We start from the raw sequence: 127,533 nt of genomic DNA, 5'->3' as shown, positions 1-127,533 counted from the left end.
GTCATTAAATAATAATTGTATTTATAACCCCAGTGTGCAAGCTGAGGGATGAAACACAAAACTCCATAAGATGTTGGTTAATGGAGAAAAATTATCTTGGGAGAAACCAGACTCACTGTTGGGGCCAGTTCCCCTCTGGCTAACATCATGAATATAATGCTAATATTACTGATGTATAGTGCAGGTCATGGCTTAAAATGAGTAAACTTAGTAAGTGTTAAGTGGTCAGTGTTTAAACAAAGATTTTGTTTGAACTGTAAGATTAATGACTAATGTCTTTAAAGTCCATCCTGGATTATCTGCAGAAGTTCACATAGATGCAATTGTCCTTGTTAATTGGCCGATGAAGGCTTTGTTGTCAACTGATGGTCTATGTATTCCATTTCAAGAGTGTAGTCCATCAATACACTGAGGTTATGCAGGCAGAGATCAGTGACGTGCATCGCAGTTCAACCTGGCCGGTGAGGTTCGGTGGGGTGCATCCTAAGTCCAAGGTTCAGACAATGGCATATGATGTATCCCATGTCTTATGGTTGGAGTTGGCATCAGTTCATCCTCTGAAGTCCATCGTAGTAGACTGAAGTGATGTTTGGCTGGCACCGGCTGCTATTAGTCATCACACAGTGACACATAGCAGTGGAGTCCAACACCAAGCAGGAATGAACATTTTTTTAAGTTTATTTATTGATCTTGCTGGACATCCTCCCAGTAATGCATTACAATAGTCAGTCTTGAGGTCATAAATGCAATAATTTGTTTCTCGGCATCAGCAACAGAGAGCATGTGTCGTAATTATGCAATATTTCTTAGGTAGAAGAACTCTGTTCTACAAACATTGGTAAAATTGATTTTCAAAGGACCGATTGGTATCAAAAAGTTCTTTGCAGTTCTTCAATCTATTTCGGCTGCCTCAATTGCTTCCGTCTCTATATGTGATCTCAGACAGACATGATGTTCAGTGGAGGCCATGACATCTGTTGCAGGTCTCCCTGTTCTTCTAATCTAATCTATTCTATTTACAAATGTAATGTTTGGGAGTGTAACATGTACATTTCTTATTGACACACTAAAGCTGAAGATATAAATAACCATCTTAAGATGCTTATGCTTTTGTAAAACATCTTTTGTGCCTGAGACTTTTGCATAGTACTCTCTCTCTCTCTATATATATATACACTGTATGCTTAAATCAACATGAACCAGGATTAATAAATGCTGTAGAAATAGTTTTAGTTGTTAGTTAATGTTAATAACTGTTATAACAATGTTGATAACTGATGATGATGGGACGGGTGAGGGGGTTAGTGTTTGTTCACTGTCCCCCACTTTGCTCTGTAAATTTTCCTGCTTTTTTTTGTGCTTAGCCGGTCACATGCCAGATTAAAATTATCAATGTTTCAAAAGTATGTCAACAAGATGTAAACATATGTGTTAACATGATTTTAATGTGAAAACATCGCTTACTAACCTTTTCTATGTAAATAGCCAATTTAGATGTAATGTCACACCTTCAACCCTAATACAACTGAAAAATTACAATTTTAACAACTTTACATCTTAAATAATACATTTATTATTAATAGAATTAATGTGTGCTTTTGTCAAATTATAAGTTTCACATTTCTGCTTTTTAACCCTCCAAAAATTGGTCCAATTCACTTCCGTTGTGTGTGCCTTACTGGAACCTTGATTGTTGCTTTCTTTTAACGAAAAGGAGGGACGGGTCAAAATTGATTTTGGTGGTAATCAACATTCTGCCACAAATCTGTCGATTGAGTTTAACTTGTATTGAGCCCGGAATATTACTTTAAAGGCAGTAATATGAAAATCAGAGTACATGAATACATTTCTAATATTGTAATCTGGGATTACCCATTTCTCCCTGACACACACAGGAACGTGTTTTGCCTTTTCAACACAAGATGTCAGTAGGAGACCTCAGAGGAAACTATGGTAATACACTCACAACTGATACAGTGCACTACAGAGCTAGAACATCCCTGTTTTTTGTTGGTTTGTATTTGATTCCTATGACACTTGTCAAATCTGCTGCACTTACTATGTGAAAATATTCACCGTTCTTTCATTGTACTTGTGTGCATTCTCATGGGAGTCACAAATCTGGTATCAAATTATTATCTTGTGGCTTTCACTCTTCCCCATATAAGTTGATGGAGAGCTTTAAAAAGTTTACTGGCCATCGAAGTAAATGTCTTTTACTGAAAAAACATGTCCATGTTTTTGGACATGTAGCTTGGTAATACCACAGAGGATTCTTGGTTTAGCGAACACATAGCAAAAAGTGAGAACATGCGATTGTTACCTTAAAGAGCTATTTACACCTGATGTTTAATAATGACATTTGTATGTGTTACCATGTTTTCAGTTTTCAGTTTTTACAGTGCATGTGAATACATTATTGTCACGATCCCCTGTTGTCTGTCCCGTGTTTCACTTGTCAACTGTTGTAAACTACACTTCCCATAATTCCCTGCCCTCATCATTGCATGTCATTCATTGTTCTCACCTGTGTCTCGTTTGATCATCACTCTCCCTGTGTACTTAAGCCCCGTTGTTTGTTCAGTCCCGGTCGGTCGGTGTATGTAGATGTTTGGATGTGTTTGTTCATATGTAATGTTACCTTTGCCCTCCGTGGATGTTTCTCCAGCCTGTGTACTCTTTGGATGTTTTTCGTGTTTTTGTTTTGTTTTCCCATCGTGGACGTTTTATTTGTTCCAGTCTTGTTTGTCTTCATCATTTTCAATAAAAAAACGCATTTAGATCCTCACCCCTCGTCTGCCTTCTTAACAATTATATTGTATGTTGCCATGCAGTGGTTGGCCTCTTTGCTCAAAGATGGAACCATCTCAGTGAGCTTTGGAAAGTTGTTTTCTTCGTCGGTTCTGCTATTATGCGGTGTGCCCCAAGGGTCCATTTTGGGCCCTCTTCTCTTTTCACTTTATATGCTCCCCTTGGGTGACATTTGTAAGAAATGTAAGATCTTCTACCACTGCTATGCTGATGATACACAATTTTTTCTACCAGCTAATACTGACAGTAGTTATCCTTTACGACTGTTTTGAGGAGATCAAATTTTGGATGTCTAATAATTTTTTTCAATTAAATGAAAGCAAAAGCGAAATTCTGATTTTAGGCCCCTCCAGGTCTCCATCTGTTTTTAATTTAGGTTCACTTTCTGCCAGTGTTCAACCTCATGTAAGAAATCTTGGAGTTACATTTGGTTCGTCTCTAAATTTTGAGAAACAAATCAGTACAGCGGTAAAGGCCAGTTTCTTTCATCCGAGATCGGTTGTGAAATTAAAACAGTTTCTACCCCCGAAAGATGCAGGGACTGTAATCCACGCTCTCATAACATCACGGCTGGACCACTGTAATTCCCTATACTGTGGCCTGCCTCAAACTGCGATATCTCGCCTGCAAATTGTCCAAAATCACATTTCTCCAATTTTAGCGACTTTACATTGGCTTCCTGTAAAGTTTAGAATTGAGAATGGCTGTTTTTTGTGTACAAGGCTTTATCTGGTATCACACCAAAATACATTAGTGACCTTCTGATTCCTTACTCTCCCTAAAGGGCACTTAGGTCTAGTAATCAGCTTCTCTTAACTGTCCCATGTTGTCACTGTAAAACTAAGGGTGGTCGGGCCTTCTCTGCTGCTGCACCTAAACTTTGGAACAGTCTGTGCCCGTAAATATGAGGTTTACTCCTTCCCTAGCCTGTTTTAAATTGGCTCTTAAATCTTATTTGTTCTAAATGGATTACATGGTCATTTTCAGCCCCCAACAGTTTAAATATTTGGGGCATATTTGTCACTGTCAGAAGCATTTTTGCTACAAACACAAATTTCTGACCATGGACTGAAAGCACTCTGGCTGTAATATGGATTACAAATTATGAATAAATCTTTAATTTGACATTTAAGAGACAACTTGCCCCTTCAACTAAAGCTCTCTGATTGGAAACAGTAAAACTGATTACACTGAATCCTCTAATTGAGATAAAGAAGCAAATGGACCTTAAAATAATAGTTCATGTTTTACTAACCTTTTCTCTGCGCCATAATTTGTTTTACACGTTTCTCTGTGTAAGTGACCTAAAATACCTTTTTTTTTTCTTTCTCAGGTTGACATATTTTTCTGCATGACGCTGATGTTTAAGCCGAATATGGGATCAGCAAGTAATCAAAACTATTTATTCCGGCTAAAAATTACATGACCATTGTTCTTGGCCTGAAACCAGAATAATCCCAAGAAAACTAAAGATTAAGACACAACATGACCCTGCGAGCAAAGTTTAAAGCCATGGTAAATTACACTTTATCATTTTTCACAGGGAAATAGAGTAGCGGTCATGTGGAGGCTGAGCTTTTAGGAAGGCTTGAAGAAAGTGGATTTATCTCCTTCCAAAAATAATGCATTCCAAGAAAATCGGTCTATCCCTAAAGACCAGACAGACATCCCTGCAGAAATTACCACAGAACCTTAGAATGTGCATGAAAGCTTTTTTTCTATATTCAATGCAAAGATTTAATCCTATTCAACCAGCCCAGTAATCCCATACTGCAAACTGATGGTGAATAAATTTGCAGCATGAAAGGAATAAAACTGCTTATTTATTGTTGAAATAATCTCAGTTGAATTCTAGAAGTCATCTAATACTTATATGACAAAGAGTTAGAGGTACTTCACAAGCACTCGTAATGGTTGTTACGTCATTCTGTACTTTTTTTCTATAGTTTTTTATGTTAACATGCACTAGATGTCCTTGGCTGTTGCACTGTTGCATCTTGTGCAAGAGTGCTGTGTCAAGTTAAAAGAGCTTCAACTTTTTTTAAATAAGAACATGTTGGATCTGAACCACCCTTTATTATAAGAAATGATGCTTTACTACATTAGGGTCCTGATCCAAACAAATAAATTATAAAAATGATTTTATTATGTGAGAAGAAATAGACCTTGGAGTGCTACCAGAGACATGAATCTAACTCAGGGATATAGAAAATTGGTTGCATGGGACAATGATCAATTATGCAGTTTATCAGTCATTATACAAAGATATTGACTGCAAAATGCTGTGATTGACCAATCAGAATCAAGTATTCCAGTGAGCCACGTAATAGTGATAATGCTACATTCACAGCAAATTGAAATTACAGTAATTTCAAAATGACTGCTCAGAGACTCTACTCTGTGCTGTTCGTTTCCTTGGACCCAGAAATGATTCATTTCTGTGGCAACGCTCATAATGTCTACATTGATCCTTGTGCAGTTTTGAATTCAATGCATCCATTCATTCAATATATATATATATATATTCATCCTAATAATATATAATCAAAGTTGTGATGTGACTTTCTTTTCCAGCTTTAATACCTCCCCTCCAACCACCTTCTATATAGAGAAACCTTTTCCAGTCAATTCCCGATGAATCAAATCAATCAAATTCATGACATATCAAATAGTAAAATGTGTAAAAGTGCATATGTATTGTGTCATAACCAAAAGCACAAAAATTCTGTCATCATTAACTTATATGTTGTTCCAAACCTGTTTGAATTTCTTGCGTGGAACAAAAAAAATATAGGCACAAAAGGGAGGTGCACAGACATTTTCGGGGGCAAGTGCTCAAGTGGAAAAAAGGGCACTTCTCATAAATGCTAAATATATTAACACAACTCTGACTTCCTTACCAATTTATTTTAATTCCCTTACACTGGGGAAACTTCCAAAATACACATTTAGATGGTGTTTGTTTTAAGCCTACTACCCTCCATCAGTTTAGATTTCTTCTAAATTAACCAAAACAAGCTAATATGCATATTTTTGACATATTACATATCATATATTGCCTTAGCTGAACTTTAGCTAACTTATTACATTAGCTATTAGCTCAAGAGTCATGCACGTTAGCAAGACACAAGTTAACTATATTTGTCTTTTGGCTAATTAGCTGTGAAGTTGAAGCACTGGTAGCTTAGTCTTTTGTTCATCACCACTCACCTCCACACAAGCCAAGAAAAACACAACTGGGATAGGAGCTGGGAGGGGTGCTGTCTGCCGCGCAAAGACAAGGAGAGAGGGAGGGAATAATCTGAAATAATCTGAAACTTCTATTTACATTAATTCTGTTGTGAACGTAAAGTAGCATGAGCGTTTGGTTTTTGCACCTTGCACTAAAATGATCACCATCTTTCAATAAAATCAAACTCATAATGAACATTCAGAGTGATTATATGATGTAATTGTTATTGCTGGTCATCATTCATGCCCCCATAAATCCATTCTGCAATTTAAAAGACATACTCTTGATTAAACAGAGATTTAATTTGATGTCAGACACATTTAGATCATCATTACATTAGAGCATGATGCACCCTGTTTATGAGCTTCCTGTTACTCTAGCAGGATCATGTGATGAAGACAGACTAAAGAGGCTTATTTCATTTCATTTATTTACATTTTTTGCATCTAAATATTTCAACCATGCAATTAACCCAGAATCATATTCAAATTCAAAATGACTGAATAAGCTGAAACCAATACTTATTATGCCTTCCCTTCTTGCAACTCTTATTTTATATTCTGTATTTGAATATTGAATATCTGCCGCACCTCAACCGGTGCCTTCTGTTGTCCAGCAATGGGGTCATCAGCTGGGAGCCACCTATCACGCATGGTTCGCCCCATTAATCCCAGAACATCTCCTGGTGGTGATGAGTAGACCTACCTGTTAGAAAAAGTCAAGCTATCAATCTCTGCCTACCACCCATCCAGTGCCTATATTTAAGACTGCACTAGCCGGCCCTTCAATGTCTAACATGGCCAGGTTTCGCTCCCCCCTCACTCAGTCCACTTCAGAAACCCCCAGTCCAAAATAAGGAACTTTTGATTCTTTAATTCTTAGAACACCATGTACTGGCGCTTTAAAAAGCCAAGAAACCAATATGGTGATCTGAAAAACATTGTGTAAGGCAGTTCAATGGAAAGGAGGAGGCGAGAACCGGCTTGAAAGTATAAATAATAGTTTAATGAAGAAATCAACCAAAAGACAAAAACACACACATAGGACGGACAGCTGCCTGTAAACGCTCTCTCTCTGTTGCACCACCGTCCGCAGTCGGCCATAATCCCTCTCGGAGGCTTGATTAGCCTGATAAGGGACCGGGTGTGTAGAATCACGACCCATCCCCGCCATGCGCCCTGTCACACATTGTAACATCAAGAATAGGCTTAATATCCAAAGGACCATATGGTCAACTGAAGAAGAAAAAAAAACCCTACAGTATACAACGAAACATTTATTTAATGACAATAGTGCAATGAACCTATTCATGAGCTTGAAAAATCCTCACTCTCAGATTAGAAATTCAGATATCTTATGTTTAAGGTTAGTTAGATTGATTCCGTGATCTATTGTATAATCTCCTGGATGCTGTAGTGTTACTGTAAGCACTGTTGTCATATAGGCTGAATTAGAGTAATGCTGTTATTTTCAGTGAGGTTTTAGCTCAGATTTAGGATTATGGATAGAGGGGTATAATCCTACATCTTTCAATCTCACAGTGTGCTGTTAACAGCCAACTCATCTCTCCGTGGAGAGACCAGAACTGAAGCCTGGATTACGATGCTGAAGGAACAGGCACACACTCTCTCCAAGGACTCACTGTTAAGCTTTATTTGTTTGCTGGTTTGCATGGTCACAGTAATGACAAAATGTTAAAAAGAATGTTTTCAAAAAAAGTTGCCTGTGCGATGCTAAGGTGTTCTATGGAGTGGTTTGAAGGACGTTGCTATGCAGTTGCTAACGTGTTATGGGTGGTTGCTAGGTGATTAAAATGGAATGCACACATTCTAACTTTTAAATGGAAGCAGCCATTCTGGATTAGTTGTTTGTACAAATGCGATTGCAACAGAATATTCATTGTTCATGGTGAACATTCAGGTTGACTGTCACAGGAACATTGCCGCAATCCACACTAGTAAAGTTTGACCTCAAACATTCCTGATGTTCTTATAGCTCAGGGGAGCATGACCTACTGCTGCCTTTCCTGTTAAAATCCTGATTCTCTCGGAATCTCCTTCTGTCACTCGCACACTCCGACCCGCTTACAAATGACGTCACATCCATTACAGACTCCATGAACACATTAGCGATGAAAGAGGCTGTTATGTATCTGACATCCCTATTTAACTTCTATTGAATTTTTTTCTTCTCTTCTTGTCTAGTCCCTTTTTTCTCTTCTTATTCTATTTAATTTTTCTTTTCTTCTCTTCTCTTCTCTTTTTCTTTCTCATCTTGTTTTGTCTCACCATCCTCCTCTCTCTCTCTCTCTCTCTCTCTCTCTCTCTCTATTTTTCTCCTCAACTTTTTCTCTTTCATTTGGTCTATTGTCTCACTATCCTCCTCTCTCTCTCTCTCTCTCTCTCTTTTTCTCCTCAACTTTTTCTCTCTCATTTTTTCTATTGTCTCACCATCCTCTCCTCTCTTCTCTCTCTCTCTCTCATTTTTCTCCTCAACTTTTTCTCTTTCATTTGGTCTATTGTCTCACCATCCTCTCTTCTCTCTCTCTCTCTCTCTCTCTCTCTTTTCTCCTCAACTTTTTCTCTCTTCATTTGGTCTATTGTCTCACCATCCTCTCTTCTCTCTCTCTCTCTCTCTCTCTCTCTTCTCTCTCTCTCTCTCATTTTTCTCCTCAACTTTTTCTCTTTCATTTGGTCTATTGTCTCACCATCCTCTCTTCTCTCTCTCTCTCTCTCTCTCTCTCTATATTTTTCTCTCTCATTTTGTCTATTGTCTCACCATCCTCTCTTCTCTCTCTCTCCTCTTTTCTTGCCTTGTTCTCTCATTTGATCTCTTCTCTTCTTATTCTAAACATTTACAGCACTGAATATATTGGAGAAAACATTGAAAACAATAGTTAAATATGCACACTAATGACGATGCAATAAATGACACACACACACACACACACACACACACACACACACACACGCATTGGTGCAGCTATCCTTATGAGGACTTTCCATAGACATAATGACTTTTATACTGTACAAACTATAGATCCTATCCCCTAAACCTCACAAACAACTTTCTATCTTTTTACATTTTCAATAAAACATCGTTTAGTATGGTATATCAATTATGGGGATACTAGAAATGTCCTCATAAACCACATTTATAGCATAATACCCTTGTGATTACCAGTTTGCAACCTAAATAAAAGTCCTCGTAAACCACTTAAACACATACACACACATGCACATGCACACACACTGTCCTGACTAATGCTTTTCATTTTTGGAATATAACCTGATCAGATTAAGAAGCACCTCCTCTGAGATGAGCATGAGATCAGTTTAAAGACACAGAAAGAACAATGGGCGGATGAACGGATAGATAATGCATGGTAGCTTCTGCTGTCATGTGATCCAAACAAACTGTTCCAACAAGTAGGTCGCTGCGTGTCCGTCTGTTGCTGTTACTGTCAGTGAATAACTTGTCTTTTCATAAACTCTCCTGGTAAGGACAGAGTGAGACACAGACAGAGAGAGAAAGACAGAGAGGTGGTGATGGGGGAAACAGAAGACAGGGAGCATGACACAGTCTGTGGTCAGAGTTAGTTTATGTGTTATTTTACAGTGTTTGTTCTTGTAGTTTGGTGATGGAGCCCCAACGGCAGATATACAAAAGACTGGACATTCCTGACCATGTGCATTACATCATCGCCTTCCTCATCCTCATCGTCGGCACTTTGGGGGTGACAGGCAACACACTGGTCATGATCGCTTTCTACAGGTATGAATAATCAGTAATGCATCTGAATGTTCTCCAGCCGTTGTGTTGTGAAAAAACTAAACCTGTTGTGTGATTTAGCCAATTTTAGAAAAAGTTTCTAACGCTTTCTAATAATTTGCATTACCAACATTAAATTATATTTGGTTTAATGCTTAAAATGTCATTAATGTGCAATACATTCCGGCATATTTTGTCCATCGACTTTTTATTATCACTAATATTTTAGGTTAAAATAAAGTATCTATTTTGTAAATGTGTATAAGTGTGTATAAGAACAAATGAATGTCTTTGGCTTGTCACCATTTCTTTGAAGATGTTTATTTAATTCCCCTTTTTCCTTCACTATAATTAATTAAACAAGTGTCCTGAAGTGTGCCAAATGAATTTGAAATGAAATGAATATTATTTTAGAAAAATGTATAACCCTAGTAATGTACTTAAAAGTAATTAAATTATTTGAAAGTCAGTTCTTATAAACTTAATTCATTACACTACTTTTTTTGGACCAAACAGTAATTAGATTACAGTAACTAAATACTTTGTGATCAGATTACACCCAAAGTACCCAAAAAATACCTCAAAAGTATTTAACATTTTTATGACGTTCTGGTCTGGTTTACATTAAATAATATATATAAAGCACTGAATATATATATATGTATGTGTATATATATATATATATATATATATATATATATATATATATATATATATATATATATCCTTGTTGCATCCTTGTTTGTTTTGTTGGGGTATATATATATATATATGCACATATTAGGGCTGTCGATTTAATGCGTTAATTCAGTGCGAATAATTTTATAAAAAATAACGTGTTTAAAAAATTAACGCAATTAACCGCAATGCCCCCGGACTGTAATAAGGAAGATTCCTGAGAAATGCAAGCTTGTAGTACCACCTGTTTACTCCAGAGGGCAGTACGTGAAATTTCAGCTGTGTGGCAACACGCCGTTTATACAGTGAACAAAACACATTACGTTCAAAACACTTGATGGAGCGCAAATCCGAACTAAAGGGATCTCAATATGTGTTATAACTAGGGCTGTTAATCGATTCAATCGCGATTAATTAATTGGGACACCATGTAATTAATTCCATAATAATCGATTGACAGCCCAAATTCATATACATAAAAACATATATATATACACTCACCTAAAGGATTATTAGGAACACCTGTTCAATTTCTCATTAATGCAATTATCTAATCAACCAATCACATGGCAGTTGCTTCAATGCATTTAGGGGTGTGGTCCTGGTCAAGACAATCTCCTGAACTCCAAACTGAATGTCAGAATGGGAAAGAAAGGTGATTTAAGCAATTTTGAGTGTGGCATGGTTGTTGGTGCCAGACAGGCCGGTCTGAGTATTTCACAATCTGCTCAGTTACTGGGATTTTCATGCACAACCATTTCTAGGGTTTACAAAGAATGGTGTGAAAAGGGAAAAATATCCAGTATGCGGCAGTCCTGTGGGCGAAAATGCCTTGTTGATGCTAGAGGTCAGAGGAGAATGGGCCGACTGATTCAAGCTGATAGAAGAGCAACTTTGCCTGAAATAACCACTCGTTACAACCGAGGTATGCAGCAAAGCATTTGTGAAGCCACAACACGCACAACCTTGAGACGGATGGGCTACAACAGCAGAAGACCCCACAGGGTACCACTCATCTCCACTACAAATAGGAAAAAGAGGCTACAATTTGCAAGAGCTCACCAAAATTGGACAGTTGAAGACTGGAAAAATGTTGCCTGGTCTGATGAGTCTCGATTTCTGTTGAGACATTCAGATGGTAGAGTCAGAATTTGGTGTAAACAGAATGAGAACATGGATCCATCATGCCTTGTTACCACTGTGCAGGCTGGTGGTGGTGGTGTAATGGTGTGGGGGATGTTTTCTTGGCACACTTTAGGCCCCTTAGTGCCAATTGGGCATCGTTTAAATGCCACGGCCTACCTGAGCATTGTTTCTGACCATGTCCATCCCTTTATGGCCACCATGTACCCATCCTCTGATGGCTACTTCCAGCAGGATAATGCACCATGTCACAAAGCTCGAATCATTTCAAATTGGTTTCTTGAACATGACAATGAGTTCACTGTACTAAAATGGTCCCCACAGTCACCAGATCTCAACCCAATAGAGCATCTTTGGGATGTGGTGGAACGGAGCTTCGTGCCCTGGATGTGCATCCCACAAATCTCCATCAACTGCAAGATGCTATCCCATCAATATGGGCCAACATTTCTAAAGAATGCTTTCAGCACCTTGTTGAATCAATGCCACGTAGAATTAAGGCAGTTCTGAAGGCGAAAGGGGGTCAAACACAGTATTAGTATGGTGTTCTTAATAATCCTTTAGGTGAGTGTATATACATACACCTATTCTATTCTACTCAGTCTATTCTAAACTTTCTCAGTTGGCATTTATTTATACTGGTTTCATTTTTTTTTTCCATAAAAGGAAGCACTAAATGCATTTAATGATGTCATAATAGTTAAATGCAGGTTGTCTCCTATCACTTACATATTGTAAAATTATATTTAAAAAGACATATCTTCAATGTGAGACAGTGGAAGTGTTTTGCTGGTCTTTTTTAGTTGTTGGACGGATTGTCTCTCCCCAGCTGTTAGATAATCCCTCTGTCTCTTTTATGATACTGTCTTTAATTGTTTTAGTGAACTGGGTCAGTGCCCAGCGATCACTGAAATACAGGGAAAGAAAGGTTCTGTTTTCTTTTTACTCTGGCCATTTGCTCAGATTAAAATTACACATTCAAAACACCCTGCGGGTCACTAGACAACCTTAATCCTCATTTTCTATAATGGTTTTTCCTTTGAGTTCAAAAAAGGCCATTGATGCTGGAAATAGGGAAAATGGTGAATGAGGTGTGGATCACATGTTGATGCATTGCCATAAATGGATGCAATCATCGTAATCATGGGCTTCTGTAGAGTGGAAGAAAATTGACTGCTCTTCCAGGAATGCTGGAAATTCCTAGAACTGCAGCACCATCATTGGAAAGAACTGCAACGGCTCTTTTGACCTGATTGATATCTGCTCAAACTAATTTGACTCCTGCTTTGCCAAAAAACTCATCGTCTTTTCTTGCTATTGTAAGAAGTTTGCTCTCGCATTGCTATTATTAGAGGTATAGAATTTGTATCTCTACAATGTGATGTTTCTTATTACATGATAATTACAATTTAATAAACAACAAGATTAATATGAATATTTGTGTATAAATATATTGTCATGTCATGATAACAATATTTTCAACTAGCATTGTAATTGGGTGTTCTTCAACTTTTGACACTTTCATGTCTCATGGGTTGATTTTTACTAAAATGAACAGATTTTTAGCTTTTTTCTTTTTGTTATATGAAGGTGTCATTAAAACTGATTTGGAAACTTTTACCAGGCCTTCGTTATTTATTTTTTGGTACTTTTCAAATGCCTTTTACATCTAGATTTGACTGTTTTTGCTACTTTTTGCCTTGTCCCACACACAGACTTTAAATATTTAACAATAAAATGCATTATAAATATACACATTATTACATGTTTAAAAGTATGATAATCTAAAACAAAGATGATGGAAATGATGCTGTGGAGCGGGAAAAAATGACATGAATCTTTTGTTAATACAGCCGTGGCCAAAAGTATTGGCAGTGACATCAATTTTGTGTTTTGCAAAGTTTGCTGCTTCAGTATTTGTAGATTCTTTTTTCACATGTTTCTATGGTATACTGGAAAACAATGTTCACAAACAAGTTTCATAAGTTTTAAAGGCAAAAACACTCAATATATGCAAAGAGTCAATATTTACAGTGTTGACCCTTGTTCTTCATAACCTCTGAAATTCGCTCTGGTATGCTGGATATTAGCTTCTGTGCCAAATCCTGACTGATGGCGATCCATTCTTGACTTATTAGTGCTCGGAGTTGATCACAATTTGAGGACTAACCACAGGTTTTCAATGGGATTAAGATCCGGAGAGTTGCCTGGCCACGGCTCCAAAATTTCAATGTAATGATCACGAGCCACTTCATTATCACTCTTGCCTTGTGACATGGTGCACCATCATGCTGGAAAATGCACGGATCATCACCAAATTGCTCCTGGATCATTGGGAGAAGTTGCTCTTGCAGGATGTTTTGATACCATTCTTTATTCATGGCAGAGTTTTTGGGCAGAATTGTGAGAGAGCCCACTCCCTTGGATGAAAAGCAACCCCACACATGGATGGTCTCGGGATGCTTCACTGTTGGCACGACACAGGACTCATGGTAGCATTCACATTTTCTTCTCCGGACTATCGATTTTCCAGATGTCCCAAACAGTCGGAAGGGGGCTTCATCAGAGAAAATATCTTTGTACCAGTCTTCTGCTGTCCAATCATTGTACTTCCTGCAGAATTTCAGTCTGTCCTTGATGTTTTTCTTGGAGAGAAGTTGTTTATTTGCTGCCCTTCTTGACACCAGGCCATTGTCCAAAAGTCTTCACCTCTGTGCATGCAGATGCACTCACACCAACCTGCTGCCAATATTGAGCAAGCACTGCACTGGTGGTGACACGATTCCGTATCTGACTCCTCAGGAGGAGACAGTCCTGGTGCTTGCTGGACACTCTGTTCTTGATGATCCTGTAAATGGTTCTTTCAGTTGTAATATTCTTTGCAGCAATTTCCTTTCATGTGAGGCCATTTTGATGCAAATCGATGAAGGCTGAAGGTCTTTCTTTAGAGGTAACCATTGCTGCAAGAACATAATTATTGGAAGCACTTCTTCCCTCCTTTTATAGCAATCAGTCTGCTCTTATAATCCAATCAGAATGATCGAGTGATTTCACCTGACTAGTACTTGTTCACATTTTCCCATTTGCTGCTGATATTAGTGAAATTATGTTAGCTGGTCATTTTGTGCCAGGGCCAAAAAACAGAGAAATTTGCGTTTTTGTGATAGAGTTAGATAGAGTTCATTTTTTTGGCCAATGAAGCTTTATGCAATGATTTAAAATGCATCTGATCACTCTGCACAATAATCTAGAAACAATGTGAATCAACACCACAACAACTGAAGCAGACACATTTGCGAAACACAAAAGGCTCTACTTTCTTGAAGTCCACAGAAGTGCCCCAAGTTATCGAATTACACCAGTGCCAGAAACACATAACAGTTAAACCCCTAATTAAAAAGTACTAAGATGATTCCATGGTACTTTTAAGTACTTTTTTGGTGAGTCATATAACAGAATTGTAAATTGTGGAACAGTGGGACAATAAAACTTGATTTACAAGCATGGTTGATTAAGGAATGTCTTTTAATAAGAAATAAATGCGTTTTTCTTTATTACAGCAATAAAAAGTTGCGGAACCTGCCAAATTATTTCATAATGAACCTGGCAGTCAGTGATTTCCTCATGGCCATCACGCAATCTCCAATCTTCTTCATAAACTGCCTTTATAAGCAGTGGATGTTTGGAGAACTGGGTAAAGTTACCAGTTTTTAATGAAATATAGGCCTCCATTCTTACACTTTAAATTACACTTAATTTCTTGTTTTAAATGTATGTTTACTGCAGTTCAATGTTTACTCTGTCTTTGTTTCCGTAGGATGTAAAATATATGCATTCTGTGGTGCTCTGTTTGGTATCACCTCTATGATAAACCTGTTGGCGATCTCTATTGACCGTTACCTGGTCATCACCAAACCGCTGCAGACCATCCAATCGAATTCCAAACGCAAAACCTTTCTGGCCATCCTGTGCATCTGGCTCTATTCGCTGGCCTGGAGCCTCGCACCGCTGATTGGCTGGAGTAAGTTTTAAATAATCTAATCCTTTCTGAAAATGTTTGTCATTTATGGCTATAATAAACAAGAAAATAGGGATATATGAATATATGTAGGAAAACATTTATGTATTAATTGCATAATGTGGCGTGCCATCGTGCTTTCATTTCTGGAAAGGTTCTGATTCAAGGAATTAGCCAAGTCGCCATTGTGTATTTTAGCAAGACACCCAAAGAAATCGTTCACCCAAAAATCGTTGAAAGCCACTAAAACACCATAAATAACATGAGATTTCAGAGCTTCGTTGGACAGAAAGATTTTCAGTAAATAATGACTTCGATTTTGGTCTGTTCCTCACACAGTCAATATCGTATGACATTTACATTACATTTATGCATATGTTTGATTGCCTCATAAGAGATATACAGTCAGTTCATACTTTTATCAAAGCGACTTTCAGAGCCCTTATTACATGGACAATCCCCCGGAGCAACCTGGAGTTAAGTGCCTTGCTCAAGGACACAATGGTGGTGGATGTGGGGATCAAACCAACAACCTTCTGATTACCGGTATGTGCTTTAGCCCACTACGCCACCACCACTCCACTTCAAAAAGACTTGGAATATAGTGCATGGAGTTGTATGGACTACTTTTATGGTGTTCAGGGGCGCATTAACGCATAGGCTTATATGGGCTGAAGCTACAACTAGTACAATGGGGGTGGGGGTGTTCGCGTGATATGTACCTGAACCAATCATCTGTGTTCCGCAACTGCTTTTGGGTCCTTTAATAACGTACAACGTGCGAGTAAGGGCAGCCAGTGGACTTCCTGATGCCCTCCAAGGGTAAGATGTTGCCCCCCTAGTGAGTTGGTGCCCTATGCAGACTGCATAGTCTGCTTATAGGGAGTGGCGGTACTGCCCATGGGGCCCAGCGGGAGACACAGTAGTTGACATGGTGACAGTGCACAAGCGTTAAAGGCGTCCATGCAGTGCTTGTTCAATACACAGCAGTTGCTGCACGGAGCCTCAGCGAGCCCATGGGCCCAGATGTGCCTTATAGTGTCCCTGATGGTGTTTTGTCTTATTTGGAGCTTAACAGATGTGGTCACTATGAGCTGTCGTTGTATTAAAAATTATTTTTGTGTTCCACGCACACTAAAACACTAAAGTCACAAGGGTGAGAAAAACATGATGGCATTTTTATTTTTGGGTGAACTTACTCTTTAACCCCAGGTTTCATTAGGTGTTTTTCCCTTCAACAAGTGTACTACAGGGCATTGTGGTCAAAAAGTATTTGCTAAATGTCTACTTATTAGATGTCAGAAATAGAGAGGTTGAACTAAACACTTTCTACAAGTCGCTCCCTTTGCAGTGTGTACTCTCTGGTACACACTATGGAATATATCAGCAACATCATGCTTATTCTTGTACTTAATGTAGATGTCTGATGTTAATGCTCCTGCAGGTTCCTACATCCCTGAAGGTTTGATGACATCATGCACATGGGACTACGTGTCGCCATCTCCGGCCAACAGGAGTTACACTATGATGCTCTGCTGTTTTGTCTTCTTCATTCCTCTGGCCATCATACTTTACTGTTACCTCTTCATGTTCCTCTCTGTACGACAGGCCGCCAGGTCTGTGGTCCTCGCGTCTCTTCCAGCATCTTCAGTTTAATGATTGCTCATTGAAAAGTGATTGGCTGTAATTTCTGTGTTTCGTGTTTAGAGATTTGGAAAGGCTGAACTCTCAGAAGTCCAGTTTTTTGAAGCAGCTGTCAATGAGGAGTGAATGGAAACTGGCTAAAATAGCAGCAGTGGTCATTGTGGTTTATGTCCTTTCCTGGGCACCTTACGCATGTGTCACCCTCATCGCCTGGGCAGGGTGAGTACTGAGCGTGTCGGTGTTACTACAGTAATATGCTATTAATAGTACTTAATAGTTACCAGGGTCCAAGTCCTGAAGAGAGCCGAAAGTGTCGCAGAAGCACCACAAAATGATGTGGTTTCTTCGGCAATGGTATTTTTCGTCTCACATTTGCTATTATAAAACTATTGGTAAGGTTCAGGTTTAATCTTTAGGGTAGGGAGGTCAGTTTTGTTGATTTAAAACTTGATAGAGTATTAACCATAAAAGCCTCATCTGTTTGGGAGAACATTTAACACGCTTTTAGCGCCACACATTGGACATTTCACCTAGGAACTGCCATGATGCAGAAAATAATTTTTGCAGAAATGTTGCCACAATAATGTAATTTTCATGAGGCTGGACTGTTGGTGTAGCTAGTCAGATCCGCTTCAATATGGTGATCACAATGAGTAAACCTCAGATCATCAGATTTATTAATGAAGAAGAGCAGTGTGGAAGCACAGGTCATGTAAAAAACAAAACAGTGTTCCTCTGCCAGTAACTTGCAGTTTTATGTTTCAACCACAGATGAATTATGTAGTGTCCCTTTAATATGTCGCTTTTTCAAATGGGGAAGGAAAAGGAAAAAGAACATTTTGACAGATTTAGCTCACATTTGGGGACTTTTTTGTCTACAAAGTAAAGGGAATATTATAAAACATGCCTGCTTGTCTTAGACTTTGTTCAATTATCTAGCTAGCACATAACTACTTGTCTTCAGTAGGCATCACATGCCCGTAGTTTGGCGTTCGACATTCGGTTTTGCTGATGTAAGGGACCATCTGAAAACTCCACTCTCTGCGCTAAAACATAGGCGATGTCTACTCATTTATTCGATTCACCTGCAAGTTATACATAAAACAAGCAAAAAAAAAAACAAAAAAAAAAACCTGTAAAATCCATTTTCACATTCAGAATGGTCTAATAACTTCCCAGAGGACAGACAGACATACTACATGTGGTATTATTACAGTATGATCAATTATATAAGTACAGTAATCAATTATTTTAGAAAAATATTCACTAAAATTCACCAACATTATGTTTTCTCATTTTAAAGGCTGTGGTAACTTCCCCAGAGGACATATGCACTTATTACAGGTCCAATTATTACAGTATCATCAATTATATAAGTACAGTAATCAAATATTTTATAGAAGAAAAGAAAAAGAATTCACCAAAATGTGTAGTTTTTTATTTTTTTTAATTTGAGTGATTTAGTAAGTCCTTCTATCCTCTAAAATGTATTACTGTACTTATATAATTGATCACATTGTAATAATCTCACCTGTAGAATGTCTGTCTGTCCTCTGAGAAGTTATTAGAACATTCTGAATGTGAAAATGCATGTTACAGGTTTTTTTTTTTTTTTCCATGTACAACTTGCACGTGAATTGAATAAATGAGTGACATCTCCTCTGTTTTAGCGTAGTGAGTGGAGTTTTCAGACGGTCCCTTACATCTGCAAAACCGAACGTCGAACGTCAAACTTTACCGCGCTAAATCAGTGAGGCCAACGACATCCAGCTGGATAGTGAATATGGCGCGAAAAGAGCAGAAGAGATGGAAGAGAAAGAAGGCAGCAGCGTCATTGTCGCAGAATATTGAATATGTTCTAAAAGACTGCCAAACAGGGTACGGTTGTTATACTTGATTAGCAAATTGACATTGTAGTAAATGTTTTCAGTGCATCAAAAAGCATGCTCGTTAAGATACCAGCAGACAAGCTAATCCAGCACAAGTGAGTGCATAAAACGTCACCAAAATGAAGTATTTGAACCTCATAATTAAATACAAAATGAGGGGGAAACTGCAAAAAGGTCCACTTAAAAAAAAATAACAAAGCAGCCCTTTCCACTAGGCTGGCTACGGGCCCGCATCAACATTTGCGTCACATGTGAACATATGATCTGTAAAATGATGGTTTAGTACTGATGTTTTGACCATGTGATGGGAGTCAAAACAACAGCTCACTTGTGTAAGTTTTTGCCCAAAGTGCACTTATTACAGGGACAATCCCCCCGGAGCAAGGCACTTAACTCCAGGTTGCTCAAGGACACAATGGTGGTGGCTGTGGGGATCGAACCAGCGACCTTCTGATTACCAGTCATGTGCTTTATCCCACTACGCCACCACCACTAGTTAAGTCAGTTTCTGTATGCACACACCTTAAAGCCTTGACAACAACAAAGTTACACAAAAATTTCATATTCACCTATATATGATGCAGTGAATCAGTATACTGATACTACATACTGGATGATACATATAGTACTTATCTTCATATCTTGTCAATGTTATAGTGTCTGTAATCTGCAAATCCCCTGATTTGATGTATCTCTCTCTGGTTAGTGTGTATACAGTATGTCTTTACTTGTGTGTGTGTGTGTGTGTGTGTGAAGCTCAACTCTACCATATCTCTTAAGCTCAGTACAGCTGAGACAAGTAGGAAGTGATTATAAAATATTTTAATCTGTCTGTAGGGTTGTACTGCTTTTCTGCTGTGCTTTCTCAAAGACTTACATGTGTTTAAGTGTAACCTATATTTTATTTGAAACCCTTTTTTCTCTCTTGTCTCAGGCATGCAAGAATTCTCAGCCCTTACTCAAAAACACTGCCAGCAGTCCTCGCCAAATCATCTGCCATCTACAACCCTTTCATATATGCAATAGTTCACACCAAATATCGGTAAACTAAACATCCAACATAGCAAAAATACATAATACAGTTGTTGTTTTTTATTACTGTACATGCAGTTTTTACGATTTAATATTCATTGAGAGACTACATGGAATATTTGTACATTTAAAGTAAAAAATATATATATTTTTATATGTATATATTTGTCACGTTTGGTCTATTTAAGTATCAAAAAGTTTATTAAAAGGGCAAAGAATTGTACATCAGATAAATCTTAATGTTGGAGAGAAGAAAAATGGGCATACTACCCAAATGCTAATTCATACAATGCAAAAGTATTTACATACACAGAATAATAGTACATATATTTATATATGTATCCCCAATTTTTCATCAATACAATGGAAATTCATCTGTCTCTCTGCAGAGCTACATTAGCTGAGAAGATACCGGGTTTATCTTGTCTGTCTCGCTCTCAAAAGGACTGTCTCTCTTCCTCCATTAATAGTGACGCGTCAGTTCAGGACACCAGTATGAGCAGACAGTCTTCTGTCTCCAAATACAAACTCCACACAACCACGGTCAACTCCTGTAATATGGTACTGTACAACAGGCTTGTGTTCTCATGGCTCCTACACACTACACGACTTTCAAAGACGTCGTATCGTGGTACCGTTCATATTACAAAACTGTCTGTCTTGTCACTGAAGTCGTAGCGTTTTCAAATTACACGACGATTCGGCGACAGGGGTGAACACACAAGACCTTTCATTATTGACGAATCCCCGAAGACTCTGCCTGGACTCCAAATTACATTTCACAACAGAGTACACGTGAGAAGTGATACGAGATAGGAAAACAAATGCATGATCAAATGTTCTGCATTTCAGAATATGATGGGGATGTTTTTAATCATATATTTTATTGGTTACAATATGAAAAAGTACCCCCTACTGAAAAATCGACCTATTTGCTAAGCTGACTGCCCAAGAGAATTGGCAATTTCTCTCCAACTCTTCTCTTTCTCCACCCGGTTGTGGGACAGTTCAGATAAAACCTTAAATAGGCGCTGGTGCTCCTGCCAATGTTCCACTAATTTTTCCTCCATTTCTTCGGTCCAATGTGACTTTCTTGATACACGCAGACATGCTAGTTGATGTTCTGTTGCAGGTACATCAGGACTCCTCCCACTGAAACTTCCCGTGCCCCGTTTCTTGCTCTCTCATTGGCTGTAGGTCAACGCTGCTGTTATATTCAGCGAAAACATATTTCACACTGCATGATTTGGAATCGCAGACAGGTCCAGATATTTAACATTGTAGATATCTTGCTGACATCGGCGATGCGTTGGCGATTCTCTCAAATCGTGTCTTTGATAGTTCATATATTGCGATCGTTGCTCATGTGAGCGAGCTCCGATTTGCCCACAATTTTAGGCTTTTGTCGGCGATCTCCACAAAATTGTCGGCGAGCGAAAATCTGACTTAAAATCGTGTAGTGTAAACTCAGCATTAAATGACAAATGTGGTCTAAAACCATCAAATGATCCCAATCAGACCAAGAGAGAAGGTTCAAAAGCAGATATCCATATGAACACTACGATATTACAGACTTGTTTGGTCTTGGTTTGATTAGGTGCTAATTTATTTGCCAAGAACGAAATGAATTGTAATTTTGAACCATCTGTTTAAGACAAAATTACTTTAAACAAATTAATCATGGGTTATACACCTGCAGGGGATTTGTGCACTAACACCTATAGCAAAACATAAATCAAAAATATAAAGAGTACCATTACATTATTTTTGTATTTTTGACACTATCTTTATTCTTCCTAACTTCACTCAAAAAATACATTAGCCTGTTTTAAAGATTTACACATTTCAGTTTCAAAATCAAATTCATAAAAATTAAAATATTTAGTTTTTTTGTTGCATTTCATTTAATAAAAGATTCATTCAATTTGATTGAATTTTGCTATGAAATTGAAATGCGTAAATCTTAAAAAATAAATAAATATTACATTGTGTAGTAGGTGCCTAGTAATGGATCTATATTTTAGGATGCATGTGTGTATGTGTGTGTGAGATTGCAGGTAATGGGAGATGTACAGCTGGACCTGATGGAGAACAGTACAAACATGTCCAGAGTGCCATTTAGAAGCTCTTCCAAACTGAGAAAAATCGTAAAATGCTCTTCGCTGACGATGGAGAAGGTGAGATTTAAGTCACATGCATTAAATAAACGTTAAACCCCAGTAGGGAAATTAGTGTTGTGTTGGCTACGAAGCACATAAACAAATAAAAGTACATAAACTATGAATTTGTGTTGAAATAATGTAATTATGTGAGAAGGAACCAAGCGTGCCGCACAAGCCCTCAAAAGTGAAGCCAAAACGTCTCGATCGCCCCCCGGTGACTGGTCCTAGTATAGGTCATAAACCCCGCCTCCCCATGTTATTCAACAGGACGTGAGACCAACTAAACAATTAAATTACACTTCACATATCTTTTTTCCAAAGATAGTTTCTGTCATTTACTGTCGTTTCTATCACGTTGATGTCATTTCAAGTGTTTGTTTTCAAAATAAGTTTGTTTTTAGTTGCTATAAAAACGGTGCTGTGACATCATGATTGACAGCTGTGATTGACAGGTTCTCTGAGCGAAGTAGTCACTGAAGCACCAACTGACTTTTTTTCGGGATCTTCGGAGGACTGAGGAGATTGGAGCTTTAAATTTAATATCTACATTTCTATAATGAATTATTTCAATTATTTTTTGCGATTGATTCAGCGAGAGTGAGGGCGGGGCCTTGATTTCGCGGCTTTACTTCCTGCTCACTACTGCGCAGGTCTGGTCCCAAGATGTCTGCGCCATATCGGGACACTGGCGGCTTCAGTTCTCACCAATGGAAAAGAGCAAAGGGGCGTCGTCCATCTTTTTTTACAGTCTATGGAAGGAACAATCGCTGAATTAATCGTCCAGTTTGCGTCGGAGTTCTGTTGGTGTTTGTTTATTAAATATTGACCGTATGAATGCTCATTATCCAACATATTACAAGACTACTTGCCAAATAAATAAATGGACTTCAAATGTTGATTTGCATTGAAATTATGTAATTATGTGAGAAGAAATTAATCACTGAACAGCTGTAAATAATGACTGCTCATTATCCAGCTCATTAAAATACTACTTGCCAATTAAATAAATAATATTGATTTGAGTCGTAATATAGGTAAATAAACAGCTGTTTATCTAGCTATTGTTTTGCCATCCCTTCTTCGCCCAACAGTAGCTCCACCTTTAGTTTCATAACAACGTCCAGAGTTTAATTTTCAGCAGGTTTGATGTTCAAGCCAAACGTGTTTACCGCTTTCATTTAGATTCACATGGGAAAGAAAAATTACAAATGGGATCGCTCAAATATTTTCCCTAGGCAACACTGATATTAACTAGAGATCAGATTGATCGTTTACTTGAGTCACATGTGTTTCCTCTAGAGTTTCAGAAGTGTTCACGACGATGTCTCAAACTGAATTCAGATTTGCCGAGATACCAAAGTCTGCAATCAAAAGGCCGAGATCTCAATACAAACTCAAAGATTTCTCATCAAATTCTTCCAAGACCAAATGACCTCAGCTGTACTATCCAAATGAATTGTATAGCTCAGTGCTGCTACTGTACATCAACAATCGTCTCATTTGTCTTTTTGTTTTTCGACGGAATTTTAGAGGAAACATTTGAGACAAATTTAATACTTAAATGAATCATAACTGTATGTGTGTGTGTTCTGTAGCCTCCAGTACAGATCAAAGAGTCAATCAGCCTTTGTGAACGGGATCTCGTCTCTGGATCCTTCGCCATGGCAACTGCACCAATGGTTGTTTACACTAAGAAAAGCAGGAGTGTCGGCATGACCTCTGACTCTCCATTTCACCCAAAGAATGACTCTGTGACCCACAGCTCATCTGATACTCCCAAAATCATCATCAGTACGGCCTCAGAGAGCAACCTAAGAGAAGATATGGTGCACAAGTCTAGATCTCACCATCAAGACTCAAGGAACATAATGTTTGACCTCACGCACATAAACTGCCCAGCAGAGTTAGTGGAGACTATGGAAAGACTCCTCACATGAGCTCTCAAGTCTTTTCACTTGCTACTGTAAGTCTCATCAGTTAAGAATAGCTTGTCCAGAAAAAGACTTTTTAATAAACTGTGGTTGTTATTAGCCGTTTACCTCCAATAGATCAAATATAAATGTCAGTTTCATCTTGAGAAACAAACGGGACAAAGAAATGATTGAGTTCACTGACTACATACAGTATACAGCAGCAATCATAGACAACTTGACTTTTGTTCTTTATTTATTTCGATTCACAAGTGTTTTTCCATTTTCTGTCATTGGTGCTGCAACACTTTAGATGATATCTCTGTGCTCATAGTGAAATCTAACAAATCCAATGGAACTTTAAGCCAATATTACTGTGATTTTTAACTTTATATTTGAACAGTATATTTATTGTTTTATCATTTAAAACCTTAAAACAAACTTCTGTTTGTGAAATGTTTTGCTTGAAGAGTTTGCCCTCCTTTGCCAAAGGAAAGGATTCTGGGTTCAATGCAAGTTATGCCTCCTACACACCACACGACTTTCAAAGACGTCGGATCGTGGTACCGTTTATATTACACAACTGTCTGTCTTGTCATGGAACAGGACGAATCGGCGACAGGGGTGAACACATTACAAGACATTTCATTATTGACGAATCCCCGAAGACTCTGCCTGGACTCCAAATTACGTTTCACAACAGAGTACACGTGAGAAGTGATACGAGATAGGAAAACAAATGCATGATCAAATGTTCTGCATTTCAGAATATGATGTGGATGTTTTTAATCATATATGTTATTGGTTACAATATGAAAAAGTACCTCCTACTGAAAAATCTACCTATTTGCTAAGCTGACTGCCCAAGAGAATTGGCAATTTCTCTCCAACTCTTCTCTTTCTCCATCCGGTTGTGGGACAGTTCAGAGGAAACATCAAATAGGTGCTGGTGCTCCTGTCAATGTTCCACAAATGTATTCCTCCATTTCTTCGGTCCAATGAGACTTTCTTGATACCGCAGACATGCTAGTTGATGTTCTGTTGCAGGTACATCAGGACTCCTCCCACTGAAACTTCCCGTGCCACGTTTCTTGCTCTCTCATTGGCTGTAGGTCAACGCTGCAGTTATATTCAGTGAAAACATATTTCACATTGCACGATTTGGAATCGCAGACAGGTCCAGATATTTAACATTGTAGATATCTCGCTGACATCGGCGACATGTTGGCGATTCTCTCAAATCGCGTCTTTGATAGTTCATATATTGCGATCGTCACTCACGGTAGCGAGCTCCGATTTGCCCACGATTTTTGGCTTTTGTTGGCGAGCAAAAATCATGCATCAAGCTCAATCAACAGAATTTGTGGCATAATATTGATTACCACAAAAATAAATTTTGACCCTTCTTTTCTTTAAAAAAAAACACAAATCTGGGGTTACAGTGAGGCACTTACAATGGAAGTGAATGTGGCCAATTTTTGAACGTTAAAATACTATTTCAAAAGTATAGCCACAAGAAGTAAACAATATGCGTGTAAACATGATTTTAGTGTGATAAAATCACTTACTAAACTTTTCTGTGAGACTAAAATGGCAAAACGACAATTTAAACAAATATATAGCTCAAATAATACGAGTTTTAACTGAAGAATTAATGTAAGTGCTTTATAAAATTATAAGCTTCACATTTCTGCTTTTAAACCCTCCAAAAAAAAAAAAAAAAAAACCCACATTGATGTCCATTGTAAGTGCCTCACTGTAACCTCCATCTTTGCATTTTTTTTTTAAAGGAGGGACGAGTCGAAATACATTTTTGTGCTTGTCAATATTATGCAACAAATGCTGTCGATTGAGCTTAACTTGTATTGAACCCAGAACATTCCTTTAAAAATAAATGCCATTTGGTTTGATATTTTGTTCTCATGCGCTGAATTTCATGCTTTTTTTTTAAACGTGGCAAATGTGTCGAGTTGTTGCTTATTGGTCGTCTCATCACACGATTGGCTTTTTTTATTTTGGGTCAACATTCTTGGTATAAAACACAATAAATATTTTGATGTTTTGTTTATGCAGACCCTTTATGGAGTTATTCTCATAGCTCAATTCAAATAAAACCTGTTGAAGCATCACAACTGATGTTAATATTTTTATTCCGAATCTCTGGAGGCCCTGAATTAAAAAGCTTCTATTCTGGTGTCTGATCTCACATGTCATTCCAGACATCTAACATCTTCCTCAAAGATTTGGATCACTTGATGGATCACTTTCTGCACAGCGCTGTCTTCCTGGTTGGAGCTGAGCAGGTGATAATATCATGTAATAGCCACAAATCAGACAGAGCGATGCATGTATGAAGATTTATTATGCTGCTGAGGTGATTATATTCACCGGGACTCGTTATTGTAATCTTGTTTCTTTGCTCATCAGTACAAAGAGCTGATTTGGGAACTTTTACTAGAATGTGTCCTGATGAGTTGCAGTACAGAAAGGCCATACACAGGGTACACGTACATGTCCCATTACATTTTTATGCATGAAAGGCACACATGTTCTTTTGAGGGAAAAATATAATATATAAGATTGACTTTCTTCACATAAAATTGTGGTATTTGGTTTGTCCCACATCACTAATCTCGTCCTTCTCTGTTAAACCATGTGGGGATTTTTCATGATTTCATCTTCTAAAGATGAAATCATGAAGAATTGTTGAATTTATATCCAACGTGTAATTACATTTTCATTTATGCATTTGGCAGATGCTTTTATCCAAAGCGACTTACAGTGCACTTATTACAGGGACAATCCCTCGGAGCAACCTGGAGTTAAGTGTCTTGCTCAAGGACACAATGGTGGTGGCCTTGGGGTTTGAACCAGCGACCTTCTGATTAACAGCTCTGTGCTTTAGCCACTACGCCACCACCATTACATCTATTTAGCAGACTCTATTTATCTAAATCGATGAGAACTAAATGGGAATTAAAGGATTAGTTCATCCAAAAATGAAAATTCTCTCATCATCCACTCACCCTCATGCCATCCCAGATGTGTATGACTTTCTTTCTTCACCAGAACACAAAGATTTTTAGAAGAATATTTCAGCTCTGTATTTCCATACATAGCAAGTTAATGGGTGCCAAAATTTGAAGCTCCAAAATCCACATAAGGGCGGCATAAAAGTGCTCCAGACGACTCTGCTGGTTATATCCATGTCTTCTGAAGTGTTGTGATAAGTGTAGGTGAAAAACAGGTCAATATTTAAGTCCCTTTTCCTTCACTTTCACTTTCTCCTTGTTCTATGTTTGGTGAATCACACTCTGTGTGCATATCGCCCCCTGCTGGGCAAGGAGGAGTATTTATGGCCAAACATGACTTAAAAAGTGATCAGTTTCTCACCCACACCTACCAGATCGTGTCTGAACACATGTATTAAACCACTGGAGTCACACAAATTACTTTTATGCCCCCTTTATGTAGATTTTGAAGCTTTAAAGTTTTGGCACCCATTCACTTGTGTTGAATGGACCTACAGATCTGAGATATTCTTCTAAAAATCTTTTGCTTGTGTTAAACAGGAAAAAGAAATTCATACACATCTGGAATAGCATGAGGGCTGGACTGGGAAGAGAAATCGGCCCGGGATTTTACATAGCAACTGGCCCAAAAGTTGTTCGCTCTCTTTTTATGCATATCGCGGCACCGTTTTGTGGTCCGTTCTGCATTTTGCGGCGCCATTTTGTGGTCCGTTCTGCATAATGTGGCGGCTCATTTAGCTTATCGTGGCCTGTATCGTGGCCGACCGGCCGGCCCACTCGGTTCTCCCGATGGCCAATCCGCCCCTGATCGGCCCCAAAGTGCGTCGGCCCATCGGGAAAATGCCCGTTATGCCAGATTACCAGTCCAGCCCTGCATGAGAGTGAGTAAAATATCATTTTCATTTTTGTGTGGTCTGTCCCTTTAAAGAGGATACTGCTTCTTTTGCTAAAAATGCAATTCTTGTGTTCATTCAAACATGCATTTTAATGTCTAGCAATCACATTCTCCCTATACGAATAATGGCAACTTAAAAGTAACATTTAACGACTTAGTACACCGATTAATTTCATTGTCTTTACTGCCATGTACAAAATATCAGTAACACTAACCTTTGAGAGGTGTAACCTTTGTTAGGGCACATTGATTTCTAAAAAAAATCAATTCCCTCATTTGGAAATGTGTTTTTCTTTTTTTTCTTTTTTTTGCTAGATGAGTGCATTAGCCCAGATCAGACTGTCCGGTTCACGCTAATCACTCTGACAGCTGCATTTAGCTGTTAGGAAAACAGAAGATTGTTTGGACTACAGTACATTATTGATCGGATACCCATTCTCTGTACAGCTGCTAATAATAGCTTCTTTATTCAGTTCTACGGTCTGTTTACACTTTATCCTACTTAGCTCCCATTAACATCAATGTGTATGCTTTTAGACTGTCTTTATGGCTATTCCAGTATTGTATAACACATCAGAGTTTAAACAGTGTCTTGTCTTTCTAAAAGCTGCTCTACTGGTGATGGAAGGGAAAAGCCATATGTAGTATGATGCATTGCTGTAATGCATGTTAGCTTTGTGTGAAGGTGAGATTTGTTGGGTGTCATCATTTGTTGATGCATACCTGAGTTATTCCTCACACAAGTTATACCTTCTACTATATTAACCTTCTGTTATATAAAACACTAGCTTTTATGTGTTGTATTTTTCTTGTTAACTTCACAATACGTTACTAAATCTGAGAGATATACATGTCAGCAGTTAGACCACAGCTCTGTACTTTTTAAGCAACTCTATACAATAGAGCAGGGCCGTGCAGAGACCTTTGGAGGGGCAGGTGCTCAAAGTATAAAAGGGGCACATGGAACAAGGCTTTAAATAGCGAGGTGCTCAAAATATCAATACAGTAATATATCGTGACACATTCCTTGCTGATTCGCGTATCGGTACGGATGATTCTGTATTGATACGGCAGCAAATGCTGTGATGCAGTTTTGGAAAAGAAACAGAACAGAAAACACAATTTTAAGTTTAAAAGTTAAAAAAATATTTTCTGTCCAGAATAATTAGAAACTGAAGTGTCTTAAGATGTACCAACCTGATGGCTTTTTCTTCTCTGTTATACAGAATAATTAAGAACAGCCGTTATAGTAAAAACTATAGTAAACGTTATAGTAAAATCAACGCAGCCCATGTTTCGTACAGTAGAGTATAGTTTTATTTAATGTCATGTCAGCATTTGTGGCTATTTTGATGGCAAAAACTGAATTACAAAAATACAAGAGTTCCATTAATATAATAAAAACAAAGCAAACAGAAAAAATACAGCAATTTTATTTTACAGCAAATACAACAGATTTTTTACATTAATGTGATACCTGTTCTGGTAAAATCTTACTAAATTCCTTGAGTGAGTATGCTGCCTTTGCTGTTGTTGTTGCTGCTGCTAATACTGGAGTTGATCTGAGAGACTGTAGACATTAAAACAACAAACATATAGGAGATATATTAGCTGATTAAACAATTGTTATGTTACCATGACAAGATGTAAAGATTGCTGAGAGTGTTTGGAACTGGCTCACTGACCTGCCAAGGCTGACAATAAGAGGGAGATGCTCACAGAGGCTGCTGCACACCAAGAGCTGCAGGTAGAGAAAATAAGATACCAGATTCAAAAAAGTAAAATTATCTGAGAAAAACAAAAAACATTAATGGGGGATAGGATGATGGTGGCCATGGCAGGGGTGAGAGTGAGACACAAACATCTATATAGACAGAGGTGTGTGTGCTTGTCTGTCTACAGTACACAATACTGTGATCATGATTTCAAGTTGCATTGTGACTCTGAGATGTAGTTGGATTTTGATTGATTATGTCTAATCAAAAATATAAATAAAGAAACTAAAATGTGTATGTGTGTGTTCATTCTGTTGGCACCTACTAAAAATCACAGTGTAGCATTAATCTTACCAATAAGTGGAGGATGAGTTGTTGTAGACTTTAACAGAAATTTCCTGTTGGCCATGTCCCTAAAAATGTTAATGACATTATTGTCATTTATTGGAATGTCCTTCTCAATGGCCAACAGAAGAAGGTCAGACAATCTCTCCTCTTTGCAAAGGCTGCGAAGTTTGGTTTTCACAAGCTTCAGTTTTGAGAAGGAACGTTCCACAGTTGCTGTGGACACCGGAAGTGTGCCATATGTCTTCAGCAGCAGAGTCATGTTGGGGAAAACTAGATGTGCATTGTTTTCCTTGACCACTGACAGAATAGAAGACACATTGGCTGGTGGTGGGCATGAGTATGACGTATGGAAGACCTTCAATTCTGTCTGCAATTTGTCTTCAATATTGTAGAACTGGCACAGTTTCTTCACAGCTTGGAGTGCTGCTGTTGGAATGCTAGCTGTTTTCCAGTTCTCTGGGACTGTCAGGCAATGGAAGGCATGCAATATTTCCCATTTGGAATTATCTCCTCCTTTAAAGCATCTCTGAATAGTGGTCTTTGCTGTTGTAGAAAGAAAATATTTTTGTCATTTAAAATATAATTATATTTTAATCCTGTTCTGAATTGTTTTATTTTTATAATGATAATTCAGAGAATGAGAAAATCAGTATAAGCCTTATCAGTGTTGTTGTTTTAATTATTTTAAGGCACTCTACATTTTTTAAAATAAATACTGAAATAATAATAATTTAGTCAAAAGGCATAAAAAGACAAGACCCCTCGACGCCTGTGAGTGAAACTTTTCTCCCTCAAACAGCAAGCTAACGTAACGTTACTTATACAGGCTACACACAGCAATATATACAACATATCTGCATGCTCTCTTCACGTCGTTCTTGTAAAATAATAATAATAAGTAAATAAACATCAAAATCACTTCACTGGGAATGAATCCCCACTTACCAGCTGCCGCGGTCGCGGTGTTGAAGATATCTTCCGGTAATTAAAAAATGCGCGTGCTGAGGCCGTGCGGCGTGAGGAATAGTCCCGGTCGGATGAGGTCGTCGTCAGGTGAAAGGTCATCATCTGGATCATTTTATTTAAGGCTAAATTATTAATCATACATTTTACTAATATTTAGATTTGGCATAGGCAGGCATTCACAAAAGGGCCTTTAATAAATAAAAAAAATGAGAGGAATTTTTTCTTTGACAAAAGGGCACTTTGGGCACCAAGGGGCAAAGGGGCAGGTGCTCAAGCACCCAACGCCCCCCCCCCTGCACGTGCCTGCAATAGAGTTTTGTTAGGAAACCTAAAATGTGCTAAATTAACTGGTTTTATTGAATTCAAAATGTTGTGTATGATTAAACCAACCTGTCACTATTAGGCTACACTAATTAAAATATTTTTGAATTTAGAAAAAAAAAAAATATATATATATATATATATATATATATATAGGCTATATATATATATATATATATATATATATATATATATATATATACACACACATACATTTTTTTTCATATTGGGGAAATGGCTTTTAACTGCATTTACTTTTTATGTTTTTTTATTATTTTATTTTATTTATTTTTTTTGTCTTTATTTTATTCTGTTCTATTGCAGAAACGTTTGCTGTATAATGTAATTGAGACAGTTTAATAAACAACAAATTGCATCATATGTCTATTTTATTTTCTATTTTTCAGAACTTTTGCCAGGAAAATAGAATATTTATATTCTTTATAAACAACTAAATTCATAATATTCCTATTTTTTATTTATTAAGTTTTATTTTGTAGCAAAGATTTTGTCAGGACAGTATAATATTGATTTTGTATTTAATTATTTTAATTATTTAATTGCATAATAACCCTATTTTATTTTATTTACTTTCAAATTATAAAATGTTTTATGTTGTTTCAGTTTGTTTTTCTAGGACAGTATAATATTTATATTTTTTATAAACTACGAGTTGTATCATATTGTATCATTTTTATTATTATTATTATTCAAAAGGTTTTGCGTTGATAATATAATATTGCTTTTTTTATAAACAGCAGTTTTAATCATATGCATATATGTATATATATATATATATATATATATATATATATATATATATATATATATAATTATTTTAAAAAGCTTTTTATTATTATTATTATTTATTTAATTGTTTTACTTCTTCATATTGATAATTTTTCTAAACAAATTGCATTATATGCCTATATATTTATTTATTTGTTTATTTGTTTAATATTGATAGAATATTGATAACTATAAACAATATTTTTTTGTGTTTTTTTTTTTGCCAGGGCAATACAATATTGATAATGTTTATAAACAACAAACTACATCATAAGCCTTTTTATTTTATTTTATTTTATAAGCTACATAACAGTAGAACAAAATGTAATAAACTTGCATTGCAGGCAGCGTCCATACAAAATAAATCAAAGTTGATGGGGGATACGGGAGCATGTCCGGCCCCTGTTTTTATGACGTCGGAGAAGGGAACATTAATCCGGCCACTTCCCTCGAGCGCAGCGCAGTCTAAACAAAACACCGACGCACCACAACGGGACAACCGCAAGTCATCCTACAGACCTTTTGACACAGGTAAGTCCAAGTTCATCACATGGTTTTAACTAGGACCAGAGAGTTATGTTTTTAAATGGATTCAATTCATAGATACTTCAGTTTTACATTTAACCAGGGGAGACTGGGGAATTTTGTCACTCACCACTTTGTTTGGGGTAAAGTTGTCACAATGGAAACCTGGTGTTTATTGACACTGATGTGAGATGAATACCTTTATTTTTAATATAAATAACTATATATATATATATATATATATATATATATATATATATATATATATATATATATATATATATTTTTTTTTTTTTAAAAGAGAGCAAGCAAGAGAACCCATTATGTATTTAAAATATGTTATTGGCTATTAAATGGCTTTCCATCAAAATATAAACAGTATAACAATTACAGTATGAACAAGAGAGTAATTGTTATACTACAAAAATATGAAACTATTGTTTTGATCCATATAAATGGAAATGCAGGAACTGTATAACATTTCAACATATTAAAAAAACGTGACAACTTGCCCCAACCTGACCGATACGACAAATACTCTTTCCTTGAGAACGAATCTACCTTCATGATGTAGTTGAAACTTACTTGTGGGGTTTTCTATTTAATTATGTCCACATGTTTTCCCAAGAGCTAATGCAAAAATATGCACATATATGTTGTATAATAGAAGTCATTTAATTGTTTTGTTTTGAACAAGGTATTTTAAACCAACATACAAAATCATTACTAGGAAAAACACATTTGTGCAACTGGACATTTTACTCAAAACTTCCTGCATGTATCAACTAGTCCTCTCCCCTGTATTGATGATCAAATTCATGCATGCATTTTGTTTTTGTTGATATGAAGATCTGTATAAAATTCTAGGATAAACTGAACCCAGCAGTGAAACCAATGCACATTTGATAGTCCTTAAATAGGAGCCAAAATGTATTATTGCTTTCTCACGGTGGCCCCAGATGGACAGTGGGGGATGTCATATGTTATACAAGCTGGAACCAGTGTCTGTCCACACCCCCAACTCTAAACAAGCATATTAGAGATGCACCGGATAAGAGAACTGACTTAAAGGTTATCAATTTGCCATGCATAAAATGGAACTGTAGCCCATATATTACTGATTTCATGATATTAGTAAATGCAATTCAGTGCATCTTATATGCTTTAGAAGACATTTAATGACTATGGGTGCCCATAAACCATGTGCATGTTCAAAATACTCACTGTAAGCATGCTCAAATGCACAGACTGTGTTTCATTGTTTATTTTTAGCACACAGAACATCGACTGGTCCTTGTGAAGATCTGCTCACGGTTCCAGGAAGAATTGTACTATTAAACTTTAGTGCATAACTCATTTACAAACATGAGAGGTGCCTCAAATCATGAGGCTTGTTGAGGAAAGGTGTGCTAGTACTTTTCAAACCATCAGATGTCCGTCTGATGGATGATAATATGTGAAAAATCCCATAGATTTACATTGAAGAATAGGTCCCCAAGCCATAGAGACTTGAGGGTTAGACTCGTTTGACTTGGACCTGTAAGCAATCACACAGACGACCCTAGATTGATATATATATCCTGTTGATTTTTTATTGAGTGGTCATTGGGTATTTGGGAAGTAAATTGCTTCTAGTGTAATTGTGTTGATTCTGTACAGACAGATTGGGATTATATTAGATTAGTCTCATCTAACCAGACAGACTTCATGTGTTTGAATGTCTATGGTATTTTTATTTGAACATGTAACACAATACAGTTAATGCCAAAACGATGGCACACACTCATGCACGCACGCATACACACACACTTATACATGCATCATGTATTGTTCTCCTTTGGTCTCAGCTGTTCTCATTAAAGCCTAAAGCTACTTACTGCCGCCACACAGCAGGGGTTCCGATGTTCTGTTGTGTGTGTTTGCATGTTTTTTTTTTCCACATTCAGTATCGCTGCTCTTCTGTAGTATTGTAGATGGGTTTCTTTATGTATGTGTATGTGGTTGAGAGGGGTTAGCATGGAGAGTGAATCGTTTCAAACTATTGAGATAAGATGTGGGTCATCTATAGGACAAACACCTCACTGAACACAGACACAGTCAGTGATTCCCCGACTGCCCGAGGGGTGACATTATGGTTTCTTTTTGTATGCAGACTTTGCTTGAAAAGCAATTTCTTCATTTTTTTTTTTTTTACAGTACACAAATACATATACTTTGCACCATAAAAATGATGTTTGTGTGAGTCTGTTTTTAAAGGCATAAATTTGCCGTAATTTCTAAAAGACAACATTCAATGTTTATATCTCTTTCGCCATTAGTTGTGTATGGATGGATGGATGATAGATAGAAAAAAAAGACAGGCAGACGCAAAGATAGATGGACAGATAGATGGATAGATATATAGACAGACAGACAGACAGTAAGACAGATAGATGGATAGGTGATAGACAGAAAGACAGACTGTCTATCTGGATGGACAGATAGATGGATGACAGACAGAAAGACAGATATATAGAGGGATGATGGATGAATGGATGGACAGATGGATGATAGACAGATAGACAGATAGATAGATAGATAGATAGATAGATAGATAGACAGACAGACAGTAAGACAGATAGATGGATAGGTGATAGACAGAAAGACAGATTATCTATCTATCTGACAGACAGAGAGGTGGATGCAAAGATAGATAGATGGATGGATGGATGGATAGATAGACAGTCTGTCTGTCTTTCTTTCTATCACCTATCCATCTATCTGTCTTTCTGTCTGTCTATCTATCTATCTACCTGTCTATCTGTCTATCATCCATCTGTCCATCCATTCATCCATCATCCCTCTATATATCTGTCTTTCTGTCTGTCATCCATCTGTCTGTGATTGTGTGTCTGTTTATCTATCTATCCATCCAGATAGACAGTCTGTCTTTCTGTCTATCACCTATCCATCTAGACAGAAAGACAGATTATCTATCTATCTATCTATCTGACAGACAGAGGGGTGGCTGCAAAGATAGTTAGATAGATAGATGGATGGATGGATAGATAGACAGTCTGTCTGTCTTTCTTTCTATCATCCATATGTCCATCTATTCATATCTCTGCCTTACTGTCTGTCCATCTGTCTGTGAGTGTCTGTCTGTCAATATATATCTATCATCTGTCTGTCTGTCCATCCATCTTTTCATATGCCTGTCTTTTTTCTGTCATCTATCTATCTGTCTGTCTATCTGTCTGTCTGTCTGTCTGTCTCGCTATCTATCTAGCTATCTATCTATCTATCTATACAGACAGACAGACAGACAGAGTGGGAATTTTGTCAAATTGATATCTGATAAAGTTTTGTGAACAATGCATGATGACAGTATGGATTAAGTTTAAATCTCTTCTCTGCTTCAATATTTATAGAAGCCTCTCTTGTCTCCCTGTGGTGAATTATTGGAAAATATGAACACCAGATAGATACTGGATGACTAAGTGATCCTCTCAAAACATAGTGATGATAATGCTCCCAGTCCCATTTGACCTGTGGAACATTCCAGCGTCTGATCCTCATCATCTAATCTCAGAACCTTTTGTTTAGGGTTCTAGTGGCTTTATGATAGTTCATCCTTAATGTTTGGCAGGACATTGGGGGTCTGTTCCCTAAATATCAGTGTGTAATCTTAGCACCCCCCTCCCAAACCCCATAACACACACACACCCTTTGATAAATGGGTATTAATGCACAATCTACCCTCGGTGTGTGTCAGTTTGTGTGGGACCTCTAGACCTTTCATCTGCCTGTATTGTTCATTGTGCTGCGGAGGATTTGGGGTATGTCATTGTCAAGAGTGTTTATTTTCTGAAAGTTAAATCTCTTATGTCTAGATAAATGATGCTGTTGTTGCTTGTGTACTCTGATTATAATATGAAATATTTTAACAAGTTCTTGATTGAATATTTTTGCATCTTTCTCTGTTTTTCCAGAGCGTTCTGTGAGGAGTTTATAAGTGTGTATTTGGCAGTCACTCTTGAGGGTGTGTTTTACATCAGACAGCTATGAGTGGTAACTACATTGTGGCGTTACATGGTCCAGCCCCCTGGGGCTTCAGACTGCAGGGGGGGAAAGACTTCAATTTGCCCCTCACCATTTCACGGGTGAGTGCATCCCCATTTACACCCAACACAAGTACACAGTAATTTAAACATGAGAGCAATCTGTACCCTTATTGTTCTAAACTCATATGACATTCTGTCTTCTGTGGAACACGCAAGGAGATAGTAGGCATAATGTTACTCTCAGTCCCCATCCACTTTCACTGAATGGGAAAAAACATGCAATGAAAGTGAATGGTGACTGAGGCCAACAGTCTGCCTTATACCTACTTTTGTGTTCCATAGGAAATAGTCAAACAACATGAAGGTGAGTGAATGACGACAAACCTTTCATTTTTGGGTGAACTAGCCATTTAAATAATACATTTTTTTAGATATTCCTTTTATCTATTTTTCCTCCAGTGTCACGTACATGACTAAATATCTCTTTATCTGTTAGGTGATCTATGTAACCTTTCCTTTCCACCTGTTCCACCATGCTATTTATTTCTTAACGAGTCTTCCACACTCTCTATCTCTCTAACTCAAACACACACACTCAAATTCACTTTTGTCACCCATGTGGGCTGCCAATGTATGAAAGCTATTCCCACAATGCCATCTGGCAGAGGATTGATGTTAATGACCCTCTGATTGATTTCCTTGCCTCTCTCATTCTTTCTCTCCCCCTCTCCGGGTTCATCCTTCTTCCTTCAGTCCTCCTATGACATATTCCCCTGTTATATGTGCAACAAGTCTCAGTGTCTCCAGATCGTGGAGTAAGCTTTAATGTTTAATTACGCTTTTGTGTTTTACGAGCCAAGGTTATTTTTATCCATTAACCAACATCTTAGGGAGTTTTATGTTCCTTGCCACAGTCAACTTCAGCTTGCTAACAGGGGTTCTAAATACAATTATTATTTAATTATTTGATTTTTATACACATTTTACAATCATATTTAATCAAACTACACAATTCCTTCCTTCTTTCCTGTCTGTCTGTCTTCCTTCCATCTTTCCTTCCTTCTTTCCTTACTTCAAGTCAACATGAAACTGTATTTACGACCAACTTCAATAATGAGACAGTATATGAAAAAGTTATTTTGGACAGGTGGTTTGAGTTGACGGTGAAAAAGAGCACTTAATGATGAAGTTGTTTTAGAGGCGGAGCTCGTATTTCATACGTATTAGCCGGGAAGTTCCATGATTTGGCCAAAGTTACTGCGTCCCATCAAAATGATCAGCAGGAGTGATGGTGGCGTAGTTGCGAAAGCACAGAGCTGGTAATCAGAAGGTCGCTGGTTCGAACCTCACGGCCACCACCATTGTGTCCTTGAACAAGGCACTTAACTCCAGGTTGTTCCGGGGGGATTGTCCCTGTAATAAGTGCACTGTAAGTCGCTTTGTATAAAAGAGTCTGCCAAATGCATAATGTAAATCAGCCCTAGAGCAGAATGTTCTGTGCCGACTGAAAGCCAGTGATAAAATATTATCCATAGAGTGACAGCTTTCTTAGATACCAGACAGACATTACTCACACTCAGTAAAAGATGTGATTTCAATTGCACTCAAATCCTCAATAAAAACTGGGAGCTCAACTACAAGCTATCTAGACAGAGTTCAGTTCTGTACCAATGAGACACAATCATACATCTCTTCTAACTTCCTAAAATGAGTGTCTCTACTAGCCTACATATTTCAGTATGGCTCAACTGTTTTGAAGTTTCCAGCAACTAGCTGTGTTATCCCAACAAACAGCGCAATGTGGTGTGATGTGAGAAAATGCTGAGGCAGTATCATGTTCTTGTAGAATGCCTCTATCTCTCAAGTAGTGTTGAGAAGTTTGATTCAACGGTTAACTTCAATGAACCGGTTTAAAAGCCAATGAAACCATATTTCCAGAAGTCCCTGCTCCACATTTTGTGTCTCCTTTTAAAATTGCACTCAGTAATTGTAATCCAATACACGTTTTGTCAAATTCTGCAAATATCTCCTCATAGTCTGCTAGCTGTCCGTTCTGAGGGTGGGCTGAAAACAAATATTGTATTTGTACACAGCCCTGGCTCTGTAAATGGGACAAAAACAAAGTGGATCGCATCGATCCACACAACACTACTCCAGCCAATCAGCAACTGGCGGTGGTTCTTGCGTGTGCACAGGATGGGGGGTGGGGGCAGAGAGAGTGAGAGAGCATAATTCATTAGAAGAGCGACGGCAAATCTGGCTGATGCGAACTTTCTAAACTCCAAGGAGGACAAATGGCTGAGAAACAGACCAAGAGATTCAGGCAAATATGAATTTAAAAAGAAGGATTATGATAAATCGAGGGATAGGAGCCATGGCAACATCGGTGAGGCTTTTCAGCGAGTATGAATTTGGGCGGCGGAGCACTGAAGGGAGGGGTTAGTTTGTTTTTGGCAGTTGATAGATAGATGGATGGATGGATGATAGACAGAAAGAAAGACAGATTATATATCTATCTAGACAGACAAACAGGCAGATGCAAAGAGAGACAGAGTGATAGATAGATAGATAGATAGATAGATAGATAGATAGATAGATAGATAGATAGATAGATAGACTTTCTGTCTTTCTTTCTATCATCCATATGTCATCCATCCATCCATCTCTCTGCCTTACTGTCTGTGCATCTGTCTGTCTATATGTATCTATCCATCTATCTGTCTGTCCGTCCATCTTTGCATCTGCCTGTCTGTCTATCAACCATCCATATCTATCTATCTATCTATCTATCTATCTATCTATCTATTCTATCTATCTATCTATCTATCTATCTATCTATCTAGTGCTCCTCTGCAAAATGTGTATAGACAGACAGACAGATAGATAGACAGACAGATAGATAGATAGATAGATAGATAGATAGATAGATAGATAGATAGATAGATAGATAGATAGATAGATAGATAGACAGATAGATAGATAGATAGATAGATAGATAGATAGATAGATAAACTACTTTTAATTGATTAGCTTGACTGTAGATAATCTACTTTTTACTGAGTAGCTTGTAGCTTGGCAAGCTACAGTTTCAAAGTAGATTCTTCAACACAGCCCCTCAGGTAACATTCGCCCTTTAGCGCCAAATAAACCTATTGCTTTAAGTTCTACCTAGTCATTCTCATGACATCATCCCTAAAATAGTGTGTATTAGTGACAGAAAAATTATTTTCCAGTTCATGCAATGATAAAATTAGCTGATTTCTCAGAGGCCCTCTGACAGCAGTCAAGTGATTTAGCTTTTTTGGCAACATATTTAAACAATATTTCTTTAAATGTTTTTACTCGTCTGTTGAAGTCAGATGGAACGGTTGCTGTGACAGCTTTAGACTGTAAATATACGTTTGGAGGAAGTGTGTTGGGTTTGGTTGTGGGAAAGTCTGAGATTTGTTTTTGTGGGACATGAGAAGTGAAGTTTGGCAGAGAAAAAGAGAAGGACTGTATTGCACCAGCCTGTAGAGTTTGTCGTACCTTTGCCAGCCTTACTGAGATTTAATATTCTAAGTTCTGGTTTATGGTGGGATTTAATACAGGGGTCTGGTCTAAACTAGGCTTTATAACGCTGTGGTTTGGAGCTGCCACTACATGCTGTTATTGTCAGCAGGGAGTGTGTTCTGCTTCAATGTCAGTTTCTGTCTTTATCTCTTTTTCTCACCCTTTATTCTAACTTCATTTACAAAGCAGTAGCATTTATAATATGTCAATATCATGTTTTTATTTATAAGATACCATGGTAATACCATTGTATTGTATTCTTGGAAGTAGTCTTGTTTTTCCATTTTCATGCCATTTTTAAGTGGCATGCAATTGTGTAGTTGTTTTTAGAGGGCTCTGCAACAGAGGCGTTCTGTATTATGGAGACATTATATTCACTTTCATTTTATTCAAACATCTGGCAAGTTGTCGATGTCAGTTTCATAGAAACGTACACACATATACAAACACACACACATTCAAATGATGTAAACATTATTTAAAGCTCATCATGAGGATCCATTTAAATACATCTGCTGGGAAAACATTACAGTTTAATGAAGATAACTCTGCTGCAAATAATGGAAATTATAATGATGTCAAAACTCATTGTACTGAATTATTAATGGAATGGCTTTCAAGATTGTAATGGTAGCTCTGTTGGTGTGTTTTGCTGTGTGACCAATTCTAGCACATTCTCAATGTCTGGAGTATGTAAATAAATCCACATGTTTGGAAAAATAGATAGATTATGTGATTGGTTGAATGTCATGAAAACAGGTCATTTTTCATTGAAAAGACAAAAGAAAAATTAAATAAATTATGTTTTGAATAAGGCAACTTTAGACTATTTGCTATGTCTACATTAATCCGGATACATTTGAAAACGGTGTTTTCATTTCAAACGCTCTCCATCCACACTAACATTTTCAAGCACTTTCCAATAGTTGCTCATCCACACTGAAACGTATGAAAATGCTTCAATCGTGTCATTGCGCATGCGTACAATCCCCGCTGCATGTATGGTCTGAAACGTAATTGTCATTGTGTTCCGTCAACGGACACCAATTCTGAGTAAACTTCCCTTCGCATTTGAAGGAATGCAATGTGAAGGTTGCACAAAGTGACATTTATTTTTTAACAACGCTATCAAAGTGAGTATCAGGCACAAAAGCGCCGCTATAACACAGGCCGCCATCTTGATTGTTTTGATCACATGACTAAAAATGCGTCATCGTTTCCCAAAGCATCCGTTGGGGCTTTCACACTCCATCTCCACACTACAACGCGAAAACAACGTTTTCAAAAAGCTCCGTTTTCGCGGTTTAAAACGCTGTCGTGTGGCCGGAAGGCCAAAACGGAGAGAAAAAGATGCATTTTCAAACGAAAACGTATTAGTGTCGACTAGGCCTTAGTAGGCTATCATTAAGATGTTTTGGCATTGCAACATTTTTTATGACAATTCAGCACATTTTGCTCAAAATTGTCTTGCAGTTTCAACAATAAGATTTTCAATAATAAGAATAAGATTCTTTGCCTTTAAAAAAATGAAAACTGGTGAAGAAAATGTTCTTGATTTTAATTAAAATAATGTCAGATTGCAAAAAAAAAAGCATAATGGTCCTACAAATAAGCTTCAATTTCTTTAAACAAAACTTAGCTTATTATTTAATTCTTTTGATTTTTAGGTGAAATATGACACAGACATGTTCTTGACAGGTTTCGTTATAGACCCCTCAGAATTGATTAATCTTACTCTCTGTCCTGTAAATCTCCTCAAAACTACTTGTAAGATTCCACACCTAAATGTGACGAACAGTAAACAAGCAGCACCATTCATTCAACCACACAGTTGAATTAAACACCCCTCTGTCTGGCTTTCTGAACACATGACTTTACTCTAAATGGCATAATTATTTGTGTTGATCTGTTTAGCTTAACGCCGGATAAAGCTAATGCTCTTTGTCTTAATAACACAATTTCTTTCAGTAATGACTCAATAGTTTTAAACAGTATCTGGACAGATTGGACTAAGCTCTATACACAAAATGAGTTATTGAAACCATATTCGCTTAAGACACACACATAAGGCTTTTTATGAGTATTCACAGCTACGGTAGTTTATGTGTGTTTAGATTAAAGTTAATGAACGCATCTAGTTTTACTGCTTTGGGCCGGTGTGTCTGAGGGACATCTGTAAAGTTGAATAAAGCTTCTGTTCACTGTTCATTTAGCAGCAGTGGAACACCTTTCGTAAACCACTGGTGCTGGAACGACAGACGCTGTTTATGTGGTATGACATCATGGTTACAGTACGCTCTGTAAAGTCAGCACCTGTTATATTGCGCTTTAAGCTGTTAAGTTTATGTTTGTGATGGTGTGATTGGGAATTTGAACATATATGGTGAGAGAAAGAAATAGACAGAGATAAGAAAACAGGGATTCAGACATCATATTTACTATTTTTAGTTTCATTTTAATGATGTATGTTGTATCCATATAAACATTGGTCCACTTTGCGGCTTATTATGGCCAAGAACTGCCAACTTGGGGCCGTTCCGACAAAAAGTGTTCTTGCATTAAAAAAACAGCTACGTTTTTTTTCACAGTTTTGTTTCTTTTGATGTAAACATCCTTTTTATTTAGTCAGTATTTCATCGTCATATTTATTAATTTTAGTAAATCTTAGTAAAATAAAATGGCATATAATTAGTCAAGAAAAATTACATTTTAGTTGACGATAATGGACAAAATAAATAAATAAAGTAGACCCAACTTCAACCAAGAATACTTTTTTTAAATTGTATTATTTATACAGTGTTTAGGATTATTTAAAAGTGTTTCAAACATATTATAAACAACATAAAAATGTGTCCTATCCTAAAAATAAATTCTACTTTTTAGATTTGTTTTTTCTCGGCTGTGATTTCCTCATGTTTAGACTATGATTGGATTATATGAATATTTTTTTTTTAAATGAACAAATATATAAATAGTGTTTGTACATTATTAATATCTTTCAGTATAAATATTTTCTTGCATTCGTCAACAGTTTGTTTGAATTAAAAATGTGTCTGAATGTCATCATGATGTCTTTATCATCTCATCTTCATTATGATTACGAAAAAAAATGAAACGACGAGATTAAAAGCACAACATGCAGCAAAACACATAAGGCCCAAAATTCTTCCAATTTGTCTTTGGGGAACATTGTTCTCAAAGTGCTTGATTATTTGCTGAAGCATCTGTCTAGGCTGGACTAGGCTCCTTATAGACTATGACAGGATTGCCTCACCTGTTTAACATCTCCTGTTTCAAATTGCCATGTTATTTCAACTCATCAAATTGTTATTAGTCTTACAGTAAATTGTCCCTGTCTCAACTTTTTTGGAGTGTGCTGCAATCATCTGATTTGAAATTACTGTACATAAAAAAAAAAAAACAATGAAATTCACAAGGTAAAGCATCATATAATGTGTAGTTGCAAAGGGTGAATATAAATTATAAATCACTCCTTTTTTGTTTTAGTAGCATTTTTCATACTGTCCCAACTTTTTTGGAATTGGGGTTGTAGATTCGGCAGAGAGGACTCTGCATATAGTGATACAATGTATGTATTTTCTCCTATTTGCAGACCAAATATTGGCTCATGTGTCTGTACTGCAATAGCCAAAGGCTCCACTGCCAGAGAAAAGGGGATAGGGGACACCCCTGCCTGGTTCCCCGTGATAAAGTGAACTGTAATGACATATCAGAATTAGTCAGAATTGCTGCAATTGGATTTTAAATAGCATCTGGATCAGGTCCAGGAATTTTGGGCCAAAATTCATTTTTTGTTAAACTGTGAACCAGTACCACCAATCCACTCAGTCAAAAGCTTTCTCTGCATTGAGAGAGAGTGCTACCACTGGAGATTCAGCTTGTTTAGCTGAGAATATAACATTCATGAATCTTCTAATGTTATCAAAAGATGATCTATTCTTCATAAAGCCAGACTGGTCCATATGGATTAGGCTTGGTAGGACTCGCTCTTGATGCAATTCAACCTTTTTAGTGAAAAATTTACTATCACATTTAAGCAGTGAGGTAGGACTGTATGAAGCACATAGATTGGGATCTTTACCGGGCTTCAACAAGATGGATATTAATGCTTGTTTTAGTGTTTCTGGTCATTCCCGTTTGTCTATTGCTTCAGTATACATAGCGAGCAATGGATCAACTAATTTTGACAGGAATGTTTAATAAAAATCTATCGAGAAACCATCTATCCCCAGCTTTTTGCCTACAGCTAAAGCTGAGACAGCTGTTTGAATTTCAAGATTTCCATCTCCAAGTCATTCCGATTCTCATCACATACTGTATAACTGGAATGGTGGTGGCGTAGTGGCTAAAGCACAGGGCTGTTAATCAGAAGTCACAGGTTCTAACCCCATGGCCACCACCATTGTGTCCTTGAGCAAGGCACTTAACTCCAGGTTGTTCCGGGGGGATTGTCCCTGTAATAATTGTACTGTAAGTCGCTTTGGATAAAAGCGTCTGCCAAATGCATAAATGTAACTGGAATGTTCAATTTGTCTAGAAAATTGTGAATTTAAGTTTTACCTGCTCCTTATAATAACTTGTAAAAGTCTAAAAATTCCTGATATGGGGTCCATGATGGTCTTAATATCAGATGATCGTATAGTTGTAATGTTTTTACTGCTTGTCAGCTGCCAAGCCAATACTTTCCCTATCTTATCAGCATGTTCATAGAATCTCTGTTTAGTCCATAGTAGTGCATTTTCTGCTTCTTTAGTAGTCAAGATGTTCCAATTTTCTTTTTTTTCAATCAATCCTTGAAATAGTTGACTATATTTAGTTATAAATTGTTCTCGTTTTATTAAAGTCCTTTTCCAGTGATTGTAATTTTGATTGGTACAGTTTTTTCTTACTGGAGGAGAAACTAATAATTTGGCCCCTAAAAAAATGCTTTCATGGACTCCCAGACCATTCCTGGGGTGTTTGAGTCTTTATTAATGGTTATAAAGTGATCAATGTTACTATTTATAAAGAGTAATGGTTCTGAATCATTAAGTAAGTGACTAATGAAATGCCACAGTTTGCCGTGTTCCGACCTTGCAGGCTGATGTAATGACATGAGTAGGGGTCACGGTCTGATAATATTATCGGCAGATACCTACAGGAGCCAATACAATTATCCTTCCTATTGAAAATGAAAAAATAATCAATTTTAGATTAATTATAATGCCTGTGTGAGTAAAAAGAATATTCTCACCTTGTTGCATTTCTCATTCTCCAAATATCTACCAATTTTAACTCTAAAAGCTCATATTTAAGGGCTTGGCTGACGATTTTGCAGATGACTTATTGAGTATTATCGATTTGTTACTAACACCAACTAGGGCTGTCAATCAATTAAAATATGTATTCAAATTAATTACATGGTGTTCCGATTAATTAATCACAATTAATCACATTTAATCGTATATACAAATATTTGCTGAGAAAGCCCCTCATATATATATGTATATATATTTATATAAAAATATTCAGATAATTAAAATGCATTACATTCTTGTGGGAGAAGAGTTCATCATTAATAAGACAAAAAGTGGCTTTAGAACACAATGTATTGTTTACTACCATATTATTGATCATAAGTCAATCATTGGCACACAGTTCACAGCAATCCATTACACAAGTGAATTTGTCAATCAGTTGAGATTTATTATGAGGGCTTGTTTAAGGACCCGTCAATTTACACCTGTGTCAGACATGCTTGTGTAGCGTCTCGGGTGCGTTGCGTCATAAACATCAAATTTAAAAAAAGTCAAGTTAATTATTGTTTATTATTTTTAACACATCTTGAGATCCCTTAGTTCGAATTTGCGCTCCATGAAGTGTTTTGAACACAAGAACTTAACACATGTTTGTGTTGTTCTGCTGCTGAAGTGTTTCTTCACTGTATAAACTGCGCATTGCCATACAGCTGAAGTTTCACTTACTGCCCTCTGGAGTAAACAGGTGGTACTACAAGCTTGCCTTTCTCAGGAATCTTCCTTATTACGATCCGGGGGCATTGCGATTAAATGTGTTAATTTTTTTAATGCGTTATTGGTAATAAAATTAATTGCGCTGAATTAGTGTTAAATCGACACCAACCTATTAATTTGCTTCAGAAGACTTTAATTGATCGACTGGAGTCGTGTGGATTACTTTTATACTGCCTAAATATGCCTTTTGGACTGTCAAATAGCCAGCAGCCTGATGGCACCTGTTTAATTATATTATAAAGACCTTCAGATCTTCAAAATTTTTCTAAAAGTCAGGGTAAGTGAATAATGAGAGACTTTTCATTTTTGGGTGAACTATTACTTTAAATTTCCAACGTAGAAAAAGGATTACTTCTGGTTGCTTTGTCACTGCAAATCGATTTCAGTGTATAGGCAGCATGACATTGCACGTGATCATGTACATACAGTATATGTGTGTAAGTGAGACACATGGTTTCTCTCCAGCGCAAATCCCACATTGTTGACAGGCATGTGTTTCTAATGAGCAGAGAGTCATTTGATCTGCCACTATAGTTCACTCTTTTTTTCTGTTTGTCTTCTCATCTCTCAATCATCCTGCCAAACTGAATCCATGCAGATCTGATGATATTTTCTGCTGATTGTCTTCTGTCATCACATCTGTTTAATTTGAAATCAGTGCAATTTCTGGAATGTATAACCATTTGAGAAGTTTATATGTGGATGGATTGTGTTCAAGCCCTGATCTTCTTTATTTTTACGTATGGTTTTGCTTTATTGAAAAGAGCAGTCTGAGGCCATGTCCACACTAATACATTTTTCGAGTGTTGAGGAAGCTACTTTGAAACTGTAGTTTGACAAGCTACAAGCTACTCATAATTTAAAGTAGTTAAGCTTCGGTCAAGCTACTCTTTTGAAAAAGTAGTTAGTTACACTACAAGTTACTATCAAAATGTAGATACATTGAAGCTACTTAATGACGCAAACATTTTTTACAATGTTACCATCAAACCAATAATATATAACGAATTTTACACTAATAATATTTATTAATTAATAAATGTATTAATTAAATACATTAAATGTATTTAATACGATTAATGAATAGTAACGTAAATACAGTTAATAATGGCCATAAAATACAACAACATACGTTAATTAAAAACAGAAAAGATTAGACGCCTGAGCGGAGGTGGGCGGGGCCGGGCTAGAATGGCGCACGCCCGGTCCCCAATCGTCCTGATGGGGCGTGCGAGGGATAAAGGCGGACGGTGACGACGGTTCGAGAGAGAGGAGAGAGAGAAGCTCACTCACCGGTTCTCTGATGTACCGTCGCGTGGTCCTCGAACACTATGCCACACTCTCCGGCGGACGACAGCCACTCCTCTCCAGGCGAACCGGAGTCAAATCTCCGACCCCCAGCGGACAGGACGCCTCTCCGCCTCTGGCAGCCTCCTCCTTCCCGGGTTTCTGCACCAATGTAAGGGGGTTAATGGAAAGGAGGAGGCGAGAACCGGCTTGTCAATATAAATAATATTTAATTAAACTCAAAACCAAAACACACAAACATAAACACACACATGACAGGCATACGTCGTCACCGGCCGTCCCATCAGGCTGATTGGGGACTGGGCGAGCGACATTCTAGCCCGGCCCCGCTCCACAACGCCATTAAATTCATTTTTATTCAATACTTCACACTTTTCAGTCCTGCTGTGCCCAGGTGTAGCCTACTTCCCTAAACATCAAATTTTATGACAAACTCTCCTTGGGCTGATGCTTTGTGCTTGTCACATAATATTGAGAATGGATAATATGTGAATAGAGACTTGGCTTGTTTCTCATTTACATTTATGCATTTGGCAGACGCTTTTATCCAAAACGACTTACAGTGCCCTTATTACAGGGACAATCCCCCCCGGAGCAACCTGGAGTTAAGTGCCTTGCTCAAGGACACAATGGTGGTGGCTGTGGTGATTGAACCAGAAACCTTATGATTACCAGATATGTGCTTTAACCCACTACACCACCACTCTCCCATCACATGTGTTCTTGTTAATTGTATTGTTGCTCTATCTCCCAGACATTTAAAGGCAATTTTGAAATCCTGGACAGATGCTTTTTTCAGGTCTGAAAAAGAGGATGTTTGGTCACCCTAATAGATTGTTGCATAATAATATAAGACGGCATGCATAATAAATAATTTCTTTTAACAATAATTGTATTTATTTTACATTAATATAATAGTTAATTAAATGCTAAGAAATTGGGAAATCAAATAGTTGTGCATGATAAGAATTATTTCTCTCGCTGTTGCCAATAACGCACACATAATGAGAAATGATGTAAACATTCAGAAAAGATAAAAATCTTCTCAAAAGGTAACACACATTTTTTTAATTATTTTATTTTAAAAAGTATCGGTAAAGATGCTGTTATTAACAGAAAAGTGTCTAAAACTTTGTCTCATTGAATAGAACGGTGTTATTTTATCAATTTGCACGTCTTGTAAAAGTAAACAAACTGTGGTTTGTCGCTTTACATAATCATCAGACAATCTTTTCTATATAGTGGATTTTGGGCCACTTTTCAGCTAGCCAGACTTGTCTGGTTTTAGGGGTTTGGGACACTTTTCAGCTAGTCAGATGGATCTGGTTTGATGGTTTTAGAGGGGTTTGGGACACTTTTCAGCTCATCAGAATGGTCTGGTTTGTGGCGTTTTTGTTGACTTTTCAGCTAGCTAGATGGCTCTGGTTTGATGGTTTGGCCATGTTTCAGCTGGTCAGGCTGCGAGACCAGCTGACCGACCACCTAAACCAGCTGAGCACCAGCTTGGCTAGCATTGGAGACCAGCCAGACCACCTTAAATAAGCAAAAGGCAGAAAACTAACATTTTTCAGCAGGCTTGCAGAATTGCTGAGAATGCTACACATATACATTCTTATGAATTCTGTTTGCGTTCCTGTACAGTACTTGCATAGTGTAAACTGCAGTTCAACTAAAACCAGAAGATTTCTTTGCTTATCAGAACCATGGAAAGTTGATAACAATACAAAACTGACCTGATCCAATTCACTAAACGAGTACATGCATACACGCACACATCCTCTCTGTTTGTACAGCAGATTTGTTCTTCTCATAGTCCTCCAATTTCCTGTCTTTGAACTTTATTCCGTACACTTCCTGCTTTTAGGTGAGTTTAGTGTGTGCGTGTGTGTTTATAGTGTGTCCAGTGTTCTCCTTGAGGGTACAACATGCATCTGTTTTGTAACTGATGTAAATCAAAGACTAACACATGTTCTGTAGTGGGTTAAAGACAAAATCCAAGAAGCTTTTACAATCGCACATGATCGTGAAAACAAACAAACCCAAAACTCGTGTTTGAGAGTTAATTATTTGTTTCCACCTCCCAAATGGATTTTGGTCTACTTTGTCCACAATTGTGGTCTTGTGAAAAACAGTGTCTGTGTAGTCTTCAGCCTGTTTTTGGGTGTTTGGTAATTGCTTTCAGATGTGCAGTGGGTTTTATTTGTGTTTATTCTCCAGTGGAAAGAAAAGTTATGACAGGAATCAAAGAGCATGCAAATCACAGGCTTTTGTGTTATTGTTGGCAGTGTAAACCAACAATGCTGAGAATATTCTAACGAATTATATATATATAATTTTAATATTTTAGGGCTGTGAACTGATATAATTATTTATTTTTGGATTTTTCTCCCTTTCCTCCCTAATTTGGAACGTCAGATTCCAAATGCACTCTAAGTCCTCGTGGTGGCGTAATGACTCAATCCGGGTGGCGGAGGAGGAATCTCAGTTGCCTCCGCATCTGCGACCATCAATCCGCGCCTCTTAGCACATGGCTTATTGAGCATGTGACCACGGAGACCTAGCGCGTGTGGAGGCTTCACACTATTCTCCGCGGCATCCACACACAACTCACTATGCTGGAGGTTAACCCAATGTGACTCAACCCACTCTAGCAACCGGGCCAATTGGTTGCTTAGGAAGCCTGACTGGAGTCACTCAGGAAGCCCTAGATTCAAACTTGTGACTCTATGTGTGGTAGTCAGTGTCTTCACTTGCTGAGCTACCCAGGCCCCCCATAAACTGATATAATAAAAAAAAATTATTAAGTATGGTAGGTTTCTCATCATCGAGTATTATAGTTACAGTTGCATTTTTATGTTTAATGAAAGGTTTCCTTTTTTAAAATATGCTGTTTATCAAAAACTATTTCATTTTAATTTTTATTACATTTTAGTTGGTGCCATGAAAAGGTATTTTTGTGTCTTTTTATTTTGTTTGAATTGATTGTTTTATTTATATACAGTAATAAATAATCAAATGTTTTCGTTTTAGTTTCAGAGGTGTTTTGGGTACCTTAAGAGACCCAATTAGGTAAATCCAGCAAATCAGCATAGGCCTAATTCACACAGGTTTTTTAAATTTAGCTTTTTGTTATAGTTTTTGTTAATGATAATAACACTGGTGTGGTAGAACGAGACTGAGGCAGGATTGTGGAAAATTAATAAAACAATGATGAATGTGACTGTCTCAAATGTATTTACAGTGTCTTGTATACCAGACAGTTGTGCGCACATGAGAGCATATGTCTTCCATCAGTGCTCTGACAGCGCATGTTTCTGTTTATGTAAGAAAATCGTATTAACAAGATGGTCGTGTGATAATTGAAAAGTGTTTAAGTTTGAAAGTGGATTGTAGTATACACTCAGAGCAGTTTGGCAGGGGATCTCGTGTTTCACAGCCCTGTTCTACTCTCAGGCTGTGATTGTAGAGCTATTTTTAATTCTGTTTGAATCTAAATGGCCCAGCCATTCATGCCTTCAATTTTAAGTTGTTTCTGTAGCTCAACTGGTAGAGCATGGTGCTATCAACACTAAATTTATGGGTTCGATTCCAATTCGATTCCATTCTCCCCAATTTGACATGCACAATTCCCAATGCACTCTAAGTCCTCATGGTGGCGTAGTGACTCGACTCTATCCGGGTGGCAGAGGATGAATCTCAGTTGCCTCCGTGGCTGAGACCGTCAATCCGCACATCTTATCACGTGGCTTGTTGAGAGCATTACCGCGGAGACCTAGCATGTGTAGAGGCTTCACGCTATTCTACGTGGCATCCATGCAAAACTCACCATGTGCCCCACCGAGAGCGAGAACAACATTATAGCGACCATGAGGAGGTTAACTCAACGTGACTCTCCCACCCTAGCAACCGGGCCATTTAGTTGCTTTTGAACTTGTGACTCCAGGTGTGGTAGTCAGCATCTTTAAATACTGAGCTACCCAGGGTGCATTGTAAGTCCTTTTGAATAATGGTGTCTGTCAACTACACAAATGTAAATGTTAGTAGGGTTGCCATTTGTGATTTACACACTTCTTTTTTGTAAACTTTAACTTTTATCCAACTGCAGCATTATGTTGTTATTGTAGAAAACTTAGTAGGACTGTTATAAATTCTCATTCCCTTTGATCTTGGTCTTACTGTCTTGTGAGACACTCTTGTCTTGTTTCCCAAAGCTTCCACAGTGAAACTTTGCATCATACGCATGTCTGTTTCTGGTGAATTTTATTGTATCTACAGAAGGACTTTAGTGCATACTGCAAGACTGAGTGTTATATTGCTTTTATACAACAGTTCAATGAACAATTACATAACAAAATAGGGGGAAAGGACGGTCACAAAAGAAATGCACTTGTGCATAAAATTACTTTCTTATGCCACGGATCTGGATCTGCCGTTGCTAGTTCAAAAGATGAGCCTTCCATACTAATTCAGAAACATCACTTTAGGACTTGCAACGATGGCTTGGGTTGTTTCTTACAAGTTATTGCTATCGACTCCCAAGCAGAGATGAACAGTAAAACTGTAGCCGTTAACTCTATTCCTCAGCTGTAGGGCAGCAATTTTAGATGATTTTTATCATATTAGAATTTAAATCATATTGCCTCATCTTGACGCATTTAATATGCCACGGTTACTTTCCCCCTCCTTGCTAAATAGCTGAACTTCAAACCATACTTTCTTCACAAGTGCTTTGGGTGAGTAATATCGAGCTGATGAACACTGTTGTCTTTTCTGTGTTTCTCATAGCACTTCACAGTTGAATTTAAAGACAGCACTGCATGACTTGATGATGTTGTTTTGTGATGTGACAGTTAATCCCACCTCTGAGAAAACATTTGCGCCTGGAGGTCATTTGAACAGAGGCATAAAACTCTTGAAATGTCTAATTACAGGGGACGGCAGGCACATTAATATAGAATGTTGATAAAAACTGACTGGAACAACTTTTCTGAAGAAGGTCCCAAGATGCAGGAGTGCATTGAAGGGGTTTTAATTGAAAAAAACATAAGCAAATAAAAAAAAAAAAATCACTCATGAGGGAGCAAATAAAACAGCAAGCAAAAATAGGACTGAAAAGGAACCGGCAGGGGGAAACTGGAAACAGATAGGAATAACTTGACTAGACTGGAGACAAAATAAAATGATATGGCAGGGAAAAAGAGACAAAGGAGAGAATATATAGGGGAAAGGATGATTGGATACAGGTGATGCCAATAATCATGGGCAGTGCGAATTTGCGCTGCCATGGCAATGCTGATTGCACTGCTGAGTAGCACCTGTGAGAAAGACAAGGGAGAGAGGGAAACACAGCACATGGGACAGCCTGAGAGATAAACTGTCCCAATCCTGCCTAAACAGGTATAAAACGAGACCGAAGAAGCAGGATCGTGACATAAAGCACGCATTTCATACAATCAGAATTGAATATTCAAACAGACCAAATATATATTATACACACACATACACATATATAAAGTGACATGGGCAAAGTGGCATATAATTTATAGAAATAAAAAGATGAACTTATTTAGTTTCATTAGTTACAATTTAAATCTTGTTTGAAAACAAGTCCTTGTTTATGCAATTCCTTGCACAATTCACCTTTAATAATGACTCTTATGATAAATGCACTGTAAGGCTGAGGTTACATTCTCTGCATTAATATATATGTTGATGGTTTCTCCTATTTGTATAATCAGAATATTTAACAAATAATTTAGAAATGAAAACTGAGATGCTAAGTCTAAATCATGACCTACTGTGTCCAATTAATGAGGTATTAACTGACTTACAATAAAGAAAATGGATTGGACATTGTTAAGGGCTTCTGTATGTATCGCTATGTGATTTTTACCTGTGTTTTCTTGTTGTTTTTTAGCTGACGGATGGAGGAAAAGCTGCTAAAGTGGGCATTGCTGTTGGAGATTTGGTTCTCTCCATCGAAGGCATCAGCACTGATGGCATGAACCATCTAGAGGCTCAGAACAAGATCAAATCCTGTGCAGAGCACCTCAATCTCACCTTACAGAAGTAAGAACATCCATACACTACTTTAGTAATGGGTCATCCCTTTACACAAGCTCTTTCCACATGCTCAATAGATGAACCCAATCCTTATGTATAAACACTCTCAATCCCTCTCATGCACAAACACACGGAGGTACACACAAGAGAGAACAAGTCGAGTAGAACAGTGTGTCAGCTAAAGAGTATCTTTTACACTAACAGGGCACATCTGCCCCCTGACAGCAACATATGGCATCATTCCACACTGAGGCATGTTTATAACAGCAGACAGATGAGAAAGAAAGAAATATGAGGCATAAAAAAGAGAAAACAATGGACATGATTATGGACATTACATGGACAAAAAATATTGGTGGAATACAAGCCTGAGGGAAGAAGCTGTTGAACATTCTGGCAGAGCTGGCTCGGATGCTCCGGTACCATCTTCCTGATGGCAGGAGATGGAAGATACTGTGGGAGGGGATAGGTTGGGTCCTTTTCGATGCTGGTGGCTTTGCTGGAGCACCGTGCAAGGAAAATGTCCAGGATGGAGGGGAGAGGGACACTTATGATCTTTGCAGCTGTATTCACTGTCTGCTGCAGGGTGTTGTGTTCTGCGATGCTGCAGTTCCCATACCAGATGGTGATGCAGCTGGTCAACACACTCTTAATGGTGCCCCTGTAGAATGTGGTGAGGATGGGCGGAGGGAGGGAGACTTGCTCTTTTCAGCGGGCGCAGGAAGTAGAGGTGCTGCTGGGCCCTCTTGGAAACGTATGAGGTGTTGGTGGTCCAAGGGATGTTCTCTGTGATGTGCACCCCTATGAATTTAATGCTGCTGACTCTCTCCACTGTCGAGCGTTGATGGTCAGTGGGAGGTGGTCAATGGAATTTGCTGCTGACATGTACTGACTGAGGTCTTCCATTTAGATCCAGTTACAGAGGGTGGTTTTGAGGCCCAGCAGGTTCAGCGTAATGATGAGCTGTTGTGGGATTATTTTGTGGAATGCAGAGCTGAAGTCGATGAACAGTTTCTGATATATGATTTTTTGTGTTCTATGCGGTTCAGGGTCAGGTGGAGGGTGGAGGATATTGCATCGTCGGTAGAATAGTTTGAAAGGTATGGAAACTGTAACGGGTCGAGTGTGTTAGCGAGGCTGGTCTTGATGTGGTGCATGACTAACCTCTCAAAGCACTTCATCATGATTGGAGACTAACACTGTCTGTGATGGTAGTCATTCAGGCAGGTCACGAGTGACTTTGGTACAAATATGATGGTGGTGGACTTGAGACATGTGGGTACGACATCCTGACTAAGCGAGGTGTTGAAGATGTCTGTGAAGACATCTGTCAGCTGTTCAGCACAGTCTCTCAGTACACTGACAGGTTTATTGTCAGGACCAGCAGCCTTGCGTGGGTTAATCCTGGATAAGGTATTCCTCACGTCGGCTGGAGACAGGCAGAGTACCTGGTCGCTGGGAGATGTAGGTGTTTTCCACACAGGTGTGTCATTCTGCACTTCAAACCATGCATAGAAGTGGTTTAGTGCATGTGGGCTTGTAGTCAGTGATGGTCTGAATGGCTTGCCACAAGCTCTGTGCATCTCTGCTGTCAGTGAAGTTATTGTTGGGATAGGGTTAGGGTTATGGTTAGGGTTAAGGTTGGCCTTCTTGATGCCATGGTACAGATGGGCTCTCGCTGTTTTGAGGGCTGCTTTATTCCCCGATCTGTATGCATATACTTGGGTCTTCAGCAGCCCACTGACCTCTGCTGTCAGCCATGGCTTCTGGTTGGCATGTGTGGTGATGGTCTTAGTGAATGTCACATTTTCAATGCACATCCTGATGTAAGCAGTCACTGTTTTTGTGTATTCTTGCAGGTATGTGTGATTGTCGTAGGTGGATGCCTCCTTGAACATGTTCCAATCTATGTCCTGGAAGCAGTCCTGAAGTGCTGAGGTAGCATCCTCTGGCCATACTGCGATCTGTTTTTGAACTGGTTTAGCGAAATGGGAAATGAGACTGTGAAAGGTGGAGTGGTGGTGGTGTAGTGGTCTAAAGCACATAACTGGTAATCTGGTAATCAGAAGGTCGCTGGTTCGATCCCAACAGCCGCCACCACCATTGTGTCCTTGAGCAAGGCACTTAATTCCAGGTTGCTCCAGGGGGATTGTCCCTGTAATAAGGGCTCTGTAAGTCGCTTTGGATAAAAGCATCTGCCAAATGCATAAATGTAAATGTAATGAAAGATTTCAAGCCATATTCGAATTTGCATTGCCCACTTGAGCACCACAACTCAACATGAGAGAGCAATTGGCCTCAGGCCATCACACACCCACACTGACACATAACTGGTAAGAAACATTGTGCTCAGTGGTGACAGAAGAAAGTTCATGGATTAATGCAGTGGAAATCAAAACATGTGAGAGACCAGCACTGACTGACAGAAACATGAGCTGTGACAAAATTGATTCATATGGGAGAGAGTAAAAATAAGGCAATTGACTTAATCTCACACATATTTAAATGCCACTTAAGCTGACGTGGTAAAGTACAGAATGCTCTCAGAGTATATAGTGTGGGTGTTCGTTTAATATTTAATGATCGTAAACTAATCACCCTCTCTTTGTTTTACTTGGGCTTGAGGTCTAATAGAACTAATCCAGCATCAGTGCCACCTGAAACCAGCAGTGTGTGTGTGTGTGTGTGTGTGTGTGTGTGTGTGTGTGTGTGTGTGTGTGTGTGTGGTGTGTGTGTGTAAAATTAAGGATTGCACTATGAAACACACACAGCTCTTCTTGTTTGGTGTACTCTAAGGCCCAATTATACTCTTTGTGCATACAAACTTTTATAGCTACACGATGCCAATTCCATCAGTTTAAAATGTTTAAGAATGCAATTCAAAGCTCAAAGCATGTTGCATTCTCATCATTGATACAAGGGGCAATATAAAGGGCATATGCACAATCTTTCACTATTTTGTCTTCTGCATTGTAGTGTATTTAGTGTCTTGATATATGTACACTGTACGGGTTAAAGTGTTGTGTACGTAACCATTGTTTGTAATGGAAATAGTATGTGTGAGCTAGGAATTTAATTAAACTGTCTTATTTCTACATTACTATGTAAGGAAATTTATAATGGAATCAGTCGCATTTGACAACCGTTATAATTTAGATAAATGACAAATAACTAGATTATTTGTCTGAATAAATTCTCCACCATTAAAATCGTAATACAGCGTCTCATTGAATCAGCTCACAATTTCTACTGTAGGGAATTAGCTTTAATAAAATAATTATTATTAATTCTCTTATTGGAATAATATTATTCTCATGGCTTATTGGCAGTAATATTACACACATATAGGCATAGCTTTGAAGCAAAATCTTTTAGAAACAGGGATGAGATTATTTATCAAAATATACCACAGTCAACACATCATTAAAAGGGAAAAACTAATAATTAATCATAACACATTATAATTAATTATGAACATTTGGATCGGTTAATAGAATCAACTTGATGTTGCTGAATTAACATTACAATCTATTTATCTGTTCGTCTCGTGAAGACTCAGTATTGATCATTTATCGATTCTCAGGAAGTATATTTTTCGTGGCCACACAAAAATAACTCTACCTTAGCACGGAGCTGAGATCGAATCGTTACATTTACATTGATTTACAAGCAGACCAGAATCAACTCACAAGAATGTAAACAAAAGTTTATTTAACTAAAATACGAACACATAACTAATCTAAACAAAAACATATACTCAAAACACTCATACATGGGAAAGGGTAAAGTGAAAATAAAATGAAACCGGAACAGGATAGGGGAAATTAATTTATGAAAAGTGTCACTTAACCATCTGAGGGAACCATTCATACGTCTTGATGGTTCCCCGAGTCGATGGTGTTCCAAGTTGCAATCAATTTCTTATGTGTTGAATGAAGAAATTAGGATGAACTCTGGTGTTCATTAACTCTATGGTCCAGGTAGTTGCACATGGCTTGAGGTGTTGAGGCCTTCCAGCAGAGCAGCAGAGGGTCAGGGGAAAGATCCAGGGGAAAGAGTGTGAGTAAGAGGTGGGACGTGTCTTTTAACTTCTGATAAAGGTCCCTCCTCTCGAGTCTGGCTTGACCAATGAGAAAGGTGCAATCTCCAAGCGGGAAATGTTCCTTTGTTTGGAAGCTGACTCATTTGCATGATTGGGGGTAAGTTGTTAATGTGTGCCCCTTTATGCTCTGATTAATATAGCAAGCATACAATGCATGCTATCAGAATTATATATATACCAAATTGCAGTGTCACACAAGGATTCATTTGATAGGAAAATGGCAGAACTAACTGTACATTATCTGGTAGTTCTTTCATAAGGCAGGCATAAAACAGTATACAGTACCAAAAAAAAAAACTTTACAAGACAGTAATGATACTATACACAATGTCCCAGGGGTATGCATGTGGATTTAGAGACAGGTTGTCTATAATTTAGTGAAGAAAAGTCTGTTGTTCTGGGCTTTGAGTTCATTTCTTATAGGGGAAAGATTGCTCTGGCATGCAGCAAACCTTTCCCCACTTGGAAAGTCACTGGGGGTCCACTATTTGCTGGTCCAGTGTCAGCAAAGACAGTGTAAAGGCTTGATAATGATCAGTGGGGGAGCAGACATTACGGAGTCTGCTTGGGCCTACGTGGACCTTTGCTTGTTACAGTCTTGAGACATCTGTTGGCTTATTCATTAAATAATGAATAATTGTGTGTCTGATTGGTCCAGTGGCTAAAGCATTCAGGTTTTTTCTCTTTACTACCTCATATTAAAGAAATATTATCCACTATTTGTAATCGCACAGCAGTCTGCAGTGAGTATTAAGTGATTTTACTCATTATTGTGCTTTTGTGCAGAACAAAAACAGCATGCAACAAGCAGCAAGTAATGTTCTTTATCTGTCAGAACCCAACACTAAACAGACACTGCGTGTTTTTGTGTGTGTATTGGCCTTTCACTGCTAGTGGACGCCATTCGGGTTTATTGGAGAGGTATGGAGATGCCAAACTCAGCTCTACCTGCAGTTATGGTGGATAGATTTGGAGTTTTATGAGCTTTGCGTTGATTCTCGCAGATTACAGAGAGAGAAAGAGAGACTCCGTGTTAATTAAAAGCACATGAAGTGAAATATTTTATTGTTTTCTTATTTCATTTTTTTCTTCTTATTAGCTTTAGCTTGTAAGAACTTACTGTAATCTCACATACCATCAGATGAACTCATGGATGCTTATATCAGATATAATTTCAATGTGCCCCTTTACTAGTGCATTTATACATACATACATACTCTATTAAAAGGGCATTTTATTTCTCCTAAGGCGTTTTAGGAGAAACATCTGAGACATAATAAATGTGTCATTTTATTTTTTCTCTGAAGTCTACTTATAATGTTACTGAAGGTTGTTTTCCACAAAAACAGTTGTAATTTTGTGTTTCATGACCAGTGTCCACCCTCTCTCTGACCCTTAGAATTGAACAGGATGTTTTTGCAAAAAAAAAAAAATTTACATGCTTTCTCCTGTCCAAGCTTAATATGCAGCATCAACTATAATAAGCTAAATTTTTGTAGGCTGTGTGTGTTGATGGGGGGGGGGGGTTGCCCTTAAAATCTCTTTCTAAGCATCTTGAATGAATAGGTAAACTTAGCTACACCGGTGGCCAAACGTTTGGAATAATGTACACATTTTGCAGTTTCGGAAGGAAATTGGTACTTTAATTCACCAAAGTGTCATTCCACTGATCACCAAGTATAACCAGGACATTACTTATGTAAACATAGCACCATCATTATTTGAAAAAAGTCATTTTTGATCAAATCAAGACAGGCCCCAAATCCATCAGCCATTACTCCATCACCTTATCCTTGCGTAATCATGCTAAATTGCTAATTTGGTACTAGAAAATCCCCTGCCATTATATAAATCACAGTTGAAAGCTATTTGGTTCGTTAAATGAAGCTTAACATCGTCTTTGTGTTTGTTTTTGAGTTGCTATAGTATGCAATAGACTGGCATGTCTTTAGGTCAATATTAGTTAAAAAAAATGGCAAAACAGAAAGAAAGAAACACCTTTCTCTAGAAGCTCGTCAGTCAATCATTGTTTTGAAGATTTCATACAAACGTGTACACTACAGTCTTCAAAGATAAAGCACAACTGTCTCTAACAAGGACAGAAAGAGATGTGGAAGACCAGATGTGCAACTAAACAAGAGGATAAGTACATCAGAGTCTCTAGTTTGAGAAATAGACGCCTCACATGTCCTCCGCTGACAGCTTCATTGAATTCTACCCGCTCAACACCAGTTTCATGTACTACAGTAAAGAGAAGACTCAGGAGGCCTTATGGGAAGAATTGCAAAGAAAAAGCCACTTTTGAAACAGAAAAACTAAAATAAAAGGTTTGAGTGGGCAAAGAAACACAGACATTGGACAACAGATAAATGGAAAAGAGTGTTACGGATCTGAAACCCATTGAGCTTTTGTGGTATCAGCAAGACTGTAAGGTGTGTGAGAAGTGCCTGACAAGATGAAATGTCACTTGAGGATCTGCTAGAATAACAAGGATCTGCAAAGCTGTCATTGCTGCACATGCAGGATTTTTTGATGAGAACTTTGAAATAGTTTACGTTTTTTTCTATACATTGTGATCAGTTGAATGCCACTTTAGTGAATAAAAGTACCAATTTCTTTGCACAATAGCATTCCAAATTTTTGGCTGCCAGTGTAAATCCCAACAACAAATCTAGTAAATTTTTTTCATTATTATTTTATTCCCAGTCTTGATTGATTTATTTATCTTTCTACTAGTGCATGTACGGTTTGGGTTTGCCATGCTATGGGGCATTGACTTTTGGCTGTACCACATCGAAAACAAGTAGTTCTGAATGCTAAAATACACACAAGTGCCTAATCTTATTCAGAGCTCAAACTTTGAATCAAATACAATATGTCCACCTGATTCAACTCTTCACAGATGGATAATGGATTGCTTGATTACTTGGCTTTGTAGGAGGTCTTTTGTTGACCGATTGGAGGAGAAGTTTAGCTTAATTAAATTAAACCAGCTGGATTCCAACCACAGCACCATTACAGGCTTATTTTGGTCTGTTGACAGCCCACTGCAATTGGCTTTCAAAATCGTTCTAGAAATAAAAACCCTTAAGGTATACAAACAAGTCATCCATTTCGACATCCATTTGATTCAGGTAATGACCCTTTCAATGTAATTCCATGAACTGGCTCAATGTTGGAAGTTACTGATTCGGTCTTTGCACCATTTTAGTTTAGTTTATTATTCTAAATGGACATTGTTTTCTTGAAATGACACTTCTTGTTCTGGGTCTGCTTTGTGATTACTGTTTTGCAGTCTGTAAAACTTTTACTCATTTAACTCTAACACATGGAAGACATTGTGGGACAATATATAGAATAATACAGAATAATATTTAGAGTAATTTAGAATAATTTATCCTCTTTGTATACCTCCATTCTGTATGTTTATTTGGGTCTGTATAATTATCATGCGCTGTTTGTGATTGGAAGCATGTCATCAAGACAGTTTTTGCTTTCCCAGCAAATAAACTAAATGTTTTGATTCTAGAAGTTCTGATTGTTGAGCGTTAACACAATTTCCCAAATGTCTGACATGTCTACATTATTCTGAAAGAAAAACGACCTGATGTTTCATCTTGTTTTGAATCCCGTTCTTATAAGCCCTCATTTAGACACTCGCAGATGATGACAGAAATGTTTGTCTTCACACCTCATTTTATACAAATAATTCATTTATTATGACTGACATTTTGTTTGGTGCATTTACAAGAAAACACATGAAAAAATGAAAGATTCCAGAGTTGGCCACTCTCCGACTTGAATCAGGTTACAGGCCAGGTTTAGCTCAGTTTTTGGTTTAGATAATATTGGGATTGCATCAACTTTGGGTTTGTGATTGAGGAAAAATATATTATTACCTATGTTTTCATTTTAACATAATTCTATTTGTGCATGAGTGCACACACATAGAGTATTTGAGCTGCGACAATCAGTGTCATCCATCCATCTTCATCCATCCATTTTCAACTGCTTATCCGAAGTCGGGTCGCGGGGGCAGCAGCTCCAGCAGGGGGCCCCAAACACATAGGGCCACATTAACCAGCTCTGACTGGGGGACCCCGAGGCGTTCCCAGGCCAGTGTGGAGATGTAATCTCTCCACCTATTCCTGGGTCTTCCCGGAGGCCTCCTCCCATCTGGACATGCCTGAAACACCTCCCTAGGGAGGCGGCCAGGGGGCATCCTTACCAGAAGCCCAAACCACCTCAACTGACTCCTTTCGATGCAAAGGAGCAGCGGCTCTACTCCGAGCTCCTCACGGATGACTGAGCTCCTCACCCTATCTCTAAGGGAGAAGCCCGACACCCTTCTGAGGAAACCCATTTCGGCCACTTGTACTCGTGACCTAGTTCTTTCGGTCATGACCCAGCCTTCATGACCATAAGTGATGGTAGGAACGAAAATTGACCGGTAGATCGAGAGCTTTGCCTTCCGGCTCAGCTCTCTTTTGGTGACAACGGTGCGATAGAGAGAGTCCAATACCGCCCCCGCTGCCCCGATTCTCCGGCCAACCTCCCGCTCCATTGTCCCCTCACTCGTGAACAAGACCCCGAGGTACTTGAACTCCATCACTTGGGGTAATACCTCCTTCCCTATCCGGAGTACGCACTCCATCGGTTTCCTGCTGAGAGAACCCTGGCCTCAGATTTAGAGGTGCCAATCAAGTCATTTAAATGTTTATAGCACTTTTTCCTCTAGCTATACAACATGAAAATAATGGCAATATTTGTCAGCTAATATTTGTACAAGCCATGTATTATTTAATGCAGAAGTATGGACGTTTCCATCACCAAAAAGAGTTTCAGGTTTGGGTCAGAATTGATCTTACAGGGATAGTTTAGACCAAAATGAAAATGCTGTTGTCATTTCCAACCCTCATGTTGTTCCAAGCCTTTATGTCTTTCTTCTTAAGTGGAATAAAAAAGATGTTATGGCTCAGTCACCATTCACTTTTATTCCATACAATGAATGTATGTGATGACTGATGTGTGTGTGTGTGTGTGTGTGTGTGTGTGTGTGTGTGTGTGTGTGTGTGTGTGTAGTGTGTGTGTTGCAATGTCTTAACTTTCTGTGAACTGAAAGTGTAAGATGAAGCCTGCAACACTAGAACACATTTCTCACACACTCTCCAGCAGTTTAGCTCATCCCTACACTGAGGAAATCAGTCCTGTGTGTTTATTGGCTTTTACAGGATATCACAGCTGGTAAAATCCCATTTCCCTTTATAGATATATGAGGATAAAAATCAACATTCAGACAAAAGATTGAAGACATTTCTTTTGTAATATTTCATGGTTTCCCCCTGTGAGCAATAAACACACATCAGTTCAATGTCTGCTAGCTATTGAATGGGAACATTGCCCTTTTCTTTTCAACTTTATTTTTACAGCCAATATTATATTGATATAATATGAAATTGATATTGTTTGATATCAAATCTCCAACCCCAAGTATGAGCAACAATAATAGTGATACTTGCGTTAGCGAACATCACTTTTTAACAAATGAAATAAAATCATACTTTCTCGTACTTTTTGTACTTTTTTAAAAACACATGATGTGACGCGACGTGAAAGTAAAGGAAAGTAAATTCATGTTAAAATAAAATACATTTAAAGTAATGTTAAATTAAAATAAAGTGAAGTATAAAAGTAAAGTAAAAGCAAAGTGAAATAGTAAAGTTAAAATTAATTAAAAATGAAGTGAAGTGACGTGGTGTGAGGTGAAGTGAGAAAGTAAAAATAAAGTTAATTTAATTTAAGTTCAAATAAAGTAAATATAAAAATAAAGTAAAATTTTAAGAAAAGGTGAGGTGAAATGAAAAAGTTAAGAAAAGTTAAAATAAAGAAAATTTAAAATAAAGTAAAGTGAAGTGAAAAAGTAAAATAAAGTTTAAGTAAAGTAAAGGTGAGGCGAAAAATTAAGTTAAGCTAACTTAAAAAAAAGTTGAAATAAAAAGAAGTTAAAATAAAATAAAAAATAAAGTTAAAGTAAAGTGAAGTGAGGTGAGGTGAAGTGAAAAAGTAAAATAAAGTTAAAATAAAGTAAAGTTAAAGTAAAGATGAGGTGAAAAAGTTCAGTTAAGATGAGTTAAAATAAAGTAGATAAAATAAAATAAAGTTAAAGTAAAGGTGAGGCGAGGTGTAAATGTTAAGTGAAGCTGAGTTAAAATAAAGTTAAAGTAAAGAAAAATGAAGTGGTAACGTGGTGATGTGAGGTGAAGTGACGTGAAAAAGTAAAGTAAAATAAAGTTAAAATTAAATGAAATTAAAGTTAAAATAAAGTTACAATTAAAATAAAATTAAAGTTTAAATTGTTTAAATGAAATTAAATGAAATTAAAGTTAAAATAAAGTTTAGTTAAACCAAAATAAAATAATGATTTTACATGCATTTGAATGTAACAAAAATGTATTAATTTAGGAAACATTAATTAAAGAAGAGCAGTTTGTCTCTCTTTCTCTGTCTCTGGCTTAACTGTCACTCATCTTCCAATTCCTGCAGTTCTATATTGAGTGTACTGAGAACAGATTATTAGCTCATAACTGCAGCATTGTGACCGCTCAGCACTCCCTCTGACAGATCTACACCCGTTAAACCCGACCCGCTAGATTTCACTATCAAGTCCTCTACTTAAGGATACACTCCAGGTCAAGATGGGTCACATTAGTGTGTTTGTGTCTTTACATACATCAGAGACTGTTTTATTTTTGAATCCACATTTGGATGGACAATCAAAAAATGTGAAACCATTTTTCTCAGTTTCAGTATTGCGGTAGTTACTGCATTTTGGCTTTGTAAGGCAGTAAAGTTGTTTTTTGTTTTAGAAGGTGTAGTCTTATATCCAGCTCTCACTGAGATAATAGGTCACTGAGATAATAGTGGATGTAAATGTATGTGTAGGATATGTACAGATAGAGAGATGTGCAAGATTGTTCTGGAATTGAGTTCAGATGTCAGGCAGTGATTTTTAGAGACAGTAATAAATACTACAATACTCTGCCAGCCTTACACACACACACACACACACACACACACACACACACACACACACACACACACACACACACACACACACACACACACACACACACACACACACACACACACATACATACACATTATTACTTTAAATCAAGATGCCACATCATACGAGTTTAAAACCAAACCTGACTTCTTTAGTGGTTGATGCAAACCTTGAACATCTATTTGTGTTCTCCCCTGGAGAATGTAGTGCCAGTGTCCGATCCAGATGTGCTCACAAAGAGTTATTAATGTTTTCGTTCATTGTTTGTGTTCCAACAGAGCGTCCAGTTTTACAAAACCAGATGTGGCACCAAAGGTATGAGTTTTACCCACACTATGCACACAACACACAGACTGAGTGTGTGTTTATATGTGATGATTCCCCTCTGAGACAGACAGATGAAGCTTTACATGCACACTAGTGTTTTAGTTTTGCATGTTTGTAATAGTACTGCGCCCGCTGCAATCAGCAATTATTTGTTTTGTATTGCTAATATGTATTGCTATGAGTCCAATGTGAAGATACAGGCTGTGTTCAAAAGGAAATATTGGTGCGCCACTTACTGCAGTTTATTCTGTATTCTGCATACCAGTTTTAAATTGTAAAACACAGTACACATAACTGCATACTACTTTTTAAGTATAGAGTAGTAGTATACATTATTATGCTATTCCAAACAAATCTATTGGATATGTTTGAAATTGTACACTACCAATACTGCTCATAATCTCTCTGCAATATATAATATGTAAACTGTGCACAGTATGCATATTTTCAGTTTGAAAATAGTAGTAATAGTATATTCTTTGCAATGTTCAGTCAATTGCATGCTTGTGTTCATTTCGAACACAGCCATTGATACCAGGGCTTGACTGGGATTTTACATGGCAACTGGCCCAAAACATGTTTGGGGGGGTGGGAGGGGGAGGGGGTGAGCTAAAAGTTGTTGGGGGGTTTCGCTGTCCTTTTTTTGCATAAAATGGCGCAGTTTTGTAGTTCATTCCGCAAAACCCGGCAGCTCATGTTTGCTTATCGCGGCCCATTCCGCACGTTTCACGGCCGACCAACCGGCCCAATCGGTTTTCCCGATGGCCAGCCCACCCCTGATCGGCCCAAAAGTGCGTCGGCCCACCGGGAAAAAGCCCGGTATGTCAGATTACCAGTCCAGCCTTGATTGATACATATCATTTAGGTTTCGAGCAGTATAGTCAACAACATTCTTTGTATTACCCATTTATTTTTATGTGTATGTCTGTTGATTTGTTGCGTTACTGATGTTGTATTTTGTGTTGTGCTTGTGTTTGAGTCCTGCATGTGCTTCACTCCATGTTTAGGATAATTCTGTGGAAGTTATCAAGCCCGTTCCCATGACAACCTCCATTCCATCTTCCTCTGACATCAAAAACACCACCCACATCACTACATCATCCAATAAGAGCGCTCATCCGTTTGGAGAGACAGGGACAACACCCATAGCCTCCATTCCCTCCCCTGCATCTGCTTTTGCACCCGCCTCCTCAGCTCAAAGGCCTAAACCACTGGCTCCGCCCACCCCCACTGACATGACAGCTGGCTCACTCAATCATCTGCCTGTAGTGCCCCGCCCATCCGTCTATAACACGCCCATCAATCTCTACTCCAATGAGAATGCCTGTGAGGTAGCTATGGGCCAGAGGCGGGGCCTGCTGGAAAGCCAGGGTGAGAGCTCACAGCTTAATGGGTAAGAATTTGATTGACACATTGACGCTCCAACCACCACACAAACATTTAGCTCAACAATGACCCCTCCCATTATATTTCCAGTTCATTACAGAAAATATTTCTTACAGGTTTTCAAAGCCTTGAATCAAACTAACCAGCTCTGATATTAAACATTAACAACATTTACTTGAAGCAAAACAGGTATATCATAATTGGAAAACAACAAAGGTACATGACAGTGTATATATTTAAATATGAATGTTTTCACGATTAAAAGCGAGGCTGTAAATGATAGGTGTAGTCTGTCTGTTCAATGTGTTGTGTAGTCGTTATATTACTAAATGAAATATTCAGAATATTCTTTCGTTATATCACTAAATGACTGTTTCTCTTTTTGCACTGAGTGACATCTTATAATATGTTCGTCAGTGAGTATATTTAGATCGCCGTAACAGTATCTGTTGTGTGTTTTAGTGTGTATCAGGGCTCTCCCTTGGATAATGTCCCAGGGGAAGCTCAGATGTATCGTGTGTGTGTGTGTGTGTGTGTGTGTGTGTGTGTGTGTGTGTGTGTGTGTGTGTGTGTGTGTGTGTGTGTGTGTGTTTTTGGTTTCATATTTGAATAATGGTTGTAAAATACTGATTGACATGAGTTACACACACATATTGTATATGCTGACATTTACACATTCTGACACACACATCTAATTTCTTTCACTGTTACCGGTTTTGTGTGTTTCTTGTTCACACATTTGTGTGTTTGTTGTGAGGCATTTTGTTTGTTTCTGTCTTTTAATAACTTTAAAAAGCTATTCATATCAGCCTGATACCAGCTAAAGGTATACGGCTCTGGAAAAAATTAAGAGGCCGCTGCAAAATTATCAGTTTCTCTGGATTTACTATTTATAGGTATGTGTTTGTGTAAAATGATCATCAATGATGCGCCACCAAATTTAACAGTGGGTGCGAGACGCTGTGGCTTGAAGGCCTCTCCAGGTCTCCGTCTAACCATTAGACAACCAGGTGGAGGATCGGGGATTATCTGGGGATTCTTCAGCAAGGCTGGAATCGGGCAGATTCATCTTTGCGAAGGACGCATGAATCAAGCCACTTACAAGTTTATCCTGGAAGAAAGCTTGCTTCCTTGTGCTCTGACAATGTTCTCCAACTCTGAGGATTGTTTTTTCCCAGCAGGACAATGGCTCCATTCCACACAGCCAAGTCAATCAATGTGTGGATGAAGGACCACCGGATCAAGACCCTGTCATGGCCAGCCCAATCTCCAGACCTGAACCCCATTGAAAACCTCTGGAATGTGATCAAGAGGAAGATGGATGGCCACAAGCCATCAAACGAAGCCGAGCTGCTTGAATTTTTGCACCAGGAGTGGCATAAAGTCTCCCAATAACGCGAAAGACTGGTAGAGAGCATGCCATGACGCATGAAAGCTGTGATTGAAAATCAGGGTTATTCCACCAAATATTGATTTCTGAACTCTTCCTAAGTTAAAACATTAGTATTGAATTGTTTAAAAATGAATATTAACATGTTTTCTTTGCATTATTGGTGGTCTGAAAACATGGCATCTTTTTTGTTATTTTGACCAGTTAATAAATGCTCTAAATGACAATATTTGTATTTGGAATTTGGGAGAAACGTTGTCAGTACTTTATAGAATAAAACAAAAATTTTCATTTTACTCAAACACATACCTATAAATAGTAAAATCCAGAGAAACTGATAATTTTGCAGTGGTCTCTTAATTTTATCCAGAGCTGTAGTTTAATCACCTGTAATGAGGTTCAAGGAACGAGGAAGTGCTAGACGGTGTTTCCAACTCAGGAATGTCACTTTTGAACAGCAAAAACACGTTTGCCTAAATGCGCAATGGTGTAGCTTCAGATACATATCACAAAGTGTCTTTAATGAAATACGACAGTGGCCAACACACAAGCAGCTTCTCAGCTGGACTCACTCTCTCAACTCTCCACTCCTTAAAAGCCCCAATCCCCCCTCACTGAAACACAAGACAGGTGTTAAACACAGGCGGAAATCATTCACCCCTCATCTCCCCCACTTTACATCGTACTCGGCCACACCTCTGCCTCCACATCACCCTATGAACCCTTTCTTATTCTTGTTGAGTTTTGTGGATAGATGACTATATATGTGTGGCATACTACCATACTGCTCATATTGTTTTTGTATTCATGCACCATGTATAGAGTGCACAATATGCACATTTTAGGTAAACACTGAATACCTGGGTAACCTAATAAGTTTTAATAACCCCAAAATATTTATATTTACATTTATGCATTTGGCGGACGCTTTAATCCAAAGCGACTTACAGCGACTTACACTTATTACAGGGACAATTCCCCCGGAACAACCTGGAGTTAAGTGCCTTGCTCAAGGACACAATGGTGGTGGCTGTGGGGATCGAACCAGCAACCTTCTGATTACCAGTTATGTGCTTTAGCCCACTACGTCACCACCTTGATTTACAAAGTGGCGAATGAACTGATTGTAATCAATGTGCCAGCCCTGTTTCCATATTTTTATGGGCAACTGTGGAGAAAACATATTCATCCTTCATGTGATCATGTGTGGATGCTGTATTATGTTTCAAAGGGTCAGGCTTATCTTTCTCATTGCGGTTGTGTGCATGGGTTTACTTTGCTATGGTTTGGGAACCAAAGTCCCACAAAACCTCCCATTGGAAAAATCAGGGGACACCCTTAATTGGAAAAATGTTTTATACAATTCTTTCTAAAAATGCTTAATGTTTTCTGTTAGGGTTTTATATTTAGGTAGCTAATTAAACGTGTGTGAGAGAATTGTTTGTGTAGTTGTTAGTCTGTCTCAGAGGGGTTTGAAAATTCAAGAAGGCAGTTTTGGGTGTTTTTATCTGTGTATTTAATGGCTGTTTTCTCCTTCATGTGCTGTTTAGCAGGTGATTCCAGCTACAAAGTCAGTATCACATTACTGGATCCTGTTTTCATTGTGTGTGTGTGTGTGTGTGTGTGTGTGTGTGTGTGTGTGTGTGTGTGTGTGTGTGTGTGTGTGTGTTGTGTTTAAATTGTGCTGTGGTTTTGAGTGCATTTTTGAATTTGATTTGAATTCCCCAGTCAAATCCTTACTTTGAGAGTGCTTTGCTTTTCTTGTGAATGAAAGACTGTTGATGGTGATGATTCATTATTATGTGGCAGTTCATTGCAGTTCACCATGTTACAGTGATGGTAGGATATGGTAATGTTATGATACTTTGATATAAAGTGTTATGAGTGACAAGTGAATCAAGAGACAGGAGGCTGTGTGCTGTGTAGTCCAAATTCTTTACTCAAGGATCCTGCCGGTACTCCTTTATACTGTGTACATCACTTACGTACATGGACATTGTTAATATCATATCATAACATCTTCCTTTTCTATGGCACTAAAGGATTGCATGATACATGTCCTAAAAATCATGGTTGCAGTATACACTGATCAGCCACAACAGCCACTGACAGGTGAAGTGAATAAAATTTATTTTGCTCGTTACAGTTGCACCTGTCAAGGGGTGGGATATTCGCAGATCAGCCACTACATTAAAACCACCTGCCTAATGTTGTATAGGTCCCCCTCGTGCCACCAAAATAGCGCCAACCTGCATCTCAGTATAGCATTCTGATATTATATTCTTCTCACCACAATTATACAGAGTGGTTATCTGAGTTACTGTAGACTTTATCAGTTTGAACCAGTCTGGCCATTCTCTGTTGACCTCTCTCATCTACAAGGCATTTCCATCCACAGATCTGCCCCTCACTGGATGTTTATGGATCAGCAGTTACAGAAACAGCCAAACCAGCCCATCTGGCACCAACAATCATCCATGCAATTATCTAATCAGCCAATCGTGTGGCTGCAGTGCATAAAATCAGATACAGGAAAAAATTTGATCTCAGTGTTTTGGACCGTGGCATGATTGTTGGTGCCAGACGAGCTGGTCTGAGTATTTCTGTAACTGCTGATCTCCTGGGATTTTCGCACACAACAGTCACTAGAATTTTCTCTGAATTGTGCCAAAAACAAAAAACATCCAGTGTGTTGCAGTTCTGTGGACCTACACAATATTAGGCTGGTGGTTTTAATGTTGTGGCTGCTCGGTGGATTAGGCAGCAAGTGAACAGTCGGTTCTTGAATTTCATGTGTTGGAAACAGGAAAAATGGGCAAGCGTAAGGATATGAGTGACTTTGAGATGGCTAGATGACCGGGTCAGAGCATCTCCAAAATGGCAGGTCTTGTGGGGTGTTCCCGGTTTGCAGTGGCTAGTACCTACCAAAAGTGGACCAAGGAAGGACATCCGGTCATGGGCGTCAAAGGCTCACTGATGCACGTGGGGAGCGACAGAAGAGTTACTGTAGCACAAATTGCTTAAAAACTTAATGCTGGCCATGATGGAAAGGTAGGTGTCAGAACACAGAGTGCATTGCAGCCGGTCAGAGTGCCCATGCTGACCCCTGTCCACCGTCAAAACTGCCTGCAATGGACACGTAAGCATCAGAACTGGACCATGTAGCAATGGAAGAAGGTGACCTGGTCTGATGAATCAAGTGTTCTTTTAGATCATGTAGACGGCCAGGTGCACGTGTGTCGTTTACCTGGGGAAGAGATGGCAGCAGGATGCACTATGGGTAGAAGGCAGGCCGGGTAGAGGCAGTGTGATGCTCTGGGCAATATTCTGCTGGGAAACCTTGGGTCCTGGCACGTACCACCTACCTAAAGATTGTTGTAGACCACGTACATCCTTTCATGGCAACGGTATTCCATGATGGCAGTGGCCTCATTCAGCAGGATAATGCATCCTGCCACACTGCAAAAATTGTTCAGGAATGGTTTGAGGAACAAGACAAAGAGCTCAAGGTGTTGATCGTCTATCAGATGTGCTGGACCAACAAGTCTGATCCATGGAAGCCCCACCTTGCAACTTAAAGGACTTGAAAGATCTGCTGCTAACGTCTTAGAGCCAGATACCACAGGACACCTTCAGAGGTCTTGTGGAGTTCATGCCTCGACGGGTCAGAGCTGTTTTAGGCGGCACAAGGGGGACCTACACAATATTAGGCAGGTGGTTTTAATGTTGTGGCTGATCGGTGTATGTCCAAAAATCAGTATTACCATGATATATGTCCTTAAAACAGTATTACTGTGAAACACATGATCTCAGTCACCATGTAAAGCAGTGTGCTCTCAAAGTAAGGTAAACCATGTTTGCATTGCATGAGTGTAATGACGTGAGTTTTAGGTTATGCATGTCTTGTTACGAGTGTGAAGTGTTATTGCAGAGAGTGATGAGGTAATCAGCATTTTTAAAATGTAATTACAGTCTCACACACACACACACACACACACACACACACACACACACACACACACACACACACACAGATTATATAAACTATATTAGTAATGACCTCTCATAGATGCAATAAAATTGTTGACACTATTCAATTTGAAGTAAAACATAATTTGCCTGATTTAGGTGCCTTTAAAAGAGTAAGGACTGTATTACTCTATTTGAGGGCATTTAGCCAGTACAAGTTTAGCCACACTTGCACACTGCGTTGTGTCAAACTTAGCAAATATCTTCTGCAAACACCCTTTCTTCACATATAAAGGCCTGTACACACTCAGACTGACAGCACTGATTTATTAACAGCTTATAAATGTGTTATTTGTCAGTGCTTAGGCTACACTTTGGCATGATCTGTTTGTCCTGATGCATGTGTGTGTATGTGAATGCAAGCAGTAATGTGAAATTCTTGTATCTGAGAGATTAGACAGACGTTGCTAATCTGAACACCCCTGAAATTATTTTATTCTAGATTCTAGACTTTTTGTTGAGTCAAGAACAGATATCCCATTCAGGAGCCTGTTGCATGTTATTTTTCATATGCACCAGCACCATCTAGTGATCAGAAGTATTCAGTTACTGTAGCTTTCAAATATTAGAGGCTACATAATGCAAGTTTTGTTTGATTGATTCTTTCTGGTTGAGTTTATTTTCCATTTACCTGATTATATATATTTAAAGCCTCCCAACTGCCACTAAAGTTCGTAATTACTTCGATGACAGTGCTGTATATTACCACATTACCCCAGTTTTATAATGTATTAGATATTTTGGCAGAGACTATGTTTACAACTGTAATTTTTTAGAGGGTGCATGCATTTAAAAATACTTGCACAAAATTCCTCTAAAAAGACCGTCCGTTATGTAATTGCAATGCTATATTTTATTTTCCTAGTGGGCCCTCAACGGTGTCAAAGTGAGTACATCTGTAACGTGTGCCATTTGTAAACACTCTCCTTTTTCTTTCATTGCTTTACTTTTCCTCTCTTTCTTCCTTCAGAAAACCTCAAGTTTACAGGTAAAGGGGGATAAACTCTGTTTTAGTCCTATTTTAGCTCAAAGTTTGTTGGCATCCAAATGCTTAAAGGGATAGTTCACCCAAAATTCTGTCATTTACAAACGTATGTGACTTCTTATCTTCCACGGAACACTAAAGGAGGAGTTTGATAAAACAACAGCCTTAACACAATGAAAGTGAATGGTGACTGAGGCTAACATTCTGCCTAACATCTCCTTTTGTGTTCAATGGAAGAAGTCATACAGGCTTGGAACAACACAAAGGTGAGTAATGTGATGTTGACCGAATTTTCATTTTGTGGTGTACTATCCCTTTAAAGTTTATATGACATTTATTTTATATGAGAGTTATATATAAATGTGATGACTGTGTGACATTTTCTGCCTCTGTATATGTGCGTGTGTGTAGACTTCCTCGTAAGCTGGTCACAGAGACAGACATTGAGTTTTATCACGTCCCGACACACAATGATGCCAGCAGGGTACGCATCATGCAGGACACAGAAGACTGGCACCCGCGGACAGGAACTTCACAGTCCCGCTCATTCCGTATCCTTGCTCAGATCACCGGCACTGAATCTGAACTCGGTGAGAAAGAAATATAAATGTTTTCTTCTAGTGGGTGTGCAACTCTGCAGAAATTATTTTAGGTATGCTGGAGCAGACCCAGTGACTGTTTTGTATGCCAGCATCAGAGCCTTGAACTTGATACGTGCATCAACCGGCAGCCAGTGGAGAGAGACAAAGAGTGGTGTAACATGCGCTCTCTTAGGTTCATTAAAGACCAGACGTGCTGCTGCATTCTGGATCATTTGGAGAGGTCTAATAGCACATGCAGGAAGGCCTGCAATGAGAGCGTTACAGTAGTCCAGTCTAGTTATGACAAGTGACTGAACCAGCAGTTGTGTGGCATGTTCAGAGAGGAAGGGTCTTGTCTATCTGATATTGTAGAGTGTAAATCTACATGATCTTGCAGTCTTTGAGATGTGGTCTGTGAAATGTAGTTTGTTATCGATGGTTACCCCTAGATTTCTGACCGTTTTGGTAGGTGTTACTGTAGTTGCACCCAGCTGCACGGTGATGTTGTGTTCAACAGCAGGGTTGGCCGGACAGACAAGGAGTTCGGTCTTGGCTGGGTTAAGTTGCAGGTGGTGTTCCTTCATCCATCTGGCAGACATCACAGCCTGGATCTCAATAATGATCTCAAACTGTATCAAAAAAGTTCTCAATAATGTCTCAAACTGTGCTTAGATTTGCCAAGTGACCAACGTCTACAATCAAAAGTCAAAGATCTCCACAGGAACTAAAGAAACGTATTTGTTGAGTTTAACAGGTCACGGGTCTTTGTGTGCATGATGGAGAACTTCCTGTTTGTGGTGGTGATTCTGCTGGTATCATTCGATTAGCCTGCTGTGCTGACTCACTCTGATTAGATTCAAGCAGTCTCTGTGGTGTTGTTGGCTGGAAAGACAAGTAGAGTTGTGTGTCATCAGCGTAGCAGTGGTAAGAGAAACCATGTGCCTGAATGATGGGTCCCAGTGATGTTGTGTATAGAGAAGAGAAGTGGCCCAAGCACTGATCCCTGAGGCACCCCATTAATTAGCTGATGTGGCTTGGACACCTCACCTCTCCAGGCTACCTTGAAGGACCTACCTGAGAGATAGGACTTAAACCAGTCAAGAACAGTTCCTGTGATGCCCAGTGAAGAGAGGGTGGAGTGGAGAGTAAGATCTGATTGTTGACTGTGTCGAAGGCTGCAGAAAGATCCTGCAGAATCAGAATGATCTGGGTTCATATTTGTTTGGATATATATATATATATATATATATATATATATATATATAAATATATATTTATATATAATGTTATGACATTTTTTAGACCTTTTTATCTTTTTTTTTAAGTTTCAGTTTATTTGATATTTAATTTTTAAACCTTTTTTATTATTTATTTTAAACCATTTTATATATTTGAATTTTTTATTTATTTTTATATTTATTTTATTATATTTTTGCTATAATTTGCTATAACCTTTTTATTATTTGGTTTGATTAAAATGTATTTTATTTTATAATTCTTTTATTTTTTGTTATAATTTCAATTAAAAATATAATTTGTTTTGGTCAATGTTCTTTTCTTTTTATATTTTTGCAATTTGTTTTAAACCTTTTGTTTATTTTAGTTTTTATCATTAAAAACAATTCATATTAATTCATAAATTAATTAAAGAATTATATTAAATAAATAAATAAATAAATGTAATTTTATTTCATTTAATTTGAATGGGCACTCCTGCCACAGAAAGTGATGAAAATCTCTCTCTGTTTCTCTCTCTATCAGATCGTTCACAGGAGGCTGAATCTGCAAAAAACGCAACAAAGTAAGTTCCACTGGCCGCTGGCAGTTTTCTGTAGTGTGTGTGTGTGTGTGTGATGTTATATATGCTCCCTGGTGCTTGCTTGTGCAATGTTGTTTCAGATGCTGAATTGCTGAAGGGTGTTTGTGTGTTCTTAAATACCCGTGTGATTTTGGCGTCCTTTGATCCGTGATTTTGTGGTGATTCTGTGAATGTCACTCCAGCATAACCAGCATCATCTCAGATAATGTGTGTGTGTGTGTGTGTGAAATTCTAAGGTTAATTTTTGGAAGTATTGCGTTTTGGTGGTAACTGTGTTTGCTTACCATGGTGAAACTCTGTTTATTATAACCCTCTTGTCTTTTCTTATCATTGTGGGAGTTTGTGCGGGGCTATTGGCACATTAAAATAAAAAGTTGACTGTGGGTTTCCATCTGCATGTTTTTATACTCTAATCATAGCTCACTTTGAAAGCTTTCTATACTTTCTATTCTGTCTTAACTGCAATTTCTTTTTCTATTGCTCCTTTTCTTGTTCTTCTCTCTCTTGTTTGGTGAACAGGGTAAAGAAGATGAATATTCAGATTGGACCCAGATATCGTAAACTCAGAGACTGGCACCACGGAGTGTCTGCTCGAACCCTTAACGTTCTTGACCTGGTGTAGCCCTGTGTTTGTGTGCGTGCGCGCACGCATGGGTGTGTGTGTGTGTGTGTGTGTGTGTGTGAGACTGTTTTTTGTGGAGAGTTCCTGGGTTGGTATCTGTAAAGAGATTGTGACTCAAGTTTTATCAGAAAAATGTGACCGACTGAATTGAGTTGTCCTGAGTTAACATAAAATGGCTTGCTGAGCGCAGCTTTCTTTCCTGTGTTGACATATTTCCTGCTGTATTGAAATAGGAAATTTGAGCAGGAAATATTGAATGGTTTGTCCATTTTTTTAATTGCCAATAGGCCTTAATTATGTCACTTATTGCACTATATTGTATGACAAGAGTGGCCTGAATGACATTAAGTTCACATGATGAAAAGTTGCTGATTCTCATTTATGTGCTTTGAAATTTATTTTTATTTGTCATCATCAGTTTTCCTTATATAGCAAAATTAGAATAAATGTGATTTTATTTAAAAAAAAAGTCCTGCCTCATATTTCCTTATTTGTTGTGTCGTCTTTTTCTTTGTTCATCCCTCTGTTTTTGTATTAATTCATGTATGCCACAGATACATTATATGAACAGAAACATAATGACACCCTTTCCAAAGCAATTCACTCACAGTTATTTCTGTTCATGTTTTAAAGGTCATCATTTAGTTTAAGATTCAAGTTCACAGATTCTGTCTGCACTCCACCGGCACTCTGATTTTAAAAATAAGTTACTATGGTGAATAACTTTAGTACTTATTTTTGACTTTATTTTGCAGTCTGTTCCTCACACAAAGTTATCGTATGGCTTCAGAAGACTTGGAATATAGCACAAGAGTTGTGTTCTGTACTTTCTTATACTTTTATGGTGCTTTTTTTTGACAATTTTGGAGCTTGAGTATGTGCATCACCATCCACTGGAAAAGAGCAGCGTAAGCATTATGCATAATATATAATGTTGTATTCCACAGTACAACAAAACTGAGTAATTATTAAATTACACTGGCAGCCAAAAGTTTGGAATAATGTACAGATTTTGCTCTTATGGAAAGAAATGGGAACTTTAATTCACCAAAGTGGCGTTCAACTGATCATAATGTATAGTCAGGACATTAATAATGTGAAAAATTACTATTACAATTTGGAAAAAAAAATCTGAACTTCTTAAACTACTTCAAAGAGTTCTCATCAAAAAATCCTCCATGTGCAGCGATGACATCTTTGCAGATCCTTGTTATTCCAGCTGTTAGTTTGTCCAGATACTCAGGTGACCTTTCACCCCACACTTCCTGTAGCACTTGTCGTAGATGTGACTGTCTTGTCGGGCACTTCTCACGCACCTTACAGTCTAACTGATCCCACAAAATCTCAATGGGGTTAAGATCCGTAACACTCTTTTCCAATTATCTGTTGTCCAATGTCTGTGTTTCTTTGCCCACTCTAACCTTTTCTTTTTGTTTTTCTGTTTCAAAAGTGTCTTTCTTTACAATTCTCTCCATAATGCACTCCTGAGTCTTCTCTTTACTGTTGTACATGAAACTGGTGTTGAGCGGGTAGAATTCAATGAAGCTGTCAGCGGAGGACATGTGAGGCGTCTATTTCTCAAACTAGAGACTCTGATGTACTTATCCTCTTGTTTAGTTGTACATCTGGTCTTCCACATCTCTTTCTGTCCTTGTTAGAGACAGTTGTGCTTTATCTTTGAAGACTGTAGTGTACACCTTTGTATGAAATCTTTGAAGTCAGCATTGTATCGCCTTAATTCCTCAAAACAATGATTGACTGATAAGTTTCTAGAGAAAACTGATTTTTTTGTTGTTGAAATTTTTGACTTAATATTGACCTTGAGACACGCCAGTCTATTGCATACTGTGGCAACTCAAAAACAAACACAAAGACGATGTTAAGCTTCATTTAACGAACCAAATAGCTTTCAATGGTGTTTGCTATAATGGCAAGTGATTTTCTAATTAGCAATTTAGCATGATTACTCAAGGATAAGGTGTTGGAGTGATGCTGGTGTCTAGATTTGATCAAAAATTACTTTTTTTTTCAAATAATGATGATGCTGTTTTTTTACATCAGTAATATCCTGAATATACTTTGTGATCAGTTGAATGCCACTTTGGTGAATTAAAGCACCAATGTCCTTCCAAAACAGCAAAATCTGTACATTATTCCAAACCTATGGCCGCCAGTGCACATTTTGATGAAAGATTATGGAAACAAACTAACTAAAATAACATGCACTGATAAATTGTGCTTGCTTGACCAGCATCGTGTCTTAAAGGGATAGTTCATAGTTAGTGAGATAGTTAGTGAATTTTCTGATAATTTACTCACCCTCATGCCTTACTCATTTTCTTTCATCTGCAGAACACAAATTAAGATTTTTAGAAAAATATTTCTGCTCTGTAGGTCCATAAAATTCAAGTAAATGGTGATCAGATCTTTGTAGCTCCAAAAATCACATAATGAAAACATAGAAGTAATCCATAAGTCTCCAGTGGTTAAATCTATATCTTCAGAAGCAATATAGTAGCTGTGGGTGAGAAACAGAACAATAATTAAGTCGTTTTTTAACTTTAAATCTCCACTTTAACTAAACAGGCACCACATGTGACTTTCAGATGTAAAAGTGAAAGTGGAGATTTAGAGTAAAAAAACGATTTCTCACCCACACCTGTTATATCGCTTCTGATGGTATGGATTTAACCACTGGAGTCTCATGGATTACTTATGTTTCCTTTATGTGATTTTTGGAGTTACAAAGGTCTGGTCACCATTCACTTGCATTGTATGGACCTACAGAGCTGAAATATTCTTCTAAAAATCTTTGTTTGTATTCTCGTGAAGAAAGAAAGTCATACACTTCTGGGATGGCATGAGGGTGAGTAAATGATGAGATAATTTACATTTTGGGTGCACTATCCCTTTAATAAAGTTATTAAAGTTTGAATTTCAAATAGTCCACTAGGTCTGGGATGTTTCAGCTGCAGTAGTTCTTATGTGTTACCACTAGATGGTGGCAGTGAGCAGCACTGATTCCATTATCTGGCACCAACACAACTATTGTACAGTACTGCTGTATTAAACAATTAGCATGCAGGACTGGGACTATCCATTTTATAGTATATATATTTTTGGCTAATTTGATCTTTTCAGCTACCAATAAGGGTGTAGTACTGTCAGCTCCATTAAACACATTTATATACACATAATCCATTGTAGGCAAGGAAAGACCACTCAACTTTACTCAACTTTAATTTTACAATTTTTTACAGAGATCTCAGAGACTTTTGCTGAAGTCTCCTGCTTCTCATATATTTTTCCTGAGAAAAAGACCCTTGCAATCTCACACATGTTACCTATACAATTTCACAAGAGATTTCAATGATGTCTCAAACTGTGCTTAGATTTACCAAGTGACCAACGTCTACAATCAAAAGTCAAAGATCTCCACAGGAACTAAAACATTTCTCACCCAATTCTTCCTTTGCTGAGTTTAACAGGTCACGGATCTTTGTGTGCATGATGGAGAACTTCCTGTTTGTGGTGGTGATTCTGCTGGTATCATTCGATTAGCCTGCTGTGCTGCCTCACTCTGATTGGATCATTTCCTCTATAATGAATATGATTGGCTGAGATTGTTAACGATCTGTCCTCTTAATGGGGAGACGGAAATGGTGTCTGCTTTCTGTACTACTAATGTGTTTATGTAATAAGTTTGTTATCTGCACAACATAAAGCCAATTCACTTATGTGTGCTGTATCCTGAGTTACCCGTTCGTTTTTACTCATTAAAGTGTCCTAGAATCGCTCTACTCTAGATATCTCTTGTTTGCCTCCTGTATATTTAGGACGATGAGTTGAGCATTTTTTTTAAATGAAGGAATGATCAACTTCACATACAAAAAGTACAAAAAGCATGTACCATGGTACATAAATTCCATGGTGCATGAGCATTTAAATAATTCAGTACCATCAGTAGTACTGGCACTTTTCCACTGCACATTACGTTACGGTTCGACTCGACTCTACTCGCTTTACTTTTCTGAGCTTTCTTTTCCACTGCAATTTAGTGCCGCCTCAACATGGGTGGGATTATAGGCTGATCGTCATAGTTGCACCGCCTTGACACAAACATTAGTCAAGTCAAGACAAGTGGTTTTTATTGTCGTTTCAACCATATACAGTTAGTACAGTACACAGCAAAACGAGACAACGTTCCTCCAGGACCATGCTGCTACATAAAAACAACAAAGGACCAACACAGGACCACATGAGACAACACAACGAAATAAAATACCTATATAAAAAACCTATATATACCTATATAAAGTGCACGTGCAAACATGTGCAAAGTACGGGACAGTACAACAAATTACTGACAATGAACAGGACAATAGACAGTGCAGCGCCGACCAGTACTCAGTAGTGCAAAAAGATGACAGTTTCTAAAAATGTAAACATAACATACTATGAGATAATGTTCTATGCACATAGCAGTTATTGAGGTAGCAGACAGTTATAAAGTGACAGTTATTAAAGTGCAACTCAGGACACGTGTGTGTCAAACCAGTCTCTGAGTATTGAGGAGTCTGATGGCTTGGGGGAAGAAGCTGTTACACAGTCTGGCCGTGAGGGCCCGAATGCTTCGGTACATCTTGCCAGACAGCAGGAGGGTAAAGAGTTTGTGTGAGGGGTGTGTGGGGTCGTCCACAATGCTGGTTGCTTTGCGGATACAGTATTTTATGTAAATGTCTTTGATGGAGGGAAGAGAGACCCCAATGATCTTCTCAGCTGTCCTCACTATCCTCTGCAGGGCTTTGCGGTCCGAAACGGTGCAAGTCCCAAACCAGGCAGTGATGCAGCTGCTCAGGATGCTCTCAATAGTCCCTCTATAGAATGTAGTGAGGATGGGGGTTGGGAGATGTGCTTTCCTCAGCCTTCGATGAAAGTAGAGACGCTGCTGGGCTTTCTTGGTGATAGAGCTGGTGTTGAGGGACAAGGTGAGGTTCTCCGCCAGGTGAACACCAAGGAATTTGGTGCTCTTGACGATCTCCACAGAGGAGCCGTCGATGTTCAGCGGAGTGTGTTCACCTTGTGCTCTCCTAAAGTCAACAACCATCTCTTTTGTTTTGTCGACATTCAGGGACAGGTTGTTGGCTCTACACCAGTTCGTCAGCCGCTGCACCTCCTCTCTGTATGCTGACTCGTTGTTCTTGCTGATGAGACCCACCACGGTCGTGTCATCGGCGAACTTGATGATGTGATTCGAGCTGTGCATTGCTGCACAGTCGTGAGTCAGCAGAGTGAACAGCAGTGGACTGAGCACACAGCCCTGGGGGCCCCAGTGCTCAGTGTGGTGGTGGTGGAGATGCTGTTCCCGATCCGGACTGACTGAGGTCTCCCAGTCAGGAAGTCCAGGATCCAGTTGCAGAGGGAGGTGTCCAGGCCCAGCAGGTTCAGCTTTCCAATCAGGTGCTGGGGAATGATTGTGTTGAATGCTGAGCTGAAATCTATGAACAGCATTCGAACGTATGAGTCCTTATTGTCTAGGTGGGTGAGGGCCAGATGGAGGGTTGTGGCGATGGCATCGTCCGTTGAACGGTTTGGACGATACGCAAACTGTAGTGGGTCTAGTGAGGGGGGCAGCTGGGTCTTAATGTGCCTCATGACGAGCCTCTCGACTCTCATTACTGACCATAAACAATAACAATAACACGACCGCTAGCTGTTAGCTACTAGCTCATTGTGCTGCATAAAGCAGTTGTTGCATGCTGATTTCACACAAGTGTAACAGTTAAATTGGCCTGGTTGTTTTAGAAGCTTCCAGTAGCTGGTCAACTAAATAAAGTGAAGCTTTCAAGCAGAATATAGAGTTAACGTAACAAAATGTACCATCTTCCATCGTGGACCCCAACAACGCTGTTCAGGGCACTCTCCCTCCCATTGCTCGCCAATCTATTGCCACAGATAGCGTCCATTTGGTCAAACCACTTCCACTTTCTTCTGTTTACATTTACATTTATGCATTTGGCAGATGCTTTTATCCAAAGCGACTTACAGTGCACTTATTACAGGGACAATCCCCCCGGAGCAACCTGGAGTTAAGTGCCTTACTCAAGGACACAATGGTGGTGGCTGTGGGGATCAAACCAGCAACCTTCTGATTACCAGTTTACCAGTACTGTGGTTTAGACCACTACACCACCACCACTCCGTCTGTTTGAACCACTCTGGCTGTTGTGGTCCTTGATTAGTTCTGTAGTCACTTTTAAGTTTAAAGTTTTTTTTTACTTTTCCCTACACTGTTGGTAGGTCCGGTGGTAGCAGTGCGGGGCCAACAGCTGAGACAATTCCTGAAAGAGTTTTTCATTTGGAAACGTCTGCACCTCATTTATTGACCACGGCGTGGTTTTGCGCACAGCCATATGTCGCAAATCCAGTGACGCTGGTAGTGACGATTCTCACTGACCAATCAGTGATCTGCAGGGTTTTGACGTCACATTTAGTATCGGCTCGGCTCGCTTAAACTTCGACCGAGGTGATACTAAAAAATGTACCAGGTACTATCCACAGCAACATGTATTTTGACACTTAAGCCACACTTAAATATTTAATGACAAAATATCAAAGCAAGTGGCACCTGCAAACAAATGATGCTAAACCTTTTACCAACACTAACGTCACTTTTCTGAGACATTTCTGCAATGACTTGAACCACCTGGTGTTGCAGTGATTTTTAGTGGATGTATGAAGTCAGTTCCCCTACAGTTCACACAGGTGTCCTTGCGGAGTAACCACAGGTGCACATTAATTATATGAACATGTTCCACTATTTGACAACCAAATGAAAGCATCCAAATACTTTTTGTTTTTATTCTGAAAAGTATACAGATTGTATTATCTTTTAAAACCGAACCAACTAAATGTTTTGCTTGAAAACAAGTCCCATCTTTTCTTTAAAATAAATGCCAAACAATGGTTGAAATTTTTGGCTATCTAAGCATGACATAATTGTCTGGGTACTCTTTGGAGTCACTATGTGTATCTATGAAACTGGGTCAACGTTTAGGTTCGGAATATCGCATCAGTGTCCAGATTCCTATGTGAATGGTGGTAATTTTGGTTGCTATGGTTGCTGTTGCCATAACATTCTGTCTCTGGAGACTTGTAATTAGGCAGGAGAGATTGACAGAGCACATTTGGTATGATGGAGAGTTGAGGTGCTTTGTGTGGGTAGAAATGAGAGTGTGCATATGTGCACGTGTGTTTGCCACCCAAGATTTCAAGACACTCAGAGACAAATTTCTGTCTCCCTGTCTATCAATTTTCACTTCCTGTCTGCCTAAATTTAAGCTGTTGGACAGCGCAGACAGCCCTGCTCACTATTTAATGAGTGCAATGGTGGAATGTCTCACAGTGTGAGTTGTGCTACATTTGGCATGAGCCTGAGTTGTGTGTATCTTTGTCTGTGTTCATAATAGAATACTAGCATACTGCTCCATACGTCATACTGTACACTGCACTGTATATAATGTATTTTAAATAACAGTGAGGTACAAAGCAGTGCACAATGAGTGCGTTTACACGCATGTTCTTACATCAATTATGTTTATCCCTCCTATGGTATTGAAAAATGGCACCTCCTTTACAACCGGTATTCTCGGTCATTTTTGACCGGAAGGGTCAGATGTGTAATATTTTTTTATTCTTCTGATGATGGAAATTATACCATTTCTTATTCCCTGAAGTAAGAACAATAACATTATGCATTTCTTTTGGGATTTATGCTATTTCTATCTTATTTACATGCACATTTCTAAATTTTACCATTCATTTGCATATACAAATAAGCTAATTTAATTTTTTTTATTTAGAACCCAGGCTTCTATGAGTTGAAACATAAAGAACATGTGAGAATGTGACATACGTTGGAGACAGATTGCTGCCATCTGGTGAACAAAATCTAAATAACATGACTTGAAAACCATGTCATGCCAGTAACAGCCAGTAGAGGGCTGTAGCCACTTACGGTGTAGTCTGATGGCTTGTTGAAACCTAATTTTATATTTTATCACAAAATATGCATTTGGATAAATATTTAGATATCATCAAACTATTATTTGTCAAAGTTTGTCATTTTAAAATTGATTTGAAGTGTCAGTTTTTGCAGTGAATGCCATTTATGCTTGCAATCAAACCTGACCATGGTGTTACAAAGAGATTGAGCAGTTTTAAACTTTCTGTTTCTCCCTCCAATCTCTAGCCCTGTTTCTTTGAAACAAGGTCTCCAGGGAGATGGAGGCGTGTGTCTTCGTGTTTGTTTGTGTGCGTGTGTGTTTTTGTTTGCTTGTTTGTGTGTGTTTGTGTGTTTTGTTTGTTTGTGTGCACGTGTGTGTGTCAGATTGCTGTCATCAGCTGAAAAAATACAGATGACTTGTAATGCCAACAATGACCAAAAGATGGCTGTAGAGCTCCACTTATTGATACCCTGGCTCTATCGCTCTCTCTCTCTCTCTCTCTCTGTGTGTGTGTGTGTGTGTGTGTGTGTGTGTGTGTGTGTGTGTGTGTGTGTGTGTGTGTGTGTGTGTGTTCTGCATTGTGAGTGTGTTATCATCTCACCCCTTCAATTCTGAGTGTGTGTTTTTAGTATTGTGACTGTTTTTTGTTTTTGACAAATGTAAAAAAAAAAAAAGTGTTTGTGTTATAGTCTCACCAGTTCTTTGTGTGTGTGTGTAAGTGTGTTTGTGTGCATGGGTGAATATGTTTTGCACTGAGGATGTTTTAGAGAATCACCCTGCAATTTTGTCTGGTTTTTTTTCTGCATTGTGGCAGATTTATTGATTGTATTTGACAGATAAATAATTGCTCTGTTTTTTTGGTCTTTCCCATTCATTTTCAATGGTTGGTCAATTTTGTCCACGAATAACAAAGGTGTTGCTTTTTTATTTTTTTTTATGACTACTTAGACTTGTCGAATCAAGCCCAATGTTTTTAGTTTTTTATTGTGTTATCGGATTGTTTTTAAAATAATGGCTGATTTTTGGTACTTATCAGTGTAAACATGCTCAATCAGCGATAAACAGTAGTATGCCACATTGTTGTTACGTGCATATTTTATTCATTGAGTGGTGCCCACATATCAATTTGGAAGGTGGTGGTGGTCTAGTGGTCTAAAGCACATAACTGGTAATCTGTTAATCAGAAGGTTGCTGGTTCGATCCCCACAGCCACCACCATTGTGTCCTTGAGCAAGGCACTTAACTTGCCCTCTTGCCCTCATAATTATCGTTTGTGTTCATTCTCTCAGTGAAGAGCTTGATGATTCTCAGCCCAGCACTCATATCACCTGTCCTGTTAAGACGATGATCAAAGCCCCAGGAACGCCTGTCAAAAGTACAGCAGGTGAGACACACACTCCTGCAGGGAGTGACAGCACACCCACCAACATCACATAACTAAAGCTGTAGACTCTCACCTGTCCAGACAGTGATCGCAATATAATTTGAATAAATGTTGTGTTACATTACTCCTGCATTGTACCAGTAAACAGTTTGGACACACCTACTCTTCTTTATTTTAGAATCATATAATTACTAGCATAATAGTAAATTCATAAAACTGTGAAACAAGGAAAATAGGAGTATGGGAATTAAATAGTGACCAAAATGTTAACAAATCAAACTATCTTCTGTTATCTTATATTAATGTATCATTATTGACATAATAACTGTATATCAAAACTATATTCTATATTTATATAATAAGGTAAGAGAGAGTGTGATATATTGAGAGTATAGTCACAGTTATGGGCGCTTTTAGGCAAAGTGCAGATTATATTCACTGTGTCACATGAAATAGGCTGTCTAGTAAGGGTTTGTGTGTGTTCATCTTTTTCAGGTCTTATCACTCCCACTTTTGGTGTTGTGAGCAACAGCATACCTTTGGGCCCTGCCTTGGACCGCCCAATGCCCCGCCCACACCCCAAAGATGAAGCCTCATTGGTCCAGAGGGCGGAACACATCCCGGCTGGAACACGTACTCCTATGTGTGCTCACTGCAATCTGGTTATCAGGTATAAACACACACACGCACACACACACACACACACACACACACACACACACACACACACACAGTCTATACATTTTTACGCTGATCTCATTTAAAAGAAGTTTACATACACTTTGTTAGTATTTGGTAGCATTGCCTTTAAATTGTTTAACTTGGGTCAAACATATTGGGTTGCCTTCCACAAGCTTCTCACAATAAGTTGCTGAAATTTTGTCCCATTCCTCCAGACAGAACTGGTGTAACTGTGTCATATTTGTAGGCCTCCTTGCTCACACACGCTTTTTCAGTTCTGCCCACATTTTCTATCAGATTAAGGTCAGGGCTTTGTGATGGCCACTCCAATATCTTGACTTTGTTGTCCTCAAAACATTTTGCCACAACTTTGGAGGTATGCTTGGGGTCATTCTCCATTTGGAAGACCCATTTGCAACCAAGCTTTAACTTCATGGCTGATGTCTTGAGATGTTGCTTCAATCTATCCATATAATTTTCCTTCCTTATGATGCCATCTATTGTGTGAAGTGCACCAGTCCCTCCTGCAGCAAAGCACCCCCACAACATGATACTGCCACCCCCATGCTTCACGGTTGGGATGGTGTTCTTCGAATTGCAAGCCTCACCCTTTTTCCTCCAAACATAATGATGGTCATTATGGCCAAACAGTAAAAGTTTTTGTTTCATCAGACCAGAGGACATTTCTCCAAAAAGTAAGATCTTTGTACCCATGAGCACTTGCAAATTGTAGTCTGGCATTTTTTTGACAGTTTTGGAGCAGTGGGTTCTTCCTTGCTGAGCAGCCTTTCAGGTTATGTCGATATAGGACTTGTTTTACTGTGGATATAGATACTTGTCTACCGGTTTCCTCCAGCATCTTCACAAGATCCTTTGCTGTTGTTCTGGGATTGATTTGAACTTTTCGCACCAAACTACTTTCATCTCTAGGAGACAGAATGCGTCTCCTTCCTGAGGGGTATGATGGCTGCATGGTCCCATGGTGTTTATACTTGTGTACTATTGTTTGTACAGATGAACATGGTATCTTCAGGCATTTGGAAATTGCTCCCAAGTATGAACCAGACTTGTGAAGGTCCAAAACAAATTTTGAAACAAATCTGAGGTCTTCATTCTTTAGATTTTCCCATGATGTCAAGCAAAGAGGCATTGAGTTTGAAGGTAGGCCTTAATATACATCCACAGGTACACAAACAGGTAAAGAAATATAGAATATAAATATATGAACAATATTATTATATTATTTTTTAACAAGATCTCTAATTGTTTCAGTTTGTTTAACCATTTATGCTGTACATTTAGACTTGGATTGTTTCATGAATCTACTGTATCACAGTGTAATACATACATTACAGAGAGGTTGTTATTTAAGGATTAAAAACTAAAATAAATTCAAAACTAAATGATACTCCACAGCAAACCTGCATCTTGTGAAAAAATTATTTTCTTTAGTATTTTTGTACTATTTTGTAGTAAAAATATCTAAATAGCCTTTAAACAAGAAACCAAATTCTTTAGAAGCAGAATTGCATAAAAGTTTTGCTTTTTCAGAGAAAAATAAAATGTACAAAATGTGGTTATTTTAAGCTTAAAATAAGACAAAAAAAATTGCCAGTGTGCTAAGAAAAATAGAATTTGAAAAAAAGCTTTTTTTTCTTACTCCATTGGCAAATAGCATTGTTTTTGTTTGTTTGTTTGTTTTTGTTATAAGCATAAATGTTAATAAATGTTTCTAAACAAGACATAAAATTCTCAGTTTGAAGATATCTTTTTGCAATGTTACTTTAGAAGCCTTAAAGGTACAGTAGAAAAATAATCCCTGCTCTTTTCATGCTAAGAGTGTCGGAGAGAGTGAAAAACAATCAGGAAAATTTCAATTATGGCTGTTGTAGGAGAAAAAAACACATAAATAACATTATAAATTGACCATATATAATTTATGGCATGACCACTTCAATGCACATTGACAACAGATATTGACATTTAGTGGTTTAATTTTCTCAGCACCTCTATCAAAGTATTACACTAAGTAATATTCATAGATTCGCAAAGTCGTTAATATAGTTACCTCTGAAATGCCACACATCATATTGATTATTTTTCCTGATAAGGTGGATTCAGTCAGGCATGCCACCATATGACCTTCCTATTGACTTCACTTGACTATTACACTTTATTTGACCCATTTACATGCTTTTTCTGTTTTTCTAGATTTCCTTCTTCTACCTTTCTCTTTTCCTCTTTCGGCCGCGGGACTCTTTCATTCTGAAAATAAGATGATTAGCTTAAGAGCAGAACAACAGCTGATATTTAACAACAAAAGTCATTCTAAACTTACTTGCACAGAGTGAATGGAGGCCACCTTATCCAGCAAAAAAATAAATAAAAACACACTAGTGTAATGCACACCTTAAACAACAGACCGAATATCACACACTCGTGGCAGCAAAGAAGACTGCAATACCGCTCTACAACACCATCACCGGCTTCTCCTCACCGAGAATGTAATGTTACATTTATTAGACTTAATTTAGCTGAAACCCCCGAAACATATTCCAAATGAGAGTTATCATTACGTCAGTGTTTCTGAGAGCATGATCTTTGCCAAAGCCATTAGTGATTAATGCAATAACTTATTAAAACACTAAGGATGGTCAAAATGTGACTTTTTGCCACTAATCTCTTTGGTTTCTAAAACACTAATGCTGTTCACAATCTAATGTACATTTCACACAAAAATGTTGGGAACTTTCTCGAAATGGCAAGCTCTAATCTGATTGGCTAGGTTTACACAATTTTAAGGCATCACACTGCGCAGTTTTCAGTCGTCTGGTAACAAAATCATGTTTACAAGGCTACGATAAGCGCTTATGTGGAAGAACTAATCACCTTATGAGTTTCGTTCAGAGTTTTTGTTTGAGGAACTTAGTAGTAAGTTAATGAAACATATGACTATTTACTAAGTTAAATTAGTAATGAGTTAAATATTACTATTTAATTTGATGTGAATGAAATAAAGTCTGTAAGGTTGTGGAGGTGGCGGCGTGGTCGTGCACCGGCTTGTGAATGGAGAGCAAGGTCAGGAGACGAGAATGTTGAAGATCATCACCTGTCATTGATTATCTCTTACAGCTGTTTGTCATTGCAGTGAGAGTTGGAGATGGATTTATGTGCGAGCCAGATGCCAGAGAGGGGGAGAGAGTGTGCAAGCAGACAGAGACGGGCGCTGAGAGTTAATAATTCTGCTGAAAAGCAAGTTTTTTCCATTGTAGTAATAGTACCTTTTGTGTTGGATCTTGCAGTCTTCCTCTTCCTCCTTACATCATAATGACGAACCTGTTATACTGGTGCAGAAACCCGGGCTGAAGGAGGAAGAATGGCACCAGGGAATCCTCACCTCTGGAGGAAGTGTTCAAGACCCTTGCCAGCATCCACCATTCACAGCATCAGGTCCTCCTTGAGCGCTCCGGAGCTTGCTACCCTAGGAGAGGCCGTGATCTTTGACCCCACGTCCACCCCGCCCCATGTTTCACTCATCAAGATTGGCCATCAAGACGATTCGGAGGCCTTCCTGGAGCCTTTTGAGCAGACAGCGGGGGCATGCGATTGGCCGAGCACCCAGTGGGTTGTCCGCTTGTTACCATTGTGTTCCGGGGAGGCTAAACTTGCGGCGCAGCAGATACCAGTGGAGAATCTTCTGGTGTACACTGACCACTAAACCTTGGTGAGCACGGCGCACGTTTGCTTTCGCCCAGCAGCTCCTGGACGCCTGCCAGAGGTGATTGTTGGCTGAGCAACACAACATCGGGACTGTGATCAATCTGGTGGTGCTGGAGCAGTTTATTGCTTGGCATCTGAGAGGGATGGTGGAGTGGGTCCAGTGCCATTGCCCGGCGTCACTCCACATGGCCTTCCAGCTGTCAGAGGACCATTTGGCGGTGTATTTGGGAGCCGGCGAGCCCCGGGATCCTTCTCTGTCTCTCTCTCCAGTATCTCCCCCCTCCCTTCCTGTTCATTCTCCTCGGTAACGGGGAAGACCCCCTCCCAAACTAGCTCCCCGATTTCAGGGACTGCACAACCCGCCGGTTCCCCCTGTCCCTCTGAGCGTGAAATCTGGGCCGGCCTGCTGGAGCTGTGGGAGCCTGGGCATTTCCGGGGGCCAATGCCCGCTGAAGGAGGTGGGGACATTGGTCTGGGCCCGATGTGCCACAGGCCACCCCCGATCGAGCTGGGACGTACCGCATACCTGTGAGTGTTAAGGGAGGTACATACCAGGCCTTTGTGGATTCAGGTTGTAACTAAACCTCCATCCATCAATGCCTGGTTCAAGATGAGGCTTTGGGTGCTAGTCACAGGGTGAAGGTGTGGTGTGTGAATGGGGATATTCACGATAATCCCTTAGTGTCCATCGTTATTCAATTCAAAGGGCAAAAGCATAGAATAGAGGTGACGGTTAGTCCCCGCCTCACCCATCCACTAATTTTGGGTACAGATTGGCTGGCATTTATAACCTTATTGAGGGAAATTTGTGTGGATGGGTCCTGTAGCAATGCGTCTCGTTGTATGGTTTGCAATGCGCTGGCCGTTTACATCAGCTCCGCATCAGGATGACGTAAGAGAGGGGGAAGTCTCGGCTTCCCCAGCCCTTAGAGGATTCCCTGCAGGGGATTTGCCTCTGGAGCAGACGTAAGATGAAACCCTTAGGCACGCATTCGTTCAAGTGAAAGTGATTGATGGTCAACGTCTTCAGCCAAATATTGCACTCTTATATTTGTATTTTTCAATTAATAATGATTGGTTGTATCTAGTGATGCAGGATGCTCAGACAAAGGAGGATACAACCCAATTGTTAATACCCAAGAGCTGTTGGGTAATGTTATTCCAGATGGCTCATTATAATCCGATGGCGGGTCACTTAGGACATGAGAAAACACTGAATCTTCTAATGGCCCATTTCTATTTCCCGTGCATTGGCAGGAAGAATTTTGAAAGAATTTGCATGGACCTCATCAGGCCATTAGAGTGGATGGCACACGGGCATCGCTTTGTGTTGGTTCTGGTGGAATACACAATACGATATCCAGAAGCAGTGCCTCTGCGCAACATCTCAGCATGTAGTGTTGTGGAGGCACTCTTCAGAATAATCTCCTAAATGGGAATTCCGAAAGAAATCCTCAATGATCAAGGCACTATATTTATGTCAAGTACACTACGCGAACTGTACGAATTATTGGGGATTAAATCTATTCGTACCAGCATTTATCACCCTCAAATGGACGGTCTGGTCGAACAATTTAATCAGACCATGAAAAATATGATTCGTATGTTTGTTCACGACAATGCTAAGAATTGGGATAAGTGGCTCGAACCCCTAATATTTGCAGTTTGAGAGGTCCCACAAACCTCCATGGGGTCCCATTTTCCCCATTTGAAATTCAGTATGGGCATCGGCCATGTGGCACACTAGACGTCCTACGTGAAAATTGGGAGGAGGACCTTCTACTAGTAAGAATGAAATTCAATACGTTCTTGACCTGAGAGCAAAACTCCACACTTTGGGGCAACTTATGCAGGAGAATTTGCTGAAAAGTTGTTCTTGCTCCAAATTACTCGCCAAGTGACAAAGGCCTTTTGAGGTCACACTGCGAGTCTAGGAACTCGATAATGAGGTTAAGTGAACGGATAGAGGTAGGGCACGTCAGATATACCACCTCAACCTCCTAAAACCATGGAGAGAGGCGGTCCCTGTGATGCTGGCGACAGTGATTCCCGAGAGGGAGGAACTCGGACCGGAAGTGAATTTAAAAGCCAATCAAATCGCCCCGGTCACTTGTGGAGAACACCTCTCAACGCCGCAACTTGCAGAGGTTTCCAGGTTGCAAAATAATTATCTGACGCCTCTCCCAGGTCACACGGATCTCAGATGCCAGAGAGGGGGAGAGAGTGTGCAAACAGACGTTTTCCATTGTATTAATAAAGTACCTTTTGTGTTTTATCTTGCCTTTTCCCACTTCCTCCTTACGTCATAAGGACAAACCTGTTACAGAGGTATACAAGTACAGTCCATTTAATAAGTTATACTGTCTTAAAGAAACCACCTTTCCAGAGTCCACCTTTTCATCCATTGGAAATTTTTTGTAAATAAATATTTTCAGCTGTATTTGTTGAGTTTTGTTCTTCAGATATACAACAGTACAGCTTATTGAATGGACTGTAGGTTTTTCCCTCACAGTTTAGTTTTTTAAATTCACGTCTAATAAAATATGGTGTCTATCCTGACTAAGGTACACCTTTGAACTATATATCGCATTCTACAATTCTACACACATTTTTCATTCATTTCTTTGTTTGAAGAGACTGCTGCATAATTATTTCATTATTTATCCCTTCATTATTTAACCATGTTGTGTTCGTTTTGTGCAAACATATTTTGTGTTCCTGGTCAAAAATGACCGGACCACTAAGATTGTTAATAAATCTCTCATATTGCATATATTATCAAAAGAGATTGCATTTGATCTTTTTTATCAACTTATGTTTTTAGTAATTATGACTAACAACGGTTTTGTTCTCCATTTTTGAACATATATAAAAAAAAACAAATAAAAAAAAACCAAATATATATATATATTGAAAGAAAGAATGATTAATTGAACTGAGCTTAAACTGGCCCAGTGGGGGGCACTCCCTGCAGATTATTCACAATATTTTATAATTACATAATAAATGAATAACCACTTGCATAATACAAACAAAATAGGTGTCATTTTAAAGCTTAGAATCTGGACTTTACAATAAATATACATTGCCACTAAGCTTTATTACTCAATATATTACAAAATATTACAAGGCAGTGTACTATATTTGATATATGTGTGTGTGTTTGTGTGTTGTTCAGGGGTCCGTTCCTGATGGCAATGGGAAAATCGTGGCACCCCGAGGAGTTCACATGTGCACACTGCAGTGTATCTCTTAGTGAATTGGGTTTTGTGGAGGAACAGGGCTCTGTGTACTGCCAGCACTGCTATGAAGAGTTCCTTGCTCCAACCTGCGCACGCTGCCAATACAAAATCCTGGGGGTCAGTGACTGTGTTTCATAAACATGATGCATACTTCATCTCTAGCTGCCTGTCAAATGTTTGAGCTGTTGGCTCGATTATACGTCCTGAAGGCTCCGTTAGAATATTTTTGTTTTGTGTGTGAATGCGATAAGATGATAATGTCATGTGTCGTGCTTAACAGGAAGTGATTAATGCACTGAAGCAGACTTGGCATGTGTATTGCTTCCTATGTGCATCCTGCCAGCAACCAATAAGAAACAATACATTTCACCTTGAGGACAGAGAGCCCTACTGCGAGAGAGGTGCGTGCACACACACACACACACACACACACACACACACACACACACATAATGTACGAACTATAGATTCTATCCCCTAAACCTAACACAACCCCTAAACCTAACCCTCGCAAAAAACTTTCTGCATTTTTACATTTTCAAAAAAACGTAATTTCATATGTTTTTTAAGTGATTTGAATTATAGGGACACTAGAAATGTCCTCATAAACCACTTTTATAGCATAATACCCTTGTAATTACCAGTTTGTAACGTAAAAAAATGTCCTCGTAAACCACTCAAACCTGCCAAACCAACTAAACACATTCTATTTTATTCTATTCTATACAGTCCAATCTGTACAATTTATAGATTTGTTTTGTTGTATTTACCATTCTATTCTGTTATATGTGGTTATGTTCTTTCCTATTCAATTCTATTATATTTCTATTGTATTCTGACTTGTCCTGTGATCTATTCTTTTCTATATTCGATTGATCTATTCTATAAAGTTGGTTCTAATCTGTTCTATTCTTTTCTATACGGTTCTGTTCTATTCTTTATGTTTGTGTTCTCTTGTATTCTTTACAGATCTTGTATGTTATATATTGTTATATTCTATTAATTTCTATACAGTTCTGTTCTTTTCTACTCTGTTGTATTGTATATTGTTATGTTGTTTTAATCTTTACATTCTGTTCTATTTCAATCTATTCTAACATATTCTATTTTATACAGTTCTATTATATATGCACAATTCTGTTCTATTCAATTCTTTTCTTTACAGTTCTTTTTATACAGTTTTATATTTTTGTTGTATTCTATTTTATTCTATTCTATTCTATATGGTTCTGTTTTTTGTATTCTTTACATATCTATTTTGTTATGGTTATGTTCTATTATATTCTATACAGTTCTGTTCTCTTCTACCCTATTTTATTTGTAATCTTTATGCTTCTGTTTTATTGTGCTCTACAGAGTTCTGTTTGTTCTATATGATTATGTTGTATTCTTTTCTATACTATTTTATTCTATATGTTTCTGCTCTGTGTTCTTTAAAGTCCTATACCTTATATACATTGTTCTTTAACTGTTTTTCTTTGTTTGTTTGTTTGTTTAGACTATTATAGTTTGTTTGGGACTGGTTGCCATGGTTGTGATTTCCCAATAGAAGCAGGAGACCAGTTTTTAGAGGCCCTTGGCTTCACATGGCACGACACCTGCTTTCTGTGCTCAGTAAGTGTGTGTGTGTGTGTGTGTGTGTGTGTGTGTGTGTGTGTTCAGGTTTATTTGTGAGTGTTTGTGTATTTATGTAGTATTAAGTGATTGATTTTTGTCATGTTCTCTTCAGGTGTGCAGCGTCAGTCTGGAGGGTCAAACTTTCTTCTCCAAAAAAGACAAACCACTTTGCAAGAAACACGCTCACCATCTCAAAATATAAAAATTAAAGTCATTTTGATTTTTAAAATAGCAAAGTGTAAAGATTGCATACTTCCAAATATATCGTAGAAGCATCGCAAGCTCACAAAATATCATTGGAGAGGCAACGATTATTAATGGTTTTTGTTGGTTTGTTATTTTTGTACAGAATGTGAGCTGATGTTCTGAAAGAACTAAAGGCGCTTTTAAAACTTTGTTATTTTATTAAATCAAAGAAATGTCAGAGGACGTTCTTGATGCAAGACCTGATCATACATTATCCCTTACTGAATGCACTACGAACTAACATGAACTACCAATGAACAATTGTATTTTTATTAGCTAACATTAACAAAGATGAATAAATACTGTCAAAAATATATTGTTCAATGTTTGTTCATAATACCTACTGCATTATCTAATGTTAACCAATGGAACCTTATGGTGAAGTGTTACCGGTTAAATTAAAGGAGCAAAATGTAACATTGATATCAAGTGTTCAAAATGGGTACTGCAGAGCAAATTCAAAAAATTGGAGAGAGTTGTCTCTCCCGCCCCGTCCTCCCCAGACATGAAGCTCACACGGGTTGCCAGGTCGAGGACACGCAACAGGAACGAGCAAACTGACAATGGCATGTGATGAGCCTTTCACTGTAAGTTGATCAGCTAACGTTTATTGTTTGCATATTATAAACCAGCTCATGTGGATTTTTTATAACTCTGTCAATGTTAGCTAGATGTATTGCTGGCTTCCATGGCTGCAACGTTCTGTGTTTGTCCGCTAACTTGTTTCAGATCTGGCAACCCGGGGTGTTGAAATACTTTTGGGAAATGGGCAGTGGGTGGTGATCACACACGCCAAAATACAAACAGAAATTCTGGCCCTGAACAGACATTTCAAAGAAGAATATACTGGCTGTAGCATTGTTTTCGGAGAAGCCAGTATTTCAACTTAGCATGTTTCCTAAATCATAGTATATACACAACATAGTATAATGATTTTATGCTTTAGTACAGTAAATATATTACATGTGGCTCCTTTAAATAGACAGAAAGTTAATAAAAAACGAAAAGAAGGGAAATGTATTTATTTCTTGCTTTAAGATAATGGGCAACTTTTCTTTTACTATATCAGGTAAAATGCTTGTTTATAGATTTTTGTTTTATTTGTATTTTTTACAATGATAATGGAAAATTGGAATTGCACTTTCAATTATTCTGTTTTTTTTGACAAACTCTGGTTTTGAACAACTCTTGTTTGTATCTTTAAAAGTTGCTTTAATAAAAATCAAACACAAACAGTGTGTCGTCCTCCTAATTTATGCTAAAATTTAAATTCTATTTTTTTTCTCCCACTCAAAGAATTAACGAAAGTGGAGTATTATAAGTGGTGTTTGCAAAGGCACACATCAGTATAATATTGCTCATTCGTAGGATTAGGGACTAGAACAAACCTCTAACCCTAAATATTCAACTTTGGCACATACTGTAATGTGGGCTGTTGAGGAGAGGTTTATTATTATTATTTTTATAAGTAACTTGACTTTTACAGTTTATCTCAATTGCTTTGGCTCAATTCTTGAATGATAATTATTTTTATCAAAACATTACGTTCAAATCTCTGAACAATTGCTTTCTTGTTCACACCAGATTTGAATTTGTTATTCATTTAAGCAAATTGCTCGTGTTTTGGCACATGTGTGCAAAAGAGTAAATACAGTTGTCAACAATTGTCCCGGTAACTAAATGGAGTTGATTGTAAGTGAAATTGTCACTCTTCACAACTTTTAAACATTCTTTCATTGTGTGAGCCATCACATGCTAAATGATCCATTACATTTTCCAAATCTGTCAGACATGCATGTATATTCCATAAATATCTATGACATGGAATGGTTTTTCTTGGTTGCGTTTTTTTTTGTTTTGTTGCATTTTTGTCATTTTGTGGCAATTTTATGTTCACTATTTATGACTTTACATGTAAGAAATGTGCAAACATGGACATGCAAATGTGAATTTTCTTTTTACATGTAACACATTGCTACAAAAAAATATGCATATCCTTTTTCTGTGTATACAGTATTGTACAGTATTGACTTTTCCCAGTAAACGTTTACCTACTGTTGAAATCAGTGTCTAAAAACCTCAGTGTGATACACAATAGCATTCAGCTAGACAAAACTGACATTCTTGTACTGTACAGTAAACAGTCAGTGTCAACAAAAAAATAGAACAAAAATGAAATTTGTATATAACAAACATTTCCAGGGTTGACTGCCATGGTGAAAAAAACATCTAAACATTTTGCCCAGAACGGCTCACACGATGAACTTTTCATTTTGTTGGCATTGGTCAATTTACTGACACAATAACTACTGTAGGTTTTGAAGCATGAATTAAAAGTTTTGGGTGAGTTACAAAATTTTTGCAGACATGCAATAGAGTTGTGATGTCCCATAAAACAGTTGTGACAATTGCACGATTGAGAAAAACTGTAAAGCCACTCTTCAAATCTAGTATTAAAGACTAGAGTTTTTATCTCTTGTTTCTCTCAGGTGAGTAATTTTGGCTGTAATGGCTGTAACTCAACCAGTGCACGAGTGCAGGGGGTCGTGACCTCTGCTACGCACCTGAAAGAGACATTCACTCTGGCTACAAAGAACACTTTCTCTCCCTCTCTTTCTTCTCTTCTATCTTTCTCTTCATACTAGTCTGGTAAAGTGGTTAAATTAATCTGAAGATGTGTCTTTGTGAATATAGGGGTTTTATCTCAGCAAAGGTTTATTATGTTTAAGCAGAACTAAGAATATCAACTTGTAATTTGTGCATCAAACAGCTGGCTGTCCATCTTGAATTATAAGATGTGATGATAAATAAAGATGTCAGTGGTACAGTATATAAAGATCACTCATTAAGTCATTTTAAGTGAGCAGCAACAAATATTATTTACACAAAATAATTTTAATACAACACATTATTTAGATGAAACTGAACACATTTTATCCAAAATAGTCATTCTGTTCCCAAGCTGAAAATGTATCTAACGGCATCATACAGTGATGATATCTGATGGCAATACATAGATAGATAGATAGACAAACAGACAGACAGAAAGATAGACAGACAGACAAACAGAATGACAGACTAATAAACAGACAGAAAGACAGACAGCCAGACTAATAGACAGACAGATAGATAGACCGGCAGACAGACAGACACAAATAGACAGACAGACAGATGGATATATAGACAGAGAGGTGGACTAATAGACAGACAGATAGATAGATAGACAGACAGATATATAGACAGACAGCTAGATAGACAGACAGACTAATACACAGTCCAATAGATAGACAGACAGACAGACATAGATAGATAGATAGATAGATAGACAGATAGATAGGCAGGCAGAAAGACAAACACATAGACAGACAGACACACAGACAGATAGATAGACAGACTAACAGACAAATAGACAGATAGATAGATAGACAGACAGACAGACAGACAGATATATAGACAGGCAGCATAATAGACAGACAGATAGCTAGACCGGCAGACAGACAGACTAATACACAGACCAATAGATAGACAGACTGACAGACAGACAGACAGACATAGACAGATAGATAGGCAGATAGACAGATAGGCAGACAGACAGACAGATAGATAGAGTAATAGACAGACAGACTAATAGACAGACACAGACACACACAGATAGAGATAGATAGATAGACAGACAGACAGATAGATATATAGACAGATTAACAGATAGACAGACTAATAGACAGACAGATAGACAGACAGACTAATAGACAGACAGATAGACAGACATATCGATAGATAGACAGACAGATAGATAGACAGACAGACAGACAGACAGACAGACAGGCTAGTACACAGACCAATTGATAGAAAGGCACACACATGGATAGATAGATAGACAGACGGACGGACGGACGGACGGACGGACAGACAGACAGACACACACACACACACACACACACACACACACACAGATAGACAGACCAATAGATAGACAGACTAATAGAGGTTTTAAAAAAAAAAAATTAACATGCCTTTTACAGTTTTTCTAAATCGCTTTGGCTCAATTCATGAATGATAAAAAAAAGTTTCTTCAAAATATTACATTCAAATCTCTGAACAATTGGTTTCTGGTTCACACCAGATTTGAATTTCTTATTCATTTAAGTAAATTGCTCGTGTTTTGGCACATGTGTGCAAAAGAGTAAATACAATTGTCTACAATTGGCCGGATAACTAAATGCACATGGCTTGCAGATCAAAACTGATGAGTTGATTCTCAGTGAAATTGTCACTTTTCACAACTTCTAAACATTCTTACATTGTGTGAGCCATCACATGCTAAATGACCCATTCAGACTAACAGACAGACACACAGATAGAAAGACAGACAGACAGACAGGCAGACAGAATAATAGACAGAAAGACAGACTAATAGACAGACAGACCAATTAACTGACAGACAGACAGATAGACAGGCAGTGTAATAGATAAACAGGCAGATTAATAGACAGACTAATAGACAGACAAATAGACAGACACACAGATAGAAAGACAGGCAGACTTAAAGATAGACAGGCAGTGTAATAGATAGACAGACAGACTAATAGACAGAAAGACACACACGCATGTTTATATAGTGTTTATTGAGTTTTAGTAATATAATAGGCTACATTTTATCATGACAAATAACGTTTCTTGAAGTATGGCATTTACTGTCCGATAACCCCACTGCTCTGCTAAAAGAAACTTCTGTCAGGATTCATACTATATTTTACTCTTCGCGTTCATACCTTCAAGCTAAATTGTTAACGAACTAAGGTTTATTTTAAGTCAGGCATTACTGCAGTGGGTGTGCACGCGACCGGTAGTCGGTGCAGTAGATTTCCCGCGCGCGCCTCCAGAGCAGCTGCTGGTGTTGACGAACGGTGAAGATATTTGCGCTGAACCGACACCGGCGTCCAGACAGACCAATCACACGGACTCACGGCGACTTCTATGAGACTTTCAGATCAGACACGGTAAAAATACATTTAAACATTTCTTTATGACTGAATTACTACCGGAGAAAACCCCAAAGGAAGTCAACGGATCGGTCAACGGATACATTTCTGACAGATTTTGATTAATTTTCGATGAAATTCAGCCCTGAAGTGGTCTAACCTGATAAAGATGGTAAAGAGGATCGTGTAACTACTTTCACAAACATTTGAGTTTGGTAACTAAACTTTCCGCATTAAAATGTCACTATATTTCGCTTAGTTTGAACAACAAAATAACTTATTTCTATTTAGAACATATCTAGGAGATTTCACATTGATTTACTATGATTTTAATGTAGTAACAATAACCTTAAGATGTTTAGACATGTTGACATTAATATGTTAGAACCTATGTTTAACATGGTATATATATTTATAAGAATGAAAAGGATTCTTGTTTTTGACACATTTTACATGTTAGTTTAAATTGAAAATTAAGTTAGTGATTTTAAACAATACTATCACAAAGTACAATTTTTTCAGTCATAGTACTCTGTCATTTGCATTTAGTTTCATATAACGTTTTCTGGCTTACAAGATTTTGAAGCAGTTTATAATATCATGTTTCTTTATTTCTATCATACTCGCTCTATTGAGTTTTGTCTTGAATGATGTTGTGTCCAGCACAAATGTGCTGGGAATATGATACAGCAACAGAATTACTTTTAACCACTTTGATGAACTTATCTCACAATATCTGGATAACCTCTACTCTTTCCACACTTAGAGCATAATTCCAACACAAGCAACTTTCTCCAAGGATAATGTGAGAATTGGCCTGCTTGAGTCTATTAGAATAGAGCATTTGATTTATTTTGACCTCTGTAAACCATTTGGTTCATAAACCCAAGAATAATCCCACATGCTGATTTATTTCAAGCACTGATTACATTGTTTTGACTCTAACATAGTTGATTTATATTGTCTGATCTTACTTTGTTGTGTAAAGAATGAAAACTATTTATTTTTAATATATTGTTTGTTTACATTCCCCTGAATGAAAATTCTGCTATCATTTATTCATCCAAACTCCTAGGAACAAGACATTTGGCAGAATATCTGTGCTGCTCTCTTTCATACAATGAACGGAAATGGGGACCAGCGGCTTTCAAGCTCCAAAAGAGACCATAAAGTATGGGGATGCACCGATGTATCGGCTGCCGATATGTATCGGCCAGCTATTGACCAAATTAAATCGGCATATTGGTTATAAGCATGAAAACGCAGATATGAAAAACCAATGGTTTATTATGCTAATTATGCTATTATGATAAAATGCTTTGTTTTTTTCCCCACATCAACCTACACTCCATACTCCATAATGACAAATCAAAAAACTGATTTTTGATAACTTTGCCAATTTATTAAAAAGAAAAACTGAAATATCATATTGACATAATTATTCAGACCCTTTGCTATGGCACTAGAAATTTAGCTTAGGTGCATCCCATTTCTTTGGCTCATCTTTGAGATGTTTCTACACTTTGATTGGATCCCACCTGTGGCAAATAAAATTGATTGGATATGATTTCATTAGACATGGGTTACTTAGTTGCCACTGCCTGAACCTTGGACTTAGGATAGACCTTACCGAAATGACATGCTGGTTAAACTGTGATGCACCTCACTACATTTACATTTACATTTATGCATTTGGCAGACGCTTTTATCCAAAGCGACTTACAGTGCACTTATTACAGGGACAATCCCCCCGGAGCAACCTGGAGTTAAGTGCCTTGCTCAAGGACACAATGGTGGTGGCTGTGGGGATCGAACCAGCGACCTTCTGATTAACAGTTCTGTGCTTAGACCACTCTGCCTACATCACTTTGGTGTAATGATGGACTACACTGAGTTTTAAAATAGAATACATAGACTTTCAATTATTTGCCAACAAAAGCCTTACATCAGCCAACTAACAGAGGACAATTAGACATTAGTCATTAATCTTATTGTTCATACAACATCTTTGTATAAAGACTGGCCCTTAACACTTACTTAGTTTACTAATTTTAAACCATGACATGCACTGCACAAATAACAAATATTGGCATCAGGGCTGGACTGGTAATCTGGCATTTTTGGGCCGAATAGGGGCGTAATGTCCATTGGGAGAACCGAGCGGGCTGGTGGTTCGGCGAATGTGCCGCGATAAGCAACAATGAGCCGCCACGTGATGCAGAACGGACCACAAAACGGCGCCGTGATATGCAGAAAATGACAGCGAAAAGGACAAAACATTGTGTCTTACCTAATGTAACGTTTGTAGCCTTCTCCCCTGTGCCTTGCTATATAATCCATCTCCTTGCCAAGAAAGTTGGTAAAATACATCCAGGTTTTCTGTGATTCCTCTCTTGCTGATTGAAACGGCAAAGCTAATCCACTCATTATTTCAGCTTCAAAAGTCCACTTGCTGTCACGGTGACAAATGCGCCTGCTAATGTTAGCACTGCTTATTTTCTATAGTGTGCCTTAACTCTGCTCTGCCTCTGACGTCACTCAGCTCGTTGTGTCTCCGCTCCGTTTTTCACCTTATTTCCTGCCTGCACTTTCTCACCCTAATTTTACAATGTTGTCAGTTACAACACACAGCACCATCATCATCAGTGCTGTCTTATCATGGCCGGGTCTTCTCGGATCGAATCGGGTATTACACATAATGTTAAACAGACCTGGGACCCGCAGCAATAGATTGCGACCCGACCCGGACCCGACTGACCATATAAAACGTGGACGGGTTTCGGGTCTTCGAGTTAGGGTGGACCCGTGAAGACTTCTACTGAGGATTGTGTCGAGGCACATATCTGGGGAAGGCTAAAACATTTTTTAGTCTGCATTGAAGGTTCCCAAGAGCACTGTGGGCTCCATAATTTTTAAATGAAAGGATTTTGGAACAACCAGAATTCTTCCTAGAGCTTGCTGCCCAGCCAAACTGAGCAATCGAGGGAGAATGGCCTCGATAAGAGAGGTGACCAAGAACCTGATGGTCAATCTGGTTGAGCTCCAGAGATCATGTTTGGAGATGGGAGAAACTTGCAAACGAACAACCATCACTGCAACACTCCACTGATCAGGGCCTTTTGGCAGAGTGGCCAGATGGAAGCCTCTCCACAGTGCAAGACACAAAGCACCAAAAGGACTCTTTAGACTGTGAGAAACCAGATTCTCTGTTCTGATGAAATGAAGATGCAACTGTTTGGCCTCAATTCCAAGTATCATGTCTGGAGAAAACCAGGCATGTTTTTTTTTTATTGAGCACTGCTCATCACCTGCACAATATCATCCCAGCAGTGAAGCAAAGTGGTGGTAGCATCATACTTTGGGGGTGTTTTTCAGTGGCAGGGACTGGGGAATGGTCAGGGTTGAAGGAAATCTGAACACAGCAAAATACAGAGATATCCTTAATGAAAACCTGGCCCAGAGCACTCAGGATCTCATACTGGGCTAAAGGTTTACCTTCCAACAGGACAATGACCCTAAGCATTGATCCCAGTTGCATTGTCTTGGCTGTGTGCTAAGGATTTTTTTTACTGGCCCGGTCAGGCCAGTGCTTTAGATTTTTACTGGCCCTGCCAACATTTTCACTGGCCCCAACACAAAAGTGATACCCAAACTATATCACATTTATAACTTACAAATATGATATATGCCTTATGTAATCTCATATAAGCGCTTTACAGATATAAATTCATAAATGCATCATATTAACCTCAGCCGTCCTGCCATTTACACATGTGTTTTCAAGCAAAGAGTTGTGTTGTGCAGATGATTGTTTTCGGTCACCCGTTTAGTCATGCGGTCATGCAACTTTTGGCCATGTGTTGTTTATTCACACACAGGATCAAAGATTTAATCACTGAGTTAAAGATGTGATTATTGGCTGAATGTAATAAACATATGAACCCCTGAGAAGAGACTTCCAAATCATGCATATGAGACCGCTTCAGCACTGGCTCCAGACTCAAGTCCCGAGATGGGCATGGTGCCCATGCACCATGTGTTTATCACCCCCGCCTGCCGCCAGACATTCAATTCCAAATTGTGACGTGTAATATACATTAGGGAGATATTAGGCCTAATCTGTGAATTAAGAATGTGTATATAACATGAAATCGGACAATCTAAAGACAAACACAACCCGATGCACAAAGCGCAAAAACAAAAATACCTGTGTGGTCCAGAAATGAGAAATGTAACTGGTGTTTCATGAGGATGATATGAAGTACACTGTTTTGAATATTCATCTTCAACCTGCAGCTAAACAGATCTGATAATAATATCCTAATATCCATAGTGATCATGCTTCTTTTCGTATCAAACGCCATTATCGTGTCGAATTAATGATTACGTTTTGAAAGTAACTTAATTAAATCTATACACACATTTTGGATACTGAGCAGCTTGTGACTTCCAGGCACAAGTATAACTGGGGTTATATATATGGGGTAACAAATTTTATTACGTTTTATTCGGCACTTAATCTCTAAAGGCGAATTAATGAGAGAAAATTTGCTTTTTACAGTGGGAATAAAACTAGCGCACTATCCCTTTATGAGAGCACATGCATGTTAAATAGACTACGCTGCACAGAGAGAGATGATGAGAAATTATGCACGGAGAGACATGTTTCCCCGTCTGTCGCTCACTTCGATGTTGTGTCGAAGAATCGACACTAGGGGTCTCTCTTGAGAGCCTCGCGCATCTCTGAACTTGAGAAAAGGCCAATGACATATGGGTATAAAGGGAGGGAAATGCGTCTGTCCATTCAGAATTATCCTTCGGAGCCGAGCAGTTGTGTGATCAGTGAGCTGCATTCACAGACTGTTCACTTCATCTCTGCAAGAGCGTATGCTGTTGGATGTACGGCGCATATCAGCGGCTTTCTCCTTCTCTGCACAGCAGTGTAGCTTTGCCCCTGGGCACTTCGACAGTGCTTTTAAAAGAGAATCATTTCCTAAAAGAGTTTATTTCTCTGAAAGAACAATACACAGTGGCATTGAATGTCCTTTTCAAGACACGTCTTTATAAAGATGCCCTTCCGCCCCTGTGTAGTTGCTGGATGCGGTCGAGGTCTCTCTGTTCCTGATGGAGTGTCTGGGCCTCGATCACACTGAGGCAGTGTTCGTGGATGGTTCGTGTTCTCACTGCGAGAACCTTACCATGGGAACGTTGCGGTCGCGGCTTTCCTTCCTAAAAGGAACGTCACTCCAACCCCCCCCCCCCACGTTGCTCATTCCCACAGGATTGAGGACGGCCCAGTTGGTGATGGAGGCGATTTGTGGATGGCTATCCCCTTGAGCCCCCTGAGCTGGATGATGAGCTCGCCGAGATGATGTCGTCACTGACCTCCAAAGCCTACAGTGCTCGCCGGACAGGCCTCTTCCGCCTTGCATGCCATGGCCCTCCTGCAATTTCACCAGGCCAAGGCACTCAAAGATCTGCACTTGAGTAGTCCTGACCCCGACATGTTGCAGAAATTGCGCTCAGCGACCGACCTCGCCCTTAGGACCACAGCACGGACACTCGGACAGGCGATGGCCACCCTTGTGGTTCAGGAACAACATCTGTGGCTGAACCTGGTCAAGATGCGGGACGTGGGCAAAGCACGCTTTCTCAACGCCCCGTCTCCCAGTTCGGTGTCTTCGGCAACACCGTTGAGGAGGACTTCACCCAGCAGTTCTCAGCGGTGAAGAAACAGATGGAGGCCATCTCTCACATCATACCCCCTTGCGCCACTAGCACGAGCCATGCTCCGTCTGCTCGCCGAGGGTGTCCTCAAGATTAAGAGCAATTTCCTCTTTCTCTGGATCACCTGGCCCACAAATGCCATTCTCATGGCATCCCGGTGCCACACCTCAACAGTCCTGGCACGCGGACCCCCCGCCTCCGGACCCACTACTGCTGCTCCCCAGCCGGCCAGTTCTGATGAGTCCAGAGGACGCCTACATGGGACCTTCTCCTCAGTCACTAACCCGCCCCCTGCCGGGTATGCGGAGCAAGGCAAGTGCTTCGAGTCTTCTCTCAGCACCAGAGCCTCGGGACGCGCTTTTGCCTCCCGACGCTGCATTGCCTGCTCTGCCCCGCCGGGTACGTCAAAAACAGTCGTCCCCTTAGTGCCCCTAGCACAGAGCATGGATGCGTGGCTTTCACTTTCACCTGTCGTGCTGGCTGGCCAGGACCATCTGACTCTGTTATGTGATCCAGTTCACCAGGCACACGCCCCCTTTCGGCGGCCTCCGCTTTACATCGGTGCACGGCGAAGACGCCAACACCCTGCGTGCGGAGATCGCGACCCTTCTACTCCAAGACGCGATAGAGCCTGTCCCTCCAGCCGAGCTGAAGAGTTTCTACAGCCCTTCATCGTACCCAAGAAAGGCGGTGGCTTACGACAGATCTTGGACTGGCGAGTTTTCAACCAGGCCTTACACAAACTCCCATTCAAAATGCTCACATACAAGGCACATCTTAACTTGCATCCGGCATCAAGATTGGTTCGCAGCAGTAGACCTGAAGGATGCGTACTTCCACGTCTCTATCTTGCCTCTGCACTGACCCTTTCTACGGTTCGCGTTCGACGGCCAGGTGTATCAGTACAAGGTCCTCCCCTTCGGCATGTCCCTGTCTCTTCGCATGTTCACGAAGGTCGTAGAGGCAGCCCTTGCCACGCTAAGGGAAATGGGCATTCGGATACTCAACTACTTATATGACTGGCTCATCCTGGCCCACTCCCGAGAGTTACTATGCACCCACAGGGACCAGATGCTCAGGCACTTCAGCTGCCTTGGGCTTCAGGTCAACTTGGAAAAGAGCAAGCTCTCCCCGGTTCAGAGCATCTCTTTTCTCGGCATGGAGTTGGACTAAATAGTAGCACGCCTCACCAACGAGCGTGTGCAGTCAGTTTTGAATTGCCTTACTTTATTCAAGCCAGGCAGGGCGGTTCCTCTAAAACATTTCCAGAGGCTCCTGGGGCATATGGTGTCCTCTGCGGCGGTCGCGCCACTGGTGTTAATGCATATGAGACCGCTTCAGCACTGGCTCCAGACTCCAGTCCTGAGATCGGCATGGTGCTGCTGCACTCACTGTGTATTTATCACCCCCGCCTGCCGCCAGACTTTCAAACCCTGGACAGACCTCTGTTTTCTACGGACCGTAGTCCCCTTACAGCAGGTGTCCCGACAAGTTTTAGTCACCACAGACGCCTCCAAACAGGGTTGGGGTGCCGTGTGCAACGGGCACGAAGCCGCTGTCTCCTGGAAAGGGCCCCTGCTGCGTTGGCACATCAACTGCCTAGAGTTGATGGCTGTATTTCTTGCCCTATGGAGGTTCTTCCCACTAATTCGGGGCAAGCACGTCTTGATCCCTTCAGACAGCACCGCGATGGTAGCGTACATAAATCGCCAAGGCGGCGTGCTCTCACGTCACATGTCACAACTCGCCCGCCATCTCCTCCTTTGGAGCCAGCAGCGACATCCCGGGCAGCCTCAACACAATATAATAATATACCAAATCAAAACATTTTATCCTCTCCAACTGCTTTCACTGTTACCCTTTTGCAGTGACTGAAAAATCACTATGACAACAGGTGGAAAAATACCAATACAAATTACATCATAAATACAATTGTAATATAAACATAATAACAATAATTATTAAAAAATAAATCTTGACCTCTAGAAAGTTGAACACATCTCACAAATTTTTGTCTCATAAAATGGTGATGGTCAGGGACATAATTTTGTTTGGATGTGAACTATATTAACACCTGCTGGTGGAATCTCTAAACTGCAAATGGAGGAACTGAGTTTGGACTGAAAACAGACCTGCTTTTGAAACGTCTTAGTGTAATGACCTGTATCTCGGTAAAATTGCAAATTACGCTTTGTGCCACTTCATTTACATACAATATACCCACAGTCCAATATTCCAATATAATACTGAATTTAAAAGAGGGTTTTGTTCATTTGGTTAAAACTTTTAATTTTTTCATGATGTGGTTGATATTTCTGTGGAATTGACCAACATATGTATAGTATGAATTTGTAATGTTTTATCATATACAGTACAAAATAGGTACATGATATATATAAATATATTTGGAAAAATATTAGTATTGATATCGGCCTATAGTTTTTGTTAAAAACTGTATCGGCCAAACATTTTCATACCGGTGCATCCTTTCATAAAACTAGTTCATACAACTAATGCACAATACTCATTATTTACTCACCCTCATTCCAACCCAGATGTGTATGGCTTTCTTTCTTCCGCAGAACACAAAGATTTTTATGAATATTTCAGCTCTGTAGGTCCATACAATGCAAGTAAATGGTGCCACAATTTTGATGCTCCAAAAGAAGTGATATGATAGTTGTGGGTGAGAAACAGATAAATATAAAACTAGAGATTCTTCTCCTTGCCCTGTAGGGGGCGTATTCATGAAGAATGTGAATAACCAAAAACACAAGAAGAATGTTTAAGTGAAAGATAAAGTGGAGACTGACCGTGCCGGGAGGTAAAAATTTACTTAAATATTGATCTGTTTCTCACCCACACCTATCATATGACTTCTGAAGTTATGGATTTAACCACGAATGGAGTACTTTTATGCTAACTTGTGTGATTTTTGGAGCTTCGCAATTTTGGCATCCATTAATGTGGATTATATGGACCATAAGTAATTTGAGTTCTGCTGAAGAAAGAAGTCACACACATCTGGAATGGCATGAGGGTGAGCAAATGATGAGAGAATATTCTTTTTTGGGTGAACTATCCCTTTAAGTTGTTTTTCACTGGAAATCTTGCTTGACAGCCACCATCACTGTTCACTTTTATTGTATGCAAAAGATCAGATTGGACATTCTGCTATAAGTAAATCAGTTTGTGTTAGAGAATTTTCATTTTTGGGTGAACTATTACTGTAATATTTTATTGTAAAAAATGTATATAGAAAGGTTACTTTCTGAATAAATCTAAATATAGCATACTAGGTAATGAGCAAGTATTACATTAGCTTAAAAAATAAGGTCATGGTGCCACTTTTGAGGTGTCTGTGAAGTGTTGTTTTGTTCAGTAGCGTTAAACAACAGTACTGACTCTGTGTAATATCAAAATAAGTTCACTGATATGGCTGTAGGCCCATTGTCACAGATGAACAGAGAGACCAGAAACTCTGAGGTTTCACACACCCTGCAAGCACTAACCAGGTCCAGCTGTGTGTCAGTGTGTGTTATGTGGAGTTCACGTTAGAGAGTCTGTGACCGTATGGTATAAAGCGTCCAATTCTTACCTCATCCCCCACCTTTCGTCATGGGACTAGGCAGGAAAGACTCAACGACCAGCCAGAGTCAAACAGCAGATGTGTGTGTGTGTTTGGGTGAGAAAGATGGAATGTGTGTGAGTAGTACGCCCCATATACAATTCAAGCACACAAAGTCGACAAAACTACTTGCAGTATATTAACTAGGGATGCATCGATTCGATACTGACATTTTAGACGGATCGGGTATCGGTCCGACGAGCCCGATCTAAATTCGATACTCCGTGTTAGTCATGTTCAATACTTTAAAGCTCCAAAAATGACATAAAAGAACCATAAAAACACAATTAAAGTAATTTTATTGTGCATTTGCATTTTATTCAAAGCCACTTGAAGATGTGTGATAGCTCTGTGAATCACAAAAGGCTGTGTTTTAATAATAAATATATAGTATGCACGCGCAGCGCCTGCATATTAGTGAATGGCGCTGCTCTGTTGACACACACACACACACACACACACACACACACACACACACATACAAGTACACGAACCGCTAGCACTCCCAGCTAATTTTAGCCTTCATGCGTGCACAATATTTGAGCGCTACTCACGAACATCTCAGATGTAGATGATCAATAGTTCGGTTCACTTATAATATGCATTTAGAACGGCACCGGTGGTGCATTTTTACCAGAATTTGAATAAGAAGCGAATTAAACGACTGTGAACTTGCCTACAAACAGACACACTTTACAGGACTTCCTAAAGAGTTCAGAATGTCAAAATAAAAGCGTGAGGGTTTAAAAGTTAAAAGTGCACAATTGAGATATATTACTATTATAATAATATATTATTATTATTATCATTTGTTTGCAAATTATAACAATATTTAAGTTGAATGTGTTCCAAAAAATAACTGTGAATGAGAAGTGAGCTGATCTCTTACACTAAAAAGAGATCTGAATCCTCTAAAGTCCAGATACAAGTTGAAAACATTCTGCAAAAGAAGGAAAAAAACCGGCTTATTTTCTACTGATGACTTGATACATTTTACTGTGGATATAGATCCTTGCCAACCTGATTCATCCATCATCTTCATAAGTTCCTTTGCTGTTGTTCTGGTTGATTGATTTGCACTTTTCGCACCAAACTACATTAATCTCTAGGAGACAGAATGCAGAATGACTTCCTGCATGGTATGATGGCTGCATTGTCCCATGGTGTTTATACTTGTGTACTATTGTTTGTACAGATGAACGTGGTACCTTCAGGCATTTGGAAATTGCTCCCAAAGATGAACCAGACTTGTGGAGGTCCACAATTCTTTTTCTGAGGTCTTGGCTGATTTCTTTTGATTTTCCCATGATGTCAAGCAAATAGGCACAGAGTTTGAAGGTAGGCCTTAAAATACATCCACAGATACACCTCCAAATTTGTACACCTCCTATCAGAAGCTAAATGTCTAAAGGCTTTACATCATTTTCTGGAATTTTCCAAGCTGCTTGAAGGCACAGTTAACTTGGTGTATCTAAACCTCTGACCCACTGGAATTGTGATATAAAAGTGAAACAATCTGTCTGTACCAATTGGTTGAAAAATTACTCATGTCATGCCTAAAGTAGAACTCCTAAATGACTATAGTTTGCTAATTGTAAATCTGTGAAGTGGCTAAAACATTTCTGACATAACTGTTGTCTGTGGGCTTGGTGCCTGATAAAGTTCACATGATTGTCTAAGTGGAAGGTAGTGCCTGATAAACTTGTTTCCATTGTGTTTGATTGTGTGTTTTCTCTGTTTCACTGGTGATCTCGATTCAGATTTTCTGCAGGCTGGTTATGGAGTGTCCTTCTATAAGAAAGGTGAGGAGTATTGATTTTTCAGATATGTTGCAGCTAGTGTTGTCAAAAGTACAGGTACTTCGGTACTAAAATAAAAATAAATATATAATGATACCAGTGATTCTACAGTACCAGTAGTACTGAGCACCGACTTAATTTGGTACCCGCACACTGTCTTACTGACATACGACTGCTTTCAAATGCTCACGTGCATATTTGAGCATGTGCTCTGTTGCTCCTTTTACACTGATATGCACAACTAATCAAATTAAAATCGTGATATGGCCTAGTGTGAATATTAAACTGCGAAATGCTGCAATCTTAGTCTTTATGAGCTGCATGAGCTTTAAATTAAAGTGTGAAGACCACTCATACTATGAGATTTATATAATGTATATAATTAAATCACATCATTTCTGCTTAAACGATCACACTGGGAAATGTAGCAAACTGTTTATCCAGAGAAGTTAAACTTCCGTCAAAAATACACGTCAAAATAAAAGCATGATTCATAATGAAAGCTAAATACCTGAAATGGAAGAAATCACAACAGAAATATATTATAACTGTATAGTAAAATGTAATCCTCACTGTAGAAATAATAATAATTATTATTATAATAAATAATGATTAATGAAAAATGATTGTAATAATAAAAATTATACAATATATCACAAGCAAGAGTGCTTTTGTACTGAATTAATGCTTGTTAAAAAATGTTTACTCTCTTAGAAGAACAATCTTAGAAGCAGGGGAATTCAGCAAACATCTCCAGTTAATCTAATTGTTTTCTAAAAAAAGATATCTCATTTGTAATTTTTCTTTCCTATGGGATCGACCAAATTTATACAATCCCCAGAAACTCTACTGAACCATCAAGCTGAAAGCGGTACAGATTTAATGCATTTAAGAGCTTGAGATCTCCAATCCAGAGTTTAGCAAGTCTATAAAGGCTTTATGTTCGACTGAATGATTTATCATACAGGAAATAAAATTATCATAGCACATTCCTCCGGTAATATACAATCACACACACACCTCCACCTGTTAGGTGTGTGTATGCATATGTGTGAGTGACAGAGAGATCGGGGCTGTCTGCAGTGCTGATATTATCGCATACTGAATGGTGTGTAACGAAATATCACGATACCAAAAATGTTTTAAACGGTACGATATCATCATGTTGTTAATTCCAGTACCATATTAAAGTATGCTGCAATTAGCAAAATGTAATGTAATGAAGAATTTTGAGATTAAATCAAAGACCATTTGAAAATAATAATAAAAAAGCCTCTATATGGCCAAGTGTGATCATGAAACAGCAGAAGGATGTCATTTAATGAAGTAATATACAGTCACATGCACTGCGCACCACAGTATGTATAAGTGGTACCTCTCTGCCTTGTCATCTCTTTCACACGCAGGCATGCACACGAACACACACAGATGCAACACGCACTACTAATGCTTGATTTTCATGCAGTGTGTCCAATAGTATCCATCTGAAGAGCTACCAATCATTTTGTTGAGTGTATAAATGGTTGTCAACTCTCAAATGGACTCTTTCTCCATTGCAGCTTGGAGATTTCAGCTCGCTTGATATAATGAGCCCTTCATAAACAGGAAGAACTTCTAAGATCTTTCAAAATAAAAGTCCAGCATGAAATTGAAGACCTTACGACAGAAAAATATTACTACTGTATTAAAGTGTAATATTCAAAGCAGTTGCAGTAATACTCATAGTAACAATAATATAATATTAAGTGGTTATATTATTAATATCTGTAAGCAATATCACATAAGGAAGTGTATTGAATATCAGCATGTTGTGATCCAGCCATGGCAGCTTTTTGCCTCAGGTAATCAGATTGTTTTCATTAATACTGGAAAGCTCTGTTGTTGATCTTTTTTTTAAACTTTTTTTTTTACCAAAAATAATAGATATATACAGTTGAAGTCAGAAGTTTACATACACTTAGGTTGAAGTCATTAAAACTAATTTTTAACCCACTCCACAGATTTCGTATTAGCAAACTATAGTTTTGGCAAGTCGTTTAGGAAATCTACTTTGTGCATGACATGAGTAATTCTTACAACAATTGTTTACAGACAGATTGTTTCACTTTAATTGACTATCACAATTTCAGTGGGTCAGAAGTTTACATACACTAAGTTAACTGTGCCTTTAAGCAGCTTGGAAAATTCCAGAAAATGATGTCAAGCCTTTTGACAATTAGCCATTTAGCTTCTGATAGGAGGTGTACCTGTGGATGTATTTTAAGGCCTACCTTCAAACTCAGTGCCTCATTACTAGACATCATGGTAAAATCAAAAGAAATCAAAGAAAGAATCTGTAGACCTCCACAAGTCAGGTTCAGCCCTGGGAGCAATTTCTAAATGCCTGAAGGTACCACATTCATCTGTACATCCAATAGTACACAAGTATAAGTGCCATGGGACCACACAGTCATCATGTTGCTCAGGAAGGAGACGTATTCTGTATTCTAGAGATTAATGTAGTTTGGTGTGAAAAATGCAAATCAATCCCAGAACAACAGCAAAGGACCTTGTGAAGATGATGGATGAATCAGGTTGGCAAGGAGCTATATCCACAGTAAAATGAGTACCCTATCGACATAAACTGATTGTGTGTTTTCTTTTTCGCTGGTGATCTCGATTCTGATTGACTGAAGGCAGGTCCTTCTATAAGAAAGGTGAGGAGTATTGAGTTTTCAGAACTGAAAGTGTGTCGAGCAAGAAGGCCTGACTCAGTTACACCAGTTCTGTCTGGAGAAATGGGCCAAAATTCTTGTGAGATTTTATTGTGAGAAGCTTGTGGAAGGAGACCCAAAACTTCTGACCCAAGTTAAACAATTTAAAGGCAATGCTACCAAATACTAACAAAGTGTATGTAAACTTCTGACCCACTGGGAATGTGATGAAAGAAATAAAAGCTGAAATAAATAATTCTCTCTACTATTATTCTGACATTTCACATTCTTAAAATAAAGTAGTGATCCTAACTGACCTAAGACAGAGAATGTTTTCTACGATTAAATGTCAGGAATTGTGAAAAACGGAGTTTACTTCAACTGTATATAATGTTGAAAAGTATTATATTTTAATATGATTAAAGCTGTACAGTATGTATTTGATTAAACACAGTTTGATCATAACATTTAATTAAACATTAAACATGGAATCCAGAAAAACTAAAACAGAAAAGGTATCATTTGTATCTATAAGACTTTATGCAGTTCTTTATGCAGTAATTTTCAGCCTCATTTAATAATAAAAAATACTTTTTAATTTGTTGTCTAAGTATCAAGTTAGTATTTATAATGAGGTACTAGGGCTGGTATCATACCGAAGCTAAACTTTGGTATCGGAGCAACGCTAATACTGAATAGAGATAGAGATTAAGAGGAAATTAAGCCATTTAAATCCCAGCAGCACTGTATGATTAATCCGATTTCAGATATTATACTGTGTCTCTTTGAAAGAGTCTGGCAATCAGCCGAATAAAGCACCACAAACACACTCAAAGTGTCATTGTCCAGAAGCCAAATACCCTCAGTAATCCACCAACTAGGGGTGGGTGGTTAGATCCAATCTTATATCAAGTTTATTTATTTTTTTGTGCAGGAAAGTCTGCAAAAATAGTTTATATTAAATACATATTTGGTAATATGTGTTTTTTGATTACCCAATGAATTAATACTTCACAAAAGACATTTCATCTCATTTTGATTATTTTCTATTTTATTTGGAACCAAGTATCTCACATTATGTAACTTCAGTAAGTAACAAGAAACTCAAAAAGTAAAGCTAACATTAAAAAACTGATAGTTCTGTCTTAAATGTCTAACTAGAGGAGTCACGTTTTGACAATAGCCGATATACACAACCTGTGACCGCACACTATTTTAATGCTATTAATATGCCAAGTTGCAATGTTGCTTGGCAAATGCAAACAGTGTAAACTCTGCTTTGCGTTGCCTAACAAAACACCCATTATAAAAAACGTCTCTATTCGTTTGGGACATGTTGCGCTGTAAACCTAGGTGGAAAAATGTAGTTGTCACACTGTTGTCACTTTACACAAATGTCCTGCTGTGCCCATATGTTCATGATTGGCTATTATAATTGATTTACCATATTTCCTGCAGCCCACTCCAGTATACCACACCCCTAACTCCAGTGCTAATGTCTGTTCAAGAGCTTATGCTAGTTGAATTTTATTACTTCCTGTCTTACTGTGTGAGCTGCTGATCGATGCTGTTTGTGTGTTGGACACTACTCACGTTGGCACTTAAAATCTTGTCTGCTGATGAATAATGTACATGTATCTCATTCATCCAGAATCCTCAATCATGTTGTCAAGTAATTTGATTTGAAATGCATATTTAAAGGAATTTTCTTTTTATTATTTTGATCTGGTCTGTAATGTTGGAAAACGTATGTGACGTCTTGACGTTTGGTCACGAGAAGCAATGAGGTTTGATGTAATCAACGTAACCACCATATTTGATGCAAGTTCGTTATTAATAATTTGATTTTGGAGTGAGTAATGACATTTTGTTTTTATCATCACATACGGTTAACGTAACACTTAAGATTATAGTGCATGAGTTGTATCAATTACTTTTATTGTGCTTTAATGGTGACTTTTTTTGTCGTTTTTTGAGCTTGACAGATCAAAATCACTATTCACTTGCATAATGGCAATGAAACCCTGTGAAGACTTAACAATATCACCTTATGTGTTTGGAAAAAAGAAAGTCATATTGGTTTGAAGTGAGATTAGGTAAGAACCGTTCCTTTAAATACAACAGTGTTGATCCAAATAGTAGCAATATTCAACTTAGAAACAATGAATAAGGAAATAGAATAAATACATACTTTAAAATTTGTAACCTTATCTGTATGTCAACAGCCCAGATCCTGAACTATTTGGTCACCCAACCTTCAGTTGTGTGTGACAGAGAATTGGCAAAAGAGGTAGGCGAATTAAAAGACCCAGGAATATTCAGCTGGCAAGCGCTTATTGTAATTGTTTTAGTTTTTTAGTTAAGGTAACTAAAAATGACCTGACATTCATGTCTCAACTTTCATGCTCATCCATATGATGTGGAGAAATGTTATAATTGGGGAAATGAAAAGTATGCATTAATACAAAATTAAAAAATTTAATAAATAACAGTAAAAACTGTGTTTACCCTACACCTATCCTTAACTCAAACCTAACCATAACCACAAAGATCACGAAAATGTTTGTAAAATCTTTAAATATACTGCAAATTTAAAGTTATTTTGAATGCACTACTGCCGTATCACTATGTGCTGGCAGTGAGTAGAAATGTAATGAAAATGAAGAGGGAAAATAAGCTAGCAGTTCACATGCTAATAGGCTAGCTAATTAGCTTGTAAGCTAACTGGGAAAAAACCGAACAGAGAAATGTTTTTTACCAGTTATCTTTTTTATTATTATTATGGAACAAGCAGAAAACAGTAAAAAACTCTTTCACAAAATTTCACTTTAAACAAGTATTTCAGTTTACCATTTAAATCGGTATATTAAAATTATATGCGACATATCATTTAAAAGTTATTCTTTGTCATATTTAAAGACTTAAGAGAATATGAATCATTCAACGATTGCATATGATTTGAAAAGTTCTTGTAGCCAATAGAATCGCTTTATGATCCAAGGGGGGCGTTACTCATAGCTTTACGTGTAGGGGGCGTGTCATGAAGTTGGTATTACTTGTAGTCTTGCATGACGCAGACTGATACACTTGGAGAGATTCAGAGGGAAAGTACAGTGTAATTCACTGTTGCTCATGACAGGCAAATGCTGAAAGGAAAATCAATTTGGGAATTTAAAGTTGTGTTTTTAATATTCGACTAGCTTGTGCAGAACAAGTACTCCTTTAGTTGATTACTTGTGCACATCCCTATGTTAGAGTCTCTAGTCCAATAAGCATCAATCTTTTGTCATTGATTTGGATGGCGCCATTATGTGCCATAGACAGATACGCATCCACCGACTTCTATGGACATTTTCATGAAGAAAATAGCCGATTCCTCTGCTTATACGAATAGCGCGAAAGTGGTGTGTTATATTTTACACTTTTATTCGTTAAAAATATTGAATGCAAAGTAATTGCCACCAGTTTTACAAGATTTAAGGGGAAGACATGCTTGCTGTGTAGTCATAAAGCAATCTCCACTGATATCAGTCAACTAGTCATGTGTGTTGTGTGTAAATGGTGTATCAGTGGTGTAGTGAAGTATTGCTGATGGCCTCTATTGTTCTACTCCTGTTCATGAACAATAGCTGCTTTCAGAACACCTACTGTTTTTCTCTGTGTTAAAGCTCGGCGTGAAAGAAGAGATTTTAGTATAATTCTTCTGTGACTCACGCTGAAATACAGATGTCTGCGAGAGAGACACACACACACACACACACACACACACACACACAGTTCTGAGGGAGTCCTTGGAGATTCCAAGGTGACCGGTGTTCCAGTGTTAAGGATTACTGTGAGTCCACTTCATCTGATGGATTCTGAGTCTTAACCATGTCTGATTAGGACACTATCAGATTCACCTCACTTTCAGGAAGTGTGTTATCTGGCGTTGTGGTCATGTGATAAAGTATCAGGAGCAGTCGAGCGGTCATACGGTTTGGACCGGTTTGCTGTGATTTTGTGCTCCCTGCCAGACACTCTTTTCAATGAGGGTCTTTGTGCTGTGCTGCTAATTTTAGCTCCGGAATATTTTACCCAACTGCCAAACAGGACAGCCGTAAAAGCCAATGCACTGTAAAGTCTTTCCCCTGTGGTTCACGTCTAAGGTGTGTGTGTGTGTGTGTGTGTGTGTGTGTGTGTGTGTGTGTGTGTGTATTGGCAGGTTTTGTGTGTGTGTGTGTGTGTGTGTGTGTGTTGGCAGGTTTTGTGTGTGTGTGTGTGTGCTTTCAGATGCACCTAGTTCTATGCAGTGTATTTTTACTGCTAAAGTAGTGGTGTTTGCTAAGGCAAGCGTCACTATTACTATTGCTTACAGTTAGAATTAGACATTTGAACAAACCCCTACCCTAAGGAGAGGTGTGTTATTGCTTTCCCTTATATTCTTATAGAACATGTTTCTACAAAAATTTAAGTTGAACGTATCGTGGCAGTTTGACCACTAGAGGCGCTATAACAATAACTATTTATTTCCCCTTAACAAAAAATCATGATAAAAATGGCATATTATCATTTAATAAACATTTACTTTACACCCTGTTCCTCAAACAATGCTATCTTATCTGAACACTTTACTATAGTGCATGACTTGTAAGGTGATGCATTTGACCATTTACATTACGTTTACAAGCTTGTTCAAATGCGCTAAAATTTTGCTGTAGCTCAACTGATCGAGAGTTGCACTTCCGATTCAAAGGCCCGTGGTACAAATCCTGAAGTGCTTGCGAGTAATTATTATAATTTTTTTTCAAATGTATTTTTTATGACTCTATCTGTGAGGTTTGTTTAAAGCTTAATGTAGGGAGGTAGGTTTTGTTGATTAAATACTTGCAGGACTTCAGACTGTGACTAAAATGGTGGCAAATGCGACTGCGACAATCATTTAAAATCTAGTCGCCAATTGCGACAGTCTGGTTGTGTGTGTGTTCATATGCGGTTTCGTCAGATTTCATCTTGTGATTTATTGAATACATCTTTAGAGCATGCACAGTGTGTCTCGCGATTCTTTTCACCCATTCTGTTTCTAAGAAACTCGCTGCACTGCATGCAACAACAAACCTTGCGCGAGAGAGTCGTGAACAAATGACTCTTTTTGAATCTGGTCTTTTTCATGAATCACCGAATATAACAGAGGGTTTGAAATCAGGATCTCAAGTTAGCAGTTTAAATCAGTTTCACTTTCTCAGCGAATCAGCTGTAGTGTCAGTGAGTTCACAACTGGGAGCACAGACATTTCAAAATAAGAGTCCCATGTGTATTACGGGCTTCTTTATAATGAAAAGTCCACTTTTTTCCCCTCTGGTTATTATTGATTGGGATTGGAGTAGCACAATAAACTTCATTGGGGATGTCATTCAATTTGCACTCTTGTAGTCTCTGTGTCTGGGTAACGGTAAAAAAAGACTAAGGCAATATTTAAAATAATTTAAAAATTTATATATATATATCCACAGAACAGCCCTTCACTGGATGTTTTTTTGTTTTTGGCACCTTTCTGTGTAAATTCTAGAGACTGTTGTGCATGAAAATCCCAGGAGACCAGCAGTTACAGAAATGCTCAAACCAGACCGTCTGGCAACAACAACCATCCATGCGATTTATCTAATCAGCCAATTGTGTGGCTGCAGTGCATAAAATCATGCAGATACAGGTCAGGAGCTTCAGTTAATGTTCACATCAACAATCAGAATGGGGAAAAAATTTGATTTCAGTGATTTGGACCGTGACATGATTGTTGGTGCCTAGATGGGCTGGTTTGAGTATTTCTGTAACTGCTGATCTCCTGGGATTTTCACACACAACAGTCTCTAGGATTTACTGCATAGCTACGCCATGGCAAGCACTCAAAACACCAGTGGTGGTGACTTTGGTATGGGCAAGTTCTCTCTGAGTGATTTATGATAGTGATGTGTGTGTTGGTTTATCATAGCTTTGGTATTATAGTGTTGTGTGTCGTTATGAGAAATACACAACGACTCTTTCAGGACTTGTTGAATGTAGTCTTGTTCTGTGTCTGGTTTGCGAAGCTGTTCAGAGCTGATAAATGCATTTCTGCTGGTTTACACAAGTGACACCTGGCTCATTCATATTTATTTGATGAGAATTGTTGGTAATTGTGAACGGGATGTGTGCACCTGTCTAAGGCACTCACAACACGAGTGCTGAAAGTCAAACACAATGCCTTCAGATCACCAGAAATATATTGTGCCACAATAGACCTTGTTACACAAATGCGATGATATGCATAAAGGATATGAAAAATGAATTGCAACATAACATGCAGTCTAGAGTTAGCTTTATCAAATTTTTGACTAATAAAGGGTTTGAAGAACAGAGGGCAGTCCACTTATGGTATACCTAATGCACTATAAAATATAATAAAAAATATTTAAAAAAATAAATAAAAGTATTTACTCCGTGACATTGATCAAACATACAGATCTAACATAAATCTGTATATTCCAGCCAAGTAAAATTATAAATATTTCTATTCTGGTGTCATCATGGACCCTTTTCACATGTGTCATGATGCATTTCTACCTTATAACGTTAATGTAGCAAACTTTTTTATATTTCAAATTTTTAAAATATTTGGTGTAAATTTATAACATTGAACTTTGTATAATATTACCCTGGAGTAAGTTTTAAACATTTTGTTACCACATCTGCAATGCGACTTCTAAGGGTGTGTTCACACTTGTAATTTGGTTCTCTTGGTCCTCTTGGTCCGGACCAAAAATGAAAATGATACATTTAGTCCTGGTTCGTTTAGCGTTCACACTGGCATTTATAACACTGAACCTAAAGATACAAAACCAAAGGCATCAGGTCACAGCCTGATTGGAAAGCTTTTGTGACGTATATTTTTTGACGGAACTTACCGATCATTCAAAAAAATGCTACAGAAATGCGCTCTTTAGATGTATATACAGTACATCCGGAAAGTATTCCCCGCGCTTCACTTTTCCACATTTTGTTATGTTACAGCCTTATTCCAAAATGGATTAAATTCATTATTTTCCTCAAAATTCTACAAACAATGCCCCATAATGTCAACGTGAAAGAAGTTTGTTTGAAATCTTTGCAAATTTATTAAAAATAAAAAAACCTTCGCTCAATACTTTGTTGAAGCACCTTTGGCACCAATTTGGCACCAATTACAGCCTCAAGTCTTTTTGTGTATGATGCTACAAGCTTGGCACACCTATTTTTGGGCAGTTTCTCCCATTCTTCTTGCAGGACCTCTCAAGCTCCATCAGATTGGATGGGGAGCGTCGGTCCACAGCCATTTTCAGATCTCTCCAGAGATGTTCACGCGGGTTCAAGTCTGGGCTCTGGCTGGGCCACTCAAGGACATTCACAGGCTATGTACTTAGGGTTGTTGTCCTGTTGGAAGATGAACCTTCACCCCAGTCTTAGGTCCAGAGTGCTCTGGAGCAGGTTTTCATCAAGGATGTCTTTCAATTGATCCTGACTTGTCTACCAGTTCCTGCCGCTGAAACCCATCCCCACAGCATGATGCTGCCACCACCATGCTTTACTGTAGGGATGTATTGGCCAGGTGATGAGCGGTGCCTGGTTTGCTCCAGACATGACGCTTGTCTTTCAGGCCAAAGAGTTCAATCTTTGTTTCATCAGACCAGAGAATTTTGTTTCTCATGGTCAGAGAGTCCTTCAGGTGACTTTTGACAAACTACATGCGGGCTGTCATGTGCCTTTTACTGAGGAGTGGCTTCTGTCTGGCCACTCTACCATACAGGCCTGATTGGTGGAGTGCTGCAGGGATGGTTGTTCTTCTGGAAGTTTCTCCTCTCTCCACAGAGAAATGCTGGAGCTCTGTCAGAGTGACCATCGGGTTCTTGGTCACCTCCCTGACTAAGGCCCTTCTCCCGCGATTGCTCAGTTTCAGTTCAGCTCTAGGAGGAGTCCCGGTGGTTCCAAACTTCCATTTACGGATGATTGAGGCTACTGCGCTCATTGGGACCTTCAATGCTGGAGAAATTTTTCTGAACCCTTCCTCAGATCTGTGTTTCGATACAATTCTGTCTCGTAGGTCTACAGACAATTCCTTGGACTTCATGGCTTGGTTTGTGCTCTGACATCCACTGTTAACTGTGAGACCTTATATAGACAGGTGTGTGCCTTTCCAAATCATGTCCAATCAACTGAAATTACCACAGGTGGACTCCAATCAAGTTGTAGAAACATCTCAAGGATGATCAGTGTAAAAACAATATACCTGAGATCAAAGAGTGTCAAGTCTGTGAATACTTATGTACATGTGATTTATTTTTTAATTTTTTCATTTTTCTATTTTTAATAAATTTGCAAAGGTTTTAAACAAACTTCTTTCATGTTGACATTATGGGTTATTGTTTGTAGAATATTGAGGAAAATAATGAATTTAATCAATTTTGGAATAACATAACAAAATGTGGAAAAAGTGAAGCGCTGTGAATACTTTCCGGATGCACTGTATGTATATATGGTGGTATTTTTACCAGCTGAGAATAAACTAAAAGTTAATAAAATGTGTAAAGGAGTCAAAACAGCGCCAGGAATTAATCCGTTGTACACACAAATGAAGATATGCTGCAAGGACGGCTGACGGCGGTTCCGACGCCAGTACCGAACTGTAATGGGAAACATAGCTCCTATGATGAGAAGAACCAGGTATGCTTGAGGTCAGTATTAGGCAAATTACTTCCTGTCTTTGGTCCGTTTAGACGTCTTTGGTCCATGTTGCGTTCATATATCAATCAAACAGTACCAGAGTTCGTTTGGAATTGGACCGAGACCCACTTTTCAGGCGGTCTCTGTTCACTTGTTTAGGTTTGGGTGACAGCGTTCACGCTTGTTCAAATGAACCGCACTAACAGAGCAATCACACCAGAGTTCGTTTTAATCTAACCACACCTGCCAAGTGTGAACACACCCTAACACAGCTGCTGAGGGATTGGAAGAAAATGTAGCCCATTTCTCCCTTGTTACTGCTAGTGCTTACTGCTAGTGCCAGTGCTATATATTTTTATCGTTCTTTAAAAAGCCAGGAAAGCACAATCTTTAATATTTTCTTTTGCTGTTAGAGCAAACAGGAGAGCAATAATTACATTTGTTGTAGTCTCCCATTCACCGCCATTCAAGTTTACCCAACTATGATTCAACTTCCTCTCTGCAAACCCAGACATGTGAAAAGGGACCATTGGCCTGTGCTTATTATCTTTATTGTACCTTATAGTTAAGCCCATATGTAAAACTATCTGCCCCTGACGTGAACGTAAATTTGAATCTCTGTTTATTATTACAGTGATTCTGCTATAAAAGAATAATGATGTCTTACACATGGTGCATGAGAGAGGAGGAATTGTTTTCTTATCCCACAAATGTTGATTTGGACACCGGAGGTGAGATCTCAAAACAGTCCTTCTGTTAATGTGTGCATGAATGTCTGTTACACTTTTGTCTCAGTTTATTATGAATGTACGGACTGTATCCCCAAAAACGATTTGGACACTGAAGCCACATTTGAAATGACAAAAAGTTCAATGCAAGTGTCATTCATTTTTAAAGGAAGAATCACAAGTACACTTTTCCAAGCAAAACATTTCACAAAGAGTAGTTTATTTGTTTTAAAATGATAAAACAATAAGCTAGATATATTATAGATATATTACAGCAGTGGACAGATTCCACTTGGTTTGATATTTTGTTATGTATCCAAATACTTTACCAAATAATTGTGGGGCCGCTATAAATATAATTGATATATTTCAGATATTTAAAAGCCTATATATTTCTATATACAATTAGGGTTAGGGGGATATTTTCTGAAGAAGGTGCCTGTTTGTGAAAACCTTACCACCATGAAGCTAGGGTGCTGCGACTGTTCTGAGTTGTTGTTTGGGCATTACTGGTTGGTTGGTGGATAGGGTGTTCTGCGTGGATGCCCTAACCTTAAGCATAAGCAATAGCAATAGTGATGCTTGCTTGGCAAACACCACTAATAATGTTTGTATTAATAAATATGTAAAATAGAAGGGTATTTATTACAAAGCATGACCTTGCATTATATTAGTAGTCCAAAACTCTGTGTGTGTTTGAATGTAAAAGGCGAATCAAATAAATTAATGTGTGTGTTGCTACTGAATTCCACTTGGAGTTTGACATTTCATGGGAGCTAATGCATGCAACGATACCTGCGCAAGTAAACACAATGATACGCACTCAAGAGCTTTACCTTGCATATAGCCTCACTGTTGGTCGTGCTTGATCGAGACCCTGCTGTTACCGGTAATGTTTAAACTAGGGTAACATGATCAGAGCGGAAGCTTTAGGTACACATAAACTTATATGTGCGCAAACATTCAAACTCACGCGAGTGAGCAGGAATCTTGTATCTGTCAAGAGGAAGGGAAGTCAGAGGTCATGGCCGGGGTCTGTGAGGTAGTTTTATATTTCAGGTGAGTGTACAGACAACAGTAAGATATCATGACACACACACAAACGATACTGCTCTTAATGACTTAATGAATGGTGGGATAAAGTTGTTAGTGTGAGAGAGAAAGGGTTGAGCTGCATATGATATGAGATCTGCATCTCGTAGTCCGTGACACGGACACTCTATATTTGGGAACTCAAGCACGACTGCTGACCTCTAGATCCAGTCCAGCACCTGCTCACACACACACATGCTGTGTCTTGTTTTGAAGGCTGCGTGCTAGCTAGGATGCGTCCTTTGAAGGCAGCGGTATACCTTTAAACAAGTCTCGTTTAAACGAGAACCCTTCGTAGGATAAACGGAAACAGAACTTCTCATAGTTGCTATGACAGCACGCCACTCTTTAACAAGTGCAAACGCTTTGAGTGTGAAGGGAACAAAGTCCGTTTGGAAGGAAATATATGAGGTAAATTTTAGGAGCGTTATAATGTAATCACAATCGTGTACTTTTAGTCTATAATACTTTATTGCAATTATATATTACTATAATTATACATATTATATACTCTGCACCCATCTACTGAGGTACTTCAACTTGAGAATTAACAGTACTTGCATTTGAACATCACAATCTTTTTTGTTAATTTCCTTTTGAAGCAAAGAATTGTGGGTTGTGAGTGTCCACGAAGGATACACATCATGCATCCTCCAAATTCCCGTGAAAGGAGGTCGCATTCAAAGGCTGCATTCGGAGTGTCCTACTCGCTTTTCTGAAACAAGACCGCCTCGATGACGTATGCGGCCGACAAATGTGACCTCCAAACGAGACACGGTTACAGACATTCGCGCGCACACACGCACACACGCACACACACACATACACACACACACACACACATTCACATACTCAAACTGCCAACAGTTTGTTCACAAGTTGTCTGATGTATATTGCATATGAAAATGGCAAGAACTTGCTGAAAAGTGGAGTGGTGGTGTAGTGATCATAACTGGTAATCTGGTAATCAGAAGGTTGCTGGTTTGGTTCCCACAGCCACCACTAGGGTTGGGCGATGTCCCCTAAATTGGCAGTTGACGATGTTGACAGCAAAACATCGCGATGGACGATGATATCGTCGGGGGGGGGGGTTATATAATTTCATATAATTTTCAAAAATTATATGACAAATTATAATTTCGTTATTTTACTAACCCAACTAATGACTCATCCGCGCTTTCCAATAGGTTGCACGTAAGGGGGAAAAATATTTCTTCCACTTAAGAAGAGTTGTGCACTTTTTATTTTAATATATCTCTTTACATAGATATTGTTTTTCTACTGAAAAACTATAATTTCGTTATTTTACTAGCCCAACTAATTAGTAGCCTACTCATCCGGGCTTTTTAATATATTGCGCCTAAGAAAAAAAAGTCGTCTTTGGGCAGCCTTCTTGCGAAGAGAGCAGCCACAGCCACGCTCACTGAAGCAAAAGGTCGAGGCAGAAATGACCATGTACCTGCAGGAAATGGCCATTGATGGGGAAGAGGACCCGCTGACTTGGTGGAAAACGAACGACAAAAGGTTTCCGTTCATGGCAAGATTAGCACGGAAATATCTGTGTGCTACCAGTACTCCATCAGAGCGGGTCTTCAGCACAGCGGGTAGTGTAGATACTCCAATCCGCAGCTTATTAAAACCAGATAAAGTGAATATGTTGGTATTTCTGGCCAGAAACATCGAAATTTAAACATGGTCTATGGTGAAAGATATTAGACTTCTTTACGCATTTTTCGCCATCCGTTGCGGAGCTATTCGATTTTGCATATTATTTTTTAAACGTTCATTTGTGTAGTTCATATGACCACTTTACAATATTTCAATAACATAATTTATTTTGTAGCCTGTGCTGAAGTTAATTGTGCTGCTAATTATAAGTGAAATGTTAATGCCGAGTTTCGGTCTGAGTGTTGTTCCGTTTTCTTGTTCTTTATTTGTTGTTCTTCTATGTTTTAATAAATGTGTGTTATTCATATTCACCTTGTTTCTTTCATTTGATTTGACATTATGGATTTATGGCCAAGGAAATTTTCCTTTAAAAGTATTAACCAGACAAAAGTTATTTGACGTTCGCTGGTCTGGGTTTATCTTAAACTGCCGCTTCAGTGTATACAAGAGCTATGTGACAATGAGCAAGATTTTCTGAGACACTACAACTACTAATAATTAATTAATAAAGGCTATTTTCTTGTAGCCTACAACATAAAATATTTTAATCTAAATGTACAGTGTAAGACATGTAAAAAAAAGACGAAGCTAACAATCAATATTTGTGTAGCCTGCCTGACACGGTATTTTCACAGACTAACACGTCACGTCTCTGGCATATACTACAGTATTTAAAATAGCATATATGCATTAGTTATATTCTCAATTTAATTTACAGAGCAATCCCTGCAAAGTTTTTAGGTTAACTATAGAAGAGACTAGGATTAGTGAGTCACACTAGCAAGACTCGCAAAAGGGGGCGTGGCATCACGATGGTGGCTCTACATCGTGATGTTGGTCAGCCATCACGATGGACGATGATATCGTCCATCGGCACAACCCTAGACCCAAGCCATATCTAGGGCCCAGAATAACATCAATTTGAAGGTGGGCATTTTTGACATTGGCCAGTAAGAAACCACTTAGCAACCACCCAGAGCACTCTAACATCAGGCAGGCCAATGCAAAACCACATGCACAAAATTCAGTGTCTGTGAAATAATCTGTACTTTTGTCCAAAATATGCTGCAATGTGGACCATACTTGATGCTTATAGTTAAAAGTCTGGCTGCATGAAGCTTTCCACACACATGCACACAGATGTTCAAACATGTTTGATGGCATGTGTGTGCTTTAACTCCTCTTCTTTTCGCCTCTTTGCTCCATTCATCTGCCTTTCTTTTCTTCCGGTCATGATTTTGTACGTGTTTTCAGAAGCGGTTGGCTTTTCCCCAGTGCTATGACTGATTCCAAGACAGAGGTCAAAGGTCATGTTCAGAGGTCCTGACCTGCAGTAGAATGCTTGTGTGGGGGTTTTCATAAAGATTCAAAGTAGATCCATTTGCGCAATAGATTTGAGCCATACAGGTGCAAAAACAGAAA

At 38.5% G+C, this 127,533-nt stretch overlaps 2 protein-coding genes across 8 annotated transcripts; both read left to right on the top strand.

Annotated features, from left to right (window-relative positions):
* The first annotated feature begins 9,568 nt into the window (after nt 1–9,568).
* LOC127643059 (melanopsin-A-like) lies at nt 9,569–25,364 on the top strand. The gene is made up of 9 exons (XM_052125608.1): nt 9,569–9,817; nt 15,196–15,329; nt 15,453–15,656; nt 17,098–17,269; nt 17,361–17,516; nt 20,121–20,228; nt 20,608–20,761; nt 22,276–22,395; nt 23,976–25,364. The coding sequence occupies exons 1-9, from the start codon at nt 9,684–9,686 to the stop codon at nt 24,315–24,317; spliced, it is 1,524 nt and encodes a 507-aa protein (XP_051981568.1). The 5' UTR covers nt 9,569–9,683; the 3' UTR covers nt 24,318–25,364.
* A 7,457-nt stretch (nt 25,365–32,821) lies between these two features.
* Nucleotides 32,822–96,304, top strand: LOC127643054 (PDZ and LIM domain protein 5-like). Of its 7 annotated transcripts, none has more exons than XM_052125598.1 (15): nt 32,822–32,887; nt 36,853–37,023; nt 53,734–53,885; nt 65,326–65,362; nt 69,704–69,720; nt 73,045–73,065; nt 73,150–73,167; nt 73,576–73,754; nt 75,507–75,546; nt 85,482–85,576; nt 86,072–86,246; nt 93,156–93,336; nt 93,500–93,620; nt 94,718–94,833; nt 94,949–96,304. In XM_052125598.1, exons 2-15 carry the CDS (start codon nt 36,925–36,927, stop codon nt 95,036–95,038), a joined length of 1,341 nt encoding a protein of 446 aa, XP_051981558.1. In that variant the 5' UTR covers nt 32,822–32,887; nt 36,853–36,924; the 3' UTR covers nt 95,039–96,304. The 7 variants fall into 7 exon arrangements, with proteins under 7 accessions (XP_051981558.1, XP_051981557.1, XP_051981560.1 ...); XM_052125597.1 differs by having other exon boundaries at nt 69,701–69,720; XM_052125600.1 differs by lacking the exon at nt 73,045–73,065.
* Nucleotides 96,305–127,533: the final 31,229 nt, after the last annotated feature.

Source organism: Xyrauchen texanus, chromosome 4 (genome assembly GCF_025860055.1).
Source record: "Xyrauchen texanus isolate HMW12.3.18 chromosome 4, RBS_HiC_50CHRs, whole genome shotgun sequence".
NCBI lineage: Eukaryota > Metazoa > Chordata > Actinopteri > Cypriniformes > Catostomidae > Xyrauchen > Xyrauchen texanus.
The sequence above is the reverse complement of the archived record's forward strand: the minus strand, read 5'-3'. Positions and strand labels throughout refer to the sequence as shown.

Excerpts from the sequence above, each read along its gene's own strand:
- LOC127643059 (XM_052125608.1), top strand. The coding sequence starts at position 9,684 with ATGGAGCCCCAACGGCAGATATACAAAAGACTGGACATTCCTGACCAT. Across the intron at positions 17,517-20,120 it reads ACCCTCATCGCCTGGGCAGG|GCATGCAAGAATTCTCAGCC; the intron begins GTGAGTACTGAG and ends CTCTTGTCTCAG. Across the intron at positions 20,229-20,607 it reads ATAGTTCACACCAAATATCG|AGCTACATTAGCTGAGAAGA; the intron begins GTAAACTAAACA and ends GTCTCTCTGCAG.
- LOC127643054 (XM_052125594.1), top strand. The coding sequence starts at position 36,925 with ATGAGTGGTAACTACATTGTGGCGTTACATGGTCCAGCCCCCTGGGGC. Across the intron at positions 73,755-75,506 it reads CGGCACTGAATCTGAACTCG|ATCGTTCACAGGAGGCTGAA; the intron begins GTGAGAAAGAAA and ends TCTCTCTATCAG. Across the intron at positions 94,834-94,948 it reads ACACCTGCTTTCTGTGCTCA|GTGTGCAGCGTCAGTCTGGA; the intron begins GTAAGTGTGTGT and ends TGTTCTCTTCAG.